The 137,758-nt window shown below is 51.7% G+C and overlaps 5 protein-coding genes and 1 pseudogene across 30 annotated transcripts; 2 read left to right on the top strand and 4 right to left on the bottom strand.

Annotated features, from left to right (window-relative positions):
- Positions 1 to 596: 596 nt before the first annotated feature.
- NAA40 (N-alpha-acetyltransferase 40, NatD catalytic subunit) lies at positions 597 to 13,645 on the bottom strand. Of its 3 annotated transcripts, XM_081153547.1 has the most exons (9): positions 13,508 to 13,645; positions 7,871 to 7,966; positions 6,884 to 6,936; positions 4,476 to 4,571; positions 4,230 to 4,388; positions 3,972 to 4,055; positions 3,499 to 3,576; positions 3,111 to 3,223; positions 597 to 1,213 (listed from the first exon to the last, which is right to left on the bottom strand). In XM_081153547.1, the coding sequence occupies exons 1-9, from the start codon at positions 13,511 to 13,513 to the stop codon at positions 1,158 to 1,160; spliced, it is 741 nt and encodes a 246-aa protein (XP_081009673.1). In that variant the 5' UTR covers positions 13,514 to 13,645; the 3' UTR covers positions 597 to 1,157. The 3 variants fall into 3 exon arrangements, with proteins under 3 accessions (XP_081009673.1, XP_081009675.1, XP_081009674.1); XM_081153549.1 differs by lacking the exon at positions 3,111 to 3,223; XM_081153548.1 differs by lacking the exon at positions 597 to 1,213 and having other exon boundaries at positions 2,989 to 3,223.
- A 14,610-nt stretch (positions 13,646 to 28,255) lies between these two features.
- RCOR2 (REST corepressor 2) lies at positions 28,256 to 33,540 on the top strand. 5 transcript variants are annotated; one of them, XM_081153477.1, is made up of 12 exons: positions 28,256 to 29,109; positions 29,847 to 29,903; positions 30,206 to 30,286; positions 30,489 to 30,541; positions 30,625 to 30,786; positions 30,893 to 31,017; positions 31,099 to 31,168; positions 31,253 to 31,468; positions 31,834 to 31,911; positions 32,045 to 32,102; positions 32,230 to 32,459; positions 32,571 to 33,540. In XM_081153477.1, exons 1-12 carry the CDS (start codon positions 28,983 to 28,985, stop codon positions 32,883 to 32,885), a joined length of 1,572 nt encoding a protein of 523 aa, XP_081009603.1. In that variant the 5' UTR covers positions 28,256 to 28,982; the 3' UTR covers positions 32,886 to 33,540. The 5 variants fall into 5 exon arrangements, with proteins under 5 accessions (XP_081009603.1, XP_081009605.1, XP_081009604.1 ...); XM_081153479.1 differs by having other exon boundaries at positions 28,899 to 29,109; positions 32,230 to 32,297; XM_081153478.1 differs by having other exon boundaries at positions 28,899 to 29,109; positions 32,230 to 32,312.
- MARK2 (microtubule affinity regulating kinase 2) lies at positions 33,485 to 86,840 on the bottom strand. Of its 13 annotated transcripts, none has more exons than XM_081153422.1 (19): positions 63,929 to 64,091; positions 49,356 to 49,535; positions 49,063 to 49,116; positions 45,928 to 45,976; positions 45,547 to 45,612; positions 45,389 to 45,459; positions 45,117 to 45,173; positions 44,169 to 44,405; positions 43,633 to 43,752; positions 43,428 to 43,527; positions 43,237 to 43,349; positions 42,186 to 42,318; positions 41,757 to 41,935; positions 41,385 to 41,482; positions 40,329 to 40,490; positions 39,437 to 39,694; positions 36,326 to 36,370; positions 35,614 to 35,860; positions 33,485 to 33,696 (listed from the first exon to the last, which is right to left on the bottom strand). In XM_081153422.1, exons 1-19 carry the CDS (start codon positions 64,073 to 64,075, stop codon positions 33,661 to 33,663), a joined length of 2,352 nt encoding a protein of 783 aa, XP_081009548.1. In that variant the 5' UTR covers positions 64,076 to 64,091; the 3' UTR covers positions 33,485 to 33,660. The 13 variants fall into 13 exon arrangements, with proteins under 13 accessions (XP_081009548.1, XP_081009547.1, XP_081009553.1 ...); XM_081153421.1 differs by lacking the exons at positions 33,485 to 33,696; positions 63,929 to 64,091 and adding exons at positions 38,365 to 38,391; positions 86,557 to 86,840 and having other exon boundaries at positions 33,724 to 35,860; XM_081153427.1 differs by lacking the exons at positions 33,485 to 33,696; positions 63,929 to 64,091 and adding exons at positions 38,365 to 38,391; positions 70,502 to 70,524 and having other exon boundaries at positions 33,724 to 35,860.
- Positions 86,841 to 96,612: 9,772 nt separating this feature from the next.
- Positions 96,613 to 109,497, bottom strand: SPINDOC (spindlin interactor and repressor of chromatin binding). 6 transcript variants are annotated; one of them, XM_081153509.1, is made up of 6 exons: positions 109,265 to 109,497; positions 104,595 to 104,924; positions 104,360 to 104,509; positions 104,056 to 104,199; positions 103,662 to 103,862; positions 96,613 to 98,784 (listed from the first exon to the last, which is right to left on the bottom strand). In XM_081153509.1, the coding sequence occupies exons 1-6, from the start codon at positions 109,389 to 109,391 to the stop codon at positions 98,534 to 98,536; spliced, it is 1,203 nt and encodes a 400-aa protein (XP_081009635.1). In that variant the 5' UTR covers positions 109,392 to 109,497; the 3' UTR covers positions 96,613 to 98,533. The 6 variants fall into 6 exon arrangements, with proteins under 6 accessions (XP_081009635.1, XP_081009630.1, XP_081009631.1 ...); XM_081153504.1 differs by having other exon boundaries at positions 96,613 to 98,822; positions 109,265 to 109,490; XM_081153507.1 differs by lacking the exon at positions 96,613 to 98,784 and adding an exon at positions 101,503 to 102,249 and having other exon boundaries at positions 109,265 to 109,490.
- A 3,634-nt stretch (positions 109,498 to 113,131) lies between these two features.
- LOC308564822 (large ribosomal subunit protein uL23 pseudogene) lies at positions 113,132 to 114,154 on the bottom strand (annotated as a pseudogene). Its single transcript has one exon. The product of its transcript is annotated as a large ribosomal subunit protein uL23 pseudogene (transcript).
- Positions 114,155 to 132,177: 18,023 nt separating this feature from the next.
- On the top strand, positions 132,178 to 137,432 carry ZFTA (zinc finger translocation associated). 2 transcript variants are annotated; one of them, XM_081153468.1, is made up of 5 exons: positions 132,178 to 132,389; positions 134,496 to 134,993; positions 135,487 to 135,873; positions 136,091 to 136,639; positions 136,869 to 137,432. In XM_081153468.1, the coding sequence occupies exons 1-5, from the start codon at positions 132,251 to 132,253 to the stop codon at positions 137,333 to 137,335; spliced, it is 2,040 nt and encodes a 679-aa protein (XP_081009594.1). In that variant the 5' UTR covers positions 132,178 to 132,250; the 3' UTR covers positions 137,336 to 137,432. The 2 variants fall into 2 exon arrangements, with proteins under 2 accessions (XP_081009594.1, XP_081009595.1); XM_081153469.1 differs by lacking the exons at positions 135,487 to 135,873; positions 136,091 to 136,639 and having other exon boundaries at positions 132,191 to 132,389.
- The last annotated feature ends 326 nt before the right edge of the window (positions 137,433 to 137,758 follow it).

Genomic DNA, 137,758 nt, shown 5'->3' with positions numbered 1-137,758 from the left:
GGGCTGGCAGGAGTCCCGCCTGGGAGAGAAGCCGCATGGCTCCATCTGTCACGCTTGAGGGGCTGGCCGGAGCCTCCCCCAGCTCATAACTTTTCTGCCCTGTCAGGCCTGACATGAGTTACCCTTCCTTTGAGCCTTTGCCTTTTGTGAGTGGAGGAAAGAGGGGGTTGGAATCCTTTCAGGACACAAAGAATATTCTGAGTAACCCAATAAAGTAAAAGGGAGGAAACACTGACACTCTCATCTATTCAACTCCCACACAGTATACTGGAATTTATGTTCAGCCACAGATGTCAGGTATCACAACGCCTGGCTCAGGGCTCTCTCCGGAATGACCTCTACCAGGGCTTCTGGGAAGTGGGAAAAACACAGGCATTCGGTCTCAGTTCCTAACTCTGGCTGCTCACCAGACACCCAGAGGTTTCTCAGGAAAGAAGGTTTCACCCGAAGCTTCTTTTACAGGAAGGGATGTGGGGCCATCACAGCTACATGCCCCCCAAGGTATAGACCCAACTCTGGGGCAGTGTGAAGATCCAGGGTGTCCCCAAGCCCACACTGTCCATGGCACCCCAGCATCTGGCACTATCCCAGCAGCTGAACAAAGTATCTTTTATTTGTGACATACAAATACAACCAATGCAAAAAGAGGTCACTTTTCCCCTTTGATTCCAGTGATAACAAGTTGCTAAAGAAAAAATATATATCAAGGAGGAGTTTATCTTCAAAGTTTCCTCTAAAAAACCCAGAAAGGGTTAAAAACCATACACATTCATATGCACATTTGACATCAACAAAAATAACCTGAAATAGAGTGAATACAACTAAAAGAAAAATCTTAAAAAGTATCTTAATGTGCCCCAAACGAACGATAAACAAAAAAGCCCCGTAAAGGCCTGCTATGCTTCTCATAACCAAGACCTGGGAAGTGGAGAAAGACTGCGGGTGAGAACCGAACGGGCTCAACACTGACAAGAGTGCCCTGCTAGTCTCAGGCAGTGCCTCGCCCGCCCCTGCCCTGACCTCCAGGGCAGCCCTTCGGGAAGTGGCCAGCAGAGGCTGGACCAGCAGGGAATGGCACCAAGCACCCCAAATGGATTCGGTGCCAGGTGTCCAATGATTGGAAAGACAACATACACTGAACTCACCTTATGTGGGATTTACACTGGGGGTTCCTTTTGGTCCCCTTGAGTGGGAGGTATCAGAAATCCATGATCTAAGACAATAAATAGTTATCATTCTGTGTCCTTTGAGGGACAGGGATTAGAGGAAACTCTTCCTAAACATGCTCTGTCATTCCATGATTCTTGGAAGCCCACCAATGTCCTCCCAGAAACTGAAACTCTCTCCCTCGGGTAAAATCCCCCGAGCCAGCAGGACAAGGACATGGGTGGGCTTATTCCAGTGTAAAGCCACAGGGCCCTCTCCAAGGGAGTGACCCATCTCACAGCTGGCAGGGTCAAGAGCATTGAGGAGTGCTCAGCGGGGCTGGGCTGGGTGAAGGAGGCTGTGTGCACAGACCCCCGCACAGGCAGGGAGCTGGGGGAGAAGCAAGAACAGCTCCGGGGAGATCTGTCAGCAAAGACGCCCGAGTCAGGGCAGAGGGTGGGCTGCGAGCAGCCTCTGAGGTCAGGAGGACCCACAGACCTCCAGGACAGCGACTTCACAAAGGCTAGAGCTTTAAGACACTCCCTAAAGCAGAGCTCAAGGATGTCTAAGGGAGGCATTAGGTGCTTTTTCCTGGATAATGATTTGGTCATTTTTTCCCTGGAGGGGGAACAAGGCCTAGAGATTAGGGCAAGTGTAAGCTCTGACCCCACACCCTCTATCCTGTGAGAAGAGGAAGGCCTTCTCCTCCCCAGCTCCAGCCGCTGCCACAGGGTGATCCCAGAGAGAGGAAAGCAGCTGATGTGGCCACCTAGGCGGCCCCGGGCCCTGCTGCAGCCTGAGCTGCTGGCCAGGGCAGTGACACTAGTGCCTCACTGAGGCAGCGAGGGGAGAGGCTGGGGAGCGCAGGCAGAGGGCCTGCTGCTGGCTGGGGGCTCTCTGAAGAGGGAGGGATGCCCCACCTGCAGAGAGCTATCAGCACCGAGATATGAGAGGAAAGGGCACTGACTATGCCAGGAACGAGAGGTCCTCGTGGGAGAAGACAAGGGGCTCCCTGCTGTTATTCCCCCCCTGGAGAGTAAGAACAGAGGTATCTGGGGTGGGGGTGAGAGGCAGGGGGAGAAAGAGTAGTGAGGGGCAATGGAGAGACAGGCAGGACCTCTGGCTTTTTCCTATGAATTAAAAACTGGAGCCACTGCCATAAGATCAAGAGATTAAGCTTAGAATGCAGCAAAGTCCAAAATGCAGCAAAGTCCAAAAGCCCAAAGAAGCAATGTCGGTCCCACTCGGCAACTTCTTCCTGGTCCTCTCAGCCCCTCTCGCTGGCAGCGATGGAGAGAGGGAGGCAGCTTCCTCCTGGAGTCGGCTGGTCCCCTGGGACGACTCCACTCTAACTGCAGATGCATGAGCACAGCTAGAAAGAGCTCCCGTGCTTCCCTGTGCTACAGCACAGACCTTCCCAGTCTCCACCAGAGCACTCCGTGCACGAAGCAGGAGTCTCTCTGAAGCCTCTCTAAGCCCAGACCTTACACCAAGTCCATTTCTCTTTGAGGATCAGCCAAACCCTGACCCAAGGCTCCAGGACTTCCATAAAGGTGGGTATAACACTCCATTTGTCCAAGTATGTGTGTGTGTTGGGGGGGTCCAGGAACCCAGCTACAGAGAAGTCAGGGAATCTTACACTCAAGGGCACAAGAGTGGAGTGAGAAGGCAGCCTCCATGCAAGGATGACTTCATGCCCAGCCCCCACCAGCTCATCCCTCAGCATCCTCTCCTCTCTGCTCCCTCCTGGCACTCTGTTTCTCTAGGAGAGAGGAGGAGGAGCAGCTCAGACTACTCCTTCCCAGGGTTCTGTGCTCTCAGGGCGCAGCCTGGCACATGCAGGGCTGAGGAGGCCACAGCTCTGAGGGCACCTGGCAAGTAGCATGAGACCAGGGGAGAGGGCAGGCCTTGGAGAGAGTGTTCTGGCTTGGGAGTTCAGTGGCAACAGCCACCACAGTGCCCACCCGCATGGGAATGCTGACTGTCCCCAAACTTGGTCCTCCGGCTCAGGATTTCGTAGGAGCAGTCCTCCCCACAGCAACCAGACATGCTGGGGGAAGAATCATCGATTTCAAATCTGCAAGGAGGCAGGAGGAAAGGGTTGGTTGCAGGGAGCTGACTGCCTTCCTCCCTGGCCCAAGAACTTTTCCACCAGCCATACTCATGAGACCCCTAGGAGTGAGGGGGCAGGAAGAGGGCAGGAAATCAAGCCAGAGGACACCCCCAGGTCATCCACCAACCCCCAACCCTCATGACCACTGGACAGGAGCTCAGGCATCAGGATGAATGGGGGCCAGGACCAGGAAAAAGGCAGTGTGGTGGAAAGTCCCACACCAGGGCCCAGCTCCTTACTGCAGCGCTTCTCTGAAGAACTGGTAGGCGCCATGATTGTGCTTAAATACGGTTAACATAACCTTCTTCATCTGTGTGCTAGAAGAAAGCAGAGAGAATACCTTGTAGAAAGAGACAGCTGCTAAGTCATGCTTTCTCTCCCGGGCCTCTGCCTGCCCCTCAGAAGCACTTCTGAGCCCTGAGTCCAGCCTCTGCCTGGGGCTTCCCTGATAGGGGCTGATGAGACTGTACGGGCAGTAGCCCCCACCCCCACCTGACCAGCTTCTCCACTTCCTCTCTGCATCCCCACTGTGCACTGAGGTGCATGTACAAAATCTGGGGTCACAGCAGGACAGGGAATATCTTGCTGAGAGGGTTCTAGACGCCTTTCTTCTGAAACATTCCCGTGAGCCTTGTCCTCCACGGAGTCACACAGAACAGCAGACAAGTCAGGCAGCTCCTTCCAATTGTGTGACACATGCAGTGGCCCTTACCTATTGGCCATGAGCTGCAGAATCTGTATGAGGAACTTCCCCAGGCCTTTCCGCCGCACCTTGCTTTCCAACTGCACTTCATAGCTGGTGGAGAAAGCAGAGACATGAGCGTGAAGGGGCTGCAGGGCCCGTCAGAGGAGCCTGTGGCCCCTGGCAGCCCACAGACTGACAGGCACAGTGGACTGTGCCACCCAGCTGGAGTGCCCAGGGCAACACCAGGGTCTCCTCCCCACACCGCACCGCAAGCCGAGCTCCTACCAGTACAGGACTTCATCCCCACACTCCACGTCAAACCGGAAGTGAGAAAAAGCAACGGGGACGGAACTGTTTTCCCAAGCGATGAGGTACCAGGCTCGGTCATCTGTCATTTCCTCCCGTTTTTCTCGGTCCTTCCAGCCCCACTCGCTTTGCTCATACCTGGGGAAGTGGGGGGCAGTCAGGACCGGAACCATGGGAGAGGAAAGCCAGCCTGGAGAAGAGACCCTGAGGTAAGGGCGTGCTCACATGGTTTGCATGTTGGTTTTGGTCAGGTCAAAGGCCCAGTCCACGGTGGTTGGCTCCAGTCCAGACACTCGCTTACATTCAATGGAGACGTTTAACCTGAGAAGAAAAGGAAGTATTTGAAGCTGGCTCCAGCCCAGTGCTGCCCCACTGCCCAGAAAGCCTAACAAAAAGGGTGCCTGGTCTGTTAATCTACACAGAATTGCCAAGCCTTGCCTTGCCTCCCTGGACATGACTACAAAAGATGCCTGTTAAGGACCTAAGCCTTTTGGGCCAAGATTAACAACTGTCATCACAGGCCCACCACCTGACCACAAGTGCCATTTCCTGCCTCCCCTGCAGGGCCCTTATCAGACTCGCTCGTTATAAACTTCTGTCCCTCTCTGCTGCCTCTTTGCTCCCTCCACCCTGTCTTCTGTACTTTGTTACAAACACTTGAGTCTTCTCTGTTCCCTTAGCTCCTGCCCTCAGGCGTATTTCCTGTTGCTTTCATCCTGAACAGACTCCTCACTGGACTCCCCTGGGAGCTCTTCCTTCTTATCTACCACTCTCCTTTGAAAGCATCTGGGTGACCTCCAGCCCCTCTAAGAAGACTACGGCTGACACCCCCTCTGAGTGCTGCCTGCCACCTCGTCTAAGGACAACACAGGTGCTCTCAGCTGATCAGAGCAGAACAGGTCTAATCCCACACTGTTTTCCTAAACTAACAAGTGCTGTAGTCATTAGGTATCACAATCTGCCATTTACTTCTACATGAAACAAGTAAATCATAGTTCAATACCTCGGCCAAACTGGTAACTCACATTCTCTAGGTAGTGCCACATTCTGAAGGGACTGAAGTCAGCAACTTCAAGTCCTTATGGAGCTCCCATACCAGTATCTTTCAGTGACCTTTGACACAACCCCTCAGAGGATGTTCCCACCTCACCTATGCTGAGTGGTGCACCATGTGAGCTGCACATGTGCTCAGGCTTGTAAATTTGAAACTTCCTAACTCGAGAGTCTTCCTTTCTTTGTAAATAGTGAACATGTAGTAGTAAGAAATGCCCAAACACAGCACTGCATCTGTCTCAGCTGTGTATTTCCCAAAGGGCGGTTCACATGTATAAATTCTCTGCTACTCTGAGTTCTTTAAGTTCATGAAAGTAGGATCACAGCCACACAAACACACAAAATTCCAGGCACTGAAGGAGCCCAGCGTTGGCTGGCAATGACTGCCTCAGAGCTGTTCCATATTTCTGGAAGTCAGTGGGAATGTGGAATATGGAACATTAAGAACTATCACAGGAAGAGATCTCTAAACTATGTCAAAGGCCTCCCCAGAAGCTGAATTAAAGCAACCTCAGGAACTGTACTGCATCTGATCACAGGCAGAGAGAAGAATGAATAAACTAATGTGATATGATGAAATTCAGACACAGCTATGAAAGGCAAATATAGTGCTTCCTACTAGTCTTTGCTTCATACTTCATATATTTACATTTGTCTATCTTGTTCATTAAACTACTCATACCAGCTGCTATTTACAGAGCTAGATACATTCTTTCCTCCTTAAAACAACTGCAAGTTTGGCATCTTCACTCCATTTAAGAGATTAAAAAATGAGGCTTTCAGAGTATGACTGACTTGTCTAAGTACAGTTAATAAGAGGCACAGTTATGATTCAAACCCACAGCTGTGATTCTCTAAAACCATAACCCCCATTTCCCCCCCAGCCAACGCATCTCTGGTAAAACAGATTAGGCTTTCTATTTTATAAACCAAGAGGACCGAAAGGGGAGGGGTTTTATGCAGATCCCACAGTAAATTGGATCAGTAATAACAGTAGTAGTAACAGCTAACACTGATCTAGCTTTTAGTGTGCTCCAGGCACTAATGCTTTACATCTAATCCTCCTGATGACTGCATTAGGAAGATACTACTGTTAGACCCATTTCTTATTAGAAAATTGAGGCACAAAGAGGTTAAGTAATTTGTCCAGGGTCACAAAGACAGTAAGTGGCTTTTAACAATTATACTATACACTCGGGAGAAAGAGCACTGGATTGGAATTAAAAGCCCCTGCGGCTGCCAGAGAGAAACTGTAAACTCAGAAATCTCATTCAAGTCCTCCGAGCCTGTTTCCCCCTGTATGAGTCAGCCTAGATGATTTTTAAGAGTTTTAGCTCTGTGATTCATTGTCCGGAGAGAATAACAAGGTCTAGGGACGTCAGTCTGAGACCATGCAACCTCTGCTCATTTGTGGACTCCTCCATCACCCTAACTGGGGGATTTTACATCAACAGGCACTAGCCGCCGTTTCTGCTATTTCCTAATGAAGAAGAGGAAACTGTGAGTCTGAGACACCTGCTCTGGAAAGGTGGGTTCCTGAAGACACTCAGAGGCGAAGGTTAGGGATGCTGACCACTCACCCATTTCGGTCATATTTCTTGAACACCGGAAAAGCCTCTAAAGGGTCTCCCAGCTGTGGAGGGAAAGAAAAGAGGAGTAGCACAAACACGCTGGCAGAGTCGCGCGTCTGCCCTGACGTCCGATGCTGGGCAGACCCACATTGTGAGGCTTAGCTCCTGCACCAGGTGCACCCCTCACATGGACTCTCCACCTGCCTCAGCTCTGAAATCACATGTAAGAGGGAGGCTTTGGCAAGGGGGCCAAAGAGAGTTGAGTTAGCTCACTGACAGGACAGGAGGAGACTTTACTAGCCTAGAACTAGTACTAGCCTATGGGCATACAACCTGCTCACTACTCACCTACCCAAAGGAGAGAGATCACTTGACCTTCCTGTGTACTTCTAAGAAGCCCCCACCTAATCTCACCTGGTCAAAACCCAAAACGGAAAATCACATTCCTGAGCCATATCCTTATAAACATGGACTGCTTACGGAGGGGGCTAAAAGAACAAGAAAAAATGGGATATGAAGGGGCAGGAAAGATGATCAGAATCTCTCTGGTTCAGTTTGAAATCCGGGCCCATGTGGTGCTTAGGTTCACAGCTACCCCTCCTCTAACTGCAGCCCCTTGAAACCAGGTGGGTGCATCTTCCTGGTTCAAGAATAGCCTCTGGTACTTCATGGGCAGTCAATAAATGTTTGAAGGAATGAATGAGAAAATTATACCACATTTTATGAGGGAGGTTTCCTCCCCAAAATGCAAAATCCTGACAAAAATATCTCCAGACCCTCTACTACTGGTAAGGAGACCCACAGAGAGGAGCAGCCACTTCCATTTGAATCCACATTTCCCTGCACATGGGGCCCAATCGCTGGCCCACCTGGAAACTCGCCCAGGCTCATCTTGGCTCATTTAACACAATTCTGCCACATGGTGGCGCCAAAAGAAGTAAAATTAAAAACCAAGTTGAAGTCACCAGAGGGAGGGATTGGGAAGAAGGGAGTCACCCTGTTGGCTGCGTCCACTTTGGCACAGACGGCATCCATGGCTGCTCGCTCCTCCAACCTCTTCTGCTTCTTCTCCTTTGCTTTGCTTGACTTCCTCTGCAACAGAGAAAAGCAAAGTTGGCTTAAAGGGCTGTGGTCAACCAAAGGCTTGACTTTCCCTTTGAGAAACGGAAGGGTCTGTCCCTGCATCCACAGACCTGGCCTCAGCAGCAGGAACTTTCAATCCTGGCTGCCATACACTTGTTGGGCTGCAAAAGACCCAAGAGTGTTCTAGTCGTGAGACTTTGAGAGCATCACTAGACTTAGCTTCCTTGTCAGGAAGAGTACTGACTCGTGGGACTGTTGGGTCACTGTGAGAGCACGAGACAATACTCCACGCTCCAGGCAGATGCCTAAGAATCATTCACTTACCCATTCCCTCCTAAGAAGGGAACAACTCATTTCAGATAGATTCAGGGCAGGTTTCAGGGAAGAGATGGCATCTGAGGTAGCTGTTCCTATGTGTAAGTATTCAAAGCCTTTTCAGTCTCTTCCAGCTTCAGGAGACAAAGCTCTGGTCTGGGGCAGCCCCTCTGGGAGCTGGGACCCTTTTTCAGCTAGGGCGAAGGCACTCTGGTTAAGGGGACAGAGCCATTCCCCAGAAGTGCGGCTCAACCAAGGCCAATGAGTGGCAGGCACACTGGGCACCTAGTAGCAACAGGGCAGAGTGAAGGGCCCCAAGGCATTCACCTGGGGACAGAGACATGCTGACATGTGGTCAACAAGGCCAAATTGCAGCCACACAGGCAGCAGGGAGGGGCAAAGGCAGGCTGTCCTTGCAGAGAGTGGCAACAGTAAACCACACACAACTGCAGCTAGAGTAGATCCCATTCTGAGGCTCGTGTGGGGTTCTCTCAGGCCTAAATGGACCCTCTTGTCCTGTAAAAAGCTGCTAACACAGGGAAAGAGCCCAGCTCTGGAGTCTGACAGATCTTATCCAAAGCTTCTTTCTGCTCTTCAGTCCCTGTGGTCTTCAGGCAAAACACAGCCCATTTCATCTAATGAGTGGGGCCCTTAATACCTACCTGGAGGTGTTAAGCCCATGAGGGTTAACATAGCACATGCTCAATAAATGACAGTTCTCATCCTCACACCCAAGAACCAGAGCAGCACACACATCTGCAGGTGCTCACCCACCCAGCTGAGTCCAGAGGCACCCCAAAGGCACTGGTAAGATGGCTGAGCTCATCAGAGAGAGGTTCTACTACCTCCAGTCACACCTTAGTGGACACTGATTGGTCCCAGGAAAGGGCAAGTTGAAAAAACAGCTGCTGGGAACATTTCTCAGAATAAATTCTACCCTCGGTTCCCCCAGGAATGACATTGTTTGACTCCTACTTCAAGAAACCAGGAGGCAAGAGTTCAGATACCAGGAACTCACAGGGATTGCTCTTCTAGGTATAAACTCGTCCAACACCAGCTATTTGTTATCTGTAGGCTGAGCACCATGCTGGAAGCCAGGCTAGATCCCAGTTCTTACTTCTCAGAGGAAGGAACAAACAAGAAAACAAACTGTCTTCACAATGCTGGGATTTGGACACAGAACTAGCCTGTCTACTGCACAGGTTTTAGAGCATCCATCTTTTGCTTGGGTTTCCAGACAATGCTGAGATGCACTCAGCTTGCAAAGTGCTTTCACAATTATCTGGTTCACCTCCCAGGGCAAAAAATATGACCTCCCTTACACATGAGGAAACCAAGGCTCAAAGGGCTGGTGTGACTCATTCGGAGTTCCCCAGAGAGTAAATGGCAGAGGGAAGACTCAATCCCAAGGGCTGGGCTGCAGAGCCAGTGTTTGTTCCACCAGCCCTGCTATCTCCCACTGGGAGAGCCTACGTCAGTGCCAAAGATCTTCTCAGTCCGGCCAAGGTTAAGGTCAAGATGAGACCTCAAAAGCCCCCAAGGCAGCTATTCAGCAATTCATTTCTCATTACTCTTCTGGCTTGGTAATGGCTGGTATGACATGCCCACACCGTGCCACCCTCAAGCCCCATCTCCATACTGAGGTAGGAGCAGAAAAACCTAAGACAGGTCTCCAGGACTGTGTGATGGAGCAGAAAGAACATGAGCTTTGGCATCACTCAGGCCAGGCCAATATTCCTCTTGTCACCCCCTGCATGACTTGAGAAAGCAGCTCCATCTCCAGAAAAATGGGAATGCAATGTCGGCCTCACAGAACAGTTGTAAGGACAGTCAGAAGTCAGCACACCTTCACAGCAGAAGCAAGCTCCCTTCCTCCAACCAGCATGCTAGCTCTCTCTTAACAAGATACAGAGCTGAAGGATCAAAGGCGCTGGAAGGAAAGCTTGACTCCGGGGACCCAGAGAGCACTGAAACATGGGTTCCCTCCATAGGATCTCATTTCTAAGCACATGAAGTAAGTAATTCCTAAGCACAAGCAGCAGGAGGGCCAACCCCAGGCCTCCAGATTTATAGGCTCATTCATGGAGGGGAACAGGCGAGCCAGGGAATCCTTGGAGTGAGGCTTGGGGCTGCCATGACCCCAGACTGCAGATAATGAAAGAGCCCCTTCAGCACTTTGCTGCCTGCACACAGGGTATGAGGCAGGCTGCAGCAGGCTGGGCCAGACAGGCAGGAGTTCCCCCTCAAACCTAGCACACCCTAGGAAAAGTGGACTCCTACTGTTCCAATTAGCTTTGCCCTACGTAGTGGAGGTAAGACTATCCTGCAGGGACACAGAAAAATTCTCCTAATTAAAATAGGAAATAAGCACAGTGAACAGTAAAGCTCATTGCGGTTAAGTGTCTTTCCCAAAGGAGCTTTATATAATAAAGAGTGTGGGATTTTGAGTCAGGAGACCTGGATTTGATTCTCAGCTCTTCTCTTTGGTAGCTGTGCAACTTTGGACAAATTATTTAATCTCTTTTTCAGCAAGGTTTCTCTGAACCTCAATTTCCTCATCCATAAAATGGGGCTAACAAGGACTCACTAGTGTCAGACACTCTGCTTGTGCTTTAATAAAGATAATTTATTTTAATCTTCACAATATCTCAGCACGGTATGTGTGCCCACTTCTCTAATGAGAAAACTGAGGCACAGAGAGGTTAGATAACTTTCAGGGTCACAGAGTTCTCAAAGAGGCCCTCCTATTATCACTGCCCTCCACCCCCACCAGACCATACACTCCATGAGGTCGAGGTCACATCTGCTTTATTTGCCAATTTACACCCAGAGCTCGGCAAACAGCAGATACTCAATTCATACCTGACAAATCATCCAAGACTGAATCCAGGTCTGAACCCTAGAGTCCATGCTCCTTCCACTACTATACCAATTACATTTATATGACACATTAGGAAGTGTGACGTGTTTTCACATGCAGTCATAAAACCCCTCCCCTTGCTATTCCTATGAAAATAGTATCTCCACATTCAGTTCTCTGATGTGGAGAAGTGTAAAGAAACAAAAAACACCCAGATGGGGGCAGGAGGCACCTTTCAGAAAAGGAATTTGGCATCTCCTAGATTTTCAGTGTTAATGCCTGTATCCCACAAAGTATCCAAGATCCGAAAAGAACCTCTGCTTTGGGCAAAGGGAGATACCTAAATTCTAATTCCTAAAAGAAATGTGTGGCAGCAAGGGCTAAAAGAACTTTGAAGAAAATGGTGCTCTATCTGATGCCACTCTCTCTTAGCCTGAGGTCAGGCTGCCAAATGGAGCATGGCCCTCTGCTCAAAGGTGACCACTATGATGACCGTCCTGACACTGAAGTGGGGTGTCCACGGCCCCCACCTATGAGGAATGAGGATAATTAGAAGTTGCAGCTGTTTCAGAGAGGAAAATCTAACTCTGTCTTTTACAGTGAGTTTTAGGCCAGACCAGACTAGGTAGGGGCCGTTCTGAGAAACACATTTGTAAAGTATGAGTGATGAGACGGGGCCCTAAAGGAAGCAACGATCACAGTATCTCTGAGGCTTACTACTTCAGCTCAGCCAAGGAGGAAGTGCTGACCCAGAATGGAATGTTATGCTTCTTGTTTTCTGCTCAGTCTACAGTGGCTGATGCTGTGTAGATACTTAACGAGTGATACTGGGCACACAGGTTTCATTTCCTTTCAACAAAAGCTGGGTCTGGGACCTTTCACCTAAGTCTAGGTTAACTATGCCGAAAGTCTCTAGGCTTGATTTTCTACATATGAAATACATAGTAACCAAAACCATCCTTCTTGAAACATGATGAATGGGTTTTGACATGGACTACATAAAGTGCTTTGACAAGGGTTAGACAACTATTTTTGTGTAACAAGTTGATTTGTTCAGTCAATAACTACTTGAATGAGAAAAAAAAATCTAGGTTAGTAACAGTAGGGACAAACTCAATGGGTTAAAGTAAAAATAGTACAAATCTATTCTAGATAAACAAAATAAAGACTGAGAATGCAGGCAAAAATAACAGCCACTACTTAAGAGGCATCTATTTGGCTATTTACATCCACTATCTCATTTAATCCTTACATCTACCCTAAGGGGGGGGTACCATCATCCTTATCACATAAATGAGGAAATTCACATTCACAAAAGCCATGTCACTGGCACAGTATCATGCTGCTAGGCAGTGAATGGGGCTGGAACTGAGGTAGCTCTGGCTCCAAAGTCAGGGCTCCCTAAAGGTGGGGGAAATTCCATGGAAAAATTAATAATATACACAGGAAGGGCCAGTTACATTTTTAGGAGAGTAACTTATGCTATTCTACTTGGGACTTAGGAAAGTGAACCCACAGAAGCATGTGCATAACTTCTGGCAACCCTCTATCAGCACGTGCCAGAGAAGGGCATAAAATGCACCTCCAGGCGGCCTTGCACAGAACAGGTGGTCACTATCCGTCGGCAGTTGCCCTCACCAGCCCCCTGCTCACCTTCTTCACAGCTTCCCCCTGCAAAGCCACCTGCAGTACTGACTGCTCACAACTCAGGGAATAATAAGCCCCACCTCGCTGCGCCTAGGAGGCCGGAGAGGCAGGCCTCTGTTGGAAGGAAGAAACTGTTTTAGAGGCAGGAGGAACCTGCTGGAGAGGTTTCGAAAGAGAGGAAGGGAACCGGCTTTATTGAGAGTCCGAGTAGCGGGAAGCGCAGCACAGGGGGTCGGGAGACCGGAGTCGGGGTGTGGCCCCCAGTCACTGTCTGTGTGACCTTGGCTGGGTGCCTTCTTTACTCGGCCTCAGTTGCCTCCAGGCCAGGGCTGACCTAAGATGTGGGAAACCGCAAAGCCGGTGACAACCAAGTGACAGTGACCCCTGGGGTCGGGGGGATACCCCAAGATGCGCGCGGGGGCAGGGGGAGGCCAAGAAGATCACAGGTCAGCTAGGAAGGCCGCGGGGACTCGGCGACGCGAAGGGCGGGGGGCACCCGCGGGGGTGGGGCTGGGAGAAGGGGGCTCCCCAGGGGATTCCCGGGATGGGTCCGGCGCGGGGACACTTAGAATGGGGGAGTCGGGTGGTTTGGGGGTTAGGGGGCACGTGAGGCCAAAGGGGCTTGGGAGGTCACGTAAAAGGGGGGTTCAGGAACAATGAGGGCGCAAGGAGCGAATGGAGCGGGGAGCTCTCCGGGCGCTCGCGTCTCCTCTCCCTGCCTCACTCACCCCCATGGCGGCAACGGTGGCAGCGGCCCTCAGCTCCTCCTTCCCACACTTGCCGGCAGGGAGGCGGCAACGGCGGCTACGGTGGCAGCGGCGACAGCAGAGCGACGGCGGGCCCCGCACCGCGCATGCGCCTCGCGGGCTCCCCGGCGCGCCCTGGTGGGCACCGCGCCTGCGCACAGCCCGGGAGCGAGGGAACCCGGGGAGGCGTGCAGGTGGAGAGCTCGAGGGGCGGGCCGAGGGTCTCGCAGCCCAGAAGAGGCGGGAGTCGCAGAGCAGCGTCGCGCTAAGAATGACGTAGCCCTGGGCCCGCCCCCTCCTCGAGAGGCTGCATCTGTAGCTATGGCAACGGCTGCGCCACGCTGAGAGGGAAGCTCGCCTCTGGGCAGCCGGGTGGGTGGCCTCGCAGCCCTGGCGCTCAGCATCTCTGCGGCCCCGCCTGGCCTGGAGCCAACCAAACCGTCACGACCTCTGAAGTACCAGCCCCTCCTGCAACTCTGGGCACAGGGGAAGTCTTTTTTTGTTGTTTTAATTGATTTTAGAGAGAGGAAAGGAGAGAGAGAAAGAAACATCAGTGGGGGAGAGACATGGATGAGTTGCCTCCCCCACTCGTACAACCTTTTGGTTTGCTGGATGAGGCTCCAACCAACTGAGCCACACTGGCCAGGGCACAGGGGAAGTCTTTGGAAACCTTCCCACCTAGATCGTGAACTCTTGAAATTCCTTTCTAACCAGAGTCCTGTTATTCATTCATCCATCTTGTCACCATTCATTCACCCTCCATTCATTTGCACTTTCAATAAACATTGACTGGCATCTACGCGGTGCTGACGGGCCACAGAGAAGAGCAAGGTGCCGCTGCAGTCCAAGACACTGTTTAGAGAGGAGACAGGCACGTAACAACTATTAAATGAAGAGTGGGTGGTGGTGTGAAAATGAGACCCCAGGCATCCTGGACAGTATTTCAGTCTATTCCAGAAGACCAAAATGTGACCCCTACATGACCTGCATTAAAATTCCCCCGGGAGGCCCAGCTGCCGTGGCTCAGCGTTGAGCATCCACCTAGGATCCAAGAGATTGCGTTTGATTCCTGGTCAGGGCACATGCCCGGGTTTCGAGCTCCATCCCCAGCAGGGGGCGTGCAGGAGGGAGCCAATCAATAACTCATCGTTGATGTTTCTATCTCTCCCTCTCCCTTCCTCTCTCTGAAATCAATTAAAAAATATATTTTAAAAAATTACCCAGAGAGCTTGTGCACTGTGCACACCCCTGGGACCCATCCCCAGAAAATCCAAGGGAGGAGCCAGAGTCTTGGCTTCTGAGAGTTCTGCAGGTAGGATCAAATTCAATTTGGACCATGCCTGTTTTGAGATGGTTTTTAGATGTTCACATGGACATGTGGAGTAAGCAGAGTCTGGAACTCAGGCAGGAGAGAAACATTTGAGCGCAGTAAGCATATGGACAGTATTTTAAGCTGGATGAAGCTGGGTGGGACTTGGAGGGATGCAGGTGGACTAGAACGGATCTTCAGCCTGTATCCTGTTCCTCAGTCAGAAAATCTTGTTGCTGACACTCTGGGGACCAAAAGAGGGAGCTAAGGGTCAGAGGAGAGTGGCCAAGGTGGAGAAAACTCAAGTTACCTTTGAAGGAGGAGGAGGCAAGGAGATTTGGGGGGGGGACAGTATTTTCAGAGCCAGGACCCCTGAAGCAGTGGACCAAGGTAGGAATGAGGTCCAACCCCCACCCCAGCACAGTGCGCCTCCCTGCTTTGGCTTCTCTTCTCTCTCTACACATGTTGAAGTTCATGAGCAGCTGTTTCAGGGAACAAATGCCTGCCAAAGTGACATCTTGTACTGTCTTTTCTGCCACTTCCCACTCTTGGGTCCACCCGCCCTCCCCAGGCTGCTGGAATTTGCTGGACACCTGACAAAAGGCTTGGGAGATGAGTCCAGTAGTCTCTTGGGGAGGTGGCATCATCTAGGCACCTCAAAAGGCTGAGAAAGACCAAGGCCCTATTCCTGCCCCACAGCAGTATCCCTGGAGCTGCCCCCGATTAAAGGCTCTGCCCTGCTCAAGTCTCCTGGGATAGTAGACAGAGCTTGCTTTGGAGTCAGAATGGTCTGGCGTTAAACGCCCTCCCTGCTACATTGGGGCAAGGTAACTAAAGTTTCTGAGACTCAGTTTCCTTCTTTCTACAGTGAGATTACACATAGCAATTATTTCGCCATCTTTCCCGTGGGGTTTCTGAGAATTAAATGAGATGGAATGGTGGATAGCACCTGGCATGGCCTGGGGCAGGAAAGAAATCCCTTCCCACGGACAAAAGTCCATGTCCCCACTATCTCTGCCCCTGCCCCTCCCTCCCTTCCTCTATTCCCTGCCCAACATCTGCCCCTATTGACCAGCCTGTCTACACTGCATTAGCCACTCCCTCCAGCTCCCACGCAGGGCCCAGGGGCCCTTCTCCACTCTCCTCCTCTCTGACCCTCTGCACAGGGACACTGTCTCCCCCCCTCTGCCCCTGCACGCCTCCCACCTCCTTCCTGGACTCCTCTTCCTTCTCCTTCCCTTCATCCCAAGACAGCCACTCCCCAAATACTGTCCTTTGCCCTCCTGTCACTCTAGTGCCCTCAGCTGCTCCCAGCTATTCATTTGTTCATTTGTTCAGCACAGGCTCAGGGCCACTTTGTGCTCCATGTTGTCATCTGAGCTGAAGAACAGGCTTGGGAGATAACCCTGCCCAGGGGCGGGCGTGTCACAGCACAGCAGACTTTGTACTATGTGATCAGCTGGCTCTGAGAGTTCCTTGATTTCCCAAAAAGAATCTGAATGCTCCCCACCCTCCGCTTCCTGCCACCTGGGGAGCTAAGCCTCCTCCAAGGCCAGACTACTCTGGGCTTCATCCCCTCAGGGCCCCTCCCTGGAGGCCTCCCCGCCTCCTTCAGCCTCTCAACCCAGCTCCTCTCCAGCTCCAGTCCGCGCTGGCCCTCCCTCTCACTCAAAAGCATTTGGAAAAAGTGGCCTACCCTGTCCCTACTGCCTCACTTCTCATGCCACTGACTCCACCCTCCGCAGCCCGGCTTCAGTTTCCACCTCCGCCGCCACCAGAAGCCTCTCCCTGCCGCCTCCAGCAGTTTTGCTAATTTCAAGGGACACATCCAGGTCCTTATCTTTCTGGGCCTCCCTCTGACTTCTGGCATTATTTACTCTTTTCCATGAAGGACTGTTTTTTCCTTGGTATCCGTGACACCACGATCCCCCTCTTTCTAAACTGCACTTCTAGCCAGGCAAGTTAAAGCACTTCAAGGTTCTAGACTGTTAGGAGTTAGGGTGTTCGGCCGCTGCCCACCTGGCCAAGTCGCCCTCTCCACGCCCACCTTTGGCCCTGCTGTTCCCTTCACCTAAAGTGTCTTTCCTCCTCACCCCTGGGGCCCTTTTTCTTGCTCGGACAGCTGGCCCAGTCACACTTCCTGGAGTCTCCCGATGCCTTGTTTGCCCCCTGGTCCTCTGTCACACAGCATTGGAGCCACTTATCTTTGCTGTCTCCCCGCGAGACTGCAGGCACCCTGCAGCTGGGGGCTGCACTTCTCTCCCCTGCTGCTGTTAGCATTTCTAGATACAATACATGGGTCAAACTTAAACTCAACCTTTGTCTGAAATTCACTGGATGCCCTGTATTTTTATATGCTAAATTTGGCCACCTAGCCCTGGCTGCTGTGGCTCTATTGGTTGGACATCATTTCATGCACCAAAAAGTTCCCAGTTGGATTCCAGTCAGGTCACATGCTTAGGTTGCAGGCTCGATCCGGCAGGGGGTGGGCAGGAGGCAGCTGATCAATGTATCACTCTCACATCAATGCTTCTCTCTCTCTCTCCCTCTCCCTTCCCCTCTCTAAAAAAAAAATTTAAAAAAAAATCTAAATTTGGCAACCTTAACTGCTGTACCCCTGGGACCCAACTCAGTGCCTGACTGATGTGGAGTGGGTGCTCAGTAAATGTTAGTTGAAGGAATAATGGCAGTGATGGGGGCAGGCACAGGCCTGTGGGGCACAAAGGAAAGATAACAACAGGCTCCCCAGAGGAGGTGACACCTGAGCCAAAGCAGATGGAGATATTAGGTCATGGCATCAACCAGCCCCTCCATGGGGATGCCTCCTGTACTGGGTTGAATTGTGTCCCCTAAAAAGATATGTTGAAGTTCTAACCCCTGGTGCCTGTGAATGAGACCTTGTTTGGAAATAGGATTAAGGATCACAGGATGAGACCATCCTTGATTTAGGATTCGCTTTAAATCCAGTGACTGATGTCCTTATAAGAGAAAGGAGAGAGAGGTTTGAGACACAGAGACACAGAGACACAGAGGAGATGGCCATGTGGAGACAGAGGTGGGGAGCAGAGTGGTGCAACTCACGCCAAGGATGCCATCAGAAGCTGGGAGAGAGGCGTGGATAGGATTGTCCTCAGAGCCTCTAAAGGGAACCAACCCTGCCCACACCTTGATTTTGAACTTCTGGCCTCTGTAACTGTGAGAAAATAAATTACTGTTGTTTTAAGCCATCTAGTTTATGGCACCCTTGAAAACTAACATGCTCCCAAGTGTCTATCTTTCCCAAGCTTAATCTATAAGACTCTTCTTTTTGTGACCTTTGCCCCCAGAACCCCCTAGAGTCCCAGAGCTCTTATCCAGCCTGCAGGAGCCAGCCGCCCAAATGGCCCCAAGACCCTCACCTCCTGGCATTCAGGACCTTGTATAGTCCCCTCCCACGTTGAATGGGGCTGAGCTGCGTGACAAAAAAATACTGCAGAAGCGACAGTGTGGGACTCTAAGACTAGGTTCTAAAGCCCGAGACCAAGCGTCTGCCTGGTGTGTTTGACCGCTCCCTGTGGGGGAGCCAGCCGCCCTCTGGGAGGGTGCTGAGGCTCCTCACCAGCAGCCAGCCCCAACCTGCTAACCCAGGGAGTGGGCGCCTTGGTAGAGGGTCGTCCCACACCAGCCAAGCCTCAGATGACTGAAGCCCCAGCCAACATCTTGGTGGCAACCCCATGGGAGACCCAGAAGCAGAACCACCCAGTAAAATCATTCCTGAGGTTCTGATTCACGGAAGCTTCAGGGTCATCTGTTAGGCAGAACTATTGCTACCTAACTGATACAAGGCCCCGCTTAAACTTCATGGCTTGTTGTTCTCAACTTCAAGGTCCTCAGGCGCCACCCTTGGCACTGAAAGTCAGCAGGAGACAAGGGGTGGTTGGATTTAATGGTGACAGCTGGCCTCACTGGCCTCGGGAAGGTGAGAGGGACCAGGTATCGTTGAGTCTACCTCTCCTCGACAGCCAGGGAGGGGGTGAGATGTCCTGACTTTGGGGCCCACAGCCTCTTCAGGCCCTTGTCCGGGTATGTCATGCCCAATCTGAACAGACCCTGTACCTAGAGGCCATGGCTTCATGCATGATTCCCAGAACTGCTGTAACAAAGTATCCCAGGCTGGGCAGCTTAAACGACAGCAACTTATTGTCTCACAGCTCTGGAGGCCAGAAGTCTGGAATCAAGGGACTGGCAAGGTCATGTCCTTCTGAGGGCTGTGAGAGAAGGATCTGTCCAGGCTGCTGTCCTTGGTTTGTAGCTGCCATCTTCATGTCCACGTGGCATTCCCCCTCCATGGCTGTCTGGGTCCAGATCTCCCCTTCTCATAAGGACCCCAGTCATATTGGAGTTGGGCCCACCCTAATGACCTCACTTTAAATTGATTGCCTCTGGAAAGACCCTATATCCAAATGAGGTTGTATTCTGAAGTACTGGGGGTGGGGACTTAAACATAGGAATTTGGGGGAGGACACCATTCAACCTATGACACCTCAGGACCGCCTCTTTAGGGCCACTGTCTTTCTGCCCATAATTCGTTCTGTTTCCCAGCCTCTGTCTTTCTCTCTGACTCCTCCACCGACTTTGGATTTTGTGCCCTTGGCAGACATTGTTAATCCCTCCTGGCACCCTTTCTGCAGAACAAGGTGTAGACCGGAGTCCTCACCAGCAGTCTCCAGGCACTTTGTCCCCCGAAACTGCTGGCTAAGGCTTTGCAGAGGAGAGGGAGGAGGTGAAGGAGACGATGCACAGTAAATGCTTGTTGAATGAATAACTGAATACATCTAAGCTACAAACTTCACAGCCCATCAACTCATCTGTCTGTTCCAGGTTTTCTGTCCAGCAGACTCACCACTGAGCCTAATGAGCCTGTTGTCCAGCAGGAGCTGTCCCTCCTCTTTGCTGGTTCTCATTTTAGGAAAGGTGGGCACCTGGGGGCCATGACTTCAGGTCCAGAGCCCATGTCTGCCAGGGAAGAGACCCCCCATCCCCTTCTCCTATTTGTAGTTCTGCCAATAAGAACGCTCTGATGCCAGGAGGGTGCTGCGTCAGGGTGGTGGGGTGGGCAGCGGGGGCCAGGGTTCCCTGCCTACCCAACAGCCATGCTTTTTCCTTCCTTGCTAATACACCCCCAGCTCCGCTCAGGTGACGTGGAGATCCCTGGATGTCATGGCAGGTGTGCTGGAGCACAAACCTGATGGGGTCCAATGCCATGGAAGCCTAGGCACCTTTGCGAGGGATTGGTTTAAGGGGTAGGAGCCTGCTCAGGGACTCCTGGGAAAGATATTTCTCCCTGATAAAAGAAAGATGCCAAGGAGAAAGCCCCTGCCCTATGTGCCTCTCCTCTCACTCTGGAAATTGGGCTCCAAGGGTAGAAGGCTCGGAGCAGCTGCAGCCATCTAGTGACCATGAGGGGAAACCTTCTGATAGGTACAAGAGGCAGAACTGAGACATGAGAAGCACCTGAGGCCTCGATGACCACCAAGCATTGTCCATGTGGTGACCGCCAACCTCCACACTTCTTAGGAGGGATAGTAAGATGTCTGCTTTTCTCAAAGCACCACTGAGTGGAGGAACAGCCCAAAGCATTTTCATGGAAAGGATGCGGGTGCAGAGGTATGGAAAGCAAGGCTCTGGCTCAGCTGGTTCAGGATTGGTCTCAGCTCTGCCACTTTCAAGCTGTGAGACCTTAGGCAAGCCATTTTCTGAAGTCTCAGCTCCTCACCCATAAAATGAAACTAATTAGAATGCCTGCCTCATAGGGCTGGGCTGGGGAAAACGAGGTAACTTAGGTAAGGCATTTTGGTATTTTTTGTTTTTTTGAACAGTTTAAAAAAATTTATTGATTGATTTTTAGAGAAAGAGGGCAGGGGAGAGGGAGAAAGAGAAACATTGATTTGTTGCTCCACTTATTTATATATTCATTGGTTGATTCTTGTATGTGCCAGGGATCGAACCTGCAACCTTGGCCTGTCAGGATGATGCTCTAACCAACTGAGCTACCCGGCCAGGGCCTAGGTAAGGCATTTCACACACAATGGTTGGTACCTCTAAGTACTGAATTCATTTGTTTGTTCATCCACTTATTTATTCAACAACAGTTATTAAACATCTATGTACTTGTACTAATTTGAGGTCTGAGTATGTAGCTGTGAAAAAAAAATAGGCACTCAAAGAAGCTGGCTGTTCTATTATTATAAGAACTTGGCTCTTTCTATTATTATTCAAGACTTCATCAACAAGGAGCCCCTAATGTGTTGGTAAAGTCAGGGGAGATTTGGCAGGAATTGTCTCCTTGCACCTGGCAGTGTGGGTACCTGCGGAGGGAGAGCTGGGGCAGCTAGGAGGGCTCTCCGGAGGAGGCGGTGCTTGGGACACCCGATGCTGACTCCCTCCGCCTTGGTTAAGCACCTGCTCCCTGCCAGCTGCTGGGATGCACAGGGGGGGAAGAAGGTGCCCCACCCTCTCTGGGCTCACAGCCTGGGGGGGCACAGACAGGCAGACAGGTAGGTGGTTACCTTAGAGCGGCTTGTGCTGACCAGGGGAGGGGGCAGATGTCCTGGGCTAGGTGATATCTGAGCTCGACTTTGCAAGACAAATGCGAATTAGTCGGGAAGGGCAGGTTGCCCAGCGCTGCTGAAGGTAAGTTCAAGCGGGTGGTGTGGAGAGAGATTGTTTCAGAGCTTTTGTTGCAAGTGACAGAGACTGAAATAAACCAGCTCAATCATATTGATCGGCTCATGTGACTAAAAAGTTTAGAGGTTCAGTGGCTTCCGATGAGGTCGATCCGGTGACTCGGTGGTGTCCGCTGAGAAACCAGGGTTTTCCACCCCTTTGGGGCGCCCTGCGCGGAGCTGGCTGTCCTCGAGGGCCCAAGATGGCAGCCAGCACTGGTGGCCCAGCCCCTGGCCTTTGTCCCGTATGTGCAGCGCGCTGATGGGGCCATTGTGGGTCGCTGGTCCACGTTCTGAACCAATCATGGTGTCCAGGACCTTGGGAAAGGCTGACACTGGGGTGGGGTCAACCCCGCAGCATCACGTTGATCCTCAGAGGGGGACGGCAGAGGGGGAACGGAGGTCAGGAGGCCAGATTTGGAAGGAAAGAGTCCCTTTCGGGAGCTTGCACTTAATCCAAGGATAGTGAGAAACGGGATTGACTTGACCAGATTGGATTTGAGAAAGATCACCCTGGCTGCTGAATAGGAATAGATGAAAGGGGGACAAGAGGGGAGGCAGGGAGGCCAGCGGGCAGCTGCTTCAACAAAGGGTAAGAGGGAGCTGCTGTGTGAGGAGGGGGACAGGAGCTGGAGACTGATGAGCGTGGAAGTGAAGCAGAGAGGAGGCCTGGGCAGCTCCCAAGTACCCACTTTGGGTACCAGCGGGAAGTGGAACTGGGAGGGGGCAGGCAGTGCAAGTGAGTGGTTGAGGCTGGGACCCATTTGGCCTGACTGGCTTGAGCTGTCTGAGAGATAACCCAGCTCAGATGCCCAGAAGGCAGTTGGTTGGATATGGGGATCCGGAACCTGGGGGTGTGTGTCTGGGCCAGGGGTGGGGATTAAAGTGTCCACAGCCTGGGGATTTAAGGATGTGGAGTGACCTGAAAGACCAACAGTAGGGTTTGGAGGCAGCCAGGAGGGCAGCCAGCGGGAAGCTGACGCCTAGGAGCAGGGGTGGCCCTCTCTGTAGTGGAGTGAGGCCATGACTGCCAAATGTCCTTCGGTTTACAGATAACAGTCGCTGGTGACCTTGGCAAGAACAGTCTCTGTGGAGTGGCAGAGGGTGAAGTGGCACTGCCTGGGGTTGGGAAGTGAGTGGGAGGTGAGGACAACGATGGAGGGGTGAGAACAACTCTCTTAGGAAGCCCAGCTTAACCAAAGAAAAGGAAGCAGTAGCTTTAGCTGAAAGGGGTGGTTAAAAGTGATCATGGAGGGAGGGAGGGGTGTGTGTGTGTGTGTGTGTGTGTGTGTGTGTGTGATGTGGAGCTTGGGAACTAGGCTGGCCTTGAAGGGGGAAGGTACATCTACACCTGGAGGTGAGAGGGAAGCAGCTGAATCTCTGGGTGTGGGGGCAGCCTCAGAGGGCTTCCTGCCAGATGGCCTCAATTCTCTCTGGAAGTGGGAGGCAAGGTCATGTGCTAAGAGCCATGCAGCCGGGGGGTGGGGGTGGGGGTGCAGGAGGAGCCTGAGTGGGGAGCAGGAAGGATGCTCACTGCCAGCCCAGGAGCCCTGGATGTGCCCTATCAGAGCACAGCTTGCCTGCAGGAGCCAGCAGTCCCAAGGGCCAGGCTGGGCATGGGGCATGCAAATAGGTGGGTAGGGCCAGAGTTTGCAAGGTGGATGGGGCATTTTGGGGCACCAGGTAGGGATCAGCAGATGGTAAGCACACCTGTTTGGCTGGATCAGAAATAGGCTATAAAGCCCTTGAGTACTGAGCAGGGAGAGGAGAAGTTCCAACTTTGGCTGGAAGGCAATAGGGAACCATGGACTGTTACTGAGCAGGAGCGGGACATTATCGAAGCAGTGTTTAAGAATCCGCATCCAGCTATGTGTGTGTCCTTGGATTGGAGAAATCACACTGAGGGCAGGAATCTGGAGCAGTCAACAAATCTGAAGGGAGGATGTCAAGTGTCAAATGTCACAGAGGAAGAGCTATTAGCTCCAGAGGTCAGCCCCAGGAGCCCCAGGTGGTGATGGCCTTCATCTGGCCCACAGCGCATGGGCTGCCTCACAGAGCAGTAAAGGGGTTTCCAGCCTTGCTTGGGGTGCTCAGTAGGGGGCCCCTGCTTCAGAAGGAAAACAGCATCAACTGAGGCTCTAATTACATTCCAGCTAAGATGGTGCTGGATCCTCCCAACAATCAGATGAGGTCAGAATTACTGTTCGCTTTGAAAGATGGAGGGACTGAGGTTCAGAGAAGCCAAATCACTCACCTCACATGCCACACAGCAAGCGACAAGCAAGGTCTGAGATCCTTGGCCCGCACTGCGCCTGCATTTTCCTGCTGTTCCCTGTCTCCTCTGCCATTTCACTGGGGGTTTCTACTCCACCTGACTTTATTCTGGAAGGTTCTTGGCTCTGGACTGGGGGGAGAGGGGCTTGCTGGGGATTGGATCTACAGCTCAGTAACTCCAAATGGCCCAGGGGGACCTTGATTCCATGCGCATGCCCCAGGAGAAAGGGCTCTTCAGGGTACCAGGCTTAGCCTCCCTGGAGGACATTTGAGGCTAGGCTGAGGTGGGACCCTTTGGTTCACACTGCCACCGCCAGAGGGCGCTGGCTGTTGCCCAGGTGAGGGTGAGGGGAGGTCCCCATCCTGGCTTCCGGAAAAACAACCTGGACTCTGGGTCTGGAAACTGCCCCCTCATGGGTCCAGGGAGCCAAATCACCTTTTCATGTCTGCCTCAACTAAGGTCTTGCCGACCCTTCCTTCCCAGTTCCTGCTTTGCTCAGGGAGTCAGATTTCCTCGGTGTGGGTGTCAGGAAGCCCGGGGTCTCCTTGCTGACCTCCGCCTGGTTCTGTTCTGCCCTCCCCCAGAGCACCACTCACAGATGTGCCTGCCTCACCTCCTTCAGCCCCCCTCCTCACACCACTGCAGTGTTGAGGCAGTGCCAAGCACCGGATTGTCACCTCTGTCACCTTCTGTCAACCTCTTCACAACCCTGGGTGGGAGTGTGGGCCGGTCCTGGGGATTACTAACTGGGCCCAGAGAGGGGGAGGGCAGTGCCCTGGGCCACACAGCCTGCCAGTGGGCTCTGGGGGGGAGGTGGATGGGGGAAGGAAGGGAGGAATCGCGTTCCCGTCTGGGCAGGATTGAAGGGGTGGGCGCCCTGGAGGGAACTCCCCAAGCTCCTTAGCCAGTGTAGCCCACCTCCTCCCACCCCGCTTCACTTCTCCCCAGGCTCCCAGTCCGGAGGAGCCCCTCCCCCCACCTTCCCCAGCTGCTCAGCCAGGTTTTTGCTTAGATCCTGCCACCCTCCCTCCCCCATCCCAGGGCTGCCTGCCTGCCTGCCTCCCTCCCAAAGCTTAGACCCTTGGCTGTGGCCACTGAGGGCCTGGCGGGGGTCCCAGGCACCACACCGCAGCGGCCAGAGCTCGGGACAGTCCCAGTCTGTCTGGCAGGGATGTGAGTTCAGGATTGGCTGGAGCTGCCCACGCCTTTGGGAGGAGGGAACTGTGAGGGGAGGCCTGGTGGCTCGGTGGCTCGCTCAAGGTCACCCTCCTTTTCTCTCCCAGCATCCCTGTTCAACTTTTGTCCCTTCTGCCTCACCTTGAGAGGGAGGAGGCAAGGTGCCAAACAGGCAGGGGACAGAGGAGCCCTGGGAAGAGGAAGGCTTTTTGGGCTCCTGACATTTATTCATTCAGCAAATATTAAGTACCTACTGCATGCCAGGCACTGAGAACTTTACAGCAGTGAACATGGTGGACACAATCCCTGCCCACAGCCCAGCTAGGAGACAGACAAGATATAAACAATCACACAAATAATGTAAACTTGTGTCCCTAGCAGTGTGACAAAGGCCCTGAGCAGGGATTTGGCCTGGCTTCCCTGGGGATCTCCGGTTAAGGAAACTTATCTGGGCCTAGGGAGGGAGGCAGCCTTCAGACATAGCCAAGGGCTTTGTGGAGGCCTCTGTGGGGACTGAGCAAAGCCTCAGTTTCCTCAATTGGAAAATGCAGGAAATAAATGTGCCCCAGATCGTGGGGTTGCTGCAAGGCTGCAAGGCTGCAAGGCGGCCTGCATCCTGGCCCGCAGCCCTCAGAAAGAAGGCACTGTCATCCTCCCTGAGGAAGGGTGAGGGGGGCTCATCAGTGACAATGGCGGGGAGAGCCTTCCTGCAGACCAGCAGCTCAGAGGTGGCCTCAGGGAAGTAACGGACCCCAGTTTTAGGGCCACATTTTGGAGCTCTGCTGGCCCCTCTGCCACCTAAAGCTGAAGGGGAGGAGGGGCTGGTTCCCCTGGCTGCCTCTCCTCTCCCCTCCAGCACCCTCATGTCTCTGACCACGTGGCACCTCTGCGCCCCTTGCCTGGGGAAATATGATTCCTGACTTAGGGGATAGGGGAGCCAGGGGGAAAGTGGGTGGGATTTGGGGTACCGCTCCCTCAGAGCAGCCCATTCCATTCGGCCCCACAGCCCCAGGCTGGCAGGGAGGGGGTGCTGTCTCTTTAAGAGCCTTCAGGCTGCTGGGAGCAGATGGCCAGGCCGGCCGGGGCCCCTTGTCCTTTGTGTGGCTTTGCACAAAAGAGGGGGCCAGCTGGGGAGGGGGCAGCTGCAGCAGGTGGGAGGGTGGGGCCTTGCCCCTCCCCCTTCTAACCCTGCCGCCATTGCCCCTTGGGGAGGTGTTTTCTCACTAGGAATGCCCCCCCTCTCTGGATACTGTGGCCCATACGGTTACCCCCAAACTCCTAGGATACCTCTCCTGTATTGTGTCCCACCTCCTAGGCAAAAGCCTCATCACACCAGGGCCTAGGAACTCCCCCTCCAACTCCAAAGAATAAACCTCCCCTGCCCCCACCTCCAGAGCAGAATCTTCCCCCTGAGCTCCAGGCTCTAGGGAGATGAACAGAACTAGGTTCTTATGTGTGTGTGTGTGTGTGTGTGTGTTGGGGGATGCTGGGGGTACCTGGGGCAGCCCTGGAGGAGGGGGGCCAGAATATGCACGATGCTGATGCTTGGGGGTGAGGGGCTGGGCTCTGGATACTAAGTGTGAGCCGCAAAAGGAGGCGAGGGTAGGGGGATGGGGAACCCAACTCAGGTTCTGCCTAATGGGGTTCTGGTGTGGGTAAGATGGAAGACTCCATCATAGGAGAGGGCTGTGTGCAGCGATGGCTGCCTGCCAGGCAGGAGGGGACAGAGATGACAGCCTCCCTAAAGACTGTAGGTGCTGGGGGCGGGGTGGAACCCTGCCACTCAGGAAGGGTCAGGCTGGGGAGGATCTTTTCATCTAGTAGCAGCCCCCTTAGCTCAGATCTGCCCTTGACCCGTGCGTTCCCCTCCTTTGTCCAGACCTCCCCCTCCCTGGGGCTTGGTGACCAATCCATGATTTAAGAGGAAAAAGGCCCCGTAGCTCTGCTATGGCTCGAGGTGTGGCGGGCAACGTGGCCGCGGGCTGGGTGGCCCCATGTGGCCCGACAGTTCCGCAGCCGGGTGGAGTCGTGGCTGACTTTGCCCAGCCGCCTCGAGGAGCCCCCAGGACCAGGAGGCCCCAACCAGGTCGTGAACCGACCGCAGGACCCTGGCCGGCTGGCCTGAGGCAGCGGGTGGGGGCGGGGATCCCTGGCTGGGCCCTGGGTTGCTTCTAAATTTAGGAATCTGATTACAGAGTGGCCGAGGAAATGAAGGGAGTGGAGGGTGCGAGTGCACGGTCGGCTCCGTCTGGGCACAGCGGGGTGCGCGCGGGTGGAGGTGTGTCTAGGAGTCAGGGGCTCGGGTGGGAGGGGCGGCGGGCGGGGGCTCGGGCCTGTGTGCGCTGCCGCACGTGCCCCGGGCTGCGGGGATGGGCACCGGCGTAGCTCGCAGGCTCCCAGCCGCCGCCGGTGATGTACGCTGGCTCTTTGTGTGCCTGGCAGGGTGGCTGGGTCTGGCTTTGAAAGTCTCTGCCCACCCCCCTCCCCCGTCTCCGTCTGTGCCGCTCTACCCGCTTCCCGGTCTGTCACTCTGCCCGTGCTTGTCCTGGGGGAGGGGGATGCTGCTCCCAGCTGGGGTGACAGTGAACCTAGTGGGGAGGAAACCCAGCTCCTCTCTCTCCCTGCAGCCACACCTTTCCCTACACCTCTCAACTTTCTATCCCTCAGCCCCTTATGCCACTGTTTTGGGGTGCACACTGCAGCAATGAAAGGGAATCGGGGTGACCCCTGGGGACCCGCAGATGCACCAGAAGCTAGGTTTGGCCGAGTAGCCCTTGGAGGAATTCATTCCTGGCCTGTCCAGCCTCCCATCCGCTCTGGCCCCCAAGGGCGCCTGAAGGGGGGGTCCCCCCTGCGGAAGGGGGGGCGGGGAGTTCCTTGGCAGGAAGGGAAATGGAAGGAAAAGCTGGGCTCCACCCGGGCGGGCAGGCAGGCGGCCTCAGGGCCCCCGGGGCAGGCGGCAGTAACTCGAGCCCACTGGTGTGTGGGACTGGTGTGCGCGTGGGTGGGGCTGACCCCCAGCTACTGCTGGGGGACAGGGAGGTCTCCCCCAGGGGCAAGTCTGAGAGCCCCGGGGGCCCGCGGAAGGGAGCGCTCACCACTCTGGTTCTGACCCCACCCCCAGGAGGTCTAGCCCCGGCCCCCAGGCCCCGCCCCCCGGGCCCTCCCTCCCACCCCAGGGCCAGATGTTCAGCTGGCGGAGGCATCGGCTGGGGGAGGGGTGCTGAGGCCGCAGCCGGCACTACTTCCCTGCCAGCAGCTTCATTGTGTGCGCGAGGAGCGAGCAGCGGCGGAGAGCGGGCGGGCGAGCGAGCAGCAGCCCGAGCGCGCCGGGGAGAGGGAGAGCGAGCGCGCTGGAGAGCGTGCGAGGCGGTGCCCGCGGCTGCGCTCCGCCCGCCTCCCGCAACTCTGCCCCAGCGCCGCGCGCCGTGCGCGCCGTCCCGCCGCCACCGCCAGGGTCCCGCCGCCACCTCCGTAGTCCTGCCGGCCGCGGTCGCAGGCAGGGGTCTGGTTGGGACAGGCATACCCGCCTGGGGACTGGGGCATCCCGGTGTAACCGAGAGGCACGGAGCCCGCGGGGGGTGCCAGTTGCGCTGCAGCGCCCGCTTGCTGAACTGCGCGGGCAGTAGGGCGGTGGGGCTCCGGGGCGCCCCGAGGGCAGGGCGCCCTGACTTCTCCCGGGGGACCCCCAGTCCCGGGGAGCGCACAGAGCGAGCGCGCCCCGCAGCCGCACTGGACCTTGCGCTCATTCCCCTGCGTACCCCACTTCTGCACAAACTTTTCCGACGCCCTCGCCCGTGGGGGTCGCGGAGAGTGCTGGGCTGCCCGTTGGGCTCCCGGCCCGCCGGACCCTAGCCACGCTGACCTCCTGCCTCTCGTAGCCTCAGTGGCGACCTCTCCAGGCCGGGCCGGGCACGGCACTCGAGGCGAGCGCGGCAACCCCCGGTTGCTCTCCTAAGGCTCCCGCGCCCCCCGGGGCAGCTGGGCGGGGTAATGCCCTCGGTGATGGAGAAGCCGAGCGCGGGCTCCGGGATCCTGTCCCGCAGCCGGGCCAAGACGGCGCCCAACGGCGGACAGCCCCACTCGGAGGATGACAGCAGCGAGGAGGAGCACTCGCACGGTGAGCCCAGAGGCCTAGGGTTAAAGGCGCCCCCCGCCCCCCGCAGGCGGGGATTGGGCGGGCGGGGAGGGGGAGAGTTGCTGACCACGGGCTTATTATACTGATGGTTTCTGCCCCCCCCCTTGGATTGGAGCCTCTGCCTTGCTTCTCCCCAAAGCCTGGGGCTGCCAGCACAGGGAATCTGGAGGCTGGGCCCCTAGCTGCGGAGGAGGAGATCCTGTCCGCCGGCGCCCTGCCCTCAGCCCTTGAGGGACTAAGGTGTCCCTCCCATCCGCAGATTGGGTCCCTCATACCTTGCCACCTTGCAGGGGACTGAGTCTGGCTGGGGCAGGGTCTGGAAAGACACCTCCACACCAAGCTGTGAAGCTCATGTGGTGGGGAGGAGCCTTGGATTCCCTGCAGGGCTGTGGTCCTGATCTAGGGGCAGCCCTCCAACCTCCCCCCACCCCCCAGCCAGAACAAAGGGCTCTGCCTGGTCTGGGCTCTAAAACTGGCCCCTTGTCCTCTGTCCCCCCTCTAGCCCCCATAGGCTATGACTAGGCAGGGTCTCTTCCTCTTCCAGTTCCTCTATGGCTGAGGGTAACTGAGGGGAAAGATGAGGGAAAAGTGAGCCTCCTGGAAGGTGGGGGCCCTGGGTGCTTAGGAAGAACTCCAGGCCAGCCACCTCCCCCGCCACATCCTCCCATCCTCCCTCCCTCCCTCCGTGGAGTCTTGACTGCCTCCCCCTGGCTCCACAGACAGCATGATCCGCGTTGGAACCAATTACCAGGCCGTAATTCCGGAGTGCAAGCCTGGTGAGTGGCAGGACAGGCTGCACAGGGAGGGGAGCAGAGGGCCCATGGCTTGGCCCTGAGCCCCACCTGGGGGAGCCCTTGGCTGGCGCCCACTGGAAGGACAGGCCAGGCGGGCAGGCGGGGGTGGGTGGCCCCATGGCATGGTTAGTTTTTCTGCTCTGCCTTCCTGTCTAGGTCTCTGCCCCTCCTCCCCTCTGGGCCTCACCTCACAGGCCCCTCTCCTCTGCCGCCCTCTGGCCATGGGTCCAGGCCAGCGCCACTAGGCTGATCTGTCTTTCCTCCTCTGCTCCTCTGCCTTTCAGAGAGCCCTGCACGTTACAGCAACAAGGAACTGAAGGGGATGCTGGTGTGGTCGCCCAACCACTGTGTGTCGGATGCCAAGCGTGAGTGGGTGGGACCCTGGGTTCATGCACATCCCTGGGGGCTGGGGTTTATGCCAGTCTGTCTCAGAAGTGGGCTGGAGGCAGAGGTGTGGGTTCAGTCCCTGCCCTAGGGCTCAGGCTTGGGGGCATATCCCTGTCTGGGGGGGCTTGGGTTAGGAGTTGTAATCCCTCATCCAAGACCCGGCCCAATCCACTCCTGCAGTTGACAAGTACATTGCAATGGCCAAGGAGAAGCATGGCTACAATATTGAGCAGGTGAGCCTTGGCACCGGGATTTGGGGTGGGGACCAGACAGTACTGGGGTGGCTAAGCCTGAGTTGTCCCCTCTCCTGGGCCAGGCACTGGGCATGCTCCTGTGGCATAAGCACGACGTGGAAAAGTCGCTGGCTGACCTGGCCAACTTCACACCGTTCCCCGATGAGTGGACCGTAGAGGACAAGGTGCTGTTTGAACAGGCTTTTGGCTTCCATGGCAAGTGCTTCCAGCGGATCCAGCAGATGGTAAAGCCCTCCACCCCCGCCATCGCTCCTCAGTCCCTCCTTTCTGATGAGCCTGCCCGGGGCCCAGACTCTTGGGTGGCCCCAGCCTCTGGCGTTGCCCCTCCAGCTGCCCGACAAGCTGATCCCCAGCCTGGTGAAGTATTACTACTCTTGGAAGAAGACCCGCAGTCGGACCAGTGTGATGGACAGACAGGCTCGGCGGCTGGGGGGCCGAAAGGACAAAGAAGAGAGGTGGGGGTCCAGGGACAAGCCATGGGGGGTGGGAGGAAGCTGAGGCCCCTGCCTCAATTCTTCCCTGGCTCCTGTCAGCAGTGATGAGCTTGAAGAGGGACGAGGAGCCGTGAGTGAGGGAGAGCCAGATGCTGGAGACCCCAAGAGAGAGGTGAGGTCCCAGAGCTGGTCTGGCCCACTTGCCTGCCCTCTCCTTGGGCTCTGCACCACCCTCTTCCTCTCCTTTCTCTGGCAGCCTCTGCCCTCTCGGCCCCTGAATGCCCGCCCAGGTCCGGGGAAGAAGGAGGCCCAGGGGTCTCAGTATCGTCACCACCCACTGAGAACCCGGCGGCGCCCACCCAAGGGCATGTACCTGAGCCCCGAGGGCCTCACTGCAGTGTCGGGAAGCCCAGACCTTGCCAACCTCACCCTTCGAGGCCTTGACTCCCAGCTCATCTCCCTCAAGCGCCAGGTGGGGGCCTGAGAAAAGAAGGGGCCATGCAGACGGAGCAGTTGGCAACTGGGAATTATGACTTAGGGCAGCTGAGGTGTAAGGGAGAGGTGCAGGTGCCAAGCCTGCCTCTGCCCCTGCCCTGCCTTCTGGGTAACTTGGCAGTCTTTTCTGGGCCTTTAAAAAAACTGGTCTGTGAAAAGGAGTGAAGCACAGCACCTCCCCTACTGAGTGGTTGTGGAGGCGGAATGAGCTAGGTGGTGGGTAGCAAAGAGCTTTGCTGGAAAGTGGCACTGGTGTCTGCAGAAGTAGAGCCCAGGTGAGGGCTGGGATTGACAGCCTCCCTGGCATGAAGTTTGATATTCCTTCATTTCCTGGCCTTCCAGGTGCAAAGCATGAAGCAGACCAATAGCAGCCTCCGGCAAGCCCTGGAGGGCGGCATTGATCCCCTCCGTCCCCCTGAGGTGAGGCTGCTCTTCTTGTTGGGCTGCAGGAAGGGGTTCTCTCTGGAGGCAGAGCAGAAAGGGGCATTCTGCTTGGAGAGCAGGGCCTCTGTTTATGTTTTCGAGTGTAAGGGGTATATTCCTTGCTCTCCAGGCCAACACCAAGTTCAACTCCCGCTGGACTACAGACGAACAGCTTCTGGCTGTACAAGGTGGGTTAGGCTATGAGAACAGAGGGCCCCAGGAATCTCCCCCCTCCAAGGAGCTGGGCAGAGAGGCAGGCTCAGGAAGCTGCTGGTTCTGTGGTGTTCACACTGTGCTGCCCTCTGACTCTTGCAGCTATCCGTAGGTATGGCAAAGACTTCGGGGCTATTGCAGAGGTGATTGGGAACAAGACTCTGACCCAGGTGAAGACCTTCTTTGTGAGTTACCGGCGCCGCTTCAATCTGGAGGAGGTGCTGCAGGAATGGGAGGCTGAGCAGGATGGGACCCCTGGAGCCCCGGTCCCCATGGAGGAGGCCAGGAGAGGGGCTCCCTTGCCAGCCCCTGCCCTAGAGGAAGATGATGAGGTGAGAGGGGGAGAGAGGAACCCTTTAGAGAGGAGAGGAACTGCTCACATCCCTGGGCTGGGCTGGGGGCATGGCGGAGCCTGGTTTCTCACTCTTCTTTTTTCCTCTCAGGTCCAGATTACATCCGTCTCAACATCTGTGCCCCGATCCGTGCCCCCTGCGCCACCCCCCCCTCCACCCCCCACATCGCTATCCCAGCCACCCCCACTGCTGAGGCCACCTTTGCCCACAGCTCCTACCCTGCTCCGCCAGCCACCCCCATTACAGCAGGGCCGCTTCCTCCAGCCCCGGCTGGCCCCCAACCAGCCCCCACCACCTCTTATCCGCCCTGCCCTGGCTGCCTCCCGCCACAGTGCCCGCCCTGGCCCTCAGCCCCCACCCACCTTGATTGGAGCCCCCCTGGAGCCTCCAGCACCCTCACTCTGAGTCCTGAGGCCCTCCACCAACCAGAGGCTCCAGAATATCTTTGCTGGATGTGTTTGGATACCTCTGGCTTCACTGAGGACAGAAGGGACTAGAGCTCTTGCCAGGTCTTTCAAAGACCCTGAGCTGCTGACCATCTTGGGCAGAAGACTGACACAGCTCTGACCTGTTTCTGGCAGCTAAGCCCATCCCTTCCACCACCCCAGCCCTGGCTGGGATTCAGGGCCTTCTGAGCTGGCCTGAGGGCACTCTCTTCCTGGATGGGACTGGAATGGCTGCGTCCTAGTCTGCTGTGCTGGGGTTTGGCCTTTTGGCCCTACCCTTTGTGTAGAGAGGGTCATGATCGTAGCTTGGGGGGTGGGGGAGAGGACATTTTGGCCTGTTGGCTGTTCTTCCTCTTTCCCTTCTTTTAGCAATAAGTCTGGGGTGAGGTAGGGAGGGGGCTGTAAGGGGGAGGGGGGCAGAGAGGTCCCCTGGGGCCTGACAGCAGCCAAGGCTTAAGGGGAAGCTCTCCTGTCTTCTGGCCATGTGGGAAGTGCCAAGAAGCTCTGAGGGTGCCCACTATGCTCCCCGCCCAAAAGCTTAGAGAAAGGAACATATGCAGACATGGGTTTATTTTTCAATGTTTTTAAAAAATAAATAAAACCTTCCAAGCTCACTCAGTCCTCTTTCCCTTTTGGTGTAAGGACCCTGGGCTTTGCTTCCTGACAGCCATGAGGGTGGGAGGGCGTGCCGCCGGCCCCAGACAGGAATCCATTCTGCAAGGAAGGCGGCTGGGCTACATCTTGCCCACAGGGACTGGGTCCCTGCCCAGCTGCGAGAAGAAAGAGGAGGAGGTAGCTCAGATTCCAAACATTCTCTTTATTACGTGTTTGATCCAGAGGAGAAACTAAGTGCAGGAGTGGGGACTGGGTGGGGAGGGGCCACCTTGCCTGGGAGCCCCCTGGCCACCACCACCCCCTTTGGGAGCCAAGCCATGCCCTCCCAGCCCCTCGGAGCACCAGGGCTGTTCCATAGGGCAGGAGGGAGGGAGGGGGAAAGGAGGGGGAGCCCTTGGTTGGAGCTGAGCCCCGAAGTTGGGCTTGGGGGCAGGAGGACTGAGGTTGGCAAGGCCCCTTCCTGGGACCCAAGGGCTTTACTTGCCATGGAGCCTGGCCTGGGAGTGGGGGTGATGAGTAGGGGTGGAGTCATCATAAATCAAAAAAATAAAATAAAATAATAAAATAAAAAATAAAACCCATCACAAAAAAATGTACAACTTAGGTGAGGGTAGGGGCAGCCTCTGTGCAGGACCCCTTCCCCCAATTTCTCAAGAACAGAAACAGCAGAGAAATAAATTAAGGGATGCAGCGGCCGCCACCAGCCAAGCGCCCATAACCAGCCACTCCCACACAGGCCATGGAGGTTAGCAAGTTGGGAGTCACTTGGCCTATCTGTCCCCCCACCCAGTGGAGGGCAGAGGCTCCCGGCCCTGCTGCCCTATCCAGCCTCCTGCCAGGTGGCCTAGGAAGCTCTGGGCAGTGTCTCCTGAGAGGAGGGGCGACAGTGTCAGGAAAAAAAAGGCAAGGCCCAGAGATGAGTGGTGAGGGAAGTCACTGCTATGGAACTAGCTGGTGCCCAGATTAATGCCAATGACGGGAGCAGTGGGGAGGGAAGAGGAACGGGAGCGGGGCTGTGCTTTCAGACAAAAGGCTCTCCCAGAATGGAGAATGCCCAGCGTCCCTGTTTGAAGACTAGCAGCCCAGGCGGCCCCCTGGGAGCCCAGGGGCCCATCTGCCCTGCAGTCCCCTCCCCTCTCAGCCCTAGGGTCAGCCCCGCCTTCTACCAGGGAGGGGGTGGACAAGATGGCACAGACTTTTGAGGGAGGGGGGGACAAAAGTCCCCACAGCAGCTTGTGGAAGGAAATGCCCAGCTCTGGGGAAGGGGGGCAGAGGATACAGTATGGAGGGAGGCCAGAGCCCCGTGCCTCGCTGCCAGCCCACCCACCTCAGGGCTGTGCAGCACCCCCACCCCAGCCCCTAGCCCCCCAGGCTCCAGCCTAGGGGCCTGAGGTCAGGGGAAGGCCACCTCTGGTGGTTTGCTTGGAGGGGAAGGGGGGGAGGAGAGGGGAGAAGCCCAAAGTGGGCCTGGCGGAGGGCCTGACAGGGAACTCCACCACTCTTGCCTGAGAGTGTTCCAGCCCTGAGCCACCCTCCCGGGAAACCCCACAGATCCAGTCTCGACTGTCCCAATGGGGCAGGGAGGAAAGGTGGCCGCTGGGATTTTTTTTTTCTTTTTTCTTTTTGGTAATAAAAAATTTCTTGGTTTAGGCGAAATACTCTGTGCAACCGCAGTACCGAGGGGGAGCCCTGCCCCCCTACCCCTCCTCCCTTCCTTTACCTCCTGTGGGAGAGAGGGGGAAGGGGAATATCTGGGCAGGGGTAAACGTGGGGGGCAAGAACCATCTCCCATCCCCACAAACATGGAAGAAAAAACTGAGCAGGGCGGGGAGGGAGAAGTGCCAGCAGGGGGAGACACGCCAATCTGTCTCTGCAGTCTCGCCCAGGTGGGCTGGAGTGGTGGCCCAGCAGCTAAGTCCAGCGGGCCACCTCCGTCACCCCCCACTCCTGGCAGCCTGTTAAAGCTTCAGCTCATTGGCTATTTTGGAGGCAATGTTTTTGAAGGCCATCGAGGTGCCTGATATCCGCTTAAACCGCACCCCGTTGAGAGACAGCCGTGGCAGTTTGCACACCTCCATCTCCCACTGCACGAAGTTCTCGTGGCCCGGCGTGCCGTGCATGCACAGCAGCATGTACTTCTCGTGCAGCTCGTTCTGGCAGCTGTTTGCGTCCAGCACCTTGCGGATCTCCCGCATCATCTCATTGGGCTCCATGGAGCTCGTGGTCTTCATGCTCCACGTGAAGCGAAGTGAGCGTGGCTTGGCCTCCCGGAACTCCTCCTTTTCTTTATCATTGCCTCCGCCGCCCACCACGTGAGGTCTGCGGAGAGGGCAGAGGCGGCGTCAGCGGGGGCTGAGGCATCCCACCCAATGGGGCAGCCACCCTGGCACACAGACCCTGAGACCAGACAGGAGAGCAGAGGGCGGGCAAGAGGAATGGGCAGTCCTGCTCCTCCTTGGGCCCTGGTGGGGCAGGGGTAACAGTTCCGTGCTTTCCTTTGAAGAGGGGAGGGTCAGGGAAGAAAGGGGAGCTTGTGCTCAATAGCTCTGAGCGGTTCAGACTGGACAGAGGAAGCGCTGAAGCAGACAGGTGACCAGGGCTCCTCCTTCCAGAATACACTAGGATCTGAGAAGGGCCCACACCTGAGCTGGGTTGTGGAGATTCTCTGAGGAAAAGGGAGGCCTCAAGAGGGTGGCAACAGGGTTGGCAGAAGGAGAGGAGCAGGAGGTGCATAGCAAGCCCGGTGGCCCGGGGCAGGGCCGGTGCTGGCTCCAGCCCTCTCACCTGAGCGTCTCCACTCGTTCTTTGCATTCAGGTTCATTCAGGTTCCTCAAAAAACAGAGCGAGGGAGAGTTTAGTGCTGGGACCTCTCGCTCCTTCCACCGCCGCAGACCCAGGTGAGGGCAGTCCAGGGAGGTGCCACCGGACCCAAGCCCAAAGGCCACTTTCCCATCACCTGGCAGGCCAACATGGCTCTGTGGCACCTCTTACTGGCAGTGCCACTGTCCCTTTCCAACAGGGAGCCCTGTCCCTCCCCACATGCCCAGAGATGTGTGCTGGGGAGGAGCCTCTGCTCCCAGGTAGGGGAGGGTGTGGAAGTGCAGGCGCACATATGGAGCAGTCAGCACGAGGCAAGGTCGCCAACGGCCAGGGCTCCTGCTGTACTGGGTCTTCTGTGCACTGTACAGGTCCCAGAACTGTAGTCCTCTTGGAGGGAAGGGGCTGGGGGTAAACAGAGGCCTCTCTCAGGAGGCTCAAAGGGTCAAGCTCTGGAACTGCTTTCGTATGCCTGGGGATGGGTGCAGAGGAGAAGGCCCCAGACAAGCCCACCTCCCCCATTCTTTGATAGCTCCCCTGCCTGCCAGGCTGCCAGGCCAACCAATTATACAGAAGAGAGGGTGAAGGGCAGGGCAGACACCTTGGGGGTGGAGGGTGGGGTGGAAGGGAAGAGGTTCTGGCCCCGCTGAGCGGCTTCTCCAGCTCCTGGCTGGAAAACGGGTGCCCGGAGCTGGGAAATTGGGAATTGCAGAGGGCAGGGGTGTGAGGAGAGAGAGATAGAGAGCAGCAGCAGCACATGTAAAAGGAACACAAAGACATCACAGACACACAAATGCAGACAAGCGCACTGCGAGCTGGGAGCCTGGGCTGCATAAGGGAAGGAACCTGGCTGCTCTCTCCAGCCCCACCTGGCTCTTGCCCTGTGGGTGGAGGCACCCTGCAGGGCAGGCCCCCACTGGGGCCCCATGAGTCAACAGCCAGCCATGCAGTGAAGAGCTGGGTGGGGTTCGGTAGGTGGAAGAGGGAAAGCCTGAAGACCCTGTCTTGGCTGTTTTTCTGTCAGCTGGGACACCAAAGTGCCTGTCAGGTGTCCCAGCACAGGGCCTGGGCTGATAACCTTGGGAAACCAGGGCTCTCAACCTGGCCCACGGTCTTCAGCTTGGTGTTTGGCACACCCTGGCCTCCAGAGAGAATGAGGAGAGGACCAAGTGTGGTAGCAGAGCCAGGATCCCGCACAGGAAGGGAGAAGCCTGAGGGGAGCTCTCCCATTGTTTTGCCAGGGCCCTAGAACATCCCAGCTCCTGGCTCTTTGGAAGCCACAGGCCATATCTGGAAAAAACAGCCCAGAGGGGAGGTAGCTTGGTTCATCCAGATACTGCTGGAGGCAGATATGCTGGGGTGGGGGGTGGGCCTAGTTCTGCAAGAGCTGCCAGAAGGGGGTGCTGTGCCCCACTCGTGAGGCAAAGGCTCCTTGGGCCTGGAGGCAGCAGACTGAAGCCCTGGGACCCCAGTGTCCCTGTAGTATCTCTGAAGTCCTGCCATCCCATAGGATAGGGGCAAGAGTTCACAGAGCCCTGAAGTTTCAGGGACTACAGAAGGGGAAGCCAGGAGACCCAGAGTGAGATACCATCCCAGATGCACTTTTGACCTCGGCGGGGAGAACCTCTTCAGAGCGCATGCACAGACAGGGGAAAGGGCCAGAAAAGAAACCCAATGTTTGTGACCAAAGACCAAGACCCAGAGGTGAGGGGTTGGGGGGAGGGGAGGAGGGGGAGAAGACAATCTTAAAGGGAGAATTCCCTGAGAAGATCCCCCTTGTCTGGGGACAGGCCCATCATCTTCAACGCCATTTGCCCTGAGTGGGCAAATGTGGCCTCATGTGACTGCTCAGTCAGAGCAGTCTTCATCCCTTTAAGATGGCAGAGAGGGCCACACAGACGTGGTTAGCAGATGGAGGAGGGAGCAAGAGCGAGAAAAGGGGGGTTAGTGACAGAGACAGGACACAGGACACAGACACACACACACACAGCGGGCTCAACGCCTACCTTCTGGCAAACCTGAAAGACAGATTTCTAAAAAAACAAACAAAAAAAGACAAAATAAAAAAAGAAATAAAAAAAAAACAACACAAAAACCAACAAGACGGTATGTGGATAAGCAGGTAGGGAGTGGGCTTTACAGGTTCAAGGGTCACCCTGTTTGTGGAAGAGCCGCTCAGCGAGACTAGAGTCCCAGGCGTGGGATCTGCTCCCGCCCACCCTGCAGCCCTGCATCAGCATTCCAGGGCTGGAAAGGGGCAAGGCTTTTGTCTACTCCAGCTGAGCGGGCTGAAGTGCAGGAGGAAGGGCAGGCACGCCTGCTGTCTCCAAGCCTCCTGCGGCTTCCTGAGCACTACTAAGGTGGGAGAGGAAGGGGTGGAATAGAGACAGAGTATCCAGATTGCTGGATGCACCTCAAGAATCAAAACTGTCCCTTTAGGGTGGTGGGTAGCCAGGTATGAGAAACCTCATGAAAAGAATCCCCAACCTGATTCCCACACAAGAAATCAGTGCATTAGGCTGCAAGGGAGGCCGCCGCCCTGGGCCCCCCCACCAGCTGTTGCATTTATGGCCTTCATCCTGGCAAGCCTGGGCTGAAGAACATGGCTGTGGCACAGGGGAGTGGCTGCAGCCAGACTTAACCAACTGGGTTGGGGGAAAGGAGGTCAGAGAGGGCAAGACAAAAGACCAGGAAAAACTCTCCTTGCTGGCCCAGCCTGGCTCAGGCCTCATGACTTTGCAGCTGCGTCACCAAATATAAGTTTCCATGGGAACCCAGGAGAAGAGGGGGCTTTTATTTTAGCATCTGAGTTCACACTCTCCTAGAGAGGAGGCGGCATCAGCATCGGCCATCTGCTTGGGCCAGAGAATGAAGGGTGTGTATAAGGAGTTGGGGAGACCTAAGAGGGACTAGAAGGGTCTGGGCACCTCAGCTGTTGACAAAGATCCAATTTCTTAGGCTTCCAGAAGCCTCTTCTAACCCCAGGACCCAAGCCCAGTTCCAGGTATCCCCATCCCCACTCCCAGGTGGGTAGGAAGGCCTGGTCTCACACTCTGTCACCCTAATACCCCCACTTACCTTCGTACAAACTTGGAGGTGAATTTGCTGAAAATGCTCCCCGAGGCCCCCCGCCGTCCCTGGCTGTTACCAGAGGGAGAGGCTGGGGTTACACCGTAGGGCAAATTCTGCTGGTCCCGCACCTGCCGGAGCTGCCCAGCATGAAAGGTGCTTCGACTGGATACACCCCGAGGGAAATTAGTTCGGTCTGGGGCTCCACCACTGCTGCTGATGTTGTGGGCGGAGGGGGAGGCGACAGGGACACGCTGGGGGGCTGTGCTGTGGGAAAAGAGGTGGGGGTGGGGAAAATGCATCAGGAAATGAGAAAGCCATCACCACCAAGCACCTGGAGCCCTGGGGTGGGAACAGGGAAGGAAGATGCTAGGGCAGAGGCAGCCATCACAAAGGACACAGAAGGAAGGGTGTGACCACTGAGGACACTGGTAAGGAGGACATCTGGGTGAGGCGGAAGGAGATGGTTTGGGGGAGGGAGGGAGGCAAGGAGGGATACGTGTGTGGAGAGCAGTACAGGCTGGAGAGAAGTGGCTCCTTGGGAGCTAGGCAGACTGGAACCTCAAGGGGACAATGTTGACCAACCCTTAAGGATTGAGTCCCTGTGATGCTGACTGTCCCTGGGGTCCTAAGGAAGTCCAGGAAGGCTCAGAACAAAAAGGCTTCCTTCTGGAGCCTCAGGACGGCTTCTGGCATATCTGTTCTGAGGGAAGAACTGGAGGAAAAGAGGGGCATTAAGCTGTTTTTTGTTCCTTCCACTTCCTGGCTGCAGGGGACAAAGCCATTTCTTGTGGCTAAGATGACAAGAACAGAGCAGGGCCCAGGTGGGAAGAAATTGTTGGGGGCAGGGGGTGGGACAGGTGGAGGGCAGCAGGTGCACCAGCTGCCCCAGCACACTTGCCTGGGCCGCGGCACCTCACAGTTACTGTCCGTGGGGGGCAGCCCAGTGGCCTTGTTGGGGTGCACGGAGGCCGACATGGATTTCTGGTGCTGGCGGGGTCGGGCCGCAGAGACTGCGGCAGAAGCAGAAGCCGTGGAGGCCCGGGACCCTGGCATGGTTAGGCTAGGAGACAAAAGCAGCGGAGAGGCCTGGGTTAGGGGGGGTGGGGGCAGGAGGCTAGGGTTAGGAAGCAAGGGCAGGGTGGGAAGGGCCAGAGCTGGGAGCTCGGCAGGACGCAGGTCAGCCCTAGGGAGGAGCAGGAGCAGCAGCAGCAGGAGCAGCAGGAGCAGCAGCAGCAGCAGCAGCAGCGGGGACACCAGTCAGAGCTGAGGAAGGCCGAGCTGGGGAGTGGAGGACAGGGTGAGGAAGGCGAGGTAGGCCAGAGCCTGGGGGAGGAAACCAAAAGTGCAGGAAAGCCAACAGGAGGCAACTGCCTCCAGGCTGCACTGGTCTCCTAGGAATTCTAAGAACAAGGATGTTTCCTTGCCAGAAAGAGCAGAGTGTTGCTAAGGGGACTTTTCTTTAAGCTCAGAAGAGGCAGAGCCAGGAACACAATACAATAAGAGATGCTAATGGTCAAGGATCTTGGAGCTCTGCTATCATGGGCACAGCTAGTTACCCTCAGTGTGCAGACCCCTCAGGTGGGCATCTCAGTTCTGCCTTGCCCAGGAATTGAGGGGTGCCAGAATGATGCCTCAGCACTGACGCCTAGAGGAGCACGGTTGCCATGCCCTGGATGCAGTCAAGAAGCGAGAAGGCAGCCACGATGACCAGGGATTCACACGTGGTACAATGCAAGGAGCGGTGGCAGGAGCAAGGGGAAAGGAGATAGAGTGGGGTGGGGTGGGGTGGGGGAGTGGAGGGCAGGGAGGAGGTCTAGTGTGTGGAAAGCTGGACTGGACAGAGCCAGGACAGAACTCCAGGGAGCAGGGAGGGGAAGTGGAGCTGCTGAGAGATGTCACTGCCATGAGAAGTGGCTCCTGGGGAGCGTGGCAGGCAGGGCCCAGGCCTGCTCACCTGTCTTTGCCATTTTGGATGGAGGCCTGGCCAAGGCTGGCCCTCTCCAAAAGTGGGGAATTCCTGCTTCGATTTGTGCTGGTGGAGAGGACGCTGTTCTGTGGGGAACAGAGAAGAAGGTTGTGTCACAGAAAACCAGAATTTTACCGGCAGGTCACAGTACCTGCTTTCCCTCCACCAAGAGCAGGCACGGGTAGGGAAAAAATGGTTTTGCTTTTACTTTAGGGGCTGCGCTTTCTACAGTCTGCAAAAGTGGTCCCAGAGGAAAGGTCAGGTAGGCAGCCAAAGGGAGTGGGTCTGGACTAAGAGCTGCCTGGAGAGGACAGGCAGGAGGGGGGATGGGGAGGAGGAAGGAGGGGACAAGTGGCTCACCGTGGAGGGGGTGGGGGTGGTCTTCTTCCTCTCTAGGCCAGGCAAGGGGCTGGCAGGCACTTTGGCTGTGCTGCTGGCCTTCCGCCCTGACTCCCGATCCTCTTCAGGCCGCTTATTTTCTGCGTTGTTACTCTGAGTCTTCTTAGAGTAGGAATTTGAGGTGGGAATGGCAGGACCAGCTGCTGGGCCAGAGTGACAGTGGGAACGGGTAAGGAGGGGGACCCATGGAGTGCCCACCCTACGTGCGGTGCTGTCCAGTCTCACCAGCACCACTTCACAGAGGCTGAGGGAAGGGAACTGCCCAAGACCATGCTTCTAATAAGTGGCTGAATGGGGAGTAAAACTCAGCTGTGTCATCTAAAACCCCCAGAACTTGTGACTTCTCAGCAGAGGGGTGAGTTCCCACCTGCAACTCCCAAAAGCACTCACCCTGGTCGCTGAAGCGCCGCTGCTTGGGGTTGGCTGAGACGCTGCGCTGTACCTTGTGGGAGGGGGAAGGAGCACTACTATTGGTCATATCAGCTGAAGGCCGGGGCTTCAAGGTGATGGCATCGCCCTCCAGCTACAAGAACAGAAAAGGGAGGGCAGAAGTTAGGCAGAGATCCACAAATCTGTTCCAGGGCTCCTATGACCAGGCCCTGCAAGACCAATGTGCAACTGAACACTTGTGGAAACATGTACCTGACACAGATCCTGAGAGACACAGACAGAAACACCACCTCCCACAAAGACCCCCACCCTCAGAGAGGGATGCACACGCCACAGGAACACAGATCCAGACACAGAGACCTCTTGCATACCTCCTGGGCAGGCTAAGGTGAGAACCAAGAGAGGGAGCCAACCACCAGGGGGAGAGCAGGATGGAGAGGCCATGAGTGTACGTGGGGACACAGATGGAGATCAAGATGCCCATCCACAGACACCCATAGACTCAGAATAAGACATGATGACCCAGATGGACAGAACATTACTCATGAAGCCTCCAAATACACAGATGAGAGACTGGACATACATGCACACAGTTACACATACCCAGACACAAGTACCAGCCAGAAGCAACACACAGACTTGAGACTCTTATAAGAAAAACACAGGGACCCATGCACCCAGAGACCCAGAGATGCACACTTCTAAAAACAGAGAGACAAACATGGAAATATTTCCAGATAAACACAGAACTGACCCAGACAGACTGACTTAGACCCAGTCTAACCAACACAGACCGAGCCAGATCTACTCACCCATATGGAAACCCAGACCCAGGACCAGACCCCACCAGCTTCCCTATTCATTCACTGATGAAGATCAGTGAAAGCAAAGACCAGAGGACCTTGGCCACCAGAGCTCAGGCTTAAAATTCATCAGCAGAAACAGCACACCTACTCAGAGATGAGCTTCTGCCCTCAACGGGGTATAGAAGCATGGGGGTGCCACTGCCAGCAGGGCTGGCCAGACTGGGGAATGGAGCAGGGGCACACACCTCGGAGCTCTTGTAGCCGAGAAGCAGATAGGTGGCCATCACCTCGTTGTACCTCTGGCCCACCAGTGAGTCCTGGATCTCTTCTCGTGTGTAACCCATGGACACCATCAATTCTGCACGGGAGGGACATATAGTTAAGGCTGGTCCGGAATCCTAAGCAGGCTCAACCTCACGGCCCAGCTCAGCCTCACCTGTCCGCCGGGGGTCCTTGTAGTCAGGAAGTGGCTCCACATAAGGCTTTAATTCATCATCTTCGTGACCCACATTCATCCATCGATCTTTCATGATTTGCTGGGGAGCAAAGTGAAGGGGAAGGGCAGAGAGGAAGGAGACTCAGAGTGAAGGTTTCCTTGGGAACCCGGGACCTTCTGGCCAGCTGGGCTCTCAACTGCTCACCTCTAAAGTGCCTCTTTTGCTGGGATTGAGAATGAGAAATTTCTTAAGCAGGTTTTCACAGTCCGTGGACATGTAGAATGGAATACGGTATTTTCCCCTCAGTACCCGCTCCCGCAGTTCCTGCAGGAGGGAAACTGAAATCACTCCAAAGCCAAGGTTAAGAAACCCAATATCCGGGCTCCTGAGAAACCTAATACAGTAGGGGGCAGAGAGCTAGGGACATGGCCCCTTCCCAGAGAGGCGGTGAAGTCAAATATCCTGAGTCCTCTGGTCTGACCAGCCTAAGGCCTGCAGTCCTGAGTGCCTTGGGGGGATGAATGGACACAGAGCTGATCCCATCCCTCGAAAGGAGAAATGAAGTTATTACACTGGATGCAGAAGACCTTTAACTGTTACTTTTTGCAAGCCCTTCTCTGAAGCTCTGGTGTGGGAGAAATGTAGAGAGGTGGCAAAGGTGAGAGGTCAAGGGTAAGACCAGAGGCTGAGAGAGGAAATGAGAAGTAATAAAAATAATCTCAGCCTGCGCTTCACTCCACCTTGAGGTTCTGTCCATCAAAAGGCAGAGATCCGCTGACAAGTGTGTACAGGATGACTCCCAGGCTCCACACATCCACCTCGGGTCCATCATACTTTTTGCCCTGGAAGAGCTCTGGGGCAGCATAAGGGGGACTGCCACAGAAAGTATCCAACTTGTTCCCAAAGGTGAACTCGTTGCTGAAGCCAAAGTCTGCAATCTTGATGTTCATATCAGCATCCAAGAGCAGGTTTTCTGCCTGGGAGGTAAGACGGAAAATGTCAGGGAACCAAGTAGACCACACGAAGGCACTGGACAGGAAGGAGCTGAGGGGAATGGAAAAACAAACAGGAAGTCATCTCCAGTCTTAGGACTTTTTCCACCAACTCCAGGGCAGCCCTTCAATCAGTGTGAACAGGCTGGGCTGGAGGAGGGCAGCGCAGGCCACTCCTCACACAGGCAGCCATGTGAGAGCTAGGATCTGAAGGCTCAGAGACGCTCTGAGCTGCAAAACCTTCTGTGCCAGGCCCAGGTTAATCACGGTCATGTCTGTGAGGACTTGGCCAGGAGACCCATAGGCAGTCTCACATTCTAACATCTCAGTGTGCACATACGTCTGCAAGCAGCTGTGCCGCAGGCGTGAGAACAGTCAGCGTTCTTCCCACAGTCAGCCGCCAGGCTGTCTGAAGGACCAGCAAAGGCTGGAGTGCTCCTTCCGCCTGGCAGCACTATAAGGTGATGGCCCAGGGGGGAAATGGCTGAGAGCCTCTGCCCGCTGGCTGGATCAGGATCCTAAGCCCAGTCGTAAGGCCTACATTAGAAGCAACCCCAGGGGCTTCCTCATTTCCAAAGTATTAAAGGCCGGTGCTTCCTTGAATGCTCAGACCTGATGGTTATGTCATGGTGAATGGAGGGGCACAATGAACCACCGGGCCCCGACTCAAAGGTGCAAGAGGGAGAGCATGCCTACCTTTAAGTCTCTATGAACAATAAACTTCTGGTGGCAGTACTGCACAGCAGACACTATCTGAAAGGAAGGAAGAAGCGTTAGCCCAGAGCTGCAGGGTAGGCCATAGGGGCCAGCAGAGCTGGGACCCTAGGACCTCATGCCAAGCTGTCACATAGATAACAAAGCCCAAAGGACCCTTCAAAGGCCACTTACAGACAGGAAGCCCCTCCCTGTATGCCAGACCTCAAAAGGCCAAGGTCGGACCCATACTCCAGGGAAGGAGTCACACCCACCTGGCGGAATTTGGCTCGAGCCTCTTTTTCTTTCATCCTGCCATGAGCCACTAGGTAATCAAACACCTCTCCTATAAGAGATAGGCACAGGCCTAGGTCAGAGCTGGTTGGGGCTGGGGCAGTGGGTGCACAGCAGGAAGAGGCAGGTCCATACCTACCTCCACTGGCGTACTCCATGACAAGGTAGAGAGTTTTTTCAGTCTCGATCACTTCAAATAATTTAACTACAAGAGAAAAAGCCAAGCCATATGTCAAAAAAGTAGGAGGGGCCACACATAGAGGCCCAACATGTACAGGGGCATTCTAGGGATGAAAGGTCCCCCTTTCGCACCCCCCTTCCCGAGGACAAGTTCCTCTCAGAGCAGCCACACTCAGGGCAGCCCCACGTGCCCAGGCAGAGCTGCATTTTGAGCTGGGCTTCCCCAGAGGCGCCCTTGAAGACGGCGGCCTCAGAAGGCGAGGGCCTGGGGGAGAAGGATCCATGCTGGGAAAGGGGCCCTGATGTAGGAGAAAAGGGCGGAATGACAACTGGTTCTCACCTATGTTGGGATGATTCAAAACCTTCATTATTCTTACTTCCCGGAATAGCTGAAAAATAAGATAATGGGGGTCATGCTTGCTCAACTTGCTTTCCTCAGGTCCCCTCCAAAAGAGTCACTGCTAGGATTCTTTTTCCAAAAAAGAAAATGGGCAAGGAACAAAAACAGGGCAGCTGCCTGCATCATCCACATCCACGCCCGCCTCTGAGGGCTGAGAAGTCAGGAGGAGGGAGAGCAGGAGGGTCAGCGGGAGGGAAGCTGGGCTCCTGCTGCCTGTACCCTGAAGCTCAGCACCTGGGTAAGCCGGGCTCACCCTCTGCTGCAGTCTACCCAAATCCTGCCCCCGCACGGCAGACAGATTTTGGTTGGGTGCCTCTGAAGGAAGGATTGTGAACCCATGTTCAGAATATTCAGAACTAAAGTTCAGTGACAGAGAATCCAGCTTGCTCTGTGTGAGGGGTGGGGGAGTGCTGAAGGGGGACCCTGTCACCTGATTTACAGAAGTCAGAGGGCTCTGCACTAGTGGGCAGGCCTTCCTCTCCTGGGCCCCTGGGATGGGGACAGAAGTCACTCCTATATATAGCTGGTGCCAATTTTAATCAAATCCACCTCCACACACTCACGCTCTCTTTGTGAAACAAAATCAGGGACTCCGAACCATACATTTCCATAAAGGTGACAGGAATGAACTCCATCCCCTCTGCGGAGGCCAGAGAACGGGAGGTGGGGTTTTTGTAACTTCCAGGCCTCACTACTTGCACAAAGAGCAAAACTAGTTTTCTTGGGGTGGAGGGTGGGTGAGGTCTGGAGTATAGTTTATGAAATGAAGTGAACATTTTTTTCTTTAATGAAATCCCAGCAATTTCATGAGCTGGAAAAGAGAAGCCGAGACAGGCTTTCCATTCTTCAGGAACCTGATTCTGACCTTGGCTCCCTTTCTTTCTTTTTTTTGTTAATCTTCACCCGAGGATATTTTTCCCATCGATTTTTTTAGAAAGAGTGGAAGGGAGGAAGGGGGGGGTGGAGAGAAACATCGATGTGAGACACATTGATTGGTTGCCTCCTGCAAGCACCCTGACTGGGGCTGGGGAGCAAACCCGAGACCCTTTGGTCCGCAGGCTGACGCTCTAACCACTGAGTCAAACTGGCCAGGCTTCTCTCGTTTTCTCCCCCCTGGTAGTCGTCTTGAATGAAGCAAAAAAAACCCTGGACCCCACCTCAGGGGCACTGATGGGAAGCAGCACTGAAATGGGGCCCCGAGACAGCTGCCAGGGTTCTTTCCCGGAGGGTGTCCACATGACCTGGAAGGGCGTTCTCTTGGGAAAGTGTGGATGGAGTTTTCTGGGCTTGTCTAGAACCCTGAGGGGGCTCTATTCTTCAATGTCTGTCCTTTAGGGATCATTGCTGGGATAAAATTTAGACAGTCATTTGGCCAGAATCAGATTGGCTTTGGTAACAGAGGGTGTTAAAAGACAAATGGCTACATCTGTCTGGTACTGGTGCCTTCCAGCCAGTCAGGAAGAGGCAGGGAGGAAAAAGGAGGTGGGCCTGGCATCGGCAGTTGAGCATCGACCTAGGATCCAGGAGATCGCAGTTCGATTCCCTGGGCACACGCCCAGGTTGTGCGCTCAATCACCAGTCGGGGTGTGCAGGAGGCAGCTGATCAATGCCTCTCTCATCACTGATGTTTCTATCTCTCTCTCTCCCTCTCCCTTCCTCTCTCTGAAATCAATAAAGATATATTTTAAAAAGGGGGGGAGGGGTGGAAAATCAGATGGCCTAGCTGACTCTGGCAATCATAGTGATGGCAGGCTGGACTGCTCCAAAGACCAAGTGGCCCACACCAAGCTGGCTTTTACTGTGTAGGGTCTGAGCCAACATGTCAAGAGTAGCCCCCTTTCCCTTCCTTCTGAAAAGCTCCAAGCAGGGAAGCCCTACTGATGACAGCAATGTTTCCTTTGAACCAAGAACCTTGAGGGGATCCCACGGGTAACAAAAAATAGAAAACACTTTGGTTTTGGCTGTCAGCATGTCAGGGCACCTCAACCCACACACTCTCAATTCCGAGAGCGTCTCTCTCAATAACAGCCCCCAATTCCTCGTCCCAAGCTTCCCAGTGTCACTGTGCACACAATGTGCTCATGAAAAAAAAAATTCAATCTGCCATGAGATGAAAAGTACTAGGTTAATTCAGGTCAGAAACTGGAACTAGGGTCAGCTGGAGTATGAGGACACAAAGGAAATATGACTTGACCTGAGTAAGGGCAGCTTTCTGGGAGCCAAATGGGAGAGTTCCTCCTCCTACCTGCCAGGGCCCAGGATGGAAGGAGAGGACACAGAGGTTCCAGTCCTACAACTGGTCACTAGCAAGCTGTCCCCCTTCAGCAAACGAAAGTCTCCTTTTCTGGCCCCTACCTACTTTTCATAGTTTCGTGAGCAAGGAGGTATGTGTTCCCACCTGGAGGGTTTCCCCAGCCAGCTAAGTGAGACCTTAGTTTCCCACTGTAAGTCAAGAAGAGCAGGAGAAGACCAACCTCATCACTAAGACTACATGCACATGGCCCTGTGACTTTTAGCCAAGGGGAGCCTAGAGGTGAGAAGAAAAACTGGGAGTGCCTGTACTTAGTCTGCACTCACTGTCACAGGTGTGAAACAAGTTTAGCTTCTAAAACCCGTCTTCAATACCCATTCTCTAAAACACAGCTGGCACAGAACCCAGTGGCTGGTTCCTGTCTCCCCTTCTCCCTGTGCTTCCAGAGTGACCCACCTTCCATCATTCCGGATCTTGGAATGTGTTTCTAGTAATGGCTACAAACATGTGTTTTTGCATAGGGCTGGCCAAAAGCCAAAAGATAACAAGGTGCAGAAGTAGGTCAGATAGGTAGGCCAAGTGGCTGGGAAGGGCCAGAAAGCGTTCTACAGAGCCAGTGCCTGTGGCCAAGAAGCCCAATCAGGAGGAGCCAACACAGATGATCCAGCAAAAGCACTACAGGTAGCAAAACCATGGAGAGGGATAGTGGGGACAGTGAAATGACCAGAGAGTTTAAACTAGGGATTCAAGAGAAGACTCAAATGGGGTCAGTAGGTCACTGACCCCTTAAGAGAGGGTTTGAAAAGGAGATGCTGTCTGCTTACTTTCTGGAGGCTGGAGGAGTTCAGTTGAGTCTTGTCAATGATCTTCACAGCTACCTGAACATGAGACAGAAAGCCCAAGATTACCCCTTTGACCAAACTAAACCCAGGACTCAAATCTACCTCCTCCCTTCTATTCTACCTCCTTTTTGTCCCATCCCTCTAGGCACTCCCATTTGTTCAGATCACATTTCCATCTGGTAAACAAGAGATTGGCTGTGGTAGCAGTCCCACCACTACCTACGGGGCTCCTAACAGTTGGGAGGTGCTGCCATGTTCCCCACCCCAGCGCTTACCTCTTTCCCAGTCAGGATGTGCCGAGCCAACTTCACCTTGGCAAAGTTACCCTTGCCAATAGTCTTGAGGAGTCGATAATTGCCAATATGGGGCTGCTCGTCAGCAGAGGTGGCTGAGTTGCGGCCCCGCAGCATGTTGGACTTACTGCTGGGCTTGGAGTCGAGGTGTCCCAAGGTGGGCTGCAGGAAAGAAACATGTGCATCTGTAAGTATGCTGCCCTTCTAGTTCCCCACATTCGTCCTCTTGCCTGTTCACACCGTGGGAAGGCTGCATCTCAAAGGCAGGAGTAACACCATCAGAATGACTTTGACGCACTCACTGCCACCCAACACTTTACATTTACCTTTACTATTTCTCACTTGGCATTGATCTGTTGTCTATCCCAGTGGAATGGAACTTTGAGAAGACTCATTTACTCACTGTTACATCCCAGCAACTAAGCAGATTGTGTTATGGCAGCTGCTCAATGAATTCTTGTGCAATGAATGAACTGAATGACAGGGTCTGAGCAAGGCAATAGTCTGCCCTTCTTAGACACCCCACCGCTCAAATAACGGTGTGAAGAAGCAGAAATAACGACAATGGCACTGAACAGGTATATAAACATAACACAAAAAGGGTATGGTCCAGGTGAAAACATACGAAGATTTGTACATTCCTCAAAGGGCTAACTAAACACAGAATTACTGCAACCCAGCAATTCCACTCCTAAGTACATACCCAAGAGAAATGGAAATGTACGTCCACACATGTATATGCATGTTCATTCAAAATATCCCATATTCATATAATAGCCAGAAAGTGGAAATGACACAAATGTCCATCAACTGGAGAACAGATAAACTGTGGAATATCCACATAGTGCCCTATTTGTTGGCAATTAAACATGATGCTAAGTGAATGCAGCCGGTCACAAAGGCCCACATATTGTATGATTCCATTCCTATGAAATGTCCAGAATAGGCAAATCCATAGAGACAGATAAGAGATTCGTGGAGGTCTAAGGAGGGCGGAGAAGGGTGAGGAGATTGTGGTGATAGATACACAGCTCTGTGAATTTATTAAAAGACATTTATTTGTACATTTTCAATGTGTGAACTGTATGGTATGTGAATTATATTTTGGTATAACTGTTAAAAGTCTGGTCTGAGTCTTGTCTAGAGCCCTGATTTATCTCTCAAAGAACACCTGACGCCATCACTCCAGCACACTGGGACAGAGCTACTGCCAGAGCCTCATCTCAGAAACATCCACAGCTGCCTTGGAAAATTCAAGGAGACTATTTGGAGGGGAGCAGGGTGACCAGAGGAGTGTGAGTCAAAGTTCTTCCTTTCACAGCCCCTTCCGGCTGTAAGTGAACCAAGTCCACAAAAACCACAGAAGAAAAGAATGACTTGGTAGCACCCAGGAACTGTCCAGGGTTCCTGAGCTTCCCCAACCAGATGCTTTTTGGGCAGAAAAACACCACCACAAAGTAAGTATCTGCCACTGACGTTTCCCCTTCTTCATTGTGTCGGTGGAGGGCCTTTCTTTCTCTCTGCTTAGTAGCTGCTGGCTGGTTTGGGGTGAGCTGCTTGACTGAGATCCCAGAAGCACATGGGGTTGAACCTTCAAGGAGAAAAGATCTCATGTGTACGATAGATTCTGAAAGGAGAGGGTCCTGACATCTCAGCAAAGTCCCTTTCAACCTCCTTGGCCTCTCAGGGAGAGTTCTCTCTTCTGCAAGTGGGAGTCCCCAAAGCCTTTGCTGTCTGTACACTCCAGCCTATAGAGCTCTCTTGCCCTCTGGTGTCCAGATAGCCCATAGCTCACCTAAGCCTGTTTGGTCCTCAAACAGCATTTGCTAGACCTGTAGATTTTCAATTATTTGCTTTTTCCCCTACAAAAGGAACTCTAGGGGTCATTCCCCTTGGAGAGAAGAACATTTCTAGGCCCCACTAGTACTTGCTCTGTCTACCAAAGGGCACTATGAGTCACATCCATCAGGGTCCTGAAGGTCTACTTCTCATTCTCAGCTCCATCTCCCTGCAGGTGCTGCTAGATGCCTACCAGGGCCCTTCCTTCTGTCCCAACTCCCAAGAAAGGAAGATGGGTGGAAAAGTTTCCTTGGTAACCTCTAAATCACCTCTGGAGTTTCTTGTCACTCCCACCTTTCCTGAGGATATGATTTGGCAGTTTTTAAGCCCTCAAAATTTGGAATAGGGATTTAGCATCTACCTGAGGATTTGGGCCATCTGCCCCTCTGAAGCCAAATATTAAGAAAGCCTATTGCCTGTCATGCACTCTGCTCTGCCCATGGTGTTTCTGACCCCAGGGGCTGGTCTGTGTGGCATAGGACAGCATTCCCTGCCAGGCTCAGCTGCACGCTGGACTTCAAGGAATGACCACAAGAGGGGTTTAAGAGTAGGTGCCAGAGACAAACTGCCAGGTTTCAAATCCTAAATCTGGGACTTACTCAGCACGTTAGCTTTATTATTATCAACACCGTCCTTAAGAGGGAGAAGAGATTATTACAAAGGGGGAAGGAGACCATCCAAAAGATGAAGATGTGGGGTGATCCCACACATCTGTGCCAGGAGATGGTCTAGTGGACGTCGAAGAGCTTTGTTCAATACAGCTCACCACCTGCCACCTACTACATTGCTTCCTTATCTATAAAGTGGCAATAAACTATTCCCTACTTCACAGGGGGCAGGTGAGAGAATACACATAAAATGCTTTACACAACAATCAGTAAAGAGCAACTATTACTGCTATTATTTTTAGTTCCCAAATACTACTGCCTGAAAAGCCAGAAGTCTTCTTGTCAACAAGACTTCGCATCCAAGTTGAGTCCTCCAGAGCCAGCTGCAGCCCAGATGGAGACTGACAAGAGATGCTATGGCCCTCCCGCTGGAGAGAGGTCCAGACTGAGAGTTGGCCGCCTTCCCCTCCGGCTCCTGTTGCTGGCCTACATCAGCACTCCTACACTTCACAGGAGGGGACTGGACAGGGCAGCTGGGAAGGACTAGTTCCAAGCTGGGTATCCAGGATAGTAAAAGAGTGAAGATTCTGCTTGTCTAGGACCCAGAGAAGCAGAGCACAATAGCGTGCTTGTTGATCCCCTGCCCCAAAAATCACCCATCCCTTTTAAGACTGAACCACCCAACTCTCAGGACTCAAAGTGTGTAGCTCGTCTCTTATCCCCTTGGCCTCTTCTAAGTTGTAGTATGTTTCCCACAGCAGGGATGTGGAACAGGGTGAGGAGAGTCCGCAGGGAGAAAGTACAGAAATGAGAAAAGTCTCAGTAGAAAACGTTTCTTGGACACAGGCCCCACATGAGGAGGCTTCGGAAGGCCCAAGAGGAGGTAAGAGAGTCCCTTCCATGATTCTGACTAGGCCCATTCAGCCTGGACCCGGATCTTACCAACAGGGCAGAGGGCTGAGGACTAGCTGCCCTTGCAGGCGAACTAAACAGGATCTGGCCAAAGCCACGCTCTCCCTTCTACCTCTAGCCTCCTTGCTTACATTAGTTTAAGACATGGGCCACCAGACAGTCCTAAAGCTTTGGCTGACACAACACCCCAGACAGGCCCCAATGTCTGAGGCAACCGTCTGTTGCAAGCAGACCCCATGGCTCTCAGGCAGCCTTCAGAAAGAGCACAGGGGTCGTCCTTCAGGGCAGTGCTTAGAACCAAACAGCAGACCACACAGGTCACTAAGCGGGCCTAGTTCAGAAGTAGTGCCCAAACAGCTTCGGGGTCCTCGATAAAGAGAACACAGGACGTGGGGATAAAAGGAAAGAGCCTTCCATCCAGTGGGCCCTTCAACCCGGAATCTCAGAACTTGGCCTAGGCGGCTGCCAGGCTTGCCCGGAAGACAGCCTCCACCCCGAGAGGCCCGGCGCTGACTCAGGTAAGCAGGGGCCCTTCCCTAATGCTGGAGGCACCTACTGCCAGCTCTCCCAAGAAAAGCTCCGCTTTGGGGCTCTGCAGTCGAGTATCCTGAGGCCTCCCCACGGCTGGGAAGGGGCCAAACTGGGAGGGGTGACAAGCAGGCACTCCCTGGCTGGGGCAGGGGCAGAGTAAGCCCCAGCATTGTGGAGTGGAGGGAGAAAAGTGCCCCTTGGGCACCAGCCCTGGGCGATCGCCCCAGATCCCCGTCTCCCCTCACTGTAGTACCAGAGAGCCCTCCCTGGGCCTCTGCCTATCACCACCCCCTTCCTCTCACTCTGTTGAGTCTGCTGACTCGATCTAAGGGAGGCTCTTCTGTTGGTGGCTGCTCTTCCTTTCCTAGTCAATGCCTCTTCACCCTTCCCATGAATTTTACTAGCCTGTGCTAGTGCCTGTCTCCGTTCACCAATTCTTTAAAGATCTTGTGTTTGGGTGTGAGGGGAAAAGGAGGAAAGGGCAATCCCAGAGCAAAAAAAGAGGAAAACATACCCGGCTGGAGAAAGGGACAAGGACTACCAGCAACTTCCATTCAGCAGAGCCACAGCAGAACCTGTCAGGCAGTGAGGGCAAAGTACAGAGGCCGGGAAGAACCAGGCCCAGGGCGGGGGCTGCGGCTCCAGCAGCCACCCTTACTCAGCCATAGCAGGCGACACCTTCCACCACCTCCTCAGTGAAAAGTAGCGAAGCAGCCAGGCCCAGCGGCTCCTGCCTGGGAACCTGGGCTGTGTCGCAACCGAAACCACCACTAGCAGAGAGAGACGGGGCTTGGCAAGGAGAGCAACGAGGACAAAGCCCGCGGCTGCTTGCGGGCCAGGCCCTGGTAGCCAGGAAATGCATGCAGTTCAGGACACTACACCAGGAGCAAGGTGGGAGGAAAGGGGCAGGAGGGGAACAGGAAGGGAGGGAGTCTGAGAGAGAAAGAGGCGGGTTTAGACCAACTTCCTTCTCCCTTCCCCTCCCCCTCCCCGGAAGTGGGCTGCCCCACCCTCCCCAAGGTGCTTTGCTGGGTAACAGCTGGGAGAGGGCGAGGAGGAGACTCTCACCAGCCAGGGCTGTCATAAAGTCCTTATCTCACCTGCAGCAGGTGGGACCTGAGAAAGAGCTAAAATCAGCAGCAGGGAGAAGGTTGTGAATCAGACATGCTGACCTGGAGAGGGGCAAAACCAGCAAACCATCCAACAAGAACAAGAGTGGGGGACAGGCAGGCAGGAACTAGCCATCCAACAGTGGCAGATGGACCCACTACTCCACAAAAAGCACTGTTTAACCTCAGAAAAATACATACCCAACTCATACACAAAATATTTTAGACATAATTTCAGGGAGTCTGGAGATCCAGTGAAGCCCCTTAGAGGTCTATGGGTTCTAGATTAAGAACCTTTGCCACTGATAGTGAGATGTTTAATCCTAAATTTTACCCAAAGGCTGGAGAACAAATGAAATGTCCCCCCAAGTCCCCTCCATCCCTGATTCTGGGAGTCTATCCCTAGGTTCCCAACCACCTCCAGTATCCATCACCCCCTACTTCCTCACAACAATGCTGCTCTCTTTATAAGCTCTGAAGGCCTAGGGGCAACAGGGGCAGCCATTCCTCACACTTTCCTCTTGCAAAGCTCCTGCTCACCTTATCTGTGCTCTGTGTTCTGGTCCTTTCTTCTAGTTCCCTGATATACTTCCCATTCATTCCACTACTCTAGGTTAGGATCTTTCTCATGAAGCAACTCTTTAAAGATCCCATGCTGATAAGCCATAATCCTCTCTAAGGAAGGGCAAAGCCTCCTCTGTGCCCCTCCCCCCCCCAGCACCTGAGCACAGACACCTGGAGATCATACAACTTCAATGTTTGCCTTACATATGAGATTAGGCATTTCTGATACCACTGATGGCCAGCATGTACTGCCTGTGTTCTCCACACCAGAGGCCAATGGGGTAGGTAGGACCCTCATTTTACAGATGAGAAACTGAAGCACAGAAATGAAGAGACGTGCCCAAGGTCCCACAGCCTCCCATGCCAAGCTGGGAACAGAGCCCAGGGCTTTTGTGGTCACGTAAGTACTCTGCTGACCCTTTACCAAAAGAAGGTAAGTCCCTGGCTCTTCCTCTAGACTAGAAGACGGGTAAAGATGTGAAGAGGCAGGAAAGGTGCCTGGGACCACAGGAATGCCAATGTCCGGTTAAGGTCAGTAGTGGACAGCTGTTTGAAAGGCCTACCCAGGTGGTCCCATAGCAACCCTTCCTCTTATTCCTTCCCAAAGTGGGCCTTGATCTCAGTGGAAGAGTTCTGGGTTTATTCTGGACCCTGGGCTCAGGCTGGCCTGGGACCACCTGCCCCTCTACTCAGAAGCCAGAGCAGGACCAAAGGACTTTATTTTTCTAAGGCTTTGAAAAGTGTGACTGAAAGATTGTTTCCTCAATCCTATTTGTGGGAGGCAGTAAGGGGTTTTCTATACTGAGGAAGTACCAAGCACTGACCTCAAAGAGAGGCTGAGAAAGATGGGGTAGGACTGAGCTGCAAGTCACATGGCCCTGGCAAGCCAGTAGTTCTTTAACCCTTCCTCCTCTACAGCATCCAAGAGCTTTCTTTGCATCTTTTGATCCTGAGTTACTGTCATTCTCAACTGCCAAGAGGCAATAAACCAGTGAAGAATTCTGAGTAGGAGAGACCTTATAAAGCTGTGGTAAGCACTGACCAGTGGAGAGGCTGGATACAACCCCCACACCCCTAAAATTAACTGTGATGGCTCCACCTGGATGCCTCCCTGACAAAGGAGACAAGCGGAGCCTGAAACTGAAGCACAGAGTGAAAAGCAAGGGCAGGGTCTTTGCCCTTTAGCTCTCTGGGCTGCAAGCCTCATCCCAAGGCAGGGTGACAAGCACTGCAGCCTGGGCCATGAGGGGAGCAGACTGCCAGCCTCAAAGCAGCCACGGCTGAAGCCAGGGCCTGCCTGGGAAGACCAGCAGGCAAGAGCTGACCTGGCATGAGATCAGAACTGAGCCACCTCCAGCTCACTCCCCTTAGTTCATGAAGCCACAATACAATGAGCAGCCCTCAACCTCCTGTCGTCAGAGTCACTTGAAATGCTGGGCTCCTTTTTAAACATGGTAGACCCTATGGAGCAACCAGGGTTTCAGAGGCTTTTAGCACTTCACCCCTGAGAATTTGCTCACTGCGGTCTGGTGTCTATGTCATTCCCCAGCTATTGTTGTCGACTTAGCAAACCTTTGTTGAGTGCCTACCTCTGGAGCCAGCCGTTTTGCAAAGTTCAGAGAGATCTGGTTCTGGCCTTCTAGAAACTCAGCGGAGGGGAACTGTACATGAGACTCACTATAGTGTCTCTGCTCGCTGTACTGGGGTGGAAGGGCTCTGGAGCAGATGGACATCAGTGGGAGTTCTGCCTTTGCTCCTTACTAGCTGACTTAGCAAGATTACTTCTCTAAGTCTCAGTTTCCTCACCTGGGACATGAGGACATTAGTTGGACACACTTCACAGGATTAGTGTGACTATGACATGAGGAAATCCACGCAGTGTTGACTTGACCACAGTGCGTGGCGCAAGGTAAAGCCTCGACAATGTTGCCTATGATTTCACTTTCAGGTAGGAATCTTTTTTCTCATCTCAAGGGGTTCTCTGAGCCCTAAGAAGAGCTATAATCTCTAAGATCTTGACAACAAGGATCAGAGTAGCAAAGCTGGCATTCCTTCTAGAATCAAGAAGTCATAATTCTACTATGGCTGGGCTATCACATAAAAAAGACCCTTTCCTAACATGAAACCACTCCTGCCAAGGGAAGCAGGTGAGCGAGTGAGAAGCTGGCCCCGCCTCTGCCCTGAGTACCCAGAGGACCAAGTGTGCCTGTTCTTCCCTCCTCCTGTTCCTTAACTCCTTCCTCCCAGCAAAGGCCCAAGGAACAGCTGGCAAACCCGTACCACATGGTGCCAAGGACTGAGGGAAGCTCACACTGCCAGCCTCACACTCCATTCAGCTCCTCCCGTACCAGTGGGTTACTGTAACCATGGAGACCAACAAGTTCCTCCATATCACAGGAGAGCCAGCCTGCTAGCAGCCCAGGGCTCTGGGGGAGGCAGAAGGCAGCCTGCAGCAGAAAGGTTTGGCTCATTTTACAGAGGATTGTTGGGAGCTAATGGAGACTAACCAGTGCAGCTGAGGTTCCTGGGCCTCCCTCTAACTTCCTTTTCTGTGAAAATAATTTGTTTTTAGCATACTGTCTGGTGGTATCTGGTGTGGTAGTGAAGGGCGTCCTTTGGAGTTAAACAGACCTGCAGGGGGACCCCAGCTCCACCACTCTGGGGCAGTGTAGAAAAGGGATCAGAACTGTGAGATGAAGAGCTACAACAGATACATGCTAAAAGCAAAGCACCAGCTATCATGTGATGCCTTCTTTTCAATGGTCCAGGTAAACAAACCCTCTCATCCCTTTTGTTCAAAGAATCACCCAGACACCTTCTTAGTTGAGAGTGATCTCTCCCTGTTCTGGACTCTCACACCCTCCTATCTGCACCCATTCGTTGCTTCTGACTTTGTGTTTCCATGAGCTCTGAGCGATCAGAGACAGTGGCTCGCTCACTCTTAGTGCCTAACAGTGCCTGCACCTAGCTGGTCCATGTTAATATACTTACAGAATCAAAGAGGTACAACTTTTTGGTCCTTAAAGTCACCCTACCCCTGTATCCAACCAGGAGATAAGACAAGAGTAGAGGAAGGAACATCAAAACCTCCTGCCACAAGACCCCTTTCCCTCTTTCAAGATATTTGTTGCCCTCTGAAGTTGGTTGGTTATTGTCTGCCCGTCCCACTGTCTTATTCATGGCCCATAATAATGCCTAAGCACACAGCAGAAGTATTCAATAAGGTACTGAACAAAAAAATGTGTTCAAGTGAACAAGTGAGGAAATGTGTTAGGGCGTCACTGGTATACTCTGCAGACAACTTCCAAGGGGCAGTGGCTGCGAGATCCCCTCTCCCATGGACAGATGACATCTATGGAGCATTAGTTCCACTAGCAAGTTTTCTCAGGTGGGAATAAAACCTTGGTGTTCTCTCCTGACACAAAGCTCAAGGCAAAGGTGGTGACCAAGGTAAACTAGAGACAGATTCAGATACAGGCACAACCCAGGACAAGCATGCCCCCCTCTACACACATCGTCATTTCTGCCCCCTCAATCAAGCCCAAGCACTCCTTTCATCACAGAGGGGGAACACTCTCCTCCAAACTTCCAGCTGCCCAACCACCAGGCTCTCCCACTTCAGACAGTTTTCTCTGCTTCTCTAATTCAATTCTCTCACTGCTTTGCTATCAAAACCGCTGTGTCTTGCTGTGACAAGGCAATGCTGCTGGAAGCCATTCTAAGAGGTACTGATTTGGGAAAGCAACAGTGACTTACAGACATGTAGGAAACATTTATTTACTGTTTGTCACATTGAGAGCTCTGCTTTAATATTTCTTCCTTGAATCAATGTACTGATCATAAGGCCCTAGATCTAGGGGCAAAAAATGTCACCCATACACACCTGCCTCCTGTCATGCTGCATAAATCAGCAATCCCCCCCGACCCCTCCCCCAAACTGCCTCCTGGTACAGAAAAGCAAAGGAACTAAAAACAGCAGTTGGGGAGCTCAGTTGACTCACCCAGCATAATCATCTCCTCCCAGAATCTCCCATCTTCTCCTAGGGTTTTTGCCAACACAAAATAAAAAAGAAGCACGACATCTTAAAAAACCACACACAAAAACCACACACACACACACAACCAAAAAATACCTCTCAGCGTTTATGCAACAGTCTTTCTACCTGGGTGCAGATTTAACCCTTTGTCTCTGCCCTTTCCAATGTGGTTTCCTAAACCATCTTCATGCTGAGCTGCAGAGCAGACCCAGCTCTGCACTGGGACAAGGGCCTTTGGGGTTCTACCCAGTCAGCTCCACACACCGGGAGGTGCTGAATAAGGCAGGTGCCTCTTTCTACTGCATCTTCCTCTGGAAGTGGAAAAAATATTGCTGTTCCACTCCTCCAGTTTCAAAGAGGGAGTTGAAGGAGGAGGAAATGTCAGAAAAAACACTGGGACAAAGTTTGCTGCCCCAGAAGTCACCATGGCCAAAGGTCAGAGCTCAAGCAGAAGAAAAGACACTACCTAAGGCCATCACTGCCACTCTCCCCTCAGAACTGTTCCCTCCTAGCTGGACTGCAATGTGGCTGCTCCATTTAAGTGACCATTAAAAATCCAACTGGGCTGCTCCTGGTCATGGGCAGTGCTATCTTCCTCCCCCAGCAGATCGTTAAAAAACCGAGTAGGTGAGGGCACCTCTTTGAGTGCTACCTGACGATGGGTCAAATCAGCCAAAACTGAGAGGTCAGTCTCACCTGTCCCTCGGAAGTCACAGGAGATGTGTGCAGCTCTTTGGCAACCTTTTTGGGTAGGAAGTGGTGTGTGTTTCTTTTGGTCATTGTCATTTGCATATAGGACAACTTTTGTGATAGTTGGTGCTATGACTACAAAGTAATGAGGACACTTCCACAAGCACATGCAAATCTTTTGCAGTGTATAAGAAATCTCCAACTCACCAACAATTCTGCTCCAAGAAGGAGCTATTTATCCACAGAAACATGTTACAAATGGAGGTGGTGTTCTCAGGTCAGCCCATGAGGGTCCGCCACTGTATCTGAGGTAGTATGTTAACCATAGTCCAGAACAGGGGAAAGAATTCAGTGTTCCCACATGGAACCTAGGAACATATTTTTGTTCTGCAAGCAGCATGGGCAGCAGAAACGGGGGTTCCCTAACCTTCAACCTGGGATGAGGGCTTGAAACAAGAGGACTTGAGGTGAGAGAGGGTTGTTACTTCAGAGTATTTGGGGTGGCTGAGTAGGACAAAAGGTCTAAGGAGATACAAACCCCGGCGGAGATGAGGAATGAAGCAAGAAAAGGAACCGTGAGTGGGTACTGCCTCACAGCAGAAAAGGGCTAAGAAAGGCCAGGCAGAACTTCCAGCTAGAGAGAGAACAAAAGGGAGCCTGGGGCAGTCCCCTGGGTATCAGAGCAAATCCTCTTTAGAACAGTCTTCCCTGCTTGGCAACTGAAGCCCTGAAGCCGGGGAAAGGCCTCATACCCACCTCACGGGGTCTGTCGCTGCCACTGCAGTCTCGACCCTGGGCCGAGGGCAGGACTGCCGGATCCTGTTACGAAGTGGCCATGACAAGGGCAGGTGCCTTGGCTAGCTTGCCAGATAAATGGAGGAGGGCTCATTGGTCAGAAGTTAGGTGGGGAAGATTGAAAAGCACAAGCTTCCCAGTAAGACTGAGTACATGTCGGCTTCTGGCTTTAGGCCTAGGTTGCCCTGAAGCCATACACTGTTCATTTTCTGGTGGCAATGACAGTTCTACTCCAGGGTGCCCTAGTTGTCTGTGCACTTGGCCTAGGAGTAGAATATGGTAAATGAGATGACGACCATTTTCCATTACAAGTGTCTTCTTAAAAAGCACTTTTTATAGTTAATGCATCTTTGCAGATAGTGTCCTAGGAAGAGAGTCTCTAAGAGAAGGGAGTGGTCCATAAAAGGCCAGCTTAGCCAAAGCAGCAGGGAGACATGGGTTGGAGGTTTGAGCATTCTGACCTCTGTGATACGAAGCTGGGAGCAGGGCTCTTTGGTACAAATCCAGCTCATGTGCTGGTGGAAGCCCTCAGGAACTAGGACCACAAATTAACAGGTGGGGTTGGGGAGGAAGCGGGCGACTTTGGGGCATTGTTAGATGTACTACTGCAGACAAGAGAGTGCTGGTTATTTTGAAGGACGCAAGCAGCCAAGTCTGCAGCTCTTCACCTCCAAGGGCAGGGAAGAAAGGGTGGCTACAAAAGGAATACAGATCCTCCCAACAAATCCTGAAGGGCAGCTCTACTTGCCAGTAGGCATGGTGGCTTAAATAAAGACCTGGAGAGAAAAAGACCACCCAGGATACCTCCGGTAAGAAGAATCTAGCTGGGCAGCAGGAAGCCACTGCTACATATTCTGTTGTTCTGTCTAGTCCGTACAACCACCAAGGACAAAGACCCCATAGGCATAAAGGGGTCTCTATCAAGAGAAAACAAGATTTTATAAAGTCAGAAATTACTGTATCTCCAACACCATCCAAAACACTTAGAACAATGCCTAGCATATATACTAAATGCCCACAATATGCTATTATTATAATAATTCCATATGCTTCCCTAACTTATTCTGTAGGTTGCCAGTGGAGGATTAAAGAAATGGCTTTGGGCTTTAACTTATTTACCCAATGATCACCGCAAACGCTCTATCTATAAAAAGAGATGGATCTTTTCTAACTGGCCTAGAAGAGCTCTAGAGTAAAAGGCCAAGCTCTGACGACCTATTCTCATGGCTCATACTTGAACCTGGGTTTCTTGCAGAACCAGAAAAGTATCCAGCAGCTCAAATGTTTTATCCCCTTCATAAAAGTCCACTCTATTCTCCCCTGATAAAAAGCACTTTAAACATACATATCCCTCCCTAGGAAAATCCAGAGTATACAAGACGGCTCTTGATATATACAATGCTGGCAATTGTGCCAAGATTTTCTAGGTACACAAACCTGGAAACTTTGCAAATCAATAGTCACAATGGGAAATGTGACTAGCATTTAAGAAACACACACACACACACACACACACACACACACACACACACACACACACACAGTGTGGCTAGAGTCCCCAATTGCTATGCACTAAAGAGGGCTGCCTCTTCAGTTGTGAGATGAGGAGAACCTGGGCGAGGGGGGGGGGCGGCGGGACGGGACTGAGCTGTACTTCCAGCTCCAGAGTGTCTCTGGCTGGAGACTCAGCAGCCTTCAGTGGCGGCCAGGCTCCCACCACCAGCTGTCCTTCATACAGCACAAGATCACCATTTGGGAAGATGGGATTTTTGGTATTGGGTTTTGTATCCCATGAACTGGCATGCATCTGTCTCAGGGGCAGTTTCCTGAAACAGCTGCCATGTCCCAGACCCCTACAGACAGGATGTCAGAGACAGGAGAAAGATAAATGAGATGCCAGAAGTAGAAATGCAGGGATAAAAGGCAACAAGGAATGAAACTGTCTTCTCACTCCTGTCAATGGCAGCTGACTTTTCCTACCTGGTCCTCACTAAGGATCACATTCACTCGCATTTACCTTCCATGGCAGACCCAGGCTTCCTCCTGGAGTCTCCATTTGACCCTGACAGCTCTACCAAATCAAGTGACTATGGTATCCAAAGTTGATGTTGGTTACCCTAGAAGAGATAACCAAGGTCATGTGAGCTGGCTTGACACATTCTGCTGTACTTGTTTATAGGCAAGAAGATTAAAACAACCTGTCAGAGAGAAGGGGGCAAACCCTGTACACAGGGCAAGCACTGGGAACACGGCACAGAGGCCTCCCGCCAAGAAATCTTTTGCTCAAATATAAAGCAGAAATCTCTCACCAAACACCAAACCAGCTAACTATGCCAAATGCCACTTATGATCCAGTGACCTTGGAGCACTGTTCAATTTTTCCAATGTTCTCTGTAAGAAAGGTTTGGGTTTGTTAGGGGGTGGGGAGAATACAGGGATGAGCAACACAGGACCCCACAAAGAGCCCCAAATTAAATTAATATCCAAGCAAAGCCTCCCTGGCCCACAAAGAAATGTGGTGGAGAGCTTAAAAAAAGAGGGAGTTTTCAAGGGTACATTTGGAATAAAGTAAGCACTCAGTTCCCAGATGCCTAAATGTCCAGCCAGAAGTCCAACTAACAAAACAACTTCCTACGACCATTCCTTGCCCTACTCAAAGTCAGAACTGGGAGGCAAATTAGGTACAGTTCCAGGGCAGAGGGGCTCAGGCGGCACGGAATCCACAAAGCAGGTCAGAGTGTCCTCTCTAACCAGAGGGTCAACCATATAATGACAGCACTAGCCACAAGACACAGGAAGAGGGGGAAGGTAGTCAGCACCTGAGTTGTGGCTCCAGGCAGTCTAGGCTCTCCACAGCAATGCTGCAGATGCTGGCCCCTGGTTCTGCAAAATTAGGTTCTTTCTCCCCTGCTCCTCTGCAAAATCGTTTCTCACAGCCCCTAAGTAGCCAATCCTCCACTCTCAGCAAGAGGATGTTTCCATGTGGGTGTTCCCCAGGCTGGCTGAAGAGGTCAGCAGAAGAGGGTGAGGGTGGTGTCCCTTCTCTAGCCAGCCAGAGAGGGGACATGATATATCTGCTGGCCACTTGTGCTCCCCTCTCCAACATCTCCTTTCTAGCAATGGAACAGCTGCCACTTTCCTAACCTTCCTAAGAAAACTGAAGGTAGTAAGTCCAGCTTAGGAACTAAAGCAGCTAGCTTAGGAAAAAAATGGATATTGTGTTGCAGGAGATTCCAAGAATAAACTCCCCCACCACGCACCAAGCTCTTCTGAAAAGCAGGGGTATTTAGAAGCGCTTTCCATTTCTCCAAGCCTTAGAGAACAAGGTGGCCTTAGGCAGACACACACACACCTGGCTGGGTCACCATCTCCTCCAAAGAGCCCTGGTCTCCCTACCACCAGAATAAGCCCACACCCGCCACAGAAGAGCAGGCCGAGCTGGCAATGTGCTCCAGAGTTCACATACTCACACGCCCATTAATCTTCCTCCAGATCGCTGTTGTCATGCAGAGCAGTGAGGTGGGCTGTCTCTGAGTCCAGCTCCAAAGCCAGTCACTCCAGTTTGCTTGGCAGTGTTGGGGGGGGTGGGGAAGAGGAGGAGGGAGGGAGATTATCATTCTCTATTTTCAAACCCCGCCCCTAAAAACAGGGAGGGAAGCAGCTGGGTTCCCGTTCCAGGAGAGCTCCAATCTGGGCACTACAGAGCCAACCAGCTGCATAAGAACTCTGGGGGACATGCACATCAAACACACTGGGGAAAGGAGGGGAAACAACCAGGGCAGAAGTGGGTTGGTCTCCTGCCAAGAACTTTCAATGGTACTCCTATCAGAACTAGAACATAACAGGAGGTGGGCAGGTTAATGGTCTCTGGGGACAGGCAGGAGGGGAAACAGTAAAAGCTGGGCTAGCATGGGAACAAAACTCGCTCCCTGGCAGGAGAGGGGACAGCCCAGCTGTCTACGGCACAACATCCGTATACAGTCAAAAGTGAAATCCTGTCCCACCATGCCCCAGGCATGCTTTGCTGCTGTGCCCTGAACCCTGCAATAATTTCTACAACCCTCTAGTTAAGGTCTGCCTCTCAAGCTCGTGCCCTACGGCCAATGAGAGGAGGGAAGGGGGACTCTCACTGGCTGTGTTGTGCAATCTAGTCTGTGACCAAGGGCAGAGCAGCAGTCACAGATGATGGCCCCTCCCACTGGGAGAAAGCACCTCCTTTGTCAGAGCAGAGTCCGAGGCTGCCACAGAGAGGTGCTGTTTAGTGAGAGAAATGTCCGTCAGGAGTGGCAGGTACTTCCTCTTTATCACCTATTGTTACCATCGGCCTCTACCGGCTGCCTCTGAAAAGCCTGCAGAACCCCCGGTGGTGGCAACGGGTTGTGAATCACTCCCCTCACCAGAAGAGGGAAATTGGTGCAGACTCCTGGGCCAGAAGAAGCCCCACAGTGTCCTCAGCCGGTCCTGCTCCAAAACTAAAACCAGTCCTCCTGTCAGGACAGACACCTAGAACAGCCAACTCTCCACCCAATCCACATCCAATCCCTCTTACTCTACAACATGGTTTGGGGGTGGGGGGAAGACACCAACAGTCATCTCAGCAGGATACCCAGCACTGGAAACAGAAAGTGATGGCTTCATATTCAAAGAACCACTTAAACGTGCACGCACACACACACGATTTACATATCTATGTATATGTGTACACATATGTATGTACGTGCCTATGCATGTATAGTGACATGTAAAACTAATTTTCAGACCCACATAGCTCCCTTTCTCTGCCTGCAGCTCCAGCCTCACCCTTGTTGCTTCCCAGAGTCTTCAAATGTAAAAGGTTCTCTCAGATCTCCAGGCCTTTGCTACAGCCTCCTACTACCTGGAACACTGTCCTTCCCCCATCCTCTCACACTCTTTTTCCTGGTTAGCCTCAGTCAGATATCACTTCCTGCAGGAAGTTTTCCCTGCTCCACTGCTCTGATTTCCCAGGGCCCCTGACATGTCTCCCCAGGTATCTGCAGGTCAGCCCTTCTTGCACTAGGTAGGACTTCACTGCTTGCTGAATGGCCTGTCTCCTTCACAGCTCTTGGTGACTGTCTTGTTCACCATTACACACCACTGTGAGCAGGCTAAGAGAAATTTCTAGAACTTAAGTCATCTCTGTGTCCTCAGTACCTGGTACCTAACAGGCTCTGAAGAAAGGCTTTCCTAATGCATGAGGGAAAGTCAGGGTCAGGGTCTTCCTGCTTTTTTCGGAGTGAATTCTCACCTAATAGCTCTTAGCACAACTCTGCTCCATGTGACCCCTTCAATCTGGGTCAGATAGAATGCAGTGCCTACTGCTTTAAGTCCATTCCCTAGGGCCTTTTGGCAAGGGCAGGATTTCAGAACTCATCTCCAGTGTGTGGAGCTGGGGCCTGCTGCCCTTCCTCTTGTCCCTTCCCAGCCTCCCTCAGCCATGAGGTCTGCAGGTAACCCTCCCATAGGCCTTCTAAGTAACAGGAATGCCTTTGAAGTGGAAGCAATTGGGGTATAGTGCCAAGTCCCCAAGAGAGTGCAACTCTAGACCCAGCTCCGCCCAAACAAGTTACATAACCTTGAGCAAGTCATTCCCCGTCTTGGGACCTGCGCTTCTCCACCTGTAAAACAAGGGTCTGCCCTGTGTGGATGTGAGGGCTCTCAGTGCCTCTGTACTCACAAGCCTTCCAGCCATTCACTGAGACCAGAACAGGAAGTGGGCATAGTCTGCATGTCCTAAAGACCACATCCTGACCTTGGTTTATATCGGGTCAACCTGCCAAAAAGTCTGGCCCTATACATAAACCTCATCTAACATGCCTTGGACACCAGGCTCACACACTGGAAAATTTCTCCTGCCTAGGGCTAAAAATTAAAATTAACCTACGAGACAACCCCAGACTTAGCAATATTACAATCCTGAACCTAAGGAAGGATCCTTTCCCTCCCTAGACTTCATTTACCCACAATTTACAAGCTCCTCACCCTTCCCAGCTCTCTGCATACCATGAGTGTGGCCACAAGGCTCAGGGAAAGGCACCATGACATAGAGTCTATATTTCCAGCAGGCCCTAAGGCTGCTCTGCAGCCTCAGTCTGAGCTGCTCCGAGTAGGCGCAGCACCGCTAGGGTATGTGGCGCACTTAGCACCTGCCCCACCCACAGCGTGACTCCCCAGCAGCCAGGCTCCTCCCAGGGCTCCTGGGTGGGGAGCTGGGCCTGCCCACCATGGGTAGGTGATCCAGGAGAAACTGACTTGGCAAAGCCTAGCAGCAGCAGTTTCAGTCTCCCTACCCAGAGTGGGGGGCAGGGGAGGCGGGTCTCAGCAGACCAGTCCAACAGGTCCTTTTTCCACCACCCTACACAGCTGGTGCCTCCTGCACAGGTTCCAAAACAGGAGATTCAAAAGTCAGGTAGAGCTTTCACACCCTGAGTCACAAAGACCAGGGAATCAGGAAGAAAATAGTTATCCGTCTCACTCTTGCCCCACCCACACACATGGTCCCTGATCTCTTCACAGAAAAGCAAATGATCTCCCGAGATGCTCAGACAAATCTGGGTCTCCACCATCAGCAGGCGCTGGGTGTTGTGAACTCAGTTTTTCCTGTCTCGTGCTCCTGAGCTTTTCTCTCGCTAGAGACAACTCCAGCCTTTTGATTCACCACATGATCTCTCCAACTCCAGATAAAATTCCCACCACTCAGTGTACCTCCAATTCACCCTTTGTAAAAAAAGGAAGGATGAGGCCAATTTAACCAGAAGCCAGAGGTGCTATGGGTGAGGGCAAGGACAGAACTCAGCAAAACCAGGTGGGCTTGGCTTTCTGGCTCTGGTCCCTACTTCGAAAAGCCAGAGGGTTTCCTCAGCAGTGCATTTTCCCCCTGTGCTTTCTTCTCTGAGTTCTTAAAATAATCCAGTAACAGTGTAAACCTTCTGCCTCATCCTCTCATCCTGAAAAAGATGTTATTTTTAGTCATTAATGTACCTATTAAGATGCTTGTGACTTATATGGCCAAAAAACTGGATCTATGTCTGATTTATAAATCAATATGGACACACTTCCCTAGGGTGGTTACAAGTGCAGAATAACGCCCGTTACAATTCTTCTTACTTCACAAGTAGTTGGAAGGTGACCACACACAAAGCAGTCTGAAGACTCTGGGGGAGGAAGGGGTACAGAGGGTAAAGCCCAGCCCAGCCTTCAAGAACTCATTATGTAGTAGGAGACATATGCACAAATCACACGGTCTGATACGGGACTAAATCCAGGAACTCAAGTTACAGTCTACCCATCCCCCCTCATTTGCTAGAAGTCCATGGCTTTTGTTATTTTTTCAGAAGAACCATGCATGGGCTGAAAGATCTGCAAATCCCAGGTCTCTCTTCTAGCTAGGACCATGAGTGCTGCCAGTTGTCTCAACCCTGGGGCTTCAATGAATGGGGATGCCCATCCACTGAGTTAACCATGGTGAGTCGTGCCCTGGAGGCTAACCCAAGGAGACACATTGAAGAATCAATCATTTAGTCTTCCTCATCTCACCCCATTCTGGAAACTAGGGACAAGCCCAATATACGAGCAAAGATGACACGGGAAGAGTGTAAACACAGTAAAAAAAGTTGCTCAGGACTTATGTCATGGAGATGAAGTCAGAAAAGGCCCCTCACAATAGAAAAGGAGGGGAAGAGTGGGAACCACCATAGCTCAGTGCTGGCTGTGACTAGGAGGCACCTTTATATAGTTTTCCTTTTACTTCCGAATTGCTGGTTGTCAACTCTGGTCTCCTTCCTTAACCCCTATTCAATCAGTGTTATAGCTCACTGCACCAGGCTTTAAACTGGGCCCTTACCCATCAGGCTACCAGCAATGTCAAAGCTCTTCTGGAAGGTAACAGGGAGGAACAAAGACTCATCCCTGAAAGTACTTGGAAAGACATAAAATTCCCTAGACAAAGAGAAGATGCTATGCCATCTTATAAGAAAAAAAGTCAGTTAATTCAGAGCCCAGGGATAAAGATTAAGGTCCAAGTCCTCCTCTGTTGGGAGAAACAATTCTGGAGCTAGACCTATCTTAAACGTGGGGAAGGCTGGTGAGAGGTTTGGTCCAAATATCACCTCAAAAGGAAACCACTTCCTGAAATTAAAAAAAAAAAAAAAAAAAAAAAATAGTGGGTGAGGGGGAATGGGAATTGGTAAGTTTAAAATCTTTCCTGTGCAGTCGACAGCAGATTAGCTTCCCAAGACTCTTCTGTAACAGTTTCCCATGAAGAATTTCATAATGTAAGCATCCTGAATGTGAAACTGGGAGCTCGGCACCTCAACATTTATTATTGAGAAAAATCCTCACACCCCAATCATAATGAAGCTTTAGCATCAGTGTCTGACATTTTGTCATTGAGGACTGGTTTTAACACTAGATTTGGCAGCTTGCCCTATCGGCTGTTTCACAAGCAGTTTCTGTGGTTTTAAGAAAGGCAGGGTGTTTGCTTTTAAACCCTCTCTGAAAAATATATTTCAGAGTAGGGCTCAGCCACTCCACGACAGACAGGAGAAGGGAATGAAAACCAAACCAAATAAAGGGATCTGGCGCTACCGAATGAAGAGAAAGGAAGCAAGCCGGAGGTGCCAGGGAGGGAATAGTGCCCAGTATTCATCACCGGTACCAAAATGGCCAGAAAAGCTGAGTGCTTCTTACCACCAAGTTAGAAAACAAAGACAGAAATCCTTATACAGATCTTCATCTCCCCAAAATAAATCTACCTGGCTCAAATCGTTTTATTTACAAACAAAACCACCCCAACAGTTCCACACCAATGCAAAGGACTGTCATCTAATCAATTAGCAGCCACACCTCTCCGACAGCGTGATGTAGTAATTAAGGTAGAGATTTTCCTCCCTGGGAATACAAGTACAGAAGGGCAGAGCCCCTATGGACCTAACCTATTATGACAGCCTTTTCATTAGCAAGAAAACGCTGCCATGCACTCTCCAAGGAAGCAGTGGCCCGCATCACTGAAGAATACCTGTGTGAACAGCAGCTACCTCTGTTGAGATAAAAATGTGCCAAGATAGGAAGTGGGGAGGGGGAGGATCACTCATGAGAAAGCTATGCTTGTCAAAGTAATTTATGTGGACCTTGGTTTTTCCACTGTAACAAAGAGATGGGTTCTAAAGTAATTTAGAAATGGCATATAACCATGATCTTGGAGAAATGAATCAGGTTTGAACATAAATACAATCATACAGTCAAAATCCCTCGCTCTGCTAGGGCAGCAGAGGGGCATACGTGGATAAATGATGCTTAAATCAAGGGCAGCAGCTCACACCTTTATCCCTCACCCCACCCTAGTATCTTAAAATGGGCTCGAAACTTTAGGACTTTGCAAATTAAAATGAAAACTTCTAACAGGATAAAAGAAAAGGCACCACTGCCAGGATGAGACAAGCAAGTAAATCAAACTATAAACTCATAAACTCAAGTTAACTGGAATTCCAGAGATACACACAGCAATCACTCTAAGAAATAGCTACAGATGTCTAGGAGGACCACATGCTTCGTTATGGGGACTAGCTTCAGGAGAGAGAAGTAAACCAAAAGAAAGACCAAACAAATGCAAACAGGAACCAGTGGCATGTTACACAAGCAATGGTATAAAGAATCACAGCAAGATGGCCAGAGTTCAGCTCCGAGGATTGAACTGGCAGGCCCCAAATGCACAGAGAGGCCTGGCACTACCAGCTTTCGTGCTCAGTGTCCTTGGCAGTCAAGGCTACAAGCAAGTAGCCCTGGGCCCCTGCATGTGTAAGTGGCACATAGAGGGTTGTAAAGAGAGGACCTTAGTTTCATAAGGATAAAACATCTACAGTTAAAATCCACACACAAAAAAGCTTTCTCCTTTTTTCCTTTTTTGTGGGAGGCAGGGGGAGTGCTTATAAAAAAAGAGGTGCAGAATCCCAACGTTTCATGGGCACTACAGTGCACGACAGTCAAATCCGGGAATCCAAGCTGCCCTATACTGTGGGGGTACTCACCTTTTGGTTATCAATTTTAGGATTCAGGCCTCTGGGTTTTCTAAAGGGGTTCCTGAAATTCCAGAAGACGAGAACAGATAAAGGGGAGAACAAAAACCAGGATTAAATAAGGTTTTTTAGCTTCCCACTGCTCCTGTACGGCGCAGTCAAGACCAGGGAGGGACGCCAAAGAGGAGCATCTGCTCATCTCCACCACCTGTGCCCTTTGACAATAGGTCACCGAGGGCAGAAAGAAACAGACAGAGGAGTCCCCGCCCAACTCTAAAGCCAACTTGGGAGACACGTTTTACCAGACACTAACTGGATCTAATCCTAAAGGATAGATCTGTGTTCTACTGTCTGGACACAACTGAAGCCAGGGCCAAAGGGCTCGCCACAGTCAAGAAAGTTTGGTTCTGACACCAACATACATGCCAGACCACTTAGGTTTATTACCTTAAACGAGTTACTCAACATTTCTGGGCCCTGTTTCTTATCTATAAAGTGGGGGAAATAATAAGACCTACAATCTCACAAAGATTAAATGAGTTAATGAATGTAAAACAGCTAAACAAGTACCTGGGACAAAGTAAGTGCTCAATAAACGTTGGCTATTATGTTTATAGCTAAACACACACAAGCCTCAAGGCACACACCATGCCCGTGAGAGACGATGGGTTGGGGCACTGTCTACCTTTCAAATACTCAGTCCATTCCCTTTTAAGTGTTTCCCAACCACTTAGGGAATGCAGGGGCAACCAGGAAGCACCATTACTGAGTCACTGCCTTAGCTAATAGGGTGAACAAATCCCCTTTGAAAGCAAAAGTCTGTCTTCCATACAGACCAGCGGCCGAAGAGAGAAAAAAGCACATCAACATCAACTTCAATTCTGGAATTGAAATGAAAGCCACATGTGAATCCAAAAAGAAATATGCTTTGTGTAAAAAATACAGGATTATGAGACTTGCTGAGTGACAGGAAATAGAGCTATAATCCTGCAAGTCTATATGGAGACTCAAATTGATATGTTAAGCATTTTGATTAAACAGGTTTTTAAATGACACCGATGAGAAGTGGTTCTGAGCAAATGAGATCAGTTTTAAAATATCTGCTTAAAGCTAGTCCAAGTGACTATTAGAAAAGGCGCAAAGGTCTCTTATTAACAGTATTGAGAGCTTTCACAAGTTAGAGGTGCTACAGATATCCAAGGATGAGTATAAGCAAAAGGACAAGGTTGAGAACGACAAGGTAGTTTGGAGCTATACCCAGAGCAGCTTCACCTGCTCCTTAAAGATTGATCACACAGACAAAGCTCCCGCACTGTCACACCCCCCAAACCTGCTCACCCTTCACAGGAGAAAATAACGTTTTCCTACAGAAGGGTGGGATTTGGCAGGCATTAAGATACAGAGCCAACAAAGAGTTAAGTACAGAAGAAACAGGAACAGTGTGTCAGCCCTACAGCCACCCAGGGAACAGACTGTTGGGTGTTCTGGCCTTGGTGAGTGGCTGGAGCCTATCAGCCTTCAGCTAATGTGGGCACCAAGGTTCTTCAAGGTTAGAGGCTAAGCAAGCTTTGCAGTTTTCAAATTTGGAATTGACCAATAGCCAACTTATAAGCTTTAAAAAAATCTACTGTCATAATGAAATCCAAGTAAGCCAAATGATCTTTTTAATGGAAAAAAAAAAGGCCAATGCTCTGTATTGGAGGAAGCAAGCCAACTCTGGTCAAAGTCCCTCAGGTCACTGAGAACCAGCTTCCTCAGCTAGAACAACTGCAAACCAAAGCAGCAAGCGCCTTCCAGTAGCCCAGCCAGGACTCTGGGAATTGCCAAACAAAGACTCTTTATGAGGTCATAGAAAGTGACCAACCAATCAAGGCCAGGGATGCCAACCCCATACTTGTCTACAGAAGCAGCTCTTACACTTCTGTCTGGAAACCCTTTACACTCTTAATTACAAGGACCTCAAATAGCTTGTTTATGTGGATTATAACTACTGTATTATAATTAAAACTGAGAAAATGTTCAACTATTAATTCATTTAAAATAACATTACTAAACCCATTACAACTCTACATCTTAATATTTTCCAACATATCAACTTAATTTATATCATCATCATCATAAAACCTAGTTCACTTTCTTTTTCTAATCCTCACCCTAGGTCATGCTTAGAGAGAGGAAGGGGTCTGGGGGCAGAGAGGCATCAGTGTTAGACAGAAACATCAATCGACTGCCTTCTGTACACCCCACAACCGAGGTTTGTGTCCTAATGGGAATTGAACCAGCAACCTTTCTCAGTGAGGCACTCTGGCCGGGCAAATCCAAGTTAACTTTTAAAATGGAATTAAAGCTACAACATGGATGAGCCTTGAAAACAGTATGCTACGTGAATTGAGCCCGACACAAAACACCAAATATTGTATGATTCCACTTACATGAGGTATCTAGAATAGGAAAATTTATACAGAAAGTACAACAGAGGCTCCCAGAGGCTGGGGGCAGGAGAGATGGGGAGTTATTGTTTAAATGATACAGAGTTTCTGTTTAGAATGATGAAAAAGTTCTAGAAATAGTGGCAATGGTTAATAACATTATGAATGTACTTAATGCCACTGGACCAGACACTTAAAAAATTAAAATGTAAATTGTTATGTTATATGTATTTTACCACAATGGGGGGGGGGGTAAGGAATTAAAGCACAAGGCCATGAGAAAATTTCAGATTACCATAACTGAGGAGCATTCTAGAAAATAACTGGCCAGTATTCTTCAAAACTGTCAGCATCATGAGAGACATGGAAGATTAAGAAATGGTCACAGATTTGAGGCGACTATGAAGACATGACAACTAAATGCAACGCGGGGTCCTGGACTGGACCTTGGAACAGAAAAAGCACATCAGTGGGAAAACTGATGAAATCTAAACGAGTTCCGTACTTTGGTTAATAGTAGTTTACCAAAGTTAATTCTTAGTTTTGATACATGCTCTATGATTACGTAAGATGTTAACATAGGAAGAAACTGGATGAAGAATGTACAAGAATTCTTTGGACTATTTTTACAACTCTTCTAAGTTTAAAATTATCTCAAAATTTAAAAAATAAAATTTAACTGTTAAAAAGGAACTCACAAGACCAATGCTATATATTCAAAGGAAGAAATGAGCCAAGTTTGGTCAAAGTTCCTTGGATCACTGAGAAGCAGCTTCCTCAGCTACAATGGGGACAAACCAAGGCAGCAAGTGGCTTCCTGAGGCCCAGACGGGACTAAACAAGGGCTGGGAATTGCAAAATGGTTTTTTAAGAAACTACCAAGAAATTGACCAAGCAAAGCCAGGGAGAATTAACTCAAGGTTTGTCTACAACCATGATTCTCACACTTTTTGGTTTCAGAAACCCTTTGTACTATTAAAAATTACTGAGTCCCCCAAAAGCTTTTGCTTATATGGATTATATCTATTAATCATTTAATACATTAGAAATTAATGATAAAAGATTTAAATATGTATCCATTAATTTAAAAGAACATTAATAAACCCACTGCATGTAAACCTAAGTTACTTATTCTTAATGAAAAAATACAAACCACAACTTCACACATACCAAAGGAAGTCTACCTGAGAACTGATCTTATAATGCAATCAAAACCACAATGTCAGACCAAAAAAATAAAAATAAAATATTAACAAACTAAAGAAACCAAAAAGAAAAAGACAGAAAAATGGGAACTTGAACAAAAAAATTAGAAAAATTAAAAATAAAAGAATAAAGAGAGCCCTAGCTGGTTTTGCTCAGTGGTTAGAACGTCGGCCCACAGACTGAAGGTCCCAAGTTTGACTGGGGCCAAGGACACGTGCCTCGGTCTCAGGCTCAAATCCCAGCCCCAGCAGGGCGTATATGGGAGGCAACCAATTGATGTTTCTCTCTCACATCGATGTTTCTCTCTCTCTCCCCCCGCCCCTCCACTCTCTCTGAAAAGGGAAAAAATATCCTCAGGTGAGGATTAAAAAAAAATAACTAACTAACTAGAGAGAAAATAAGAAAAAGGGGGGAAAAAATTCAGGAATAAAGAAAAACGAGAGAGGAGGCCTGGCTGGATAGCTCAGTTGGTTAGAGCGTGGTCTGGATACATCAAGGTCAAAGGTTCAATCCCCGGTCAGGGCACAGGCAAGAATTAATCAATGAATGCATAAATAGGTGGAACAACAAACTGATGTTTCTCCCTCTCTCTCCCTCCCTTCCTCTCTCTCTCAAAACTCAATAAAGTTTTTTAAAAGGGGGAAAAGAGACAAACCACAGAAAAGCAACAAAAACAAATACTTCACAAGGCCAATGTTATATGTATTAAAAGAAGGAAATTAATTTGGGTCAATGTCTCAGGCTTAAGCAGAGATTACACAGGGGCTGGGAATTGCAAACTAGAGCTCTTTATAAAGTCATGGGAAGAAACCACCCCAAGAGGGACCATCAGCTCAAGTTTTGTCTACAACAGGGGTTTTCTCTTTTTGGTCTCAAGAACTCTTTACACTCTTAAAAAAGATTATTTAGGACTACAAAGATCTTTTGTTTATGTAGAGTTAGCTTATTACAAATTGTTACTGATATTTTAAAAAATTCTTATTCATTCAAAATAATAAACCTATTACATGTTTACACAAATAACCTATTCTTAATGAAGAAACTATATTATACAAAACAAAATGAAATTCACAAGAGCTGCATCATTTTACTTTCTTGCATATCTCTTTAATGTCTGGATTAATAGAAGAGCACTGACTTTCCACATCTGCTTCTGCATTTAATGTGTTTCGATATGTTGCTTTGATTCAAAGATATAAAGAAAATCTCACTTCACACAGACCTGTAGTCAGAAAATGGAGTTTAACAGCCATTTGGACACTGTGGATTTTCTTCTTTGATATTAGACCAAAACTCAACAAGTGGTAGCTTTGGTTTTTTTTAATCCTCACCTGACGATATGTTTATTGATTTTAGACAGAGAAGAAAGGAAAAAGAGAAAGAGAAAGAAATATGGATTGGTTGCTTCCCGTATGATCCCTGACCAGGAATTGAACCCACAGCCTTTTTGGTATATGGGATGACGCTATAATCAACGAAGCCAACCGGCCAGGGCAACAAGTGGTAGGTTTGTTTTTTTAAAAATATGTATGTATGTATGTATGTATGTATGTATGTATGTATGTATTTATCCTCACCCAAGGATATTTTTTCCATTGATTTTTAGAGAGGGTGGGAAGGAGGGAGGAGAGGGAGAGAGAGAAACATCGATCGACTGCCTCCTGCATGCCCCCTCCTGGGGATCAAGCCATAACCCAAGCATGTGCCCTGACAGGAATTGAACCAGCAACCTCCTGGTGCACTGGACGATGCTCAGCCAACTAAGCCTCACTGGCCAGGGCAACAAGTGGTAGTTTTTAAAGGCTAGTTGCAATGTGTAATCTGAAATTTTATCAGTGATCCTTTTGTGTATTTTTACATTAAAATCCATTGGTCATCTTGCACTCTGAATGGCTCTTTTATCCACTGGCAATGTGGAAAATATTCCTTCATTGACTCATGCAGAATTTCCAAATATTGGCATTTCACACAACATCAAAAAGTCATGTTCCATTAATTTTACTGAGCTCATCAAAAAAGTCTTTGACAAATACAGATTTTCCAAAATTCTGATTTTTGCTTGAAAACTTGAATTTTATCACTGGCAATGGTGACAGACTCACTTTGTTCAATTTCAAGAAAATGTCCATGAAATATTCAAGTATGAATAACTATAGTTTGTCCATCAGTTGTTCTTTCAAGTAAAAATGATGATCCACGCAGCTGGTTCAGTTCCAACACACAAATGCCTTTTCTCAAGCCAGTCACTGTATTATGGTACACAGCAGCAGTGCTTCATGGATACTTTGCATTTCTCATTCCGAATATTAAAGAAATCTTTGCTAGAGGGCTGAGATGTCATAAAAATGAATATTTTTTAGTGCTTTATCCAGGGCATTAAGTGAAAATGGATTTTTTTTTTTTTTTTAACCACAAGTGTGTAGCAGGAACAAAGTCCATGGCTCCGACCACCAGGAGAGTTTGGTGTCGCTGCCTTGACATGTTATGTGCCAGCAGTTTTCTCTGGCATCCCTGCTGCACCGATAGAGCAAATGGAAAGGAAGTTGTTCCGGCATAAACTATCAGAGTAAAAAAATTATTCAACCTTTGGTGTATTTATCACCACTTGTGTCTGCTGCTGAACATTTATATAAAAATGTTTTTTGAAGTGTAGTTGGTGCTGAAAGAACAAGTTCAGCCATGTCTATAAATGTGCTCATTTGTAAGGTGAAAGTTAAATTTTGTAAATAAAATATTAATTCAGTCTTCATGTTTGCAGCCAAATCTTTAATCTGACGAGTCACGGTAACATATGAAATGGCACTGCCCTGAATTTTACTAACTTTTCATCCAGTAGGCATTCAGGAATGTCAGCTGTTCAAGACTTCATTGGTCTCTCAGCTACTGGGTGCAGTTTCCCAGCCAAAGCAATGTGATAACTTATCCTATAAGAGGCTTCAGTGACTTTTTCATTTCTAGGTTGAAAAGCTGAAACAAATTTTGGCTTTGAAAGAGTTCGTGGTGTGTACAGTTAAAATATTCAATTCCTTTTTCTTTAAACTCTGAATGATGGGTCTTGAAGTAATGCTGCAGCTTAACTGGCACTATAATATTACACAAGAAAGTTCTGTTGTGTAAGGCACAATAAGGTACATTATTAATATCTATAAAGCTGAGAAGAAGAAAACTTTCATGTGATATCATTTCTTTTTTAATTATTTTTTTCCCCATTTCTTATTTACAGTTTTGCCCATTCTCTTTGGAGTAGATTCCTCCCTTTCACTTGCTGATGTGTCCATTTCATTAAATAGTGGTTGCGACTATGTGTTGAGAAAGCAAGTCTTCTAATCTCCCTTTTTTAAGCCAACAGCCCATCCTTAAATATCAGAGAAATATTATAAATTGTCTTCTATTTCATAATAAAATAGAATTAAGTGCTAAAATAAATTATAAATAAAATTTTAAAAATCAGAAGTTTTCCCAAAAGTTTTTACAAGTAAATTTTATGAGTTGTACTTACTTCTTGTTGTGTTTCCTCGAAGGTGCTGGGGAAATGCTGGGATTTCAAAATAATAATTTACTGAACAATGATGAGGTTTACAGAGATTATAGCAGATACAACTAAAAGCTAGTAAGGGCACAGAAGTACTAAGAACAAACTGAGTTAATCATTGAAAATTCCCATATTTATACCTTAAAGCATTACCTTAAAATTTCTAGAAAACACAAGAGTACAGAAACACACATTTCATTAGCCTAGAGTGATGATGTCTACACACACCATTCAACCTCTGAAAAACTCCACTGTATACTGGTGAGAGAGTAAGAATGAAAAAAATTGCAAAGGCTGCATCGTTGTAATGAAAATATTTTTTCTTCATGTACCACCCTGGGGTTCCCAAGACCACACCTTGAGAACCAAGTTCAGTATTGCGCTACCAAAAATTAACAAGTGCTTCCTCAGATTTCTCCAGGGTCTAGAGTTATGGCATTCCTGATAGGCCAGAGGAAACAGCTTAGACCCTGTCACCAGGGAAACCGGGGTGCCGTCCCTAATAAGTTGTCAGGTTGCCAAGCCTGGCTTTACTGAGGAAGGCATACTCCAGAGACAAAAAAGAAAATGTTTTCTAAAGCAGTGAATCCTTAACTTTACAGAAATCAGAGGAATAGGAGGAAGAAAGGACTGGGTAGTTCTGGGATTCTATACATCAAGGAGATCTCAGACTATCAAAATTCCTCTCCTGAGCCATGCCACAAAAGAGGCATAGAAACAGGTAAGGCAGAGTGGGACGCGGAGATGAAAACCTGAGATGGATAGTGATAATGAAGGAACGGAGTTGAAAGAAACCAAACAGGAAAAAAAGAAGGAAGTGAGACAAGTCAGCAGAGGGGTCAAAAGGAAGAGGAAAATACAGTGAAAGAAATATTCCCTGATGAGCTGAGGTGACACGGTTACCTTTCTCCCTGGCCACAGTTGCAATGTGAAACAACAAAGCAACTTACTTGCTGTTTTGACAAGGCATTCAGGCTCCAGAACTGGGAGGATGAAGATAAACAAGGAACTGAGACCAAAATCTCAGCCCCAGATTCAAAGTCCACAGCTTCACAGGAGCAGCAGGGAGGCTTTCTTCTCACTTTAGGGGAGCCAACAGAGGTACAAGAACATGCCCTTGATGGCCCTCTGCTAGTGAAGGAACCTAAAATCATCAGCTAAGTTCCCATGTGGGCCTTTAAGAGAAACAGGGAGCCTTTGCCTTTTGCCAAAGGGAAAATACTGCACTTGAAGAAAGGAGCATGATGAAGGGAACCCCTGCACCTGGTGGGGCTTCCTCTAACACTCGGAAAAGCCCATGCTCTGGTGACTTTGGATGTGGCTTTTCAGCCATTGATGAGGCTGCACATCCACCACCACCAACACTCACAACACAGAAATATAGGCAGGTGGATGGTAGTTTTTTTTTTCCTTTTAATCAATCAAATTGCCTAATATTGATACTTGAAATTATATAAACTTTTTTAAAAAAGTGCTCTTAAAAGAACATAAACCTTTCCAATAGCATTCTATTTCTTTCAAATAGCTGATTGGTAAAAACAATAATAATACAAAAATAAACGAATTAACAAAAACCCAGAAATGCTAGAAAAAGCACCTTTAGGAACTCAATGGCTAGAAGAGGCCAAATTCTTTCAATCGACTGCAGAGGAATTCCAATGTATACCCTCCCTTACACTGACCTGGAGTTAGTCGAGTGGTAGTCAGAGAAAATCTACTAAGTTGCTCATCTAAACAGTGATGATGATGATGACATCCTGTCAAGCACTATTCTAAGTGCTTTATATTCATTGACTCTTTTAATATCCACAACAACTATACATATAAGATAGGTACTATTATTACTCCTTTTTTACAGAGGAGCAGACAGTGCCATTAAGCAAGTGCAAGGTCACAGTAGGGGCTGAACCAAGATTCCAATACAGGGAATCAAGCTGCAGAGCCTGCTCTAACCACAACAAAACCACTGATTGAAGTCCAAAAGTGTTGGGATCTCTTTTCAACTATGCCACAAGCTCAACTCAATCAGAAGCTATGCTAGACCAAGAGGGCCTCGGGGGCCCCACTTCCTGTGACTGGAGAACCAGTAATTCAAACGCTTGTGAGCAAGAACAAAGCAACCACCACAAGTACTTCCAACAGTACATGCAAAAACAGTCAAATGGTGGCCATCTGTGGAGGGGAGGTGGGGAAATAATAGGGTAAAGAAAGGCCAGCCGACCCGCAAATCTAAAGATGAGGGGAAATGGGGGCCACCCTGCATAAAGGATTATCAGTAACCAAAACAAAAACCTCAGCAAACTGCTGCTTGGGAGAAGCAATGAGTAGATCCTTGTAGTGGCAACAGGAGCAGCCTGCCCTCAAGGACAAGGGCACAGGATGGAGCTGTTTGCAGGCAGCATCACTCATTCATTACCAGGCTTTCAGACTTGGGCATTTTCTGCTTAGCTGGGAGCCTGGGAAAACCTGCTACATTAGCAGTACTGATGGTCACAGGAGCCTCAGAATCCTGCTATGCCCTTTCCCTACTGCTGTTCAAGAAGTGCCAACATGTGGTGACTGATGGCTCTCACCTTCCCACAGGTACCTTGATCAGGGACAAGCTCAAACTGTTCCACTCGCTGAAGTACCTGCTGCCAAATACCAAAAACTGTTCTCTCCTTTTTCCTTCCCAGCAGGGCTGGCAGTCCCACTGCACCGAGCCAACAGGTCTGGGGTCTCATTGGCTTTAGCAGCCAGATCACGACAGCCAGGAGTCAGAAGTCCACATTTCCTTCCAGATCTACAAATGAGGAGCCAATCACAGACCCAGTCCCTCCCTCATAGCCAGGCTGAGGGCCTTCTGCCAAGCTATGAATTGCAAAAGGGGCCCAAGAAAAGGAACTGTATCTTCGAACTTCCTGTGACAACGTTGCCTTGAGTTGGATGGGGCGTAGAGAAAGCCCACTCCTGTGGAGAGTTCCAACTCAGAGACCCATTCAGTATTAGGGGGGAGAAGGGTGTTTACAGACACAAACTCACGCCTCAATGAGCAGAGCCCCAGAGGAGACAGACCTTTGTATTGCAACTTCCCAAAGAACAGAGAGGAAAATAGGCCGGGGCAGCTCAAAACCAGCTTGACTGGTTCTACAGAGAAGCTCTGGTCTGCTCCGCCTTCCTTATGTTAAAAAGAAAAAGATGGCCTGGAGCCAGCCATTGAGGCCTCCTCTTCTCCTTTCCCCACCCCCACTGTCCCACAGGATTCACCTAGCCACCAATATCAGTGTTCATTTCAGTCTCTTGCCTTCCAAACCTTGTGATTACATAGTTTTTAAAGTCTAAAATTAATCATTTGGTTCAGAAAAAGAAATACATTGGAAGTAGGGGGAAATGAGTGTCAACCCAAAGACAAACATCTTGGAAGAAATTCCCCACAGGGACCAAGAAACTTCAAACACTATGGACAAAAACAGACAATTCAGATGCAGGGGGCTAGCCTATCCATTCCCCCAAAAGGAGGAGCAGGTCTAGTGAGTAACAGAAGGAAATGGGATCTCTCCTCCGAGAGAGAGAACTGGAACCCAAGAGGCCCGATTCTCTCTTGTTGTTTCAGAATCAGACGTGCCATCTGAAAGTCTACAAGACAGCAATGACATTCAGCAGGTGTGGTGGGGAATGACATTCGTCGGAGAGCTAGAGCTTGCAGAGCCAACATGAGGATAGATGGCCTCTTCCCATGCCATAAGTGGGACATGGGTGGTTCCCTTCCCCACAAGGTTTGTAGAGGCTTACTCTTCCCTTTGCTGAGACAGAAGGGGAAAATGCATAGGTAACACTTCAATGACTCACTCGTGTTTGATGAAGGCAGGGAGAAAGCCTGGAGAATCCAAGCTTCAAGCGCAAAGTGTACAAATGCTGGAATCTCCCACCAAGAAAAGAAAACTCAGCCACCTAACTGGTCTGTCATTTTGCTGAACTTCCCCTGAAGGAAGAAGGGCCATGTTTAAACTCCACCTACCCTGTCCACATCCCTCTCAATTTCTATTTTGACAGAAAAGTGGCAAACCTGGTAGCACCACCACAGCTAAGAGATAATGAAACCCTTTCCACACCTCCTCTCAAAGCAGAGGCCTACCAGCCAGAGTCTACAGCTTAACCAAGCAGAGGGACTTGGAGCTGGACCTGATTACTACAGGAAAGCCTCATCAGGCAGTCTCAGGAAAGGAAGGACAACCACCCTCCTAGCCTTTTCCATCTGCTGAGGTTACTTCATCCCAATCCATTAATGGGCTTCAAAGTGCTGCTAGGGGGAGTCCATTTAGCAGAGACACAATCATCAGGCCAAAGGTGGCGCCCAGTCCCCATTCTGCTTGTCAATAATGGGCCACAAAGTCTGAGGCTTGGCTGCACTCTAGGCATAAAATATTCATTCGAGACGACATAATATGTATGTAGGAAAGTCATGGAAGCTTCTGGGAGGAGAGAAATGCCAGCCAGGTGGCTAAGTGCTCAATGGGAAAGAGTTCATGAAGGCATGGGTTAGTCCTGGTCAAATGCCTACTGAGAATTGGGTTGTTCTGTCCAAAGGGGAAGCAGTCTAGTCTGACTGCTTTTGATTCTCAAGAGATCTAACCATGCAAATCTCTCAGGCAAACAAATTCTCAATCTCTTCCTACCTCATAGGCATCAACTCTACTTAAGACATTTACCCTGAAAAAAATTGTGGGCCAAATCTTTGATCACCTTTGGAAAAATTCAGTTATCCCTTTGCAAGCTTGATTTTAATCTGAAGCAGGCCAAGTTGCAATGATTGCCTTGTATACATCTGTTTAGCTACTTCCCCAAATCCACAGATCAGACTGAAATCATTAGAATTTACTAGTAGTTACCTTTACTGGGTTCAAAGGTTATGGTATGGCAAGTCTATGAACTCCAGGGACTCCTAAAGCCCTTGCTCTAAGAACACCTCTTTCCTGATTTCTAGGGCCAAGCAGAAAATGAGAATCTATGGTCTGACATTTACTCACATCCCTGGAAAGTAGTGCCATCAAGGAGCCCCTGGGCAGAGTAAATGGGCAGAGGTTAGAGCCAGCACTCAGAGCACAGTGCTACACAACTTGCAGGGCATAGAGTGAAATGAGATCTAACTGAGCTCTCTACTAGATGACACTAGAACCAAATTATTCACTGCAACATTCCGCCAGAACCAACCCCGGGATCCAAAGGATATGTGTGTTTAAAGTGGCTCAGCTGTTCTTTACAGGATTCTGTAAGTTAGATTTGCTCTCTTCACCCAGACCTCCAAACTCCTCTTCCCAGAACTACCTGAGAGAATGAACAGTGTCACTCATTCTCTAGAAGAATGACAGCATCATCCTCCCTTGCCCACTGCAGCAGAAGTGGGGTGGGTAGTGAAAGGCTCCTGTTTTCTCAGAAGTCCTCTCATGGCTCCTTAGGCCCAGAGGTGAAGCAAGCCTGCAGCCATGTAGCCCCTCTACCAGGTGTTACAGAAAGCTCTAGCCAGCTGCAGGTGAACTCTGGAAGTTGGACCCCTCTCCACACTTGCCTATTACTGCTGCTGCTGGCTGGAAGACAAACAGTCATCTTGCTGATTGCTTTCACCACTGCCAAGCCTCCAGGCCAGAAGAGCCATTTGGAAAAGTGAACAGAAAGCTCAGCTCACAGACTAAGAATCCCCCAAACTACCAGCCCCAGGTCACAACCCTCCTGCAAAAGGAACACTCTATGACTGTGAAAAAGCACATCAGAAATCAGATGTCACAACAATCATGTTTAAAGACAGGGCTTGACTTTTATCTCCTACTTTCACTGTTAAAAGCAGAGTTGACAGCAAACAGGCAATCTCCCTGCAACACAAGGTTTACTTTTATGCTCCAACATCTTCTCTCTGTTGTGTGTTTATGTGTGTTTAATTCAGATGTGATCAAAGAGCTCCTGGAACCAGCTTCCCATCAGCCACATGTTTTAAAGATGGGGGGGGGGGGGCAAGAAGAGGTTGGAGCTTGAAGACAACCAGTGCAGTCTGTTTACCTATTTCCTGGTGAAACCAGTTTAAATCACTTAAATCTAAATAAGGTGATAGAGGACCTTGGGGGGAAGGAATCAGCCCAACCAAATCCCTCACTTTTTGCTGTTTCACAGCATTAAGGCTTATTGCAATGACTGAGCTTCTATGACTACTTTAGCTAGAATTGCAACAGGACCAGAAGAGTTTTCTTGCTCTCACCTGGTGGCATGATCTCTTCTAAAGGAGGCGAATTCTTTCGCATCTCTGGTCTCATGACCTAAGGAGTTGCCACTTGTCTTTTTTCTTGTTTTAAAAAATATAGGTACCTGCCTGTAATAGGTGTATCCAAGGTTTTCCAAAGTCCGTGCTTTTACTAGGATGAGACTTAATATTGAGTTAATAGTGAGACTGGCTATCATGAGACCAGCAGAAACTATGAAATGGTTCAGGAGAACCTCAGGCCATAAAGAATACACATGGGATGAGTAAGTCATAATCTGTAACAGGATGGCAACGTGTGCAGCCACTGCTCTGGACAAAGTTACCAAAGAGCAGCTTACATTCCCAAATGGCTCACTGATTACTGCTATCATGAAAATCAATGGGTGTGCACCGAGTTCCTACTATGCGCTCAGCACCATGCTAAGAATGTAGGGAAGAGAAGAAATCGACACACACATCACAAGAAAAAGACCGTGGCAAGAATACATTGACATTTAGTAAACAGCACAAAAAAACCACACTGAGGCAGCCAGTTACTCTACTTTGCTGGACACAATGCCCCCCACAGCCTCCCTAAGAGTAGGCACTCGACTGCCACTCCTCAAAATGCCTGAGGGTGCCAGTCAGTCACTTAGCCTCCTCCTACCAGCTCATAATCAACAGCCTGGGAAAGTTCTCTGGTTAAACAGGGTTTACCTGCTAAAACAAGGGTTGCGATAAGAAAAGGAATGGAATAGGCAACTTCAAGAGGGCCTAGAGAAAGTGGTTCCCAGTAAGGAGAAAAATAGCAAGCAAGGGAGGGAGACTGTGACATGAAGACCATGCTCCTGTTCCTAAAGACCTCAGCCCCATGCAGAATCAGCTGCCAAACCCGGAGATGAAATGGAAATCAACCATCCATTCCTCTCAACCCCTGCTTCACCCCCAGAAGCACCAATCTATCAGTAATAAAAGGGTCAACCACTACACAGAAAAACTCAGTCCAGAACTCTTCTTGAGTTCCTGATTGGCCAGGTGACAGAAAGTGTAAGGGTAACAAAAAAAAATTTAGGAACGATGAGAAAAAGGAAGATTTTCCAGAGAAAGATGTTAACATGCAAGAGAACATATAGCAAGGGTCCCATTGGGCTACAAAGAAAGAAGGGAACAAGAGGAAAACATGAAGGATGTAATGAGGCAAAAGGATGCAAAAAGCACTGCGGCCCCGGGAGAGAAGGGCTCCTTTTTCTAGTCCAGTATTTCTGGCCTAGTAAAGTTCTCCACCAAGAAGGTGTGACAGGCAGGGAACACTTCACAGAGCAGTCAGCAAGAGACACTGGAGACGGTGAAAGAAAGGGGAGGGGTGGAAAGTGGACGCCTCTCAGCTCAGAGGTGAGATGACACAGAAAAGGCTAAGGCTTGGGTGATAAATCACAGCAGTGATTGTCAGGACGATGGGGATAGAGCAGCTCAAGAAACTAGTATGCAAAATGCCTGGACAGGAAGTTACAAAGATTAGTCAATAGGAAAGGAAAGGACAGAAGCATATGTGGGGAAAATAAATATGTGAAGGCAGGAGACAAATATGGCGATGAAAGGCAATCCTGATTCAGAGTAAGGAAGGTGGGGTGAGAGTAGAGACACTGGAAGGCAACAAGCAAGGAGAAAGATACTATGAAAAGTGACAGACCCAGGAGTGAAGAGACAGGCATGCATCATGGTCTGTGCTGCAGTGTAAGACAGAAAAGCAAAAGCAGTGATGTAGCAAGGCCGGGGAAAGAATGGAGCAACAGGTTGTTAATGGAGTGGGATGAGATAGTAGCATCTTTCCCTTGGTAGTAAGAGCCCAAGGGGGCTGGCAAAGTACTCACAGTGAGAAACAGGGGGCCTAGAGATTTAAAAGCCAAACCCCAGGGGAAGAGGACATGAGGGCTCCGAAGACTGAAGGGAGTGATGACTGGAACTCCAAAGACAACCTGTGGGAAAACTATGCGCATGACAGCTGAATGGGAAATACGGAAGCAACAAATGCCAGCGCGAGGCACCAAGGAGCTCCTGGAGAAAAGGGAAAGTGATGAGCAAAGAGTAGGCGAACGATTTGGAAAGGTGATGAGGGTGGAGCTGGTGGGTTGCACGCAAGAGGGAGAGCACAATTTGGAGAAGCGGTAGGGTAAAAAAGCTGGGGAACTGGAAGGAAAAAGGGATGGAGAGCACATTCCGGGGCAAGGACCCTGAGGGTGACAACCAGGGACTGGGAGAACCGGCGCGGGCGGCGGGGAAACACGGCTAGAGAGACGGAGAAAGAGGTGGATCACGATCTGGAGCAAATCGCTGGGTGCTATTCGATGAACAGAGGAGGGTGGCTGCTGTGAGCGTGGGTGGAGGAAGACCAGAAAGGCCCCTGAGAAAAAAAGGGAAGAGAAGGGGAAGCTGGGGAGGTCACACGGAAGAGCGCAGCAGGGCAGAGAGGGGACAAGGGGGGTCAGCAGAAAGACAAGTGTGCAGCTTGGAGTCAGGATGAGGTGGGTCCCACGACAGGACTCGGAGGGGGATGTGCGGGACCGAAAGACAGACGACAGGGCAGCTGAGGCTTGCAGAATGGCAGCAGGGGCACGAGAGCAGAGGAGGGAGAAGTCTCTGCAAGGTGCAGGGGCCCAGCCAGAGAATTCCAGGAGTCCTCGGAGCTCCTTACCTGCTCCGTGTCCCTCTCGTTCAGCGTGGGTAGGGGGGTCCGGGCGCTGGACATGGCGCCGGTATCTCAAGGGAGGGAACCGAGAAGCTTGAAGGGAGGGGAAGGCGCGCAGCCCAGCCGGGCGGGGCTTCTCACAGCAGGGGCACCCGCCGCATGGGCCCCGGCCGGGGGTGCGGGGAGGCCGGGCAGCCGTTCACGCCAGCCCGGGGATGCGCCGCTCGGGCTAGGCCGCGCCGGCTCCGAGCGGCTCCGGACCGCACCCCCCCGACCCCCGGCTGGGCTGTGCCGCCTTTCGGCCCGGCCGCGCCGCTCCGCCTACTCTGCCGCCACAGCCGGCCGCCCGCCTCGCTCCTCCCCTGCCCTCAGCGGCACTGCTCCGCGCCCGGCACACAGGCAGCCGCCGATGGACCTGCTGCTCCCAACATGGCCGCCACCACCGCCGGCCCTCGGCTCTTTCCGCCGGCAGCAGCCGGAAACATCCGAGGCGGCCAGGAACGGGAGGGCGGCTCGCCTCCTTCTCGGGGCCACCGACTATGAGTGAATTCCGGAAACACCCGAAGAGGGTAACCCCCGGGGACGAGAGGGCCTCCTCGATCCCGAAGACCAAGCTTCGGCTCTGTTTTCGGAAATTCACGAAGCGACGCTAGGTACTCTAGCCACGCCCACAGGCCTTCCCCCGCCCACTTCAGCTGTCTCTCGGCAGTTTCCGGAAACACCCGAAGCCGTTCCGCGTGCGGAGAACCGGCCACGCCCACGCCCCGCCCCGCAGCCGACGGTGGTCGTCGGCCATTTCCGGCAACACCCGAGGCCCTGCGAGCGTCGGGTCATTCCCTCGGGTGGTACCGAGTCTAACTCTTGGCTTCTTTCCGTCAGTTTTCGTATATTTTCAAACCTTGAACAGGAAACGTGGATCTCCTGTGCTTGTGCTATTTGACTAAATAGAAAATAAGGCCGTTAGGTATTCCTGCGATTCCAAAGCAACTTCCCATCTGCGTGTCCGTTCATTTGTCGGTCCGCTCATAAAATCCATCTTGATTATCATCCAACCTATCAACATGTCTATCACCTGTCAAATACAGCATTATTCTGTTACCTGTCTGCCGACCATTTATCACCTGCCATCGTCTATCTTGACTTCTCGTCAGGGTCCCAGACAAGCACCAGGTCTGTGTCTTTGGCTCCCAAGCTGTGAAGGGCTGCAGAGGTCGCCCCGGCCCCGCATTCCAGCCCCAGCTTTGTGGAGTCAAAATGCTGGGTGATCCCGGAAAAATCACATATCTGAGTTTACGTAAACGTATCTGAGTTTAGCGTCCCTATATTTTTAAAAATCACATTCTAAATAACATCTTTGAATTACCTTCCCCCCCCAAAAGTCTTTAAATTATTCAAAATAGCACAAAACAACATTACACTGTAAGTAATATTGTCATGACAGTTACTTTTTAAATACTCCTGCAAAGTAAGGAGAGACATTCTCATCTCAATTCACATTTCAGTCATCCCTTCTAAGACAAAGAAACTCAAGGGAAAGAAAAGAGAAACTGGTTGAAAATAAGAATTCCTCAGGATAGCACAAAGAATGGACACCTGGAGAAGTTCCTTTCCTTCCCTGGGCCTCAGTTTCCCCATCAATAGAGCGAGATCAGTGGAGTCATGAGCTCTGAGGTCCCTCTCATCTTCGGAGGGCCCCTGGCGCTAACTGGAAGTCTGTGTGGCAGCCTGGGTCCCCTCTTCGCTTTCCCCTAGGCTGCCTACCCGGGAGAGGCAGCGGGCTGGCCCAGTCCTCGCGCTCTAAGCTGCCCCCACCCAGAGTACTCCAGGCACGTTAGAACTTGCCCCTCTACACCCCTCCCCTGGGCTCAAGAGCAGCTTAAGGTGGACAGAAGCCAGGATCCTCACAGGGGCCAGAGACCAAGTTCAACCAACAAGTTCCCAAAGGAACAGGAGGCATTGCCTGCCCAGGGATTGTGGGGAAAAGCGCTGGTTGGACCTCTGACACTTAACTTCCAAGTCCCAGCTACAGGAGCTGAGCAGAGCCTTTGGCCAAGTCAGCCAGAGAATCAGGCAGCCGGGCAGATGCAATGGGAGGAGAGTATGAAAGTACTTCCTGAGGCAACAGTTACCATCTGCAATCAGAGTAAATGCACCAGACTCCAGGACACTTCCCCATGCTGCACCCCAGCTCCATTCAGGCACCCGGCCACTGAGGAAGAAGTTGGTGAAGAAATGCAGAAGGGGTTGAGGAAGAAAGAAAGGAAGAGGTGAGGACTGAGGCTATTCCACTCCCCCCACCCCAAATTCATCCTGAAAATCCATGAGAATGATCTGCCCTCTGGTGGCCAAAGGGAGAGGCACTGTGCCAGAGCTTAGAGCTCACTTCAAAGGCTTGGGTCTGGAAAGAAGGGAGAGGCAGGTGCACTCAGGAGTCTTCTTGGGCCCATGCTGTTGTATAAGTAAACTCTACTTCTTCCATGCTTCTACTCGCTCAAGTTCTTATCCCTGCCCCCTGTCCCCTAGACCCCCCTAACGCATCCCACCTGTCCCCTCTTCTTCCTCACTCTCTTTCCACACAGGCTGCTTAATTGGTCTCCCTGCCTAGACTCCCTCCAGCCTACCCCACCAGACATGCCAGAATAATCTTCCTAAAGTCCAGCTCTAATTACACCTCTGTCCTGCTGGAGCCTCTCACCAGGTCCCTCATGGGACAGGCAGGATGGCTTCACGGGCCTATGACCTTTGTAGTCACACAAAGCCCAGCTCTGAGAAGGGCTTTGAGCTTGATTTAATACTCTGCAGTCATTCTCCTGAAATTTTTACCAAGGGGCCCTGCGTTTTCATTGTGCACTGTGCCCCACAAATTTTGTAACCGGTCCTGGCAGTAGGAAAAGCCTTTAGCCTGCATCTAAAACTTTGCACAGTCTGGCCTCAACTTACCTTGCTAATATCCTCTCCAATTAGTTATCACTGGTAGACACCTCCGCCCAGCTCCTGCCCTGCCACCAAGCTCTCCCACCTCCATGCTTTTGTTCAGGTTGATCAATTGCCAGGTGTACCTCAGCTTCCATGTGTACTTCAAGATCCTGTTCAGGTATTACCTTCTCAAATCTCTAAACCCACTTACTTCTCCTTAAAGGTTAATTATACATTGCCACACATTTACCCCTCTCTAATCTGCAGATTCATTCATCCACAAATCTATTGAGCCCCTACTGGGTGCAAGGCATCATCCTAGGCTCTTCAGTTATTTTAGTGAACAAAATAAGTAAAGACCTCTGTTATCAGGAACTTACATCTCAATTGGGAGGAGACAGACAACAAATGTAATAATAAGAATTAAATGCCATGGGGGAAAAATAGAGGTAGCTATAAGGGGGATCAGAATTGCCGAGTGAGGGGTGGAAAATGAGTTGTAGTACTAAGTGGTGGTCAGTGTAGGCCTCACTGAGACGGTCACACTTGAGGAAAGACTTGAAAGAGGTAAGGGAGTGAGCTCTGCAGATATTGCTCTTCTTTCTGAAGAGCATTCAGAAAGAGGGTACAGCCAGTGCAAAGGCACTGAGGCAGGAGCAGGCCTGGATATTAAAAGAATAAGGAGGCCAGCACTGGCTGGTGTGGCTCAGTACTTGAGCGTTGTTTCATGCACTGAGAGGTCACTAGTTCGATTCCCAGTCAGGGTACATGCCAGGGTTGTGGACTTGATCCCCAGTAGGGGGTGTGCAGGAGGCAGCCAATTGATGTTTCTCTCTTTCTCCCTCTCCCTTCTTCTCTCTCTAAAAAAAAAAAAAAAAAAAAAATCAATAAAAACATATTTAAAAAATAAATAAATAAGGAGGCCAATGAGATTGGAGCAGAGTGAGCGAGAGGGAGAGTGGTAGAAAAGGGCAGAGAGGCAGTGCGGAGCCAGGCCTGTGGGCCACTGCTTTGGCTCTCCCTGGGAGAGAGATGGGGTGTCGCTGCAGTGACACGATCTGACTGGCGGCTGGGTTGAGACTAGAGCGACGGGGCAGGAGGCCAGGACGGAGGCTTTCATGATCATTCAAGTGAGAGATGACAGTGGCGTAGAGAGATCAGCAGCAGAGGAAGCAGTCGGATTTGAGATATACAGGGGTGGGCACAAGTAGGTTTACAGTTATGAGTACTCAAAACAGAGTTTATTCTTGTGTTATTATTTATTAATTATTGTATTATTTCCCATACGAAGACATAGGGCCAGTGCTCCAGGGCAGCTGTGATGCCCACCGGAACTGGGGAAGGCAAGGGTATGGGCTTCCCGGCTCTGGCAGGCACAGGAGGCCTCTGAGTAGCAATCCCTCTGTGTCCGGCAGGGAGGAAAGAAGTCAGGGGAGGCAAGGGTGCTGGAGTGGAAGCCACCCTTATTCTCACCCCTCTGGAATGGTGCTGCTCTTCTCAATCCCCCCAGCCAGTGGAGCCAGAGGGCATGCTCATTCTGGGCAGGCCATCTGGGGGCAGGGGAGTGGTCCAGAAACTGATCCGGGAGCAGCAAGACCCACTCCTCTCACTCCTCAGAGTCCCTCTCATCCTGCAGAGTTTTACCCTATTTTTCTTGGTGTCTCTGAATTTCCATCATGTGCTTTGTAACTATTGCCACATACCATATTGAATTTGGAACATTTTTAGAGTGTGAAAAAAATGTGCATCTTAGAATTGATGGATTAGAATGTTTATTATCAGTGCCTTCTGTCCAACCTCCACCAGGACGTGAGCTACACAAGGACAGGAACTGCCAGTCTCAGCCCCCTTTCCTGGTTTTGCTAACATGCACTGAGAGCTGTGTACTGTGTGGACATTAGTGCAGTTACAATAATCAGGAGGTGCTGTTACTAGCCAGCTACTAATAAGTAAATCAAAGCGTAGAGAAGTTTGCTTGGTCCCTTGCTAGGGGAGTGGCGATAGGAGAATCAGCCCATGAGAGGTATAGTGTGGACTGTACAGCCAGGCAGCTTCTTAGTAGCTATTGATCTTAGGCAAGCCTCCTAACCTCTTTCTACCTAATTTTTCCATCCTTTAAATAGGGATAATAAAAGTACCTGCTCCCATCTGGCTGGTGTTGCTCAGTGGTTGAGCATCAACCCATGAGCCAGGAGGTCATGGTTCAATTCCCACTCAGGGCACATGTCTCAGTTTGGGACTCGATCTCCAGTAGGGGGCGCACAGGAGGCAGCCGATCAATGACTCATCATTGATGTTTCTCTCTCTCTCCCCCTCTCCCTTCCTCTCCCTGAAATAAAAAAACACACACACACATTTTTTTAAAAAAAGTACCTGCCCCATGGGGTTGATCTACGAGAATGTAATGAGTTAATACATTAAACATGCTTAGACGGAGATGGGGATGGCCAGCACTTTGTGTGGGCTGCCATTATTATTAGCTTACTCTAGCAAGCCTCCTGGAGTCTCAAGTCTCTCTGTTGTCCTCCTGACTTCCCAGAAGAACAATAGTGGATCAGAAGGAAAAGAGCCCATTCTGCTGGTCCCAGCTCTGTCACTAATGGATCATGTGAGCCATTAGGTAACTCTCTTTCCCCCTAGGGGTCTCAGGCTCCTTGTTTGTACAATGAGGGGGAGCTGGACTCTTTGCTCTCTATGGGGTCTTCTAGAATGCTATAGATAGAATGTGTGACCCCTCCCCAAGATTCATATGTTGAAATCCTAACCCCCCTGGTGATGGGATTAAAAGGTGGGGCCTTTGGGAGGTGATTAGGCCATAAGACTCCATATGACCTAATGGGCATAATGGGATCAGTGCCCTTAGAAAAGCAATTCACAGAGCTCCCTTGCTCCTTCCAACATGCGAGGACACAGTGAGAAGACTGCCTTCTATATACCAGGAAGAGGGCCCTCGCCAGACACTGAATCTACCAGAGCTTTGATCTTGGACTTCCCAGCCTCCAGAAAAGTGAGAAATAAATTTATGCTGCTTATAAGCCATGAGTCTATGGTATTTTGTGACAGTAGCCTGAATGGACTAAGATACTCTCCCAAACCCTAACCCAGCAACGACACTTGTCTTGCCCTTCCTCGCCTATGACCTGGCCCCATGTCTGGAATGGAGGGGACAATACCCCTGCCAGCCTTGCTCACATGTTTCCTGCAGTAGAAAGGTCCAGCAGCTCACAGAGGCCGCTGAACACCAAGCTGGGGGAAGGGGGAGGGGAAGGGGCACCAGGAAGGGAGGGCACCCTCACAGTCTGTTTTCCTAGGAGAAGGTGCCCTTTGGACCAACCCACACTCCCACAGGGTTACTGTGTACAGCAGGGCTCTGTCACCTCCATTGCTGAGAAGGTTAAATATCCTGGATGGAGAGCCAGGCTGATGTTGGCCAAGGCCCTATGAGAAACAAAGGAGAAAGCACAAGTGGACAGTTTTTAATGGGGCCCAGAGGGGAGACCCATAGCAAACGATCTAGGGCTTGTGGGAACATGGGAACTGGCTGGAGCAGCAAGGAAAGCTTCTTAGAGGAGGAGACACTGAATCCGATCCCAAGGATATGCAAAGGCCTGCAAGCAAGGGCTGGCAGGAATGGAAGCAGCCCATGGAAGCATGAAAGAGAGCAGCCCTTGGGGAGTTCCCATCTGGGGGAGGGTGTCAGACAAGCCAACAGCAGCCTCAGACTTGGAGTTGGCGCAGGAGAGTTGGTACCAGCTGGTGTCCAGGGCTCTAACTGGCTTCCTGGAGGAGGTAGGGGCAGGCCGGGTAATGACTCACCCGTGTGCCAAGATGATTTCCCCACGTACCCAAAGCTGTACAGTAGCTCCTGGAGCCAGCAGGCAGGGTGTCTGTGGGGGGGACATTCCTGCTTTCCTCCCCTGTAGAACAGCGTCTGAGGTCTCCAGCCCCAAGGTGTCCTTGGTGCCTCAAACGGTGTTTGACACAGCAGGCTGCCTGTGAATCCCCGGGGAATGAAAGCGACAGGGTTTTGGCCCTCCCTGTCCCCTCTGCCCGAACTCCCTTCCCCTACTGAGCTGCGTGGCTCTCTGCAGGCTTAGAGGTCTCCTTCTGTGGAAGCCTCCTGCAGCCCCCACCTCGACATCGCGTCCCTCCACGGGGATGCAACCAGCCAAATCCAGAATGGAGGAAATTCTGTCTCCAGAACACGCCACTGTTCTTAAACAAGGGAAAAGAAAAAAACAGAAAAACAGAGCAAAGAAAGTGTGGTGCAGGTTGAAGCAGCAACCCGATGCAACGTGCGGACCCTGCGTAGATCCGGATTCGAGGAGCTCTGGAGACCGGCTGCACAGCGCGTGTGCTTGCTGCTGACTGTGCACTTGAGTGGTTACGATGGAAAATGTTGTGTGTATTTCACCACAATCAAACTTTTTAAAGATATTCAGGGACCAATTGAGGAATGTGAATACTGAGTATTTATTAGATGACATTAAGGGATTATTAATTTTTCAAGTGTGATAATGGTATGAACAGTGTTAATCTCTTAGAGATACAAGCAGACCTATTTACAGATGAAATGAGATAATGTCTGGGATTTGCTTTAAAACAATCCAGAAGGAGGGGAGATGTGGGGAGATAAAGATACACCAAATTGGCCATATTTGTTGAAGCTGGGGACATGGGTGTTCTTTATGCCATTCTCTCTTCTTTTGGGTGTTTTGAAAATGTCTGTGATCAAAAAAAGAACAAAAGGACAAAAACACCTGCCCCTCCCTCCATGCTGGCTGGTTTTTCTTTGTGGCCCCCATCCCTGCAGGACATACCGAGAACCTTGTTTGCTGTGTCTCCCCCGCAGCAAGGGCGCCGGGGAGCGGGCTGTCCCTCTTGGTCATGGCTGTGTGTTCACAGCTGGATTCCCAGCACCTGCAGCAGCACGTACATGTCACCCAGCTCACAGCTGTGGGCCTGGGTCTGCGTGGCCTCTGGAGCCTGAGCTTGGAACCACTGTCTGCATATAGCTGTCTCCAGCAGTTCTGACCTCGGAGGGCATGAGTGAGTCTCCCAGAGGCAAACTGCTCACCCACGAAGATGTGGGTGCCATGGTGGGCTAGAGGACTCAACTTGCTCCAGGTCAGGGAGAGTGAGGGGACAGGGCAGTGTCTGGATTGCAGATGCACCCTGTCACCCCAATGCCCTGCACCCTAGGGTGGCCCAAGCCCATGTGGACATCATTGCAGCAGTCACTGCTTTTGTAGCCTCCGAATACCAAGCCCGGCCTGAGCCAGGGCGCCAGGGCGCTGAGTGAGGCGAGGGCCAGCAGGCAGGGCCTACCCAGGGGCCCAGGAGCCCACTTCTGGAGAAAAGTGGCAGGTGAGGAACAGGTCTGCCTCCACCCTCAAAGCCCTCAGTTTTGTTCCCCGCCATTGTCACCTGGGACAGGTGACCCTTCCACATCTGCAGTGAGCCTCTCCAGTGGGCACTGCCAGGCACAGGGCATGATCCCAGCAGGTGCCAGGTCCTGGGGGAATCTGGGAATTGGGATGATGAGAGCACTGGGCACCATCATCAGAATGCTGGAATGGGGAATGGGGGGGCCAGGTGCTGCTGAGCATTTGTCACTGTGTATGGCCCTCCTGTCTCCTACCTGGGCTCTCACGGGAAGATGTCACCGTCTTCCTAAAGCAGAAACAGGCGGTATAGTGGAGAAGACAACAGCTCTGGGGCTAGACTTGGGCTCGGCCCAGCTCTGCTCCTTTACCAGCTCTGGCTTGTCATGCAAGTCACTGGTTCACCTTGCAGTGCCTCAGTTTCCTCACTCACATAACAGGCACAATGTGGGGTGACCCACAGTGGAGACTAGGGTGGGTGTCCTGTCTGGACTCCGCAGGTCCTGCCCACTGGATCTTCATTTGCGTTTGTGGAATCTGAGCCCACAGGATGGTCGCCCCCAACCCCCTTGCTGCTCCTGCTTCTTGGGCCTCCAGGGTGTGGGGCCCAAGGAGACCTGAGGCAGTGACATTGGTTGGGGAGCCCCAAGGCCTGATGTTCTTCCTTCTCTGGAGGCTGGTGTATTCTGTGTGAGGAACAATGCTATTCCCTCTGGGGGGGGGAGGGACTGACCAGATTCAAGGTGAAGGCTCTGGGCTGAGGCACCTGGTTCTAAGGAGCTGGGAAAACAGACACACTAGGTGCAGCAGAGCCACCTTACCTGTCACCATGCCTGCAGGCAGCAGCCCCTCCCTGCGTGTGCTGCCTTGGGGAGGTCCCTTCCCAGCAGGTCCAGTGGGGGACAGACACGGAGAGGCTACAATCCCATCAGAGATGCTCTCCTGTCCCAGCCTCCCAGAGCCAGGACTTTGGTTTACAAAGGGCCCAGAATGCCATCTCATTTGAGCCACACAGCAGCTCAGCCGCGTGAGGGTGGGGTGGGGAGGTGATTACTGCCTTCTATGCAGAAGAGGGAGGTCAAACTGGAGGAGCCGTAGAGCCTGGGCCAGACCAGTGATGCAACTGGGGCGCTGCACAGGGCCCAGCTGGTCCCCCTTCCCAACTACACCCTCACACACTAGTTTCTCTTCAAGGAGGGAAGGGGCTGCTTCTTCCCTTGTCTCAGACTGGCTTTGCCCACAGGCTATTACTGGCATCCAAAAAGATCTCCTTGATCTAGGAGGGCAACTGGGAGGGGCAGGAGGTGGCCAGCTTCAGGCTGCAAAGGAGTATTGGGGACTAGGGGCATGGGTGTCAGGAGTCAGGGGCAGTAGCACCCTCTTCCACAACCCTTCACTCCAAGTCATGGTTGGTTCTCATCACACCAGCCCTGGGGGGCATTATTTGTGTGAGAGGCTTTGTGTTCCAGGTGGGAGACCCTGAGCAGTCAGTCACCTACGTTCAGAAATTTCCCTCTGTACTCCCAGTGGAGTCATGCCTGTGGCTCCATGATCTCCACCTTTCCCTAGAAGCCCAGAGGTGCCCAGTGGCAGCTCCCAGCCTCACATACTCATGTAGTCCCTACGGTGCTGGCCGGGGAAGACCCCTGCCAGTTGGGATGTGGGGCTGAAGTCACAAAATGCCTGCAGCCACCCTATGCAAGGAACTGTACTCCAGGGACCAGCTTACACTGAAAAAAAGCCACATACAAATACACAAGAGGGCACTTGACAAACATTTATTGAGCACCTACTATATGCCAGGCCTGCGTAGGGCTCCGGGAAAACAAAGTCACCGCAACCTAGTCCTGGCCCGGAAGGAGCTCACAGTCTAGTGGGCCAACCATCAATCATAGTAACAGCGGCGAAGGTGCATTTAGCGTCACGATTTTACAATGAGCTTGTATACACGTTTTCTCAATTGTGAACATCCAGCAACACAGCCACGTTGTTTAAAAGCACACTGGCATAAATGTAAACACACTCACACAACTGAAAGGGTGAAGAGTAACCAACTGCAATAATTCACATTCCTGTTTCAGAGCCAGAGTTTCACCATCATTTATTCCCTCCTGCTAGGGAGGGTACAAGTTTTGCCAACCTGCACAAATGGTGGCAGACACAGGAGAGTCCCATGGCCCATCAGACATCACACACAATTGGTTCTGAATCTTTGCCCGCTGCCTTCTCTCCACTACCTAGCACTAGTCTTCTAATCTCCCCTGGACAAGGGTCCCACACATCCTTGGGCTCCAGGTGAGTCAGATGGGGAGAAAAGACCATGTCCCATGAGTCAACCACACTGTGAAATTCCTCACACCTAGTTTGGCTTATGCTGGCCCAAGGGTGACACCAGCTCAGGTAAGGATAGCGCCCTTAGGCCCAGATCCTTCTAACTCAGATCCTTCCTGATTTAGAGATTGGCTTTCTGGATGGTCTCAAAACCCAGCTGAATCAGTGTCACATGGGAGTCCTAGCCGTGCCTCCATCCCTGAACACGCAGTATTTATCAGGAGCAAACAGAATGATCTTATTTGTCCCACTTGCCCCTGGGTTCTAAACAGGTCAGTGCTGTGTGGGGTCAGAGGAAGCTACCATGCCCTTCAGAGCTCCCTATCACCAAAGCGGAAAAACAAACCCTCACAATGATCTGGCCTGTGATGGTAGTTTAGGAGGGAAATAAATCTGGTGAAGAGATGCAAGGTGGGCCATCTCCTGGTCTGGCGAGCAGGAAACCAGGCAAAGGCCTGGGTTCAATTAAACCAAGGAGTAGGACAAAGTGTTCGGCTGAGCACACAGAGCTGAAATGTTGAAGGCAGGGCTACATTTAGGACCCACATCCCCACCACAAGCTGGCCACCACGATTTCAAAGGTCAGCTCCTAGGGTGTGAGTGTTCCTGGGCACCCAATTCTGTGGCCTCTGAGACGGTGGCCTGTCAAGTGAGTCAGAAAATACATGTCCAGGGCAGGCGTAGGGGGAAGGGGTGAGGTGCTTCTCTGTGACTGACACAAGTCAGCCCCAGGTCCTGTTCCAACCTCTGGGGTGGGGGGCTTTCTGGCTCCTACCCAGGACAACCTTTCAGCCCTCCTGCCCCTCAAGTTCACTCCAGGAGGCCAGATATCCTGCTAGCAAGCCCCTTCCCCCAATGATGGCCCAGACGGAACTCTCTTAATAAAAAAAAATAATTTATTGTCAACAAAGGAGATATATACAACAGGAAAACAGGAGAAAAGGAGTGGGAGTGAATGAAGCCCCCAAGTGGGCTGCCTGGGCCTCCTGCAGGGATGGAGCTGGAGCGGGAAGAGGTAATGGAGGTCTCCTGCTTTAGGAGCCTGAACAGGTGGGGGAGGAGAGGTGTCCCCTGAGGTAGTGGGATCAGCTCAAACCCCGTGGTGACCACCTCTTTCGTGTGTAAGGCACTGTGCCAAGGGAGAATGGGGAGGGACTAAGACAGGGTGGGAGGAGCTTGGGGGACAGAGAGGTCTGGATCAGCAAAAGGATCGGGGTGGGTGTTCTCCACTGCCCAGTGCCCTACCACAACACAGCCTCGGCCACCCTCGCCGGGTAGACACTTTTCTGTGCCCCCCATTAACAGCAGATGCTGCCCCCCTCCTCTCCTCCATCCTGCCTTGGCACTCTTCATCAAGTAGCAGAGTAGGCAGCTCTGAGTGAGAAGCCAAAAGGGACACTGCCTCTTCCACCCCTTCCCCGGGAGAGCAAGAACCTATATACCACTCCCTGCCTCTTGCCACCCCCCCAGCGGTGCTGATTCCAACAAAACCGCAGGCCAATCTGAGGTGTCACCTGCTCCCACACCCTTGGTGCCCTGGGGATGCTTGGACCAGTCTTGCAGTAGGCTGACTGCCGGGGGCTCCTCCATCCATGCGGATAACCTGGAGATCCAGTGTCCCGCGAAGCCCCGGAGGGGGAGCTGGGCAGGAATGGGAGCAGAGAGCAGAGTCAGGGCCCTCCAGACACCCCACTATGAGGGTGTTCCTGAAGGTCTCTGCAAACCACACCCGTTTCCAGAGTCCAGTGCCTAAGCCCAATGAGCAGATTCTGCTTTATCCTCACAGAAGCCGGTCTGTCTCCCCGATAAGCTATACGGTCCTTGAGGGCAGGCTGAGTCCCACTCATTCAGTCCTTAACTCAACAGTAACTTACTGGGCTACCACACTGTGCCCAGCACTCTTCCAGCTGCTAGGGGTGCAGCAGTGCATGGTGCACAGTAAGAGGCTTTCTTGGAATTTACGGTCCAGTAGTGAGAGCCAATCAGCAAGAATAAACAAAAGACGCGATATGACACACAGTGAGAGAAGCAAAGGAAAAAAATACACCAGGGAAAGGGCTAGAGAGGCTCTCACAAAGCTGACATGAGCAAAGATGGACAGGAAGTGAACAGTCAGCTCTGCAGAGCTGGGGGAACAGCATTCCAGGTGAAGGAAGGACAGTGCAGGTGCCAGTGCAGAGCGCACCCGCTGCTGTAGGTACAGCAAGGCCAGGGCCTGCAGAGGGGGTGGGCGGACAGGTAAAGACCCCGGGGTGAGGATCACACCACCACGAGGACTCGTGCTTTTATCTGGAGAGTGATGGAACAGCCAGAAGGACTTTGAGCAGAGCAGGGACAGGATAAGATGGGTTCTCAGTAGGGACACTGGCTGCTCTGAGACCAGACCACATCGGGCAAAGATAAGAAGCCAGAGACCAGCTGGAAGGCTGTTACAGGAACCAGGGAAGACACAGCTTGGATGAGGGTAGCTGCATGGAGGTGGTGACAGGACGGTGAATTCTGAACACACTGGAGGCAGGGTTAAGACTTGCTGATGGTTGGTGTAGGGTCTGAGAAACAAGAGGATGACCGCAGGTTTAAGCCAAGCAAACTGAAGAACGAGGTGGCCAGTCTCCTCCAAAGACAAGGCCGGGGAAGAGTAGACTGGCGGGGAGGGGCGGCTGCGGGTCCCACTCCGAAATGCCGAGCATGAGGGAATGTTTAGACCACCAAGAAGAGATGTCACATGGGCAACTGGAAGAGCGGTTGGGACCAAGGGGAGAGGTCTGGGCTGGAGGGTCAAGGAAGGAGCTGTGAGTAGAAGAATGGTATTTAAAGCTGTGATTCTGGGCAGGGTCACCCAGGGAGTAAGGACAGAACCTGACCCATGGTTGGGGCATTTATTCTTTCATTCACCAAATATGCAGGTAAGCAGCACCTGCTGGGCACTGGGGATACCACAGTAAATAAAATAGGCAAACATCCTGACCTGCAGGAACTTACTTTCCAGAAAGGGGAGGAAAGGTTTACAGACAAATGGGACAGTGGCCAGGGAGGGATGAGGGGTCAAGAAGGAAGAAATAATAGCTTTGTGTAGGCTGAGATCTGGGAAAGATTTAGAAGGAAAACTGATGGGTGTGACAGAGAACTGTGAGACGGGGAGAGGAGATGGGTCCTAGCGATGAGCTAGCCTTTACAGGAGCAGTTCAGTTACAGTGGCAGGCGAGAAGGCAGAGGATATGGCCTGGATGCTGGAGGGAGTGTGGGAGCAGGTAGATGTTCTTCTTGGCCCTGTGGGCAGGGCGTCTGTGTGGGCACAGTGGACATGCACATAGGCTGCGGCTTACTAGGCGAGGGGCCCTGAGCAAGGTGCCTTACCTCCTGAGGCTCAGGGTCCTCTTCTGTAAAAAGGGAATCAGGGCCTTCCAGACATCCCACCATGAGGATGTTCCCTGAAGGTCTCTGCAAACTGCACCCCCATATGATGGTTGTGTGGACTTAATGCCACTGTTTTGAGGAGTCCCTAGCTTAGTGAGCTCTTACTTGTACTGGACTCTTTTAAGTGCCAATTCTTCCTGGTAGTAAGGAGGTCAATGGGGTGGGGGTGGGGGTAGGGGTAGGGAGGAGTATTAGGAGAGCGAGGCCTGAGATATGACGGAGAGGTCCTTTCGGAAAATGAGTCAGGGCCCCAGGGCCATAAAAGAGCAAACCAGGAGGACTTATCAGTCAAGCTGAGCCCCTTCAGCACCAAACCCCAGAACTGCCCCCCTTCTTCCACATCTGTACATGTGTGTACATGTGCACACTTTCTCCAGAGGGAAGGGCCTGGGTGCATTTCCCTTCTCATCAAGGCTTTTCTCTTGAGTAGCGACTCTAGAAATGTTACCACCAGAATGATAGGTGACATCCACTTGCCTGTCAATAAATCTTTACTAAGGGCTTTCTTTGTGCCAGGCTCTGTACTGAGCTGAGATCACAGCAGTGAACAAAGACCCTGCCCCTCATGAAGTTTGCACTCTCTCTCACACACGCGTACACATACACACTCACCCTACTTTCCCTTTGGTCAGCCTGGGAGCACACTGGGTCTGACCAAGGAATCCTAAGCCAGATCTCTAGGTCCCACTCAAACTAATCACCAACAAGACAAAGAGGCTCTTTTGCCCACTATTTGTGAGGAGGCCCTCAGGACCACCTTATCTTCTGGCCCAGGCGCCCTCCCCACCTTCATTCTGCAGGGCCCTTGGCAAGTCCCAGAAAGTGTTGACCGCTTCACACTCACATCCATCAGCTCAGCTGACCTGACCAGAGCACTTTTCTAACTTCTAAATCCTTGATTTTTAAACTTTTAAAAGTGGTGGTGTCTTTATTCAAATAAAACCTTCAGAGAACTTTAATATATAAAACAACTCAAAGTGGAGACATTCCAGATGAAGCCTCACAGGTCTCTGAGAAATCCGCCCAAGCTTTGAGATCCTGAAACAGCTGGAAACCACTGGTCCGAAGCCTTCGCTCTGCACAGGACCAGCGTACATAGGAACAGGACCAGCGCGGGCGCTCAACTATCCTCAATCTGCTTCACTGCCTCGGACCTGTATTCCAGACAGACTATGAGCTTCTTGGGGACAAAGGCTGCCTCACTCATGTCATTTTCCAGAGCACTTTGCTTGGGGCTGGGCTGCAGGAAAACTTGCTGTTGAATGTCTTCTGCGGCTTCCGGGCCATGTCCAGCCTCCACAGATCCTGCCACTGTTGAGAACACCTGCCAGCCCCTTCATCCCTCCCACATCATTCAGTTTGTTGAACCCTAAAGTCTCAGGCTTTCCCCACTCACCCCAGAGGGACTTGAGGCCTCAGGAATTCCCTTCTCAGCTACTCACCACTCCAGATGGGTGGAGTTTGGGCACAGGGTACCCCAGGGCTCAAAATGAAGGCTCTTTTCGAGAATGAAAGCAGAACCCACTGAATAGTGGAAGAGGTCAGCCATTTAGAGCAGCGATCCACCGCAGTGAGGAGACTCGGAAACGTTCAAGTCCAAGCAGAGCCACAGACTCGAGGAGGCAGGACTGGAATGTGACTCAAGCTGAAACTTGAGACAGTGAGAACTGTGATCTACACGAAGGGGTGAGGCCTGCCTCAAGATCAGCAAGAAAGTGCACATGTAAGCGTTCTGCACGCACAGCTCCGGGAAGGGTCTGAGGCTACAAAGCAAACTATTAAGAGTGGTCCCTGCTGGTGAGTGATGTGGGCTGGAGAAGTGGCACATTTGCTTTTCCTTTCGCGTGCCACCTTCCTCGGGCTCTAATTCCAAATGCACATTTCAGACAGGCTGGGTCAAGGCACTCCCTGCGTTACTCATTCGCGCCTTCAAGAACCATTTCCTGAGCCTGAGATGCTGCGAGCAGTGCCTGGCATGGCGAGACGAAGAGAGGAACCAGGCTAAGCCTCCACCCTACTGAAGAGTGTTCTAGTCTCATCTGAACCCTGCCACTGCCTGGTTACGTGACTATGGTATAGGCAGAACACCTGTCCCCAAAGATGTCCACGTCTAATGCCCAGGACCTGTGAATGTGATATGTTCCATGGCATGGGAGGATTAAGGCTACAGATGGAATTCATGGTGCCAGTCAGCTGACTTTAAAATAGATCTGGGTAGGCTCAGTGCAGTCAAAAGGGTCCCTAAGTGGGGAAGAGGAAGGCAAAAGAGTCAGGCCAAAGATGGCATCCTGAGCAAGGCTCTGCTGGCCACTGGTGGGCTTTGAAAATGGAACACAAGTGTGAAGCACGGAATGTGGACGGAGTCTAGAAGCGGGGGGGGAGGGGGGGGGGGATAAGGGGCTTCCCCCTAGAGCCTCCAAAAGAAACACAGCCCTGTCAACATCTTGATTTTTTAGCCGAGCAAGACCTGACCTCCAGAAATGAAAACACATTTGTGTTGGTATAAGCCACTAAGTTTGTGGTAACTTGTTATAGCAGCCACAGGAAACTAATACAGGCACCACTGGGGAGAAGGAACTATCTCTGAGAATCTCCTCCGGAAAAGATACTTTTATAAGAACCAAATGAACTGCATACAAAAGTTTCTTAAAGCAGGCAGGACATGCTACAAAAGCACGCGCTTACTGCTATCATTCGGCAACTCATTGAGCTGCTCTCCCTAGAGGTGTCTGCTGAGTGTGCACCACTGGTCTAGTCTCCTGTTAATGGTCCCATGTGGGCCCCTGCTCCACCAGGGCAAGGTGGGCACCTCTCAGGCTCCCGTTGGAATCAAACTTTGGATGTCAAACTTGGGGGAGTACTAGACTAGTCCAACCTAATGACCAATTCCCGGACACACCCAAGGACCGTCAGAAACGCCCAGCCCACAGCCAGGCTCTATCCTTCAAATGTGCCTGCCCCGGGCCCCATCTTCTGGAGATCCAAGCACCAGCCACCTCAAGGTGGCCAGAGCCCAGGGGTACAGCCTGTCCTACCCCCTTGTCACCCCTCCCAGGAGCTCACCTGGAGAGGGGCTTTCCGGCTGGGGAAGGCCACCTCCGGCCACTCCCCCCTCTTTGGGTGCATCCTTGCTGTCTGAGGGCCTTAGCTGGGTGTGGGAAAAGAGCTGTAGGACGAAGCCGGGAGGGAAGCTGCCATCGGTGAAGTGCCGGACCTCGGTGGGAGCTGTGAAAGTCTCGGTGGGCGAGTCAGGTGACGGGGGGTCTAGAAGGGAGGGCAGAGAGGCGGTATGAGTCCAGGAGGCTGGGCAGCCTCACCCCACTGAGGCTGGAGTGCCACTCAGGTGAGGTGCAGGGGCCCTCGGTCTGGGCCCTGCCCACCCTCACTGGCTCAGCTTTCCTCCTGGAGCACCGCAGCCAGAGCCCCAATGGGGCCCCATTCTGGGCTCCCCCTTCACCTGAGTCAGAGTCTGAGTCTGGGTCCAGGTCCAGGTTTTTGGTCACAGATTTGCCTCTTTTCTTTCTGACCGGTTCTTCCTCAGGGGGCTCCTTCCATCTCTGACCACGGGGCTTCTTATTTACTGGCTCTGTGGCAGGGGCAGCTGCAAAAAAGAAGAGGCCTCAAACCTTTTTAAGGGAACATGCCTGAACCTCACAACCTCAGGGCTGCTGAAGCTATCTATCCAGCAGCCACTCTTCCCCCAGAACATAGGCCTGTGCCCCCCCACCCAAGCTCAGCCTTGCTGGCTCCCCATGGCTGACCTGGAAGCTCAAGGGGACGGAGTCCCCTGGGCCGGGTCCTTCTAGGGAGGGCTGTGCTGTCCTCAGAGTCAAGGAGAACCACAATCTCTGCTGGCATTGTGGCAGCGTCTGGAGTGGAGTCAGGGTCTGCACTGACATCCTGGGCTGAGTCTGAAGGGGGCAAACGCCCCGTGAGCTCCACAAGTGTGTTCCCACAGGTCCGCTTTTCTCCCACCCCCACCCCAGGCCCAACTACCTGAGTTGGGTGGGGATGGCTGCTCAGCTCTGACATCTTGCAAAAGGGCCACCCCCTCGCTCCAGGCCTCCAGGATGTTGCTCTTCTCAGAAGGGCTCAGGTCCAGGGTGTGAGGATGCTGCTCTAGGATGTGTGCGCGCGCCGTGTCCGCTGAGGGGAATAGGATCTCGGCCCCACAGACCATGCACAGCGCCCGCCCGCTGCCTCCCGGGCTGTTCCCCACCAGGAACTCTTGCTCCCAAGACATCTGCTGCTTGGGCTCCTCACAGCTATCGCCACCTGCCTCCAGCAGGCTAGGCCTAGGCAGTAGGGTCTTCTCCTGTTGAGTCACTATGGAGGTAGAGGAGGGGGTGGTGTTATCAGCAAAGGTGTCCATGGCCAATATTAGTTAGGACACAAATCCCCAAACTTGGTGGTGTGGTGTAAGGGAAGCATTTCCACTGTAGAAAAATGAATAAATGGAGCCAGAGCTGCTGTCCCAGAGGAACTGCCTTGCATGTCTTATGCCTCAAACCTTTGGGATTTTAAAAGGGCAAATAACCTTTGGACTGGGCCTAAAACAACAGTGTGTTCTGAAGAATTGTTTGCAAGGAGAACAAGAAAGCAGAAAGGATGACTACCAGACTGATGACCACCGAGCTGAAAATTACTTTCTTTAGAATTAGCATCACTACTTAGGTTTCTGCACCAACAGAAATGCCTTCCATCTATTGATGTAATTGTTCCCCTTCCCCTTCTCATAAACACCCCTTGCCTTTGTCTCCTATCAAACACTATAGGGGTGGGTGAATGTAGGTTAATAGTAATAAATAATACAATGATAATACAAGAATAAGCTGGGTTTTTTAAAAAAACAAATAATACAAGAACATTACAATAATACAAGAATAAACTGTTTCACATACTCACATCTGTAAACCTGCTTTTGCCCACCCCTGTTATTTGGGTTTCTGCCTAAATCAGTGATTTCCTGAATTTATTTATTTTTTTAAAATCCTCACTGAGGATATGTTTTTCATTGATTCTAAGACAGAAAGGGAGAGAGAAAGAAACATCGATGTGATTGGTTACCTCCCATCTGCACCCTGATCGGGGATTGAACACAAGATCCTTCAATGTATGGATGACACTGTGACCAACTGAGCCACACCAACCAGGGGCCAAATACTTTTTTTTTTTTTTTAAAGGAAAAGTTGATTTCTTAAAAAAAATATATCTTTATTGATTTCAGAGAGAGGAAGGGAGAGAGAAACATCAATGAGATTATCATTGATTGGCTGCCTCCTGCACGCCCCCACCAGGGATTGAGCCCACAACCCGGGCACGTGCCCCAATGGGGAGCTGAACCGTGATCTCCTGGATCACAGTTTGATGCCCAACCACTGAGCCACGCTGGCCGGGCAATACCTATTCTTTTTGATCTTAAAAAAAAATGCTTGTTGCCTCTCACTTAGGCCTTTTATTTTTAGCTTAACACCACTCAGTCTTTTTCTACCTTTCCTTATGATCCCTGAGATGCTAGTAACATTAAACAGCCTGCATGCCTTGGTATCTGCCAGAGCGCCTCCATACTTCCTTTCAATCTAGTCCCAGACCACAGGTCCACGTGTGTGTTTTTCCAACAGACTGTGATGTTCCTGTAGTCTTGGCACATCCATCCAGATTCCCCAGTCTGGCAAATTCCTAAACTTCCTTAATGGACCTGCTAAAATTCTCACGCCTGGGAAGCATTCCTGACCTCCCACCCCTGGCAGCTGATTACATCCATGTCTGACTTCCAGGCCGCAGTGCACACTTTCTTGAGGACAAAGACGGTAAATTTTATCATCTTATTGTCCCCACAGGGCCTGGCACATAGGAGAGGAGACGATCAATGAGCCTTTGGTCAGTGAATGACTTTTCCACCTACTGAGGCCCCTTCAGAAGGTTCCTCAGCCCATAAAACTAGCCTCTCCTTACACAGTGCTCCCAGGGCATGTGCAGCTGTAACCTCATCCCCACTGGTGCACCTGCCCTTTGTGCACATGAACCATAAGCTGCCAGAGCAGGAGCTCTTGGTAGCTCAGCAAAGGCAGGCAGCCCAGGGCTGTGTGGAGTGCCTACAATCCCTCATGGATACATCTCTTTCCTACCTAAGAGGATGGGATGAAATACAAATATGGGAGGCCCTGACACCTGGGGACTGCATGGAAGAGGTGGCATTTGAAATGGATATGAAAATTGGCTTGGACTCAGAAGATCCAGGTCCAAAGCTGGGTTACACCTATCTCCCATGTGAACATGGATAGGAGCTTGACCCTGGATAGAAACCTTGACCCTGAGATGCAATCAGGCTTTCTTTCCCACTGCTTGTCCAAAAACAGCTCCCATCAAGGTCACCAATGCTAAGTGCAGCAGTCAGTTCTTAAACCTCATCTTCTGACTGATCACTTCTACCACCTTGATTTCTGACAGTCAGCTTCCAGGTACCACCTTCTGCTGGTTCTTCGTAGCTCCCTGGGGCCTTTTCAGTCATCTGTGCCAACTCCTCATTTCATTTCCCTCCCTCATCATCTCTTCTCAGGTACTTGCATGGCTCCCTTACCTCTTCCAGGTCTTGCCAAAGAACCACATTCCCACCATGGCCTTCCCGCCACTCTGTAGCAAGCTGCCATCCATCCTGCCTGAGCACTTCATTCCCCTTCACGTTTTCATTGCCTCCACAGCACACATCACCACCTGGCAGAGTACGTGCTGCATTTGTTCCCTGTGTCTCCCCAGTACACTCTAGGCTCCATGACAGCAAGGACTTTCGATCCTTCATGCCTGTATCTCCAGCATCAAGAATAGTGCCCGGCATGGAGTGGCACTCCAAAGTGTCTGGTGAGGGACTGACTCCATCTCCAACCCGGAATCACGGCTCATGCCATGACGCTGTTCTTGGACCACTCTGATGTCTACCCTCTTCCTCTCACGGTCTTGTTGCATTGCCTGCCTGCTGACAATTCCTGTATTTATACCTCCAGCCAAACTCTCCCGTGAAACCTAGACTGGTGTGTCTAACTTCCCATCTGACCTCTCCACTTGAACGTGTCACAGGCACCTCGAACTAACCATGTTCTAACCTGAACTCCCAGCCTTCCAGTCGCTCAGACCCAAAACCTTGAGTTCACCCTCTTTTTCTCTCCCATCACAAACCTTTCAAAGCTTTGTACTTGCGATTCTTTCTGCCTAAGATGCTTCTCCTCCACTTATCTACAAGGTTCACTCCCGCACTTCCTCTGGGTCTGTGCTCAAGTTTCACCTCATCAGAGAAGCCTTTCCTGACCACTCGCTATTGCAAACAAAACACTCACCCCAGTCTTCACTCCTTACTTTGCTTTAGTGTTCTCTGTACCACTTATTGCCAACCGACATACTACACTCCACGTTTATTTACGTTTGTCCGCCTTTGGTCCTTAGTGTGTGTGTGCGCGTGCGTATGTTCCAGAAGGGCAGTTTCATCTTTGTTCACAGCCATTAGCATGCTCAGTCTAAAATAGTGCGGGGCACATAGTGAGCATCCCATTATTAGCTTCTCTGCACTTCCAGTTCTTGATGGAACAGTGGTAAGAAGGCTGTTGAGAGGACTGGGGCGGCCTCGCGTGGAGGGCTCAATACCAGCAGAAGGGGGGAAGAATCTGTCTGGACTGAAAGCTCTGAGGGGAGCGTCTCTATTTCCCCCACTCATTTTCTAACCCTCCCGATTCCAAAAGGCTGAGGCAGTGCAGGCAGACACTATGTTCCCTGAGGTAAAAATGAATGGCTTCCCTCCCTCTCAACCTCTTCTGGGTCCTTTCCCACAAAAAAAAAAAAACCAAAACACAAAGAGAGACGTATCTGGGAAAGAAAGGATATTTGCATTTCTATGATCAGTGCTTCTTCCATTAAGGTGGCCTTTTGTTTCCCTAAGGTCCTCAAGGTCCCGAGGGCTGAAGAAACTGGTGAAAGGGGAAGGAGAGCGAGTTCCAGACCTTCCTCAAATCCCCTCCCAAGGCCAGTCTCCTTCTAGGGCGGCTCAGGGCGCCCCCAGTAAGCACTTCTCCGAAAGCGGGTGCTGTAAGCAGTCCCGCTCGCCCCTCAGCTCTAGCGTCTGACACCTGTGGCTTGTGCGAGTGGAAGGCCTAGGTATGGAAGCGGGGGACCGCAGAGCCCCAGGGCCCTCAGAATCCTCTTGGCGGGAGGCAGCGGCGCCCCTCCATCCTCCGAACCTCTCCGGGCACCGGGCTGCCGCGCCCTGTCTCGGGCCTGGAGGCCTCGCCGCCCCTCGGCCTACAGCGCAGCCTGGCCCCAGGGCCGGCCGCCGCCTCCGCGGGGCGCGAGACCACGGCCGCAGGCACCCGGCGCCCCCGGGGTCCCGCAGACGGCGCGGGGCTCGGGAGAGGGGGCGCCGGGGCACCGGAACATCCGGAGCGCGGCGGGCGCGGATCGAAGGCTCCAGACCCCGGACGGGGGAGGGGGACTTCGGGGAGGCCTGAGATTCCAAACCCGGGTGGGGGCGGAGCAAGACCGCGCTCCGGCCCAAACCGAAGGGGGAGGGGGGCCGCGCCCGAGACCCGAAAGGGGCAGGGGGCGCCCGGGCCCAGACGGGGCGGGGGGTGAGCCCGAGCTCCGGACCGTGACGCGGAAGTGGGGTCCCCTCCCATCCTCACCTCTGAGCATCGGCTCGGGCCGCGGAATTACGGCCACCACCACGGCCTCCTCCTCGTCCTCCCCCTCCTCGCATTTGAGCGTCACCTCAAAGCAGTCAAGTGCGGCGCCTTCGGCCTTCAGGGCCATGGTGCGGCCGCGGATTTCGCGCTGACCGGACGCGGGAGGACCGGCGCGCAGGCCTGAGCGCTCGGCCGGCGGCCGCCTCCCGCCGCGCCGCCCCTCCCCCTCCCCGCCGCCCCCTCCCCGCCGCCCGCCGGGCCAGCGACCGGCGCGTCCGGGCCTCCCCGCGACCTGGAGCGTCGGGACCCCTGGCGGGGAGGGCTCAATCCGGGGCCCCAGCCCCCCGCCGCTCCCTTTTATGGAGCCTCATTGTCGGCGCCCTCCGGGCCGGCCCGCCGCGGGCCCGCCCCCGAACCCGGCGCGGCCAATAGCACGCGGCTCCGCCCCGCGCACGCGGCTCCGTTAGAATCCCAGGACCCGCTGGGCGGCGGGAAGGGCGGCGCGCTCTCGGCGGCCCTCAGGGCCGAGGCGGCGGTCGGCGCGGGCCGGGGGGCGCCCTGCGGCTCTCCCCGGAGGGTCGTCCGGAGCCGGCCCGCCGGGCGCCCTGGGCGGCCCTCCGCTGAGACGGTAATCGGGCGCATTTTGCCGGCGTGAAGGGCTTTCGGTCGGGGTCGCTTTTGCCCGGCCCTGACTAAGCCTCCTCCGCTAGAAGATGCCCACGGCGGGAAAAGAACCCGTGGGCGAGTGGAAAGGGCCTTGGCGTGGGAAGAGTGGAGACAGAATTACTTCCGATCTGCCTGCTATGTGATCTTGGTCATGCTATCTGTTTCCTTAGACACTTCATACTTTCTTAGAGAAAACATCGTGGAGCCTTCTGGACAAGGGCATGCAAAGAGGAAAAGCCAAGTGGAGTGTGGGCGTATGTAAGCATCCCTAAGGTTTATGATTTCACAGACTTGATTATTTTTTTGAATTTTTGTAATAATTTATTTGAGCCAGAGGATACACCTAGAAGCAAGATCGCAGGAGACTCAGATAAACACTTGCTATGATTTCCAGTTTTTAAACGTGAGTCCAGGGATTGCGACCCTCCCCAAGGTCGCACAGAAATCCTTGCGAGCCCCAAGACCAGACTCCAGTTGCCATGACACTGCAGCATTACAATCCTGTGGCTGACCTTTTACCTCTGTGACATCGATGGGCATCTCCCTGTGCTGTAAAAGCCTTCCTGAGATTTTGGTGGAGAAAATGCCCGATACTGAAAATCCATTTTTAAAATGCCACTGTAACAGACCAAACACAGGAGTAATTCAGAATAATGTACAGACTTGCCTGCTTAGGACAGTGCTCCCGTGAGATTATAACGGGGCTGAAAAGTTCCTGTGGCCTACTGACCTCATAGTGGGAGAGCTTTCTTAAAAGAGTGACACCTCCTCAAGAGGAGCCTCAGGCAGGTCCTTTAGGAAATTTTCCGGAGGAGGTATAGTTGTCCTAGGAGATGGCAGCTCCTTGCCTGTTACTGCCCTTGAAGAACTACCAGTGGAAACACATGTGGAAGACAGTGCTGTTTAGGTCTAGGCTAATATGTGTGTTTGTGTCCTAGGTTTTCCCCCCTCTCTCTTCATTCATTCTAGAGAGAGGAAGGGGGCGAGAGAGAGAGGGAGAGAGAGAGAGAGAGAGAGAGAGAGAGAGAATGAATTGATCGGCTGCCTCCTCTACATGCCCCAACCAGGGATCAAACCCGTAACCCTGGCATGTGCCCTGACTGGAAATTGAACCTGCCACCTTTCATTGTGCCGGACAACGCTCCAACCAACCAAGCCACACTAGCCAGGGATGTCCTAGGTTTTTTGGGTTTTTGTGTGTGTGTGTCCTAGTTTTGAACCAAAAAGTTTAAAAATTATAAGAACTTAAATAGAGCCCTAGCCAATCTGGCTCAGTGGTTAAAATGTTGGCCTGCGGACTGAAGGGTCTTGGATTCAATTCCTGTCAAGGACACATACTTTTGTTGCAGGTTCGATCCCCGATCCCCAGTCCAGGTGCCTGTGGGAAGCAACCAATCAATGTGTTTCTCTCACATCTCCCCCCGCCCCACCTTCCACTCTCTCTGAAAAGCAATGGGAAAAATATCCTTGAGTGAGAATTTTGTAAAAAATTTAAATAGAGAAAAAGCTTATAGGATATAAAGAAAAATCTTTTTGTGTAGCTGTACAATGTGTTTGTGTTTTAAACTAAGTGTTATTACAAAAGAGTAGAAAAGTTAAAATTTTTACGAAGTTTATAAAGTAAAAAAGTAAGCTAAGGTTAATTTACTATTAAAGAAAGAACAATATTTCTTTATAAATTTAGTGTAGCCTAAGTGTACAGTGTTTATGAAGTCTACAGTAGTGGACAATAAGGTCCTCAGCCTTCATATCCGCTCACCCTCACTCACTGACACACCCAGTGCATCTCAGAGTGCACTTGCACAAACCTAGATGGGCTAGCCTACGGCACACCTTGGCTCTATGGGCTAGCCTATTGCTGTTGGTTACAAACCTGTACAGCTTCCATGTGGGGGAACCAGAGCGCTTCCACATGCCACGGCGCAGGGCCCAGGCTCCACGAGGACAGAGCTCCTTTGTTTAGGACCTCATCCTGTGTATCTTTTCATCTGGCTGTTGGTGTGTACCCTTTAATATTCTTCGTAATAAATCGGTAATCTAGCGAGTAAACAGATTTTTCTGAGTTTTGCAAGTCATTCTAGCAAAGTAGTTGGACCCAAGGAGGGGGTCATGGAAACCTCTGATTTATAGCCAGTCCGTCAGAAGTACAGGTAACAACCTGGACTTGCAGTTCACATCCTGAGTGGGAGGGGTTGTTGGAACCTCCAGTTTGTAGCCCAACTGGCATCTGAAGTGGAGGCGGTCTTCTGGGACTGGGCCCTTTACCTGTGGATTCTGATTCTGTTTCTGGGTAGTGTTATAATTGAGTTGAATTCTCGGACACCCTGCTGGGGTAGGAGAATTGCTTGTTGGTGTATGGGAGCCAACACACACACACAGTGGAGTTGGGTCTGGGAGGGATCCCATTCAGACAGTGATGTGACCAGCAGGATACAAACCATGCTTAGAATGAGATATAGAAAGGCCACTTCATGACCACAAAAGTAACTTCGCCTTTTTCTGAGTGGTTGCTGCTGCTTTACCAAAGATCCCTCTAGCCCTGCTTGAATCCTCCTGCCTCCTGGGCAAACATTATAAAGATACCCAGTCTCTGAATTGCTCCTATTTCTTGACAGCGTTCAGTCCAGAACTGGTCCCCACTTCCCTAATCCCTCCCAGAACCATGGAATATAAGCCCAGACTTAAGCAGACATGTGAGGGTTTCCCTAGGTGCATCCTTCTTTACTGCAGCAAGTTAATAAACCTGTTTGTGATTACAACTGTGTTTCTAGTGGTCTTTGGTCAGTGAACTTTGAAAATCTTAACCAATTTATTTTGCTTACATTTTCATTTTTATGTATAAGAGGGATGTGTAATGAAAATCTATGTGAAAACATCAGCAAGTCTAACAGAGCTCTTCTAATAACTATCAAATACAATTTCAAGAGAGAAGAAATCATTGAGTCCAGCCGGTGTGGCTCACTGGTTGAGTGTTGACCTATGAACCAGGAGGTCACCATTTGATTCCAGGTCTGGGCACATGCCTGGGTTGCAACTTGATCCCCAATAGGAAGCGTGCAGGAGGCAGCCTATCGGTGTTTCTCGCTCATTGATGTTTCTCTCTCTCCCTCTCCATTCCTCTCTCTAAAAATCAATATATATATATATATATATATTTTACAGTGTAAGATTCTTATATTTAGAATTAGCCAGCTGGACTGTTTAGATGATCCCAATTTTGTTGGCGACACCCAAAGCATCATAGTCAGGAGCCAGTCAAACATATGCCTTCTTCTGTCCACTGGGCCTGCTCAGGGTGTTTCCTTGGCCATGTCAGTGTCGTAGAGCTTCTCCACAGCCTGTTAGATCTGGTGCTTGTTGGCTCGACATCCACAATGAACACAAGTGTATTGTTGTCTTCTGTCTTCATGGCTGACTCGGTAGTCAAGGGGAATTTGATGATGGCATAGTGGTCAAGCTTGTTTCTCCTGGGTGTGCTTTTCTGAGGATATTTAGGCTGCCTTTGGAGCCTCAGTGTCTTCGGCCGTCGGAAGGTGGGTGGCATGCGGATCTTCTTTTTTTTTTTTTTTTTTTTTTTGATGCCTTTCAGCACTGCTTTCTTTGCCTTCAAAGCCTTTGCTTTGGCTTTGGCTTTGGCTCTGGGAGGGCCAGGGACTTCCTTCTTTGCTTTCAGTGCCATCTTCGTAAAAAGCAATAAAAATATATTATTAAAAAAAGAGAAATAATTGAGTTGGAATTTGGCAGTGTTTATTTCTTAGGGGTACATAAAATAATCGTTCACCTTGTACACTGCTGGTGGGAATGCAGGCTGGTGCAGCCACTGTGGGAAACAGTTGGAGTGTCCTCAAAAAATTAAAAATGGAACTGCCATTTGACCCAGTGATCCCACTTCTGGAATATATCCTAAGGATCCTGAAACACCGAGCAGAAAGAATATATGCACCCCTATGTTCATAGCAGCATGATTTACAATAGCTGAGATCTGGAACAGCCCAAGTGCCATCAGTAGATGAGGGGATAAAACAGCTGTGGGACATTCACACCATGAAGACTACGCAGTTGTAAAGAAGAGGGATCTCTTGCCCTTTGCCACAGCACGGAGGGACCCGGAGAGCATTGTGCTGAGCGGAATAAGCCAGGCAGAGAAAGACAAGTATCACATGATCTCACTCATATGTGGAATCTAATGAACAAAATAAACTGACCAACAAATAGGTCCAGAGACATGGAGGCATGGAACAGACTGACGGGGTCAGAGGGGAGGGGGGTGGAGGGGACGGGAAGAGATTAACCAAAGAACACAGAGGCATAGCCCACGGACACGGGCAATAGTGCGGCGAAGGCCTGGGGTGGGGCGGGGGCTGGGTGGAGGGGGCAAAGGGAGGGAAAATGGGGGGATATCTGTAATACTGTCAAAAATTTTTTTGAAAAAGGTTCATCCTGCAGTCTGTGATGTCCTAAATTTAATGAAATGAGGTTAGTTGCAAAAGCAGGACTCGTCTCCGATTCTGTCTGTCCCCTGTCCTTGCTCTTTCCACTACAGTACCACACTGCCCTGTGAGATTTAAGTAGTTGTTAAGTGAGTGAAAGGGTAGATACCAGCTCCAATATATACACAAAGAAACTGAATCTGAGAGAAATAAGTCATTTGAAATCAAAGAACTTGCAAGTCATAGAGCAATACTGTCCCACTTCGAGACGGGGCTCTTTTCTGTCACACCTGCCGCTGAGTGAGCCGTGTCTGTGCCAAGCACCTGAGGGGAACTCCAGACTGTCTTAGGTGGGCTGCGTTCCCGTCCACTGGGTACATAGTCAATGCTAAATGCATTGTGGGAGGAACTGGAATCTTAGTTGTTGAGATAGCCCCGTGTGGAGGAGAGGGGTACAGAGTGGCCTAGGGATGTGATCCCTAAGACAGGAAGGCTGGACTGGAGACAGGACGGGTGGGAACGCATTGCCTCTGTTCCAGCAGTAAGTTGCTGGAGGCCACTCTCCTTAATGTCCCCTGGGCTGGAGTCCCCAGCAGCGATGAAACATCTTCTTTTGGCACAGCTTCTACTATTGGTGGCATTTTAGGGCCTCAGTGATGAAACAGGACAGGGAGTAGGCTGCTGCAGGAAATGTCTAGACAAAGCTCTAGATGGGGAGAGGGCTGCTGGAAGGCAAAGAATGAGGGTGATGAGGGTGTCTGGCTTCACTCCTAACCTACTTGGCATTTTGCAGCAGTCTACAAAAGCCACAATAAATATATGTCTATGCTCTTTTAGCTCAGTAATCCTGTTACCAAGAGTTACCCTAATATCTCCCAAAGGACAAAAAAATGGCCTAACAAAGATGTCGTAGTGGTGCCACTGCTTGAACTGAGTGTATTCCCACTGGTAGGGGACATTTCACTCATTGCATCGAGTCAGGGCTCCCCTTCTCTTGCATTAGCTGGAACACCTCTGCTATGAAACGTGGCACAGCATACTATAATTATTTGTTTGCATATCCCAGTCCCTCATAGTCCGTGGGCTCCGCAGGGCAGCTCCATTTCTTGTGCATTTTTCTAGCTCCAGCACTGGCCCAGAAGCTGTGGTGTCAGCACCAGCTCAGTACCTACATTTCAGGGCTCTTGTTCAAACAAAATAGGTTTGTTGGCTCATGGACTCCAAGGAAGGGCTGACGGCCCAACTGTGCAAGGGGCAGGGATCCAGGCCAGCTTTAGGAGCAAGTGGCCCAGGGTGCTCATACCACAGGGTGTTCTTTCCATCCTGGGCCCTGCCTCTTTCTGTACACCAACCTTATCTCTCCCTGGAGATGGGCTTTTCCCATAGAGCAAGAGGTGTGACCACTGTTTCCTGTAGACTAGCGTTTAGCTCTGTAAATTTTAAACCTTGTTTCTCCCCCACTGCCCACATGTGTCTCCAGGGTGGGCACTGTAGGACACATATCATCAAATGACTGCTGGCCCTGTACTTTGGTGTCACAATCAACTTAGTGGGCAACAGAATTTCCTGAAGCTCATGCCCACTCATGCCAGCTATCAATAATTGTATGGGGGAGTGGCTACGAACTATATAAACCTGTACCAGCGAACTACTACAACTACTAAACTACCACTGAGCTCGACAGTTGGAAAATGCCAGTGGCCATCCCACCTCCATTTGACATGAGGGGAAGAATGGTGGGAAAAAGGCAGAAAAAATTCAGCCAATCCAGTGCAGTAAAAATTTTTGGAACAAATTATTATACTAGGAAAATACTAGAAATAACACAAAGTCCCAACAACAGGAATTGGCTAATTAAATGATGTGTTAGCACCAAAAAAAAAATAGCTATCTGGATTGTAACAACATGGACAAGCATTTATGAAATCATGTTGTGTGCAAGCCCGCAAACATACACTGAGGAAACGTATGTTGAAGTGAAACATTGAATAATATAGGTCAGAAGTAAACATGAGAAACGGAAATAAATCTGTTATGATGGCAGAAATATTGGTGAGAAAATATTTATAAACATGTTCAAAATGTAAGTACCGTACAATTCATTCAAGCATTAAAAATAACAATGATCACCCGGCTGGGCGTGGCTCAGCGGTTGAGCGTCGACCTGGGATCCAGGCGATCAGGGTTCGATTCCCGGTCAGGGCACATGCCCGGGTTGTGGGCTCGATCAATGACTCTCTCATCATTGATGTTTCTCTCTCTCCCTCTCCCTCTCCTTTCCTCTCTCTGAAATCAATAAAGATATATTAAAAAAACAACAACAATGATCTATATTTTTATACAGAGAAGTGTTCATGGAATTTTAACTGACAATAGAGATTATAAAACAGCATATACAATCCTGGTTGTGTTAAAAATAATATCAATGTGATTACATATACAAGAAATTTTAAAAGAATGAATACCTAGCTGTTAACATCAGTTAACCCTGAATTATAGCTAACTTTTACATTTTTAAGTTTTCTGTGTTGTCTGCTGTTTTTACTTTTATAATTAGAATTTAAATATAAGAATTTCTATTAAAGAACCAAGATCTCAATGCAGCAGACGTTAGACAGATGCCTCATAGAGCAGGAATGGCCCGGAAGTTGTGGTCCATAGGCTTATTTGCAACTACAGATGCTCCTTGACTTCCAGTGGGGTTACTTTCCAATAAACCCATTGTAAGTTGAAAATGGATTTAATACTCCTAACCTCCTGAACATCAGAGCTTAGCTTAGACTACCTTAAATGTGTTCAGGACACACATCAGCCTACAGGTGGGCAGTGACCTTGAGTTTCATTTCAAGAGTCAGTGCCTTGCCTGGCCAGCCTGGCTCAGCGGTTGAGCACCAACCTAGGATCCAGGAGATCGCGGTTCGATTTCCAGTCAGGGCACATGCCCGGGTTGCGGGCTTGATCCCCAGTCGGGGGCGTGCAGGAGGCAGCCAAGCAATGACTCTATCATTGATGTTTCTATCTGACTCCCCCTCTCCCTTCTCTCTGAAATAAATAAAGACATATTTTTAAAAAAAAAAAGGCAATGCCTTCCTCTCAGAAGCTGGAGACACAGATGGGCGTTCGTAGACATCATGGGATGTGAAAACACGGAACACAATAGCCAAAAAACACAGTGCACTGTAGAGAATGGCCTGTTTATCCTCAGGTTGTGTGGCTGACTGGGAGCCGTGACTCATGCCGTGTCCAGCCTCAAGAGAGCATCGTACTGAGCATCTCTAGCCTGAGAAAAGATCAAAATTCAAAGCAAGTTTTCCACTGAAAGCATTTCGCTTTCACACCATCGTAAAGTCAAATCATCCTAAGTTGGGGATGGCTGTGTCCACTGCCCGCTCTAATAAGATTACATGCCCAGCCCATTACCTTGAGGCTTTTCAGCACCTCTCATTAGGCAGTGAGTGTTTTCCCATCCCTCTCACTTTGGGCCTGCGACGCGACTCACTGGCCAATAGAGTGTGAACAGCTCTGAAGTAAGCGACAGCGTAGCTGAGGCTTTATGCATACTTGCATAGTGTGGTTCGGCTTCTTTTGCTTGTGCCATCGGTGTGAGGAGAGCATGACCCTGATTCTTCAGCCTCAGTCCTAGAATGAGAGACACCCAAGGCCAGCTGACCCCAGCTGGCTCACTAGAGGCACAGTTGACCCACAGACCTGTGAGCAAGAAATAAATGTTTGCTTTTATAAATGACTGTGTTTCAGGGCTGTTTGTTACACAGCATTGCCACAGCGAAAAGCTGACAAAGAACTAGGTCAGTGTGGCTCACTGGTTGAGCACTGACCCATGAACCAGGAGGTCACAGTTCAATTCCCAGTAAGGGCACATGCCCAAGTTTCGGGCTGGATCCCCAATAGGGGCATGTGCAGGAGGCAGGAGATCAATGATTCTCTCTCATCCTTGCTGTTTCTCTCTCTCTCCCTCTCCCTTCCTCTCTCTGAAATCAATAAAAACATTAAAAAAAAAAAAGCTGGCTAACACTCCAGATCCTGCATTCCACCCCAACCTTCTTTGAAAATAATTTTATATGGGTGAGGGTGGCATGAGGGAGACCGACCCTCCTGGTTTGCCCGAGTAATTGAGGGGTTTCCTGGGACATGAGACTTTCAGGTGTTCAAAAATAAGTTTATTGAGATATAATTTACATTCCAGATAATCCACTCAGTTAAAGTGTACAATTCTAAGGTTTCTAGTATATTTGTAGATTTGCACAACCATCACTACAATCTAATTAGAACATTTTCACCCTTCCTAAAAGAAACTCCATACCCATTAGCAGTCACACCCCATTGTCCCTACCCCCTCCCATAGCAACCACTAATCCACTTTCTGACTATAAATTTGCATATTCTGGACATCTCATATAAATGGCATCAGCCCTGGCCAGTGTGGCTCAGTGGTTAGAGTATCAGCCCGTGCATCAAATGGCCCAGGGTTTGATTCCCAGTCAAGGGCACATGCCTGGGTTGCAGGTTCGATCCCCAGCTCCAGTCCAGGAGCATGCAGGAGGCAAACAATCGATGTTCTTTCCTCTCTCTCTTCCCCCCTCTCTCCCTGCCTTCCACTCTCAAAAAAAAAAAAAAAAAAAAAAATCAATGGAAAAAATATCCTTAGGTGAGGATTAACAAAAGTAAATAAATAAATGGAATCACACAGTCCGGCCTTTTGTGACTGGCTTCTCTTAATTAGCACAGTGTTTCCCAGGTTCATCCTTATTATAACAGGTATAAGTACTTCATTTCTCTTTTTCTTTTTTTAATCTTCATCTGAGGATATGTCTTCACTGACTGAGAGAGCGAGAGCAACATTGATGTGAGAGGGAAACATTGACTGGTTGCCTCCTGTCTGGGGATCCAACCCACAACCCAGGTATGTGACCTGACTGGGAATGGAACGTGAAATCTTCTGGTGCGTGGGATGACACTCCAGGCACTGAGCAGCCAGCCAGGGCCTTCATTTCTTTCGATTGCTGGACAGAATTCAGTTGTGCGTATGTGCCGCGTTCTATTTATTCATTCATCAGTGATGGACACGTGGGCTGTTTCCACCTTTTGGCTACTCTGAGTAGTGACGCTATGAACATTTATGTACACGTCTTTGTTTGGACATCTGTTTCCCATTATTTTGGGTACGTGCCTGAGAGTGGAATTGCTGAGTGATACCGTAACTCTATGTTTAACTGATTGAGGAACTGCCAAACCGTTTTCTGCAGCTGCTGCACTGTACACTCCCACCAGTGTAAGAGGCGTCCGATTTCCCCACATCCTGCCAACACTTGCTATTGTCCATCTTTTATATTACAGCCACCCTAGCGGCTGCACAGTGGTTTCTCATAGTGGTTTTGATTTGCATTTTCCTAATGACCACTAATGTTGGACACCTCTTCATGTGGTCTTTCGCCATTTGTAGATCTTTGGAAAAGCATCTATTCAATCTTTGCTCATTTTAAAATTAGGTTATTATTCTTTGTATTGTTGAGTTGTAGGAGTTCATTATATATTGCAGACACTAGACTCTTGTCCCGTATATGATTTATATTTTCTCCTATTTTGTGGGTTGCCTCTTTACTCTCTTAAAGGTGTCATCTGCAGCACAAAAGTTTTATATTTTGAATATAGTCCAATTTATCTCTTTTTCTTTGGTCACCTACGCTTTCGGTGACGTGTACCTGCCAGCCCCCTTGTCGAGGGCAGACATCTGTAAGCGGCTGTGGCATTCTTTCTCCCTGAACCTGGATGCCACCCACTTTGAAACGTTCCTCAGCACCGCCATAGGCACTGTGGTTGTTAAAAAGCTCGAGCTCCGGGGGCAAACTGTATGGGTTCAAATGCGCATCAGCGCTACCGCTGAGTGGTGGCGTTTCCTTTACCTCAGGGTCACTTACCAGGTGAGCAAAATGTTGGGCGTAGGTGAGAGAAATGGCGAAGGGGACAGAAGAGAAGCGTGCATTTTCCGTGAATCGCCTTGGGATGCATTGGACTTGCCAGGGGGCCTGCGCAGGTCCCAGAGCTCGGGCAGAGGCCTGCGCGCCCCTCAGCCCGCCGCCTGCGGGGCCCCGCGGCCGCAGCGCACGCAGCTCCCCGAGGGGCGCCGGCTGTGTGGGCGCCCGGCACCCCTGCTTCTGGCCCGCGGCTTCTCCCTCACCTGGGCACAGGACGCCTGCGGGGCCCACTCGGCACTAAGGCGTGTGCACCCCGGAGTGCGCGGGGCTGGAGCCTGTGGCGCCATCACCGGCCGTGGGGGCCGGAGCTCATGAGTAAGCGCCTATGTGTTTTGTCTTCCATCCTGTTTCCCGTGAGGGCACCAAAGGAAGGGGCGAAGCGTGCGGGCCAGGTGTCCACCACAGCTGGCAACTTCTGCGAAATCAGCACCTGTGCAATTCCAGGAATATATATATATTTTAGTATATCTTTACTGGTTTCAGAGCGAGGAAGGGAGAGGGAGAGAGAGAAACATCAGCGATGAGAGTCATCCTTCGGCCGCCTCCTGCAGGCCCCCTGCCGGGGATGGAGCCTGCAGCGGGCATGTGCCCTGACCCGGAGCCCAACCGCCACCTCCTGGGTCCTGGATCCATGCTCAGCCGCTGAGCCCGCCCCGCAGGGCCAGGAGTCTATGTTTGTAACAAGTCCTGTAGGTTATTTCTATGCACACTAAAAAGTCTGCAAAATGCCGAGTTAGGGCATCTTCAGGAGGCATTTCCATGATAAGAGGAGCAGAGATTACAATTCTGGCCCACTCGAGCGGCCCCTCGTATCACACAGAAAAGCACTGTGTGACTTCTCTCCACCCTCGCCACGGGCCCCCTCTTCTGCCTGGGCTCTCTGGTCCTCAGGTTCACCCTGCTCACGTCCATGAACTTCCTTCTTAGTCTCTAAGTGAGACAATGTCTCTCTTAAGGAAGATTCCACCCCTTTCCACAGGAGGAGGTCGTGCTTCTGGGTTCCTTCCTGCATCCTGTTATCTAAGGCTGGGTCCCGGGCTCCAGCGGGAAGCGCAGCGACCTTCGCTTCCTGCCAGGCCAGCGGCTCTGGGCGCCCATCAGCCTCGAGAGTGAGCGCGCTGGACCCACCAATTTCAACTCAGTCGGAGGAGTGAAAGCTGCGGGACCTGCTTGTTCCCTTATTAGGTTTCTTTTTAAGTAAGCACGGCTTTCAAAAACCACAGAAAAGTTTCTGGAAGTAATAAGTGCAATGTGTGTCTAAAAGGACATTTCCGTCATTTGCTTGGCCTTCGACTCATCTTTTCAGACAGTGCTCTTCCCTTGGGCAGGGCCCGGGCCTCGGGGGCCTCATAACTGCTCACCTTCTTTCAATGGCTGCTCGGCTTAGGACCCAGGAAGTAGTACTAGTTTTCATTAAATTCTTTGGAGTTAGAGTCCCTTCTGATTCAGTTGATAGTTGTGGGGTTGAGGGATTTGGTAATTTTTCCTGCTTTAAACAGTTTAACATGTGTTAGATCAGGGCAGAGGGACGGACGGCTCTCCTGTTTCTACCATGTCACATGTATCTGGGCATGTCTTCCCCTGATTTAAAACTCACCCAAGGTCCCAGTTACCCCAGGATGAAGTCCAAGCTTATTAGCCTCACACTGAAGCCTTTCATGATCTAGCCCCTGCTTGACTCTCATATTGTTTAGGGCTCTTCGATTGCAGATGATAGAACCAAATACAAAGGAAGTAAGTGAAAAAGAGGAAATATTGGCCATGTATCCGAAAAGCCCTGAGCTACACTGGCTTCAGGCACAGCTGTATTCAGGAGCACACGTGGCATTTTCTCCCATCTCCAGGCTCTGTCTTCTGCCTGGACTTCATTTTCAGGCACAATCCACAGCATGGTGGCACAGGTGACCACCACAGCGACTTCAGGTTTGTTATCCGGTAGCATGGCAAGCTCAGCACAGTGACTGCCACGTGTCCAGTAAATTCCAGAGAAGTTCAGAGGCTGCCTCTTATAAGTGAGGCTAGGTCATGGGCCCGTCCTTGAAACATCATTGTGACTCTCACTGTCCACTCCTGATGCTTGGCAGGTGGGGTCACCCCGTTTGAACTACTTTTTCGAGAGTGATGTACAGAAGTTTCCAAAGGATACCTGGGATGATAGAAGGATGTGGCTATCAGATAGCTATGTCGCTTTTCTTCTTTGCTAACAGAGTTCAGGTTTTGCACGGCAGCAACGTGCTCAGGGAAGGAGAGCCCCTCGCTCAGCTCCAGGGAATGAACTGTAATGGGTCCAACCCGAGCACCAGAATCCCACTCCTTTTGTAGGTTTGGTTTCTGGGCCTGCATGGGGCCTGGCTCTAGCCAATGAGAATCTAAAGGGCTGCCTGCTGAAGGGCTCCTGGGAAAGGTTTTCCTCCAGGAGAAAATGAGGGAGACCCTCAAGGAAAAGCCTCTTCCCACCTCTTTGATTTTTTTGGATATTGTCATGTGAGGATGAGAAGCTTGGAGCGTGGCTGCTATCGTGAACCCTTGAAAGGAAAACATCGTGAACACATCTCTCGGGCTTATGAATGTATTTTTGTTGAGCATCTACCCATTAGTGGGCCGTCTAAACATGTTCCCTAAGTGGCTGTTCTAATCTACACTCTCCCCAGCAGTGTAAGGGGGCTCAGGTTGTACGAATCCTCAAGGACACTTTATTGTCACTGGTTTTAATTTAAGCCATTCTGGTGAGTGTATGGTATCTGGTTGTGCTTTTATTTCCATTTCTCTGATGACTAATGATGCTGAGCACAATTAAAAACAATTTCTTGGCCATTTGAATATCCTTTTTGGGGGGATGAACTTGTTTAAGCCTTTTGCCCATTCCCAGTGGGCTGTCTTCTCAGCGAGCACTCGCATGGAGCAGGTATCTTTACGAGCTGTGCCGCTGCGGAGGGGTCCATCCACCTAGTTCTCTCCCAGATCTCCTTGCTCCCAATTTTCCAACCATGTTTTTCCCAAGTCCCCGACCAGCCAAGCCATTATTAACTCTTCATGAGCCAGTGTAGATCCGTACCTCTGGCTATCTCTCTTTTTCCAGAAAAAAATGAGCCACCACGTGTACTTTTGGAGGTCTGCCTCCTGGGAGCATTTCCTTTCCTCCTTGTCTTTCAGGCCAACCCTGAGTGGGACTGTAGCGTATGGCTGTGCATATTCAGACAGCGCCAAAACGGGGGGGGGGGGGGGCAAAAGTAGGTTTAGGGAAGGGGTGTGGTGGTCACACACAAAAAAAGCAGGCTTACAGTTGTGATCAAGTAAATAATACAATAATTAATAAATAATAATGCAAGGATAAACTCTGTGTTTCACATACAACTGCAAACCTATTTTTTTAACTTTAAATATATATATATATCTTTATTGATTTCCAAGAGAGAAAGAGAGAGAGAGAGAGATTGAAATATCAATGATGAGAGAGTCACTGACTGGCTGCCTCCTGCACGCCCCCTGCTGGGGATGGAGCCCGCAACCCCGGGCAAGTGCCCTGACCGGGAATCAAACCGTGATCTCCTGGTTCATAGGTCGATGTTCAACTGCTGAACCACTCCTGGCTGGGCTATTTTATTTTTTTACTTTTTATTTAATTTATTGAGGTGACATTGGTTAATAAAACTATATAAGTTTCAGGTGTATGAGTCTATAATACATCATCTGTACATTGTATTGTGTGTTCATCACTCCAAGTCGTCTCCTTCCATCACCTTTTATTCCCCCCATGCCCTCTTCTTCCTCTGTAAACCTACTTTTGTCTGCCCTTTGAATTTGGTTAGAAACCCCCACTGTGGAAATATCCTCTTTACTCTGAGGAATTTGCTGTTTTATGAAAGTGGGATTTAATGCAGATAAGGTGGCTCCAGGATCCACCAACACTGTACAGGATTCTCCATTAATTTTTATCTTAGTTCCCCCTTGCTCATTTAGAGGTATCATGGGGAGCAATTTACCGGAGGGCTCCTTGGAGCCCCATCAATGCTTATTATTTTTTCAGTAATCAAATGTTTTAAGGCTTCCCCGGTGGAAAACAGTCTGGATTAATAGGTGGAGGTCCATTAAAGGATGGGTTCAGCAGTGGCATTCCTTCTTCCAGTGCCCTGGCTGTTCACAATGAAGGCATACATTTGGGGTACAACAGTCCTGAGTGGAGGACCTCTAGGCTCTGGCTTGAAATATGTACCTGGACGTCCCCTTGGCCCTTGGAGGTGTTGTGACAGCAGGGCCACAAGTATATTGGCTACTTGAATTTTCTCTCACTCCAAAACTTTTTCAAAATGCTCAGCAGGAGGGAAGGCTTCCCAGCCCTGCTTGTGCCTCTTTGTTAGGCTACTGAGTTCAGGCTGGAGACTGCTAAAGAATAAGACTGTCAGGGCATTTTCTATGCTTGTGTTCAATCTGGAAAGCCCAGACTGTTTCACAAAAAGGGTTTCCAATCGTGTCTCACAACCTGAGATTGGTTCTTTTCTTTTTTTTTTTTTTGTTTGCAAGATTGAATGATAGGCCAATTAGTCTTCTGAGGAAATACCTTATCGATACTTTCAAGTAGGCCTTGGCTATCTTTCTAGTGCATTTTGGGCCATCCCTGGCAGAGCAATGAGTGGGCAGGTCTTTAGTATCACTTTCGGGACCTTCCCCCGTCGCTCCAGCCATCCATTTTTGGGAGTCACCAGGCCGTAATATTGTATGAATAAATTAGTAGAGATGGAGTGTCCCAGATCATAAGTTCCAATTAGAATTTTAAATTCCTCATAAAATTTTTGAGGATTCTCTCTAGGTTTTGGAAAATCTTTGATGATGGTCTTAAGCTCAGCCTTTGACCAAGAAGAAGAGATGCTTACATCTGGTATTCCAGGCTCAGCAGAGAGCCTCATTTTAAAAGGCATTTGTTTAACCTCTAGTTCATCTTCAGAGTGAAAAGGCAATTAAGTAAAGGGATTGGTAGGTTCAGAATATTTAGGGGGAGGAGGGGAAAGGAAAGGAGCAGTTGGAGCAGTCAGGGTCAAGGTAGCCAGTGTACATATTTTAGATTCACCATCAGCTTATTGCTTAAGCTTTTCATTTGTCTTTTGTAAAGAATCTTTTAAAGATGCAATTTTTTATTCATTTAGTATCTCAGAAGCTTCTGTGTACCAATAAAAAAAAAAATGCATCCTATTGTTTTGGGGAAAATTCAGGACCTTTTTTTCCCTCTAGAGTACCTCATAAATAAATAAGTTTGTCTCGGTTAAAAGTTACCCACTGTGGCCACTGTAATTTATAATTATTTTTGGTAAGGTTAACTCACTGGTTCAGAAAAACACAGATTCTGGATCCATAATTTTTATACATAAAGTTAGTTGGGGTTCCAGAAGGGGGAGCCCTAGCTTATTTGGCCTGAGAGGAGCCCATTTTTTCTTTCCCCCAACCTTATTACCTGAGGCATCACACCAGTCCAGTTTCTTGTAAGTCGCTGACCAAAGACCCAGTCCAAAGAAAGAAATGCTCAAATAAATTTGGAGAGTTCATTTAAATGCAAAACCTGCAGAGCTTAGATTCAAGAGGGACTTACCTGTGATCTTCAGATGCAGGGAGGAAGCAGTGAGCTTAAGGGGCCCAGCATTGACTAGTTGCATGCTGCTCCTGGGGGCTTCTGCGGGGGTGGGGTGTCCTCCTCTGGATCCCACTTCTGACACCAAAACTGTTCAAAGAAAAGTTGAGGCACATTAAAATTTTAGGAGTTTATTTGAGCAAAAATCCATTGGAATCAGGCAGTGCCAAACCAAAAGTGGTTTGAAGTGCCCCATTGATGGGAGCTGGGGAAAACTTTTTATAGAGAAAAGTTGGGAGCAAAGTACAGTAGCCTCCCCCTTATCCACAGTTACACTTCGTGTGGTTTCAGCTATCTGTGGTCAATTGTGGTCCAAAATTATTAAATTAAAAATTCCAGAAATCAATAATTTATGAGTTTTAAATTGCATGTTTTTCTGAGTAGTGTGATGCAATCTTGCACTAACTCCACCCTGCCTGGATTTGGATCATCCCTTTCATCCAGTGCATTCATGCTGTGCATACAGTGCAGTAGGACAGTTTCAGAGAGAGGCTGCCTTCACAAAGCTTTTATTACAATATATTGTTATAATTCTTTTTCTGTTTTGTTAATCCTCACCTGAGGATATCTTTCCCATTGCTTTTCAGAGAGAGTGGAAGGGAGAGACAGAAAGAGAGAGAAACATCAGTGTGAGAGAGACACATCAATTGGTGTCCTCCCACACACAACTGGATGGGGGTGGGGAACCTGCAACCAAGGTACGTGCCCTTGGCTGGAATCAAACCCGGGACCCTTCAGTCTGTGGGCCAATGCTCTAACCCTGAGCCAAACAGACCAGGGCTGTTCTATTTTATTATTAATTATTGTTAATCTTTTTAAAAAATACCTATCTTTATTGATTTCAGAGAGAGGAAAGGAGAGGGAGAGAGAAACATCAACGATGAGAGAGTCATTGATCGGCTGCCTCCTGCACGCCCCCCACTGGGGATCGAGCCCGCAACCTGGGCATGTGCCCTGACCGGGAATCGAACCGCGATCTGCTGGATCCTAGGTCGATGCTCAACAGCTGAGCCACACCTGACCAGGCTATTGTTAATTTCTTAATGTGCCTAATTTATAAATTAAACTTTATCGTAGATGTCTATGTACAAGAAAAACAAAATATATATAGGGTTCAGTACTATCTGAGGTTTCAGGCATCTGCTGGCATCTTGGGACATATCCCCTGTGGATAAGGGGGGACTACTATAAGGAAATGATTGATTGGCTAAGCTGAAGCCAGAGTTGGCTCACTGTGATTGGTATCACCTTGAGGTATCTATAAGCTTAGATTTTGGTTTGCTTAGTAGGTGCCTCGAAATTAAAGCCACTTCAGTCTTGTGGCCTCCTCAATTAATTTAACAAGTGATAGCATTTATTTAAAACTTAGAAATATGAAGGTCATTGAATTATTTTTTTAAAAATTCATTGATCTATGTTGTTTATGGATACGCAGAAAGCAAAAGTATCAGAACTTGATGGGATTGATAAGCACCAGCTTCAGGAAGGGTTCACTTCGTGGGGAGGGGGGAGAACGGAGCCAAAAGGCTTGTGTAGGAGCTTCCGCTGTCAAAATGTTTAGAGTTGTTAAAACAGAGCTTTGAGTATATATGCATACATATATAATAGGTTTCTTTCTGTATGTTTGAAATATTTTATAATTTAACAGTGTTTTTAAGTGTCAAGGATTGGGAAATTGGTAGGCTGGGGGTTAAGTCTTTGTTTCACCAATTACTAGCTATATTTTTTTACAAATAGCTTCTTTTTCCATCTGTGACTATGCCTCCTAGGATGTCACACACTATTCACCTGCTCTGAACACTGGACTAAATTAACGCTGGGAACAGCTTGCCAGTTTTCTCTTTTCTAAAAACAAATATCACCTCAACCAACTCAACCACTCAGTTGGTTGAGCAGTCCCAGGTACTGAGAAGTCGCCAGCTCTATTCCTGGTCAGGGCACATGCTCGGCCTCTGGTAGAGGGTGTGCAGGAGTGAGCCGATAGATATTTCTCTCTCACTGATGTTTCTCTCTCTCTCCCTTTCCCTTTCTCTATCTCTAAAATCAACAAAAATATATTTAAAAACACATATGATGCTGGCTGCTTTACTTTCAAATCTGAGTAACCGAGGTTGAAATTTCCCCCCAACACATGTACACAAAGTTTGGTGATAATCGAGGTTTGGGATTCCTCTGGAATTTTACAAGGGATGATTTAATTTGCAATCCACATACACAGTCCCTTTGACATTCACAGGCTCTGTGGCTACCTGACTTCTGTTCTTTGAAAGAGTTTAGGTCTGCCCTCTGGAGAACACTGGAAGCTACTTTTCAGAACCAGCTGCATAGTTCTGAGACATACTGAAAAGTTGAATCCGGAATTTGTGGCATATTTGGGTCTAGTGAGGTTTTTGTACACTGCCCTAAAAACTTCCTTTAGGGACACTATTCACAGCTCCTCTATTCCAGACATCAGCAAGGCCCTTCCTTTAATGGGACTGCCCCAGGAGCCACCAAAGCACTGGGAAAGGGCTCTGATTCCACCCGGAGGGACTCTGGCCCTTGCAGGGTGGGAACAGCCCACGTGCTGGAGGCACCACACAGTGGACTAAGAGTCTGAGTCAGAGAATGGGGGGGAAGAGGCGAGGTGCGAAAATGAGAATTTCTGGGTTGCATACAGGCTCCAAAGTTTCCAGCTTGTGACCTCATTCTGTCTCCACCCCCAAGTGTATTTTTCTTTTTACACCCCTGTCCCTCCATTCCAGACAATCTGAGACTTAGCCTGGCCTTCCTCTGATCACCATATTCAATCAGGCGCCACACCCTGTAGATTCTACCCTCTTAACGTGGCTCAATATAGGACCACAGCGAGCTCTCAAGGGCCTTTGTTAGATAAAAGGGTCCCCTCTGTGCTAATTACAAAAAGATGCTCCCTCTGGGTAGAAGCAGCTTTCAGGTACAAGTTTAGCTAACGAATAGCTCGTTGGTGAGGTGTCCTTTCCTCCTGGCAGACGCCAGAGTGCAGGGCTCAGTGGGGGGCACAGGTGGCATTCCCCCCCCCAGTTGCCCTCTCTAGCGCCCCTTGTGTGCGCTGGTCAAATCTTTGGCTTCCTCTCCAGGGGCCCTGCTGTTGCTGCCTTAAAATTGTTCTTGATGGTGTGGGCTGCTCGAACAGTGTCCACAGTCTTTCCCCCTTCCTCCCTGTGTTCTCAGGGCTGCCTGCTGAATACTCTGAACGCTGGCTCCAGGCACTCCCCATGCCTCCAGGACAAACACTCTCAGCACTGCACCCAAGGCTCTTGCCTTGGCCTGAAAAGCCCTTGCTCCTTTCTCCTCCTGGCAACACCTCCTGGTCTTTTAAGACTTTGCTTAAGCAATACCTTCCCAGGTTGGGTGGCCCGGCCCTTAGCACTTATCACCATGTATTGCAATCAAGGCCAGCTAATCACTGGGTACCAGGGCACAGTGCCTTCAGCCGACGATACTTGATACTTTTAGGGGTTCATGAAAACATTTGAACTTATTTTGAAATCAGAAGACAAAAATAAACTTTAAGGGTCAAAGATGATGTGTTATTTTTCTCACATCAGAAAAAATAAAGAATTTTGTAGGGCCCTCAAAAATTTGTTAAATCACTTTTTTTTTTTTTTTATAGAGGACGATGCCCATGGAACGAAAGTACCCAGGGTCCATGAAAATCATGATGTGGCCCCGACTACCACGGTTTCCCCCCTTCCCACAGCAGACCCAGTAGATGGAGAGCTCCTAGGAAGTGGGGGGATGAACCCCCTCAGGGCGATTATGTTTTTTTAAACCTCTGCATCTCCAGCCCAGTGCTAGGCACTCAGGACTGACTCAGTCAATGCTTTCTGAAGAATTGGACAAGGAAATGAATGAACGAATGGCTTTGGGTGGGACTCTTGATTCTGAGTCTCCCGTTCCTCATCTGCAAAGCAGAGCTTCATCTTCACAGGGTGGCTGCAAAGATCAGATGGTGAGTGGGAAATGCTTCGGAACTGTGGGTCTTGGAGCCGGTCCTGAAGCTCTGCAGGATGTGGGCAAAGAGAGGAGTGCCAGAGGTTGTTAAAAATGGCTCCAGGTGGCTTTGATAGCTTTCTTTTGGTAATGAATAACATCATCCTATTTATACACATAGAAACTGGAAGGACATTTACCAAAGTGGCTCACGGTGGCCAGCCCCAAGGGTGTGTTACCTTTGTAATTAAAAAACAAAAACCCAAAACTTAGGATCCTGTGAAGGCCAGGTCTATGTCTTACATTTCTCTTTGTGTCCCTGGGCCTGGTGCAAAGGGAAAGTGAAGGACATAAATGAGTGAAGGAATCCCCCGTCTCATCGCACCATCAGTACCTGGGACTCTGCTCGGAAGTCATCCAGAGGAAGTACAGCTCCACCCTGACAGCAAGGCCAGCAGCAGGGGGCACAGCTGCGGGAGACTCAGTTTACCCAAGTGATGTCTTATAAATAAACATGGGGAGTGAGGCAGAAATGGGACACTTCCAGTGGTGACAGGCACCTTTAGGAACTTAAGAAAATTTAAGCATGCCCTGGCTGGGTGGCTCGGTTGGTTGGAGCTTTGTCCCAGGCACCGAAGGGGTTCATTGTCCTGGTTGGGGAGCACAGGGGAGGCAACCAATGAATGTTTCTCTCTCACATGGATGTTTCTCTCTCTCTCCCTCTAAAAAAAAAAAAAAAAAAAAATCAATGGAAGAGCATGTCCTCGGGTTAGGATTAAAGAAAAAAGAAGAAGAAATTTTAAGCCCGTCGCCTCTACACAAACTCTTAGGCCACAGACTTCCTGTGTTCCAAGTCCTTTACTGTTTCCCATGGCTCCGGGGGGCTGGGGCTGCTGCCTGTGAACCTGGTAGGCCGCGGGTACCAGGCTGGTCTGCCTCGCCCACTGCTGTATGCCCAGTGCCCACGAGCCCGGGACACACAGTAGGTGCTGGGTGAGCGAACCAATCTGTCAAGGGCGAATTTAACAGATTGCTGGGACCTCCCTAGCGGAGAGAATGACCCACTTCTGGATAATAAGATCCTGCCTGGCCTCCCGCACCCTGTCATTTGGACTTCTAGGAATTGCCTTTGTTGTGGGCGACCAACCACAAGCAAACCGAGCACCTGCTACTCCAGCAGCTCCTCGAGGAAGGACCCCAGCCCCCCCGCCCCCCCGCCTCTATGAGTCCCTTCTCTCCGCTTCCAGAGAGCTAGGGGCCCGAGGCACCCCGAGGCTCAGAGACAGAGTTCGCCCCAGCACTTCTCAGCCTTGGTGGCGCGTCCCCAGGTACCCGACACCCCGCCCAGGGTCAGCGTTCTTCGCCTCCCCCGGCTGGGTGAAGGGTCTGCGGCAGCGTCGAGGGCCGCATCTAGCACCCCCAGGCCTCCGGGGGAAGGAGCCTGAGTCCTCGGCGCACGCCCTCTCCTCCCGGCTTCCATCCGGGGGTCCCCTCCGCCCGGCGGGGTAGAGCCCGGGTACAGCCAGCTCTTCCCGGGTCTCCTGCACGCCCCAGTTCCCGGCGCGAGTCTCCGAGGCCGCGGTCCCCGCCCCCGTCGGCCCCGGAGGAGCTTCGTCCGTCCGCCCCTCCAATGGAGGAGCCAGCGCTCCAGCGCTCCCGGGCGGCTCCCGCGGGAGGGGGCGCGGCCGCCCCCGCGGCTCCACCCTCTCCGCGGGGCCGCAGCCATCTGGGGCCCCTGCCAGTCGCGTCGGCTCTGGGGCCCGCGCCGAGCTTGCGCGGGAGAAGGCAGTCTCACCGGGCGACCCCCTGCCGGCGCCCGTGCGCCGAGATGCCCCGAGGGTGCAGCGGCTGCGAGCCGAGCCCGGGTGGAAGCGCGTCGCAGCGGACGCGGCGCCCCTTGCCAACTCGGTGACCCTTCAGGAGCTGGGACCGGAGCCCCCGAGGCGACGGTGGGGACCCGCGCCGGTGGCGAGGTCCGTCCTCCTAACGTCCGGGTTGGGCACCGGCTGTGGAGACTCGGCCCTGCTCGTCGCCTCCCGCCTCTCCCCCCCAGCCCCCCGCGAGCTGGCAGAAGGAAATAGCGCGCGGCCCCTTTAAATTTACCCAGGAGCCCTTAAAGGAGCCCCAGGGGCCCCCAGACAGGAATCCCCACCCCGGTCCAGCCCGCGCCGCCGAGCGAGCAGCCAGCCGTCCGTGCGGCCGGCTGCCCCGTGCATGCGCCCCGCGCCCCGGGGCCCGGCGCACCGAGCGCCCCGCGCGGGCCGCCACCGGCTCCGCGGCCCCGCGCCCCGCCGCCCCGGGGCCCCGCTCCACAGCGCAGCGCATGGAGCCCAGCGGGGACCACCGGAGCCGGAGCGGCGGCGGCAGGGGCGGCCCCGGGCCAGCAGCGGCCTCGGCACGGGGCCGACGGCTGCCGCCCGCGGGATCGAGCGGCGGCGCGGAGCCCGAGGAGGACGACGGCGGTAAGGACTGGGGCCAGCGACTCGGGTGGGGGCCCCGGCATGGGGGAGGGGAGGGCTGCGGCTCCGGGCTCCGGGCCCCTCTCCGCCGCCGAACAAAGGGGGGGACACGGGCAGGGCGGCCGGGGGCGCCACCTGGCGGGCGCGGATCGCGGCTGCAGGGCCAGCGGGGGAGCCCCCCGCCCAGTTCCCGGGGTCGGCCCACGGGGCTCGGGCGGATCCCCTCCCCCTTAAAGGGACCCGCGGCCCCGGCCTTGGAGGCCCGGCCCCAGGGGCCCCAATGACCTGGCCGGGCGCGGCTGGTCACGCGCTCTAGGCTGTTGGACTTGCGGCCCCCGCCCCTTTCTCTTTCAGACTCCCAGGTGGTCTCCCTTATCCGGCTGTCTCTTAAAAGTCTGCAAGGACTGTAGGTCCCTTTTGGGGACTTCCCCCGAGACGAGCGGAGCCGGGAACTCCGCTGTGTTCAGTCGAGCTGCCCCTGTCCTTTTGCTTAGGGATAGGAACCCTTTTCCTTACCGCCCCCCCCCCACGTTGTCCCTAGGAAAGAGCATAGCTTGAGCCTCCGGGGGCGCGCCCCTACCTTCCCCACCGCGGGCCGTTTTAAAGGGATGGGCTCCCCCACAAAGGCTGACACCCCCTCCTGTCCGCGTGTTATCTCCCGTCTTTTCAGAAAATTTTGCCACAATTTGTCAGCAGTAGTGGGATCAGCCAGTCCTCCCCATTCGCTCTCAAAGGAGACAGTTTCTTCATTCCCAGCTGCAGGGTCAGCGCCGTAAGACCCGTGAAGGTCCGTCAGGGCTAGGGAGACTGCCCTGAGCTCGGAGCTCCCCTCCCAGAAACTCTCCCCATCCCCTTTTGTTTTTAAAGAATCTCGGCTCCTCCTCTTTTTTCGGCTCTTAAAGGGCCAGTCCACTTTAGACTCGCATAGATCCAGCGCTGGAAGGATGCTTAGAGACCAGCTAGCTATCCAGTGCCTTTGCAGACAAAGAGCATAGGCCCAGAGAGCCACATGACCTATCAGAGGTCACAGAGCAAGGTACCAGTGAAGTCGATTGGAACCCAGGTCTCTAACTCTGAAGCCTGTTTTTTCTTTGGAGCTATTGAAACAAAAAAACAGTGGTGACAGGAGCCCTCTCTGATCCTGTCTTTTGTTTCCTGAGTCTTGAGATTCTCCACTTGGATAGTGATCACACCTATCTATTCAGCTTAAATAAAATTGGTTCCAAACTGTAGGTAGGGTGGGGGACTGCTCTGGATCTCTGTCTGGCAAAAAGGAACATCTTTGGGTTAGTGGGCTCTGTCCTGGCTGCTCTGGTGCCCACCCCCTGATTGCTGGGCAGTCGCCAGCTCCCTAGCAGAGCAAAAAACAAATCCCCTGAAAGACTTAATGGGCTCCCATGGGTGGGGGCCACTCCGTGCCACAGAATTTTCAGTAGCCACTCTGGTGGCCCTTCTGCTGTCCCCTTTCAGAGTCTCTAGGGAGGCCAGGGTCCTAAAAAATGCCTTTCCCTGGAGGTGTTGACAGCTTTGTCCTGGGGATCCCTGCTATGGCTGCCTACATTTGGGGAACTGACAATGCTTAGTGCCCCTCAAATGGGACTCTCAGGAGGCTGTACTGGAAAAAGGAAGAAGCTCTTTGGGTGGGGCCCTCCTGGCCCAGGCCTCAGGCGGGTGGGTCCTGTGTGCAGCCCTGGATGCAGACAGATGCCCCCTTTGTTCTCGCCCCGCTGCCCGCTCTGCTCCAGCTGTAACCGCCCCAGCTTGCCGCTCTCCTGGCTTTACCCCGACAGCTCTTGTCCAAAAAGGGTGCCTTACAGAGCCGGCTCCCTCCTTGGTCTTCACCTTATTTTTTAAAAAGTCGGAGCTAGTCCCGCACAGTGCCCTGCATCCTTTTGTTCTTGGTCCTCTCTTAAAGGGTCCTCGCTCTCTGTAAAGGGCCACTGCTTCGACTCCCTGCTCTCCCACATCCCTTTTATTGCTCTTGCCATCCCTTTCCTGCCCCGGAATGACCCCTCCCTCCTCCCTTTCTCGGGCTGCAAAAATCAAAGCCCTGGGTTCTTTCCTTGGAAATCGGAGATTGAAAAACTGTCTCCCTTTCCCCCTCTTCAGGGCAAGATCTTCATCTGGAAGGGGGTGCCTTGGGGTCCTGGGGGAGTGCCCCCCTGCCCTCCTCCAGGGCCAGGGGACCAGCATCTTCAGGCAGGAAATACTCAGACCACTGTGAGGCCCGGGCCTCCAGGCCTGGAAAGAGCCGAATCCCGGGCCGAGACCACCGGCGATACTACCATGACCACTGGCGGCTGGAGTACCTGATGGACTTCAACCCTGCCCGGCACGGCATGGTGTGCATGGTGTGCGGCAGCTCCCTGGCCACGCTCAAGCTCAGCACCATCAAGCGGCACATCCGCCAGAAGCACCCCTACTCCCTGCATTGGAGTCCACGGGAGAAGGAAGTCATCAGCAACAGCTGGGACGCCCACTTGGGGCTGGGGGCCTGTGGAGAGGCTGAGGGCCTGGGGGCCCAGGGGGCTGAGGAGGAGGAGGAGGAAGAAGAGGAAGAGGAGGAGGAGGGGGCTAACCTCCAAGCTTGCCCACCCAAGGGCCCAGGTAATGTAGGCCATGGAGAGGCAGGAGCCTGGGTGGCAGGGGGGCCAAATGGGGACAACCCTGGCTTCTCAGCCAACTAGCTGACTTCCCCTGGGTGGGGTCTGCTTACTGCCCTTATTGTACAGCAGTGGGAGAGGGACAGCGGGACGAGGGAGTCTCCAGCATCCCAGACAGCTGTGACGTTCTGTGGCTTTACAAGGATCAAGGAGAGTCGAGACTGGAGGGGCAGGCAGGAGGCAGGGTGCTGGACAGTGAGGTCCAGAGGTGCTGGAGTCTGGGTCTGGGGGAGGAGTGGGTGGGCCTTAGGGTTTGTGTGTAGGAGCGTCAGGAGATGGAGAACTGAAGACTTGAGGGGAGAGGAACAGGACGGCAGCTAGGCCAGGGGCTGAGGCAGTGAGGGAGAGGCTTGCGGAGGACCTGGCTGTGGTGGTGGTGGGGGCTCCCCCCCAGAGGGCCAGCATCTCAGTTCCTTCCCTCCCTCCAACCCTTTCAGGCAAAGCCCCAGCTGGCGGGGCCGGCAGGCGCCAGCGACGTGGGGGCCCAGTGGCACCCCGGGCTCGGCGTCAGCGCCTCTCAGCCTCCCGGAGGGCCAGGGGCAGCAGGGGGCTTGGGGCTCGGCGCCTGGAACGGAGGCTGAAGGACTCCCTGCAGAACTGGTTCCGGGCAGAGTGTCTCATGGACTATGACCCTCGGGGGAACCGGCTGGTGTGCATGGCCTGTGGCAGGGCACTGCCCAGCCTGCACCTGGACGACATCCGTGCCCACGTGCTGGAGGTGCACCCCAGCTCCCTGGGGCTCAGCGGCCCCCAGCGCAGTGCCCTGCTGCAGGCCTGGGGTGGCCAGCCTGAAACACTGTCTGAGCTCACTCAGTCCCCACCAGGTGCGAGGTCCCAGGCGAGACCCTCCCTCACATAAGGGCTGCAAAGTGGGCTCTGGCTAAAACCGGGAGGGAGTCACTCGCCCTCCCTTCCCACACACACATTGGCTCCGCCCTCTAGCTTGGGGCTGGGGTGAGGAACGAGGGACCCCCCCTCTGCGTGGGTAAGGGCAACCCAGCCAGCCGGCTGAGCCCCTCTCCCTCACCCCTTCCCCAACAGACGATGACCTCGTCCCCCAGGACCTGACCAGAAAAAGCCGGGACTCGGCCCCCGCTGCTGGAGCCCCCTCCTCTCAGGATCTCAGCCCCCCCGACGTAAAGGAAGAGGCTGGCTGTGTCCCTGAGAGGCCCGGGCCGGCAGACAAGGAGGAGGAGCTGGAGGAGGGCGAGAGGGTGGGGGGCCCAGGCCGGTGGCCGCGGGGCCGCGACCACCGCCGCCACTACCAGGAGCGCTGGCGACTGGAGTACCTCATGGAGCTGGACGGCGGCCGGCGCGGGCTGGTGTGCATGGTGTGCGGGGGCTCGCTGGCCTCGCTCAAGATGAGCACCATCAAGCGGCACATCCGCCAGCGCCACCCGGGCTCCACGCGCCTCAGCGGGCCCATCAAGGCCCTCATCGCCCAGGAGTGGAGCGAGAAGGCCGCCCACCTGCTGGCCCTGGGGCTGCCCTGCCCCGAGTCCCCCAAGGACCCAGCCGCCCCCAGCACAGCCTCAGCCTCCGAGGAGGGGGGAGGGGACGAGGAGGAGCCAGAGGAGGAGGAGTGGTGGGGTGAGCTGGTGGAGCGCCAGGGCAGGTGGCGAGGGAGAGGGGCCAGGGCCCCGCGGCAGAGAGGACGGGTCGGGAGCGCCTGGGTAGGAGGGGGCAGTGAGCGGAAGGCTGGAGAGGACACGGGAGGATGGGACAGGAGGGCAAAGGGGGTGGGGGTCCCGACGCTGAGACGCGGGGCGGCGGCTGCTTTCGCCCACCCGCCCCAACGCGCTCCTTTGTCCCTTCCTAGGCGATGCCCCGCTTTCTCCCGGGGAGCCGTCAGAGCGGCCTGCCGAGGAAGAGGAAGACGACGAGGATGGCCAAGAGCCCGGGGGCCTCGCCTTCCCGCCCTTGCCCCCGCCGCCGCCGCCGCCGCCTCCCCCGCCGCCGCCGCCCCGCAGCCGAGAGCAGCGGCGAAACTACCAGCCGCGCTGGCGGGGCGAGTACCTGATGGATTACGACGGCAGCCGGCGCGGCCTGGTGTGCATGGTGTGCGGGGGCGCGCTGGCCACGCTCAAGGTCAGCACCATCAAGCGGCACATCCTGCAGGTGCACCCCTTTTCCATGGACTTCACGCCCGAGGAGCGCCAGACCATCCTGGAGGCCTACGAGGAGGCGGCGCTGCGCTGCTACGGCCACGAGGGCTTCGGGCCGCCCGCCCCGGCGCCCCGAGACGGCGGCACGGACCTCAAAGCGGGCGCGGTGTGTCGGGCGTGACGGGCGCCGCGGACTCGCGGGCCGGGCGGGGGCGGCCCTTGGCCTGGGCGAGCGCTGCCGCTGCCCCCCGCTGGCCGGGCCGGGCGGAGACTGGGCATCGGTGGGGTGCCGTGGAGCTCCGGGAGCTAGTTGGACTTCGGGCCCTGGCCCTCCGCGCAGGGCCCCGCGTTTCCCGAGGAGCCACAGCGGCTTGCAGGCGTTTGCACCGAGAGCTTCCAGCCCCGGCCCGCGCCGGCCCCACCCGGCCAGGCGACCCGGTGCCCGTCCGGGATGCGGGCGCCGACAGTCAGTATTAGGACCCCGAGGCGGGGGGCGGGAGGGGCGGGGCGGCCGCGCCGGCTCCCGGCCTGGCCTGGGGCCCGGCTCAGCGGCGTTGCACGCCGGCGGGCGGGGCGCCGGGGTCGGGCCGGCTGTCTCGGCCTT

The sequence above is a fragment of the Miniopterus schreibersii genome, assembly GCF_964146895.1.
Source record: "Miniopterus schreibersii genome assembly, chromosome: 12".
NCBI classification, from domain to species: Eukaryota; Metazoa; Chordata; class Mammalia; order Chiroptera; family Miniopteridae; genus Miniopterus; species Miniopterus schreibersii.
The sequence above is the reverse complement of the archived record's forward strand: the minus strand, read 5'-3'. Positions and strand labels throughout refer to the sequence as shown.

Excerpts from the sequence above, each read along its gene's own strand:
- NAA40 (XM_081153547.1), bottom strand. Across the intron at positions 3,577-3,971 it reads CTGCAGCTCATGGCCAATAG|CACACAGATGAAGAAGGTTA; the intron begins GTAAGGGCCACT and ends GCTTTCTTCTAG. Across the intron at positions 3,224-3,498 it reads TTCTTCAGAGAAGCGCTGCA|ATTTGAAATCGATGATTCTT; the intron begins GTAAGGAGCTGG and ends GCCTCCTTGCAG.
- RCOR2 (XM_081153477.1), top strand. The coding sequence starts at position 28,983 with ATGCCCTCGGTGATGGAGAAGCCGAGCGCGGGCTCCGGGATCCTGTCC. Across the intron at positions 30,542-30,624 it reads ATGGCTACAATATTGAGCAG|GCACTGGGCATGCTCCTGTG; the intron begins GTGAGCCTTGGC and ends CTCCTGGGCCAG. Across the intron at positions 32,103-32,229 it reads ACAGCTTCTGGCTGTACAAG|CTATCCGTAGGTATGGCAAA; the intron begins GTGGGTTAGGCT and ends TGACTCTTGCAG.
- MARK2 (XM_081153416.1), bottom strand. The coding sequence starts at position 64,075 with ATGATAATCTCCCTCCCTCCTCCTCTTCCCCACCCCCCCCAACACTGC. Across the intron at positions 45,460-45,546 it reads CATGGAGTACGCCAGTGGAG|GAGAGGTGTTTGATTACCTA; the intron begins GTAGGTATGGAC and ends TATCTCTTATAG. Across the intron at positions 41,483-41,756 it reads CCACCCCCACCCCCTCCACG|AACAGCGTCCTCTCCACCAG; the intron begins GTGAGCCACTTG and ends TGTTCCCCACAG.
- SPINDOC (XM_081153509.1), bottom strand. The coding sequence starts at position 109,391 with ATGGCCCTGAAGGCCGAAGGCGCCGCACTTGACTGCTTTGAGGTGACG. Across the intron at positions 104,200-104,359 it reads CCGTCCCCTTGAGCTTCCAG|CTGCCCCTGCCACAGAGCCA; the intron begins GTCAGCCATGGG and ends TCTTTTTTGCAG. Across the intron at positions 98,785-103,661 it reads GCCGGAAAGCCCCTCTCCAG|GTTATCCGCATGGATGGAGG; the intron begins GTGAGCTCCTGG and ends CTGGATCTCCAG.
- ZFTA (XM_081153468.1), top strand. The coding sequence starts at position 132,251 with ATGGAGCCCAGCGGGGACCACCGGAGCCGGAGCGGCGGCGGCAGGGGC. Across the intron at positions 135,874-136,090 it reads GCTCACTCAGTCCCCACCAG|ACGATGACCTCGTCCCCCAG; the intron begins GTGCGAGGTCCC and ends CTTCCCCAACAG. Across the intron at positions 136,640-136,868 it reads AGAGGAGGAGGAGTGGTGGG|GCGATGCCCCGCTTTCTCCC; the intron begins GTGAGCTGGTGG and ends GTCCCTTCCTAG.